Raw genomic sequence first — 125,878 nt, forward strand, 5'->3', positions numbered from 1 at the left:
CATCTGATTGGTCCATATTTGATAGTTCCCCAAAAGTCACCAAATTTTGCACGCAAGCGAGGCCTGGTGATAAATTTGATATTTCATGGTTTGCATTAATGGGCGTGGCCTAACGGCTCAACAGCGCCCCCTAGAATACTTTTCTCTGCCATAACTTTTGAACGGGTTGTGATAAAGACATGTGGGTGGTGTCATCGGACTCGGTATTGAGTCCTTGACCATCATTGGCCTGAATTAGCCCCGCCCCTTCTTCTGATTGGTCAATATTTGATAGTTCCTACTTTCTGGCATAACATTTGAATGGTTTGGCATTGAGAGTCGTAGGTGGTGCCATCGGACTCGGTTTTGAGTACTTTGACCTTCTTTGGCATGAATTAGTCCCACCCCTTCTTCTGATTGGTCGATATCTGATAGTTCCTACTTTCTGCCATAACTTTTGAATGGTTTGACATAAAGAGTCGTGGCTGGTGTCATCCGCTAAATGTCCAGGCCTGAAGACATCTACATGCAAGTCATACAAGCGCTTCCACTGCAACACGCCTGAACGTGCACAAGGGTGCGAGGGCCCGTTCATCGCTGCTTGCAGCTTTAATTTCTTTTATTCTGTTGTTCACTTCAGGTTCTCTTCAGCATACAGAATCTCAACAGTGAACAGCTTCTGTATACAAGTGACCATCATGAAATGTACATTCACTGCCACTTCTACCGGTACAGAATATACAGAACCAATCACAAAGGGCTGGACAGCACGCTTTACACAATGACTTATACACAATTATCCTATAGCTGCAATTCAAAGCAACCAAGATGGTCACAGAATTGCTTTTAACACCAGGTTTTAGTAAAAAACTGACAACCGTCATTTATTGGGGTTCCACTCCACCACAACCAATCTGGATGTCTGTTGTTGATGCTCGTTTGGTTGTTGCTCTGGCTGTGTCACATGCTTTGTTGTTGTTCAGAAGCAGTTTCTTCTGCATCCGTTGTTACCGCCTCCTGGAAATTAAAGTCGAAACCAGACTAATTCTTTGTATGAAATACTAGAAGAATTAGATGGATGGCCATGCTGATCAATCGAAGTTTGAACTTCTGTCTGGTAATCGTGAGGGCCGCTTAATCGAGCTGAAGAAAACAGGGACCATTCAGCATCTGTAACATTACTATGTGTTGTTTTAGGGAAAGGCTCATTTAGGAAAACAAATAAATGAAAAACATTTATTTTTGAAATATTACAGCCTGGTCTCTCAGTTCCTGAATTTTTAATTATGCTATTAAAATAATGGATAATGTAATGCAGCATAGTGACAGGCATTCCCTTCCCAACTTAATTCATTTTTTTTTATTTGAAATAAGTTTATTTATTTAAAAAAAGAAAAAACAACTCTTATTTTCTATTTCTGATATACTGACTTTTTGTGCCATTTTTTGGTCGAACAAAGGCTTAAGGCTCAAAGGATGCGTATTTTTTATCTGTTCTTATTTACATCATGCCGGATCCCAGTAGGGTTGTGAGTCTATTTCCCATACCGCTCCCTGCCCAGAACCCAGGTGAAGATATGTTCACAGGATCTGTGCAAGTGGATCAGTGAACACGCCCATATGCAGCGCTCTCTGTAAATGTGTGGAGAAAGAAAATATATATATAAGACCCACTCACCGTCTGGGAGAGCATCTTATCTAAGTGTCTGCACAGAAAGTCAAATTGACCGGTGAGCTGGCCCTGTATAAAATGAGAAGATAACACATATTGTGGTATTAGAATAAGAATAAGTCTAAAGGGTAGGACAACAGTGAAAAAAATCCCCTGTAATATCACTAAAATGTAGCCAATAAGTCCTGTATGTGGTTGAAATGTGCTTTGGAAGAATGGGGAAACTTAATATAGGATGATTATCCGGCAGAAGAAAGAAATGAAGATCAGCCACAAAGACACATTCAAATGGACGTGCAGCCTTAACATTGTCCTTTGGGCTCTATTGAGCGGCTAGGGCTTGTTTCTGCTTCAAAACATACTTTATGTGCTGTGAAGTGTGCTGACTGAATGTTCTTTATTGCTTTCAGCCCTTGTGTTTACATCTCTGCTTTGCACCTTTTCTTGCCAGAGCGTATCACAATCAGTCTGTACCGTTGTGTGGAAGTGTGCAGTGCAGATTTGCATGAAGGAGCTTGAACGCGTGTCTTACCCATATCCCAGTTTACTGAGCTGTGAATGTAAAGTGTCTGCATCTCCACAGCTGTCACTTTTTAAATGATAAAGAGGCATACATCAGAGGATGACATGTGTTTGTTTGGTGCACTGCAGCTGTTGATGTGTAATGATTCCAGTGAGGGAATTGTTGGCGAGAAAAAGTAAACCCATTGTGTTTAATCAGCACTATTTTGCCACTGTGTTTGCTCTTTTTTTTCATCTGAAAGCAGGAAAAATGACTTCAATAATTTTTGGCCTAAATCTTCACCACAAAACAAATGACGGAGTGCTGATATTTGTTTTAATGAACAAAGAGCTACAAAGGAACTTATTTTCTACCCTCACAAATTGGCTGAAATACCTTTCTGAACTCCAAACATGAAAAACAATTAGCTTGACACGATGGCACAAAATGATAATACTGGATATCTTATAAAACTGTTACAGGGAGTTAACAATGTGCGTTAAAACTTGGTGTTCTGCAAAAAAGTTTGATTTAAAATGATTCTCTACATGTGGAAGGATCTTTGTTTTTCAAGTAAACCAGTATAAATGAACACACTAAGGAAAACAAAGAATGTGTCTTTAATGCAAATACTAACCTGTGTTAGTGGTGTCTATGTCTGTGTCTAGTTTCAATTTGCCCCCCTTTCTCATAGATAAAAGTGTCACTTTGACCTTGTCTTTCCGTGAGACTCTTTCTACCAGTATCATCAGCCAATATTAGTAAGAATAAGAGAATAAGAGAATAATAACGTGCACAGTATCTTCACAGAGTGTACTGACATAAGCCTTGGAAAGCGAAGGAGTCTGGGTTATTATGACCTGATACGAACTTCCATTTGGGTAGCTATTAACAAGCTTCAAGGGGATGCATCTACAATTTAGCAATCTCCTGTCCAGTAGGATCTTTTCTACCATGAATTTGAGGACTGTGTGTGTTTTCATCTAATCCCTTTGTTGCTAGGCCTGTCCTGAAACATTAATCAGTCCTCACATTCAATTGCCCTTCCACATGGGAGGAAAAAAAATCTTCTTTGAAGGTCTATATGCTTTTATCTAACAATCTTTCCAGCTTTAACCCGTTGACTCATAGTGTGGAGAAAGACTACATACACGACATGATCAAACAGAGACTGTCAGCATTATCTCTGAATAATTTGTCTAAAGCTTTCTAATCCTCAACATGAGTAAATCTCCGTCGTTAGCAAATTGCTCTTGCGTCTAATAGACAGTTTAAAAAGTTTTAACAAGAAAACTATGCACCCAACCATCCACTCTTATATCCTTGACTTTGATGAGTATCGATCATGATGAGCAGTCCAAACCTGATTAAATCCATGTGTGTTGTTTGGGCTTTGAAGGGGAATCTTTCCATCTGATGAGTTATCAGTGATCGTAAAGTATTTAAAACAAAATTGTAGGTGTGGTTGTAAAAGGCCAAGTCCAAAGATGAAACCACCACCTGCTGTAAATGTGGGAAGGCCAAACTGGTTCCTCCAAATGTAATAATTTTTCACTCTTCCATTTGTTTATCATGTAAGTGAATGGAAAAGCTGATTTTGTTTGTTTTGTTTTATTTTTTTTACACCTAATTTTTCAGATAAGACGGCTTCCCACACTGCAGCAAAGGATACGTTTTGTAACAAGTTTCTGATGATAAGAAATGAAATACTGGCCAATACCAGTATATCCTGTCACGAGTAGGTAGATTAGGACCCAAACGCAGGAGAGACCAGGAGGCAGGAATTCCAAAAAAGGTGGTGATTTATTAATCCAAAAACAAACCAAAAGCACTGCTGAGCAGGGTTAACAAAAGACACAAGAGCTTACAAAAAATCTGACAGGACACAAGTAGGGAGGAAACAGTATGGACCAGAAGGGAGCAAGGGAAAGACAAGACCAGATATACACAGAAGGGTTGATGGGACACTGGTGCAGACAATCAGGGCAGATGGGAAACAGGGAAGTCAAGACAGAACTGAAACACAGACACAGGTTTCAAAATAAAACAGGGGTTGAAATCAAACGGTGACAATATCCCACTGAGGTGAGGTTAGGCCAAATGAATTAATGTTTTTGAATGTATCCGCTGGGTATTGATATTAGCTTTTGACCGCCCCCCTCCTTTGTCCATGTGTATGCACACAGATGCAATAAAACTCTGAAATTAAAGCTGCAAGCAGCGATGAACGGGCCCTCGCGCCCTTGTGCACGTTCAGGCGTGCTGCAGTGGAAGCGGAAAATAGGGACTGTCAAATATTGACCAATCAGAAGAAGGGGCGGGGCTAATTCAGGCCAATGAAGGTCAAGTACTCAATACCGAGTCCGATGACACCACCAACATGTCTATATCACAACCCGTTCAATGTCAAACCATTCAAACGTTATTGCAGAAAGTAGGAACTATCAAATATGGACCAATCAGATGAAGGGGGGGGGCACGCTTTTTGGCGTCAAGCGTTGCTACGGTAACGCTTTTGACTGAGAAAAGTAATGCGCATCGTTGCAGGATAGAGACGCACATTTTGATGTATAACACACCTGGGTGCACGTTACAGTTCGGGCTGCATTAACGGCCGAAGAAATGGCATAAATTGCGCCAAAATTACACGATTAATTCAAAATGGCCGACTTCCTGTTAGGTTTCGGCCATGGCGCCAAGAGACTTTTCTTTAAGTTGCGACATGATACAGGTGTGTACCAATTTTCGCGCATGTCCGTCAAACCGTATTGTGGGGCTTGAGGGACAAAGTTTTCTAGGGGGCGCTGTTGGACCATTAGGCCACGCCCATTAATGGAAACCATTAAATATCAAATTTTTCACCAGGCCTGGCTTGCGCGCAAAATTTGGTGACTTTTGGGGCACGTTTAGGGGGGCAAAAAGGCCCTCATTTCGTTGGAAGAAAAACAAGAAAAAAAAAAAATCCTACGGATACAATAGGACCTCAGTCCTCGGGCCCTAATAATCACAGATGCAATAAAACCTCTGAGAGACCTGCCCTGACCAAAGTCCAATCATTGCAGGATTTCAACAACTCTGGTCTGTCTTAGTGTGGAGTTACGATGTCGTCGTGGAGGGAAAACAGTGGTGTTGACAATCTTGCATTCAATGTGAGTACCAGTTTATTCATGTAAAACATACCAGTGCTGATAACCTTAAATCTCCTTTATTGCTGCATATGTTGCATAATGCTATGAAGTTGATAATTGTGCTTTCTAGGATATCAATTAAGAATTAATCTTTGTGTTGTGTGCCTATCTTAATACTTAATTAGATGCATCCAGAATGTAATCATGACATAAAGCTTCTTCTTTTACTTGTTTTATTATCTGACCGACAGTACAAGTGAACACTACCCGCCTCCGGGCTGTGGTCTCTATATTACAGTTTTTCTCAGTCGCTTTGGTACATTTCTCAGATCATCCTCGACATTTGCAAAACAGTAAGTGCATTTCTCAAAACAGTTCGTACAAATAGCAAAACACCATGGATTACCTGCAAAAGCCAGTCTCTTGCTCAAAATCCTTAGTTCATCTCTCAAAATTAAATATCTGTGTCAATGAACGTGTCAGTGCATCAGAATCACAAGTGCTTGTGTCATTGTGTACGGATAAGACAGTCAAATTGCTTAGTCATGTTTGCAAAGATGTTCATACATGTTTTACCTGTACATACAGGTAGCGCAGCTCCTTCACTCTGTCACCATTTCTTTCAAAAGGAACAGTGTACAGCTGCTTCATATTCATTTGATGTCTTTTCAGCACCCTGTCAATAGTTGAGATGCTGACTGTTTGGATGTTTGCAAAGATGCTGTTGTCCTCTATAATGGCACTCTTTATCTCCCTTAGTCTTATGGCATTGTTTTGTACAACCATGGTGCAAATAGCCTCCTCCTGTTCAGGTGTGAAAAGGGGCCCTCTGCCACCCCTGTGAAGTTGTCTTTCAGTCCTATGTGGAAAAAATATAGTAATGCAAAACACAAAATTGAGTAAAATAAAATGTCACTGTATATAGTATAGGTTACTTACTGTATATTGTAAAATGAAAGTAGAATACTGTCATATTGTATGAAGCATTACAGAAAGTATACATTATTACAGTACAGTGCCTATTGTTAGATTACATACCTGTTCTGTCGACGAAAAGTCTGAACGATTGAGGACACAGTTGTTCTCCCAACATTTGGCTGCACCCTTCGACCAGCCTCGGCCATTGTAAGCCCATGATTGAGAACATGGTCTACAAGTGTAGCTCTTATCTCATCAGGAACGCGCATATGTCCTCGGCCTCTTCTGCCTCTTCCTCTGTTTTGCCTCCCAACTCCTCCGCCACGCAGCCTCACTCCTCTTCCTCTTCTTCTTCTCTCTGGCTGTTGACCCCGTCAAATTCCTTGTCCCTCCATTGTCAGACATTGTAACATTGTGTTGTGCTCCGGCTATATGTATACTTGCCAGCTGATAGTTCATGAGATGCACCTTTGAGCTATTTCAGAAAACTGGTTGATCATTGGTTGATCTAATGCTTGACATATTTCCCTTCATTACAGAAAGTCAAGATTCACCTGGGATCAATTTACCAATTCAGGCCAGATTTAGAAACAAAGTCTAATGGAAATGTATAGAAATATGCTGACATATTATGACAACTTGTTCAACCATTTTGCATGTAAAGACTTATGTGATGAACTAATGCCTAAATGTTGTGGGGGGTGAGACTATTCAACAGAGACCCATTATAATACATTTTGATCAACATGACATAAACAACTGATAATGTAGGAAACAGCAGAAAATTGTACATTATCATTTGCATGGATGACGAATGCATTTGCAACTTGTTCAAAGAAATGAGAAACTGCTTTTTTGATGTGCACAAGTGACACAATGATGTGAAGATTGAACAAGTAGTTTTGAGAATTTCAATTCTGATCTGAGAAATGTACCAAAGCGACTGAGAAAAACTGTAACACACTTACTGTTTACCCCCATCCTGTAACCTAACCCAATACATGACACTTTGGGAAGGTGAAGTTTAGTTGTGAGAGTAGTTTGAGGGATGTGACTCCCCCACACTACCCAAACTGTTATTCTATTTAATACCAACTTTTGAGACAAAATGTGAGTGTCTTGTTCAGGAAAACTCTGATACTTGGTACAGTATGTGTTAAACGTTTTGTTTTGTTTTGTTTTTGGTAGTGTACCTTTTTTTTTAAACAAACAAACAAAAAATACATAAAAAAGGACTGATAAAAGTCATAAAATTCAGAAGAATGTCAGTCATTATATGGGATTGTCTCCCTATGAGCTTTTATACCCCATTTGTAAACGAATAAATACCTGGTCCTGGTCCTGAGATCACAGGTGAGTCATTTTTGACTGAATGGAAGATGACTCCTTGTCCGCTCTTATACGTTCAACTTTTTTCCAGCTTTTGTGTTTGTCTTCAGCTTTGGATGAGTATGTTTTTCTATATGTCTCCGCAGAACGATGAACAAGTCAATGGTGAACTCAAAGGAAAATCAGATGAGACCTGTGGGAGCAGTTGTGTGGAAACGTTAGGTGGAAATAAACCAACCTATTGTGTGACTGATGTTCCTCCATGGTATCTTTGTGTTTTCTTGGCCATCCAGGTGGGTGTAATATACTCTGTGTCCAATGAAAGTTAATGACGACTATATGTCAACACAGTGGATTTGAAATAAAAAAATCAAGACTAGATCAAAATGTTTTTTTTTTTTTCACAAAAAATGGCTTTTGTCTTTAAGGAATTACGCCCATTTTCAGCAAATCACCCCCATTTTCAGGGGCCCTTAGATATTTGGACAATTGACTGAAAATAAGTATTTTGTCCAGAAGCAATGCCAATGATGCAGATAGAAGGTCTGGAGTTTATTACAGAGTTGGCACTTGGCAGCAGTTTGACCGGAGTTACCGATCTGAAATCCAAAGAGATCTCATTGCAAGTGAAAGAGGGCATCATTGGGCTGACAAAAAGAAACATAAATCTATATGAGAGATAACAAAAACAAAAAATGTTGATGCTTTTTTTAAAGGAGCATGAGGCTCCTTTTAAGAAATGAGACTCTCTAGCGCCACCCTTCACCACGACGGCCGTCGGGGGTACTGCAGCCAACAGCGAAGCCGGCACGGGAGAACAGGGAGAACGTGCATGCAGCGTCATTTGACGTTACATCCGCAGGACAGCGCAGGAAATTCGGCCTCCGAATTGCAGCACATTTTGCAGCACACAGCCTGTTCAAGGCAACGGAGAGATACGCTAGAGGGATCATTCTTTTTGGTTTGGAACGCTTCATCTGACATTATTACTAGAAAACTTAAAACGTATACACATTTTTTTCATAAATCCTGCCTCAATCCTGCCTCATGCTCCTTTAAATAAGAAACAATTGGTAAGATCTCCACAAATGGTCTGGAAGATGATAAAAATCGAATAGTGGTAGATCACAGAATCATTTCCTTGGGTGGAAAAACAAGCCTCTTCAAAACATCAACAGTCATCAAGAATACTCAGGACACCGAGCAGTTTCGTTGTCAAAATCTACAATCAAAAGAGGCCTTCATGAATGTGAAGAAAGAGGGTTTGCAACAAGCTACAAATGGATGCAGAACAGATGGAAAACATACTGCAAAATCAACTCAAGAATTTTTGATGGCTTAGAAACAAACTTTTCTTCACTGGCCAAGTCAGGAGTCTGATCTCAAGCCAGCAGAACAAGATCAGTAACTGAAAACAAAACTGAAGACAGAAAGGCCCCCGAGCACCTTCAGGGAGGAAACCCAGAATTTGGTGATGTCCATGGGCCCTGGACTTAAATCACTTATTGACAGCAAAGGATTTTCACCAGAGAATTAGAGATCATGGTTATATTTACAGCTATGTCCCTTTCTCCAAATACATTTGTGCCGCAGATAATTGGAGTTAGCATACTTTGTTTAAAAATGGCTGTAATTTGTAAATAGTAAGTTTCATAGTTTTTGTTTCTTCCGAATAAAACCTCTGTTACTCTCTACATACTTTTCACCATAACTGTAAATGTATATACTCTGATGTTGCAAAGTGTGATCCCAAAATGACTTGCTAGAACTTACCATCACTATGAAAAGACTGTCATTCATACACTGATAAAGGTTTAATTAATCCAGATAAGGAATGCACCATACTGCAAGTGATGTAGACATGGGAGCTTGATAGGCCTCCTGTGTTTTTAGTGTGTTTAATATTAAAACAATGCAATTTACAGTTCCTTTCCTTTACAGCATTGTTTAACAGCATTCGGTGGGATCATTGCGATCCCTCTCATTCTCTCAGAGGGCTTGTGTCTGCAGCATGACAGTCTGACACAGAGTCTTCTCATTAACAACATTTTCGTCGTCTCTGGCCTCTGTACGCTTCTGCAGGTTACCTTCGGTGTCAGGTAAGAATTCATACCATCTCTCTTGGAGGGATTGGTTAAGCAGTTGAGATTCACTTTGTTTGCATAGCAGGTTAGTCCCTTAGTGTGAATAAAATTATGGCATCAGTGTGGAAATGTTTGGTTTTAGCAAGTCTAGCAAAGCCATAACCATTATAGGGTGCCATAATTTTAGTCTACTGTCTCGACTCTTAGTATGTTAATATTAAAAAAATAGCAAAAATGAAGTGTGAATGGAATCAAAATCTTCCAGTGGACAGAAACATGTTGTTCAATGTGTTTGATCTGCATTATTTTCTGGATATGTGAATACCTGTGATTTGTCTGATGCCCCAGAATAATTCCTTTGGTTAGATCTGTACTTTACCCAAATTTAACTCTTGCAAAGTTAAAGGAGCTGTATGTAAGAGCAATAATAAAACGAATCATAAAATGACCCCGATATGTCAACAGACATTTAAAAATCATTTTCATTTCAAATACTTATGTCACTGACAACAGCACTCAAGCCAGGATATTCCAGTTTAAAAAGAGGAGTTGCAGCCCTCAACTGATGTTGATGTTGTCATTTTTTGTTTTGGCCTGAAGCTCCACCCTCCACCTATCTCCCAATCACCAAGTCAGTATTGTTTCTGAAGCTCCACCCTCCACCTATCTCCCAATCACCAAGTCAGTATTGTTTCTGAAGCTCCACCCTCCACCTATCTCCCAATCACCAAGTCAGTATTGTTTCTGAAGCTCCACCCTCCACCTATCTCCCAATCACCAAGTCAGTATTGTTTATGAAGCTCCACCCTCCACCTATCTCCCAATCACCAAGTCAGTATTGTTTCTGAAGCTCCACCCTCCACCTATCTCCCAATCACCAAGTCAGTATTGTTTCTGAAGCTCCACCCTCCACCTATCTCCCAATCACCAAGTCAGTATTGTTTCTGAAGCTCCACCCTCCACCTATCTCCCAATCACCAAGTCAGTATTGTTTCGGCATCCGGGTTGCCAGCTCGGCTCTAATTATCGCAGCCATGGCAGACTACGTTCCTGCTGCATTCTGCAGCCTACCTGGCAACCTCTGGTCGGGGGGAGGAGGGGGAGGGTACACGCCACTCAACAATATTTTGAAAGTGACTGCAGTACCAGTTTTGGACATTTCTTACAGACAGCTCCTTTAAGTAAACTATTGTTAGGTCACAATAAGACAGCAATCCAGGGGCCAGTTATTTTGACAATCTAATGACATTTAATGGATCTACCAACATTAAATTAAATAAAGATAATTGTGTTAAGGATTTCAGTCTTCAGCTCATAACTTGGTTAGCACTGTTGACTCACGGCAGGAAGGTTCCTGGTTCAAAACTTTTTCTGTGTGGTATTTGCATGTTCTCTCTGTTTGTATGGCTTTTCTCAGGGTACTCCTCCCACAATCAAAAAACAAACAAACATATATGCCAAGTTAATTTGTGATTCTAGCATTTCCCATAGGGATATGTGTGAGCATTACTTATCTAGCCTTGAAATTGACTTGCCCCTGCTCCGGGGTGTGTCCCTGCCTTCTGCCCTAGACAGCTGGGTTAGGCTCTAGCAGATCCCTGTCATCCTGAATAGAAACAAGAGGGTATACTAGAAACAAGAGGGTATAATAAGTTGAATATTTCTCATGGTTCAGGACCATGGACAGCTGACAATGAAACATTTTCTGGGTGGATTGAGCATAATATTCTGTGATTAAAATATAAAGGAAAAACAATTGTATTTATCTCGCAGCCAACAAAAACTTTTGAACTTTTGACCAGGCCCAATAAAAACAGACACAGAGAGGGAATCAAAGTATCACTAAATAATGATACTTGCATTCTCATATTGTTTATTCTTGTTTTTTTTTTAGAAACAAATAATACTAAGCTAAATTAATTAAGTGCATTCTTTGTATAACTACTATTTTATGTTAGTTTGTTTTAGAATTCAAGGTGGGCTTCATATGTCAAATAAGTGGGTCCCAAATAGGTGCACCATTTGGGCCCATTCCTGTTTGTCATCCATGTATCCAAGCATTACGTGTGTCTGTCCAGAGATCGATAAACTGAGGTTTTGACATTTTCACCACCTGATCTAAGTTTTGCTTATGTGAGCTTGGTTTGATTTGATCAGGTCTGTTTATCTAACAGGTACATTACATAAATGCATCCCTGCAGCCAAACTGATTAGTATCAGCCCTTTAGTTACAATAGTACGGTGGCCAAGACCCGCCATTGCTGAAAATAAAAGTAACGCTGCAAACAGAAACAAACGCCGCTGCAAATAAAATAAACCCTTTGCAAATAAAAGAAACGCTGCAAACAAAAAGAAACGCAGCTGCAAATAAAAGAAACGCTGCAAATAAAATAAAAAAACTACGCAAATAAAAAAGCCACAACGGAAGTGAATTACCCGGGACTATTTTTGCCGATGCACCGGTGTTGCACATTAAAAATTACATGTAGCGACGTTGAACACTAACCTTTTCACTTATTTTCTCGTTCGTTGTTCTTCTTATTCCTCGTTCTTCTTATTTCTTCCTTTTCACTTACGTCTTCGTCGTGTTCTTCTCCTCTCACGTAAAAAACACTGGTGCATCGGCAAAAATAGCCCCCGGTAATTCACTTCCGTTGTGGCTTTATTATTTGCGTCATTTTTTTTTTTATTTGCAGCGGCGTTTCTTTATATTTGCAGTGTTTCTTTTATTTGCAAAGCGTTTATTTTATTTGCAGCGGCGTTTCTTTTTATTTGCAGCGTTTCTTTAATTTTCCGCAATGGCGGGTCTCGGCCACCGTACAATAGGGGTGGGGGGAACGATATTTTAAAAAAAAGAAAAAGAAAAGAAACTTCTTATTTTACGAGAAGTGTTTATTATTTCAATTTTCGTGACATTTTTATGCTTTCAGTTTTTCTTTGTCCAAATGTGAGTTATTTCTCTTTGTCACTTGAAGGCTTCCCATCCTACAGGGAGGTACATTTACCTTAGTGACCCCAGCCATGGCCATGCTGTCCTCGCCGGACTGGCAGTGCCCTGCTTGGACCCAGAATTCCAGCCTGGTCAACACCAGCTCACCTGTCTTTGTAGAAGTGTGGCAGACCCGGTTGAGAACAGTGAGCCAACACAAACACAATGTTTCTAATGAAAGCAGCCGACACAACATTTCTTTGGAGCTCATGACTAATTCACAGCAAACATAGTTTCCTCTCTGGGAGGCAACCAACCATGGCCATTGTTAAGTGAAAGGGTGGTGACATTGGCGCTTATGTTTTGTGTTTCCTTCCACAGCTGCAGGGCTCTATCATGGTGGCCTCTGTCCTCCAGATTGTGGTTGGTTTCTCAGGCCTCATTGGCTTCCTCATGCGCTTCATTGGCCCCTTAACTATTGCCCCCACTGTGTCTCTCATAGGCTTGTCACTGTATGACTCAGCTGGAGAAAAGGCTGGCAGCCACTGGGGCATCTCTGCTATGTAAGTAAGACTGAAGAGGCAGTGTTGAGCTGGAGTTCTTTCAACCTGAAACTGTATCCTCAATGGTACTGATGTCATCACCGGTGTGTTTAAACTATGGGAATGGTCTCTAATGTGCATGTCATTGTACTGTTGTGTCGTTCGCGCAGGACCACGGGGCTGATCATCTTGTTCTCTCAGTACTTGCGTTTAGTACCCATCCCTGTTCCTGCATACAGCAAAACCAAGAAACTGCACACCAAAAGGTTCTTCATGTTCCAGACGATGCCTGTAAGATCTTTTCTACTGATATATGTGTTAAATTAAACTTTTAAACACAGTAATACTTGATGGTGTTAGAAGGCACTAGTGTAAATAATTTTTCATCAAATTTAATATTAATGCAGCAGCACACTCAAAGTTGGGAGAGACGAATATTTACAAATGTGTTACTCAAGAATTTGTTTTTAATTTACTTTTTGACATCCTAAGACCCTAATGTCTCTCTATTCTATTGTACTCTGTGTATTAGGACACAATTTTTGTTTGCAAAACTACAATGTGGCAGGGTGGAGGAGCTGCAGCCACTCAGGTTGACGGGACACAGGTGTGGCCCATCAGCCTCTCCACCCTGCCAGCCTTATAAGGGAGGAGCTACTGCTGAGAAGCTGGTGAGACTGAAGCTGGATCTGCTGATCGTGAGGTGCTGCTGGTGTGAGGTGCTTGTGCACTGTGTCCTGGGCGTGTGGCGGTGTTAAAAAGGGTTCTGCACTAAACTCCGTGTCCTCTCGATCCTGTCGGTCGGGCCCCGTAGCAGCGAGACCTTCTACAACAATTAGTATTTTTGTAGTTTTGCAAACAAAAATTATGTCCTAATACACAGAGTACAAGAAAATATAGAGACAGATCTAGACTGCAAACAAACATGCTCCATGGGTGTAAAGCCAATGTGTTGTAAGTTGTGGGAATTGAAATTGTCATGTTTAATTACAGTAAACCTTTTTTATTGAAAACACCATTGCATAAATGGTGCCTTTATGCATATGTAGGTCACATATCCACTGGTGTACATGGAGCATACACAGCCTGGCTGAAATTATGATAATAGTTATAATTATTTAACAAAATTGTTTAATTATAAAACAATTTTGTTTTTATTTAACTAAATTGTTAAATAATTGGGCCAACTTTAGCTTTGATGACAGCCTGCACTTGTGTGCAATGATATCCTTGAAAAGCTTCTGCATGTTATGTTGTAACATTAATTTCAATCTAGAGGTGCATTTTTATTTAGTTTTTGGCAAGATCTGATATTGTTGGTGAAAGATTTGAACTACTGATCAAAGTGTCTTCCAGAGCATCCCAAAGATTGTCAGTGGGGTTCATCCATGTGGGAAATGATGTCTCATGCTCCTTAGCCAACTTTTTCTATATGCTTATTGTGAAATGAAAAAACTTGGTCAGTTAGTATATACATGTAGTCAACTGAGCTCATTTTCTGGTTACAAAACTTCACTGAAATCAAACTTGACCAACCCCTAATCATAATACTGCCCCCATCACATCACATCAATGAAAAAATGTTCTTACATTGATGTGTCAACCACTTCTGAATAAGGTAAATCCTGATTCGTCAGAGAACCTTATCTTTTTCCATAGATTCTGCTAGGCATCGCAGTCTCATGGTTAGTCTGCCACCTCCTCACCATCTATGATGTCCTACCGTCTGATCCAGCTCAGTATGGTCACTTGGCCCGAACTGATGTGAAGGGAAATGTTGTGGGCAAGGCCTCCTGGTTAACATTCCCTTATCCTGGTGTGTAAGCTTCCAAGACACACTGGTGGCATGTGGGTTCAAAAACCTTTGGATAATAACTACTTTGACTCTCCTTTCTTTCAGGTCAATGGGGGGTGCCAACTGTGAACATGGCAGCTGTGTTTGGCATTCTCGCTGGAATAATAGTCTCCATGGCAGAGTCTGTTGGTGACTACTACGCATGTGCCAGGCTATCAGGGGCTCCCCCTCCTCCAAAGCATGCCATCAGCCGGGGCATCGGTATTGAAGGGCTTGGAAGTTTGTTGGCTGGGGCCTTTGGGACAGGCAATGGCACCACTTCGTTTAGTGAGAACGTGGCAGCTCTTGGTATAACCAAAGTAGGACATGTGCACAATAGTCGCAAAACTCCAGAGTAGCATCTCTTTGTCCTTTGACAGAGAAAACTGACAGAAATGAATGTGCTGATATAATTTCCACATTGTGTACAAAGTTACTTGACAAAATAAATACAAATAGAAAATAAGCTAAACTCTCGTGTGATATTTGGCTTTTATGGCAACAGGTTGGCAGCCGAACAGTGATCCTGGGGAGTGGAGTTTTTATGATTTTGACGGGAATGTTGGGCAAAATTGGAGCCATCTTTACAACTGTCCCCACACCAGTGATTGGAGGGATGTTTCTGATCATGTTTGGAGTCATAACTGCTGCAGGGATTTCTAATCTGCAGGTTTAAAACTAAATCCCTTATACATACAGTATATTCATGTTTTATCTATGTCCTTTTGCTGAAACTGGAGAATCATGACACTTCTCATTTTGACAGTTCACAGACATGAATTCCTCTCGGAACATCTTTGTGTTTGGGTTCTCCATCTTCTCTGCACTCGTCATTCCAAACTGGATCATGAAGAACCCTGATGCTCTTCAAACAGGTACAATGAACACACAAGAGAATAGATGGCATGAGTAACCCACAACTTTGACGTGAATTACCTAGGAATTTTACCAAAGGTCAAATATAAAAGTGTTAATATGTTTTGAATATCCCAATGTCACCGGTCCTGTTCATAATTTTTATGGACAGGATTTCTAGGCGCAGCCAGGGGCCGGAGGGGATCCGGTTTGGGAACCACAAGATTTCATCTCTGCTTTTTGCAGATGATGTTGTCCTGTTGGCTTCATCGGACCGGGACCTTCAGCATGTGCTGGGGCGGTTTGAGGCCGAGTGCGACACGGCAGGGATGAGAATCAGCACCTCCAAATCCAAGGCCATGGTTCTCCATCGGAAAAGGGTGGCATGCCTTCTCCGGGTGGGTGGAGAAGTCCTGCCTCAGGTGGAGGAGTTTAAGTATCTCGGGATCTTGTTCACGAGTGAGGGAACGATGGAGCGTGAGATTGACAGACGGATCGGTGCAGCGTCCGCAGTTATGCGGTCGATGTACCGGACCGTCGTGGTGAAGAAGGAGCTGAGTCGAAAGGCGAAGCTCTCGATTTACCGGTCAATCTACGCACCTACCCTCACCTATGGTCATGAACTTTGGGTAGTGACCGAAATGACAAGATCGCGGATACAAGCGGCCGAGAGGAGTTTCCTCCGCGGGGTGGCTGGACGCTCCCTTAGAGATAGGGTGAGGAGTTCGCTCACCCGGAAGGAGCTCGGAGTCGAGCCGCTGCTCCTTCACATTGAGAGGAGTCAGCTGAGGTGGCTTGGGCATCTGTATCAGATGCCTCCTGGACGCCTCCCTAGGGAGGTGTTCCAGGCATGTCCCTCCTCCCTAGGGAGGTGTTCCAGGCATGTCCATCCTCCCTAGGGAGGTGTTCCAGGCATGTCCCTCCGGGAGGAGACCCCGGGGAAGACCCAGGACACGCTGGAGAGACTATGTCTCTCGGCTGGCCTGGGAACGCCTCGGACTCCCCTCGGAAGAGCTGGAGGAAGTGTCTGGGGTGAGGGAAGTCTGGGCATCCCTGCTGAGGCTGCTGCCCCCGCGACCCGGGAACGGACAAGCGGAAGAAGATGAGTGAGTGAGTGATATCCCAATGTGATATTTTTCTGTTTTGTCCTGTCTCTATGACTCAGGTGTCACAGAGCTGGATCAAGTGTTGCGCATATTGTGGACCACCCACATGTTTGTGGGAGGGTTTATTGGCTTCTTTCTGGACAACACCATTCCCGGTAAGTTGAAGCAGAAGGCTGTTACTGACTGAGTCATATCTCATATTTTCACTTGAGGCACAGGTGTAATCAATAATGTTACTGCATAATACTGCATTTAATATTCGTCTTGGTGTTATGGATCAAAATATGGCGTCAGATATTTTGAGTTGCCACAGTGACAAAGGTATTAGAGCATGATTGATAGCTAAGTTCCTCTAGTACCCCAGTTAATAAAGAGGGGAATCTGGGTTTTTGCAAATAAGGAGCCCATTCTCACAGAAGGGCCACATTTCTTGTCTTGCACTCAATCGCCTTTTTAGTTTGGTAGGGTGTCCATATATTTCCTCATTCAAACACTTCATGTAAAATGAATCCAAATAAAAGCGTTGACAGTCTTACCAATACTTTCAAACACTTATCCACCTTATTCCTGGAGGCTCTACTGTAGAAACCGCTGTGGGAGCTACTTCCGGTTAGACGCCGGAAGTTGCGTAACGCCATTGACTAACATGGGCAGCTGAGCATGAACAGCGGTTTATTTTAAAGCAATTTGCTTTCAATCTAGCAGAGAAGTTACGGTTTTGTTTTCTGACATTTAATGTTTAACATGTTTATCAACCGTAGCATTTACTAAAATGTCCTTGCGGAGCTCGGGTACGTCGTTTTGTGGAGGAAAACCTGCATCATACTTTGTGGCTGAGATCCGACAAACCACCGGAGGAGACACGCCGAATCCTCAGAGGAATGACAGGAATGTCATGAAATATCAGGTATGATTTCAGGTTAATGTCATGAAATATCAGGTATGATTTCAGGTTAATGTCATGAAATATCAGGTATGATTTCAGGTTAATGTCATGAAATATCAGGTATGATTTCAGGTTAATGTCATGAAATATCAGGTATGATTTCAGGTTAATGTCATGAAATATCAGGTATGATTTCAGGTTAATGTCATGAGAATATCAGGTATGATTTCAGGTTAATGTCATGAAATATCAGGTATGATTTCAGGTTAATGTCATGAAATATCAGGTATGATTTCAGGTTAATGTCATGAAATATCAGGTATGATTTCAGGTTAATGTCATGAAATATCAGGTATGATTTCAGGTTAATGTCATGAGAATATCAGGTATGATTTCAGGTGTATGGAGGACACAGCATTGTAGTATTTGTCCGGTAATGACAACCTTTAGTATTATTTATTATTATTTTCTGTGCAGTTAAAATACAAAGTGTGTTTATGGCACGGACTGCAGGGCAGCATTAGAATAAAAATACAATAGTTTCACTACAGACATGTTGATAAGAAAAAAGTTTTTTGTTAATTTAATTTTAAGTCTTAGCTGTGATCAGTACTCGAGTTGTAAAAAAGAAATAAGGGGGGGTTATCATATGGGGAAAGACAATTTGTGCTGATTACAAATAATATATTACAAATAATAGCAGTGACCAAAACACCTGCAGAAATACTGCAGGAATGACATAGCAGCAGTTAAATGCAGCCTTCTGTAAGCTTTAAATATCCACTGGGTTTACATCAAATACATCAAAATACAACAATAAAAAACAGTTTTCTGAACTTATCAATATGACTCTGTCCTTCACAGGATAAGTAAAATGGATCACTGCAGAAACTCAATGTTAACAAGAATATTTGTCTTATTTCTAGTTAAAATGTCTTATTTTAGTTAAAAAAATCTCATTACACTTAAAACAAGACTCATCACTGGAAAAACAACAATTTTCACCTGTTTCAAGTAGATTTTCACTTAAAATAAGTAGAAAAATCTGCCAGTGCAACAAGATTTTTTTTCTTGTAATAAGAAGATAAATCTTGTCCCACTGGCAGATTTTCTTACTTATTTCAAGTGAAAATTTACATGAAACAGGTGAAAATTGTCACATTTTTGTGGTGATGACTCTAACCAGAATGTTAAATGTTAATGTTGAAATAGCAGTAAAACCACATTAATTGATGAAATGACACAAGGGATGGAAAGGGGGGATGGCAGTTTTACAGGGGGGATGATTTGGACCGTTTTTATTTCAGGGTGGGGATGCCATCCCCCTCATCCCCCCTCAACTCCAGTACTGGCTGTGATAATGTACCGGTTTTTTCCTAAACTTCTGGAGGGCTTAGGTGATGTGGTTGCAGGTTGGGGGTTGTGGGTCTTCCCCCAGGTACATTTGATGAGGGGGCTGGGGGTGTTAGTGGTTAATAATTGTGTACTGTATTGCTCCCTCAGATGAGCCTGACCAGATGGATCAGAAGGAGGAGCTGTGATCAACACCAAAGCTTCCTGTGATGCCCAAACACAGTGGTCAGACCCAGGGATGGAGGACCACACCTATTCTATTATTTACGTGCTGGAGATGAGGTGATGGGTGACCGTGGTTTCACAGTTAGAGACTTGCTGGAGGAGCGTAGGGTGAAGCTGATCATTCCAGCATTCACACGCAAAGGAGGCCAGCTGACCAGTGAGGAGGTCACTCACACACGCCGCATTGCTCATGCCCGCATTCATGTTGAATAAGGAACCTGGAGATGTACAAGATTCTTTCTCAAACAGGACCAAATTAACTTTGTGCCCAAAATTGACAAAATGCTCAAGATTTGTGCTGGTTTAGTGAATTAAAGAGCTGAGTTTATTTCAAGTGAAAAGTGAGAAGACATTTAATATTGCACTTAAACATACTTACATATTTCATTCATTTAACATTTTCTGAAAACAATTGAGGTTCAGTTAAACTTACAGTATCTTTAACACATAACTCTCAACAGGTTAAGTGCTGTATGTAGTTTGTAGAGCTGCACTTACATATTTCATTCATTTAACATTTTCTGAAAACAACTGAGGTCCAGCTGCAATTGTTATTTTTTTTTTGAGGAAATAAAAGTTCAAATAGTCCTCTGACAGTAAACTGAATCTCTCTCACTTAAGACACAAATGTAATGTGCTTTTGTTAAACAATATTTTTGTGTTAAAATGTTTTGATTCATGTCCCTATATTGTATGTCCTAATATGTCAGGAGGGGATCTTTCAGGTTCTGTTTTTAATAAAACTGAAAACAAAAATGAAGTCTGTTGTATTGTTTTCCCCCTAGCTTTATACAGAGGGGCAGAGCTGAATCTTCTTTGTACCAAATTCATCTACAAATGTTGGAAGTATGTGAAAGTTCTGGAGGTGTTTCATGTGTGTATCTGAAGTCTTTGTCAAATGAAATTTGTAACTCCAGGTGCTCAGTTGGTGTCCAGATAAGCAGCTTGCAGCTCTGCAGCCCCAGACACATCACTGCCAGCTGGACCTGAAAGAATAAATATAAAAGATGGCTTACAGTTTGTCTTAATGAAGGTTCACAAGTAGCCTACCTGTCACATTAGTTCATAGATTATAAGCAGTACTCGAGTTGTAAAAAAAAAAATCAGGGGGGATGGTGGATTTTATCATATGGGGACAGATAATTTGTGCTGATTACAAATAATATAATATATTACAAATAATAGCAGTGACCAAAACACCAGAAATACTGCAGGAATGACATAGCAGCAGTTAAATGCAGCCTTCTGTAAGCTTTAAATATCCACTGGGCTTACATCAAATACATCAAAACACAACAATAAAAAACACTTTTCTGAACTTATCAATATGACTCTGTCCTTCACAGGATAAGTAAAATGGATCACTGCAAAAACTCACAATCTTAACAAGAATATTTGTCTTATTTCTAGTTAAAATGTCTCATTTTAGTAAAAAAAAATCTCATTACACTTAAAACAAGACTCATCACTGGAAAAAACAACAATTTTCACCTGTTTCAAGTAGATTTTCACTTGAAATAAGTAAAAAAAATCTGCCAGTGGAACAAGATGTTATTGCTTGTAATGAGAAGATAAATCTTGTCCCACTGGCAGATTTTTCTACTTATTTCAGGTGAAAATTGTCAAATGTTATTTTTCTGGTGATGACTCTAAATGTTGAAATAGCAGTAAAACCACATTCATTAATGAAATGACATAAGGGATGGAAAGGGGGGATGATTTGGACCGTTTTTATTTCTCATCTCGAGTAGGCCTACTGATAAGTAACAATATTTACCCACCTGGAGGAGTATCCACCTTGCCCATTGGGAAGAATGAGATACTTCTCATCTTCTAAGCATTTCTTCACTTCTTCAGGTCGTCCTCCCATCCCTCAACAGCAGGAGGCAGCGGTAAGATGATATTGTCCCGTTTGAGCTGTGACAGGTGGTGTTTCCACATGTTTTATATCCCCAACGCTCAGAGAAAGAGGGTTAACGCGTTCACTCAGCATGTAAACAAACGCGGTTCTGGCAGCACCGGAAGGAGCTCCCACAATTCGCGCAAAGCCTCATGGGGCGTAGGAATAAGGTGGATAGCACATTATACAGTGCGTGCGTGCGTGCGTGCGTGCGTGCGTGCGTGCGTGCGTGCGTGCGTGCGTGCGTGCGTGCGTGTAATGCTAAGATACATGCTTATACATAAGAGGGTTAATATTAACAGCTAGCCATAGACAATGCTTTTTAATTTAGTGTTTGTCAGATTTGAGCTGAGGTGCAGCAGTTCAGTAAAAGTTCTTTCAGATGTTTATGACCACCAACATGTGGCCTTATGACTTCAGAATGACCTCTAAAAAGACACTGATGATCATTAATAGCTTTTCTGTGTAATTGGTGACATGTAGGAATGTCTCCACCCCCTTTTCAATAACATTTCATTTATTCCCAGGGGAAATCATATATATTTGACACAGGACAGCGGCACTTGAGGAGGCCAATCAGATTTTAGTTGGGGTGAATGCCCCCTGGCATACAACCATCCATGCAGTAAACCTTAACAATTGACTCTGATGCACAATAGCAGAAACCTCCTCCAAATGGAATTCAGTTATCAATAAGAAACCAGGACAAGTAAAAACCCTTTTTGTCGCAGGAATCAAATGCATTTCTTCCACATTGCAACTGCATTTGATCCCAATTCTAGACACACAGCTTGTTTTTGCTCTACTGTTTCACCATAAATATATTTAGTAAATATGTAAACACTGATTTAAATTGTGAAATGTGAGGTTTATCTAATAGCCTTTATTTTCCGATGCCATGCAGGGACTAAACGTGAGCGTGGCCTCCTAACTTGGAACAAAGTCCCTAACGAAGACTCTGGCGATGCCATGGTATCAGAGGAGGAGGTGTATGACCTCCCTTTTGGCATTACCTCTCGCCTCCAATCCCAGTCTTGGATTCGCTTCATCCCTTTCTGCCCGTGGAGGGGTCACAGATCAAAGGATGATGACACAAAACGAGAAGGGCAAATCACACAAGTCTGAAGTTGGAAGATGAAACATCATGTTTTATTGTCATTAGGTTACCGTACACAGATGCTTCATATGTACAATGTTCAAACCAAATTAACTCTTTCTCTCTAGTGTTTTTACCAGACAATGGTTGATTTCTTTTCTCTTTTTTTTCAATGCTTCAATGCTCATTCAGACTCACTAAAGTGGATTTCCATGAAATAAAAATATCTAAACGTGAGTGGCAGCTGTCTCATTCTGTCAGTGCCAATAAAAGAGAAAGGCCGAGCGATTAAAGCGACACAGCGTTGTACTATTTATTTTAATCCTTCCAAAAACTCACAGCGCAGACAAAGAAAACTATAATAACGTGCTTTTCGGATCTACTCCTTCAAAGGAAATTAAACTTAGCACATTCTGTAGATGAAAGTAGTATCATACAGTGCCATCTCTGCATTCAGGGGGCCGCTAAAAAGCCCACAGCGGCAACCCTCGAGCTGTTATTGTGCTTCCTTTTCCAAACACAAACACAGATAACAAATCTTCTCCATCTCCCTGCTGCCCTCCAAGCTGTCAGTTCTTTGTCTCTGTGTTCATTTCCTCTGTCTAACCACCTTTGACAGGCAGGTGGGATATAGTGTAATGCTTGATCTGTGGAGCCATCATTCTCTCCAGAGGCCTGTTTTGACCACGAGTCAGTAGTGGGCTGCCCATACTAATGTAATTCTAGGATGCTATGATGAGAGTAATTTTCACTTAAAAATTACATTTCTTTTGAGGCTCCAGATATATCTTAATGAGAAGATATTACAGAATATGCAACACTGTACAAGCTGATGTTCTGGAAAGGGATTTTGCACTGTTATTCCCAGCAGGCCTTTATGTAATACTGAAGCAGTCATCCATGTTTCAGTTCCAAATGATGAAAAAAATCTTTTTTTTACTTTTTTTTTTCCTGTCTGAGGTTTCAACCTTGAGGAATTGCTTTTATTTTCTCTTTCTGAGTCAGCGTTTTATTATTTATCCTCTCAGCTTTGCTCCAGTGAATGAGATAATTTGCAAGACGTTGAAAGCTGAAATTGCTAAGTTTGTCTCTCCACTTTTTTTTTTTGCATAAATGGTTCACTTCAAGACAAAGAATTTAAAAATAAAGACAGGAAGCAGAAGACTGTGGACTGACCACCAGTAGTGGAACCTCTGACTCAAACAACCACACACGAGTTAGTTTATTTCCACTGATTACATAAAAAGGCTCAACATTCACTCTTGTGACAGATTGTTTTCTGAAAGCTATAATCTGCTTTAATAAGCACTGTAGTGGTTTCATATTTTACTTCTTGCCTGGAGGGCTTAAATTCAGTTATAACAGCAGTTAATTTTCATTTACACACCACAGAAGAAGAAAATGATCTGCTAATATCAACCTAATTTAAAGGATACCCTGCAGGCATTGTTTTCTGTTTAGCCAAGCAGAATGAAATATCTCACCATGTCTGAAAATACTTCCCAATATTAAATCATGAAGGGTGTAAACATAAATGTTTCACAGTCACTTGTTTTGTTTACAGAGTATGGTTGTTTTCTGGGAACACAAACATCTTCCCACTCACTTCATTTCTGATAACATAACCTTGACAACTAATATCTTCACATGGCCTCAGCATGTCTTTTTTGTAGTTAGTCATTTTGTTCAACTAACCGGTTTTTTCAGCTGTAAGTCCCTAAAATGTGTTTGTTTTACATGTAACAAGGTTTCTAGCCATCATTGTGTTTGACTGCTGCCATTCTCAGCTTCCTGTTATCCAGTTTCAGCTGTCTGCAAACAAAGCTAGATCTTTTATGTTTTTTAATTTGCCTTTAATACACTGTGTTTGTGTTCCCCCTTCTTTAATCGTCAGAGATTTGATTTTGGATAGCTCTAAAAAAATATATTAATAATTGTTCATTAGTTTATACTTGAACGTCTTTTATACTGCATAACAAACATTGATCTTTATAACCTCAATAGTTACATATTACAACGGAATTTGGTATTGAGAAGACAAAAATGTGATTTATGTTGTAATTAAGCAGTGTTTACGTACTCTTTATTACAGTCTAATCTATCCTCACCTTTCATATTGCAATATTGTTTGGGGGAGTACATTTACAACTACTCTCCATAAAATCTTAATTCTCCAGAATCGTTTTGTAAGACTTGCATCTCGATCTGTCTGGGATGCTACTGCTGCTCCCTTATTAAAAAATCTACAGATCCTTACTATTTATGACATCAACAGTTACCAAATATGCATTTTTTCATTACAAGATATTTTCCTCAGAAGGAAATGTTCCTGAGCACTTTTTTTTATTTATTTTTTTATTTTTTTTTTATTTATTGGCTTTGTCTCGAACACAACAAAACCCAATCAAATTAAAAGCATCAGAATAAAAAAAAAATTAAAATAAAAGCAAAACAATTTAACAGTCTCATTCAAAAATAAAACACACAGCAAAACAATGTGTTCGAGAGGGAACAGGAGGAAGCAGAACGCTTATTTAGTCCTGTCCCTTCCTCACAATATCATATATAAACTATAAAAATTAAATAAAATTAAAAGAAAAGAAAAAGAAGAAAAGAAAAGAAAGGAAAAAACAAAATAACAAAAAATAAATAAATACAACACAAACAACCAATAAGCAATATCAGTAATTATAATCATAATTGAACCGGTCTCCTCAATATCCTAAATTCCAAAGTCCATCTCCCCGTCACCTCTACACTGATCCACAAACAGCCTTGAATGCTGGCAGTTATATTTGTATCATATATAATCCATTCACAATAAAACAAAATAATAATCAAAGAAATACATATGTAATGTGAATTACTTTCCTTAGAGGTCCCCATTATTATACTTGTCAAGAATTGCTTTCTTGTATGTGTTTTTAAACTGTATAGAGTTAGTACTATGTTTGATTTTATCATCAAGACCATTCCACAAAGTTACCCCACAAACTGATATGCACATGGTTTTAAGAGTAGTGCGTACACATGGTAGTTTAAAATGTAATTTTCCTCTTAGACTATATTGTCCTTTAGCTTGAAACATTTTTTGAATGTTTTCAGGCAGTGTATTATTTCTTGCTTTGAACATTATTATTGCTGTTCTAATTTTCACTAAGTCCATAAATTTCAAAGTCTGTAATTTAAGAAATAGAGGATTGGTGTGATCGAGCTACCCAGCATGATTTATTATCCTTACTGCTCTTTTTTGCAATGTGCATATCCTTTGTAAGGTGCTCTTGTAAGTATTACCCCAGATTTCAACACAATAGATCAGATATGGTGATATGAGTGCACAGTACAGATTGTATAGTGTTGTTTGGTTCAAGATGTGTCTACATTTATTCAGCACTCCAATACTTTAGGTCATACTTCGCTACAAACTCTCAATTTCATTCCTACTCAACTCGGCAGGCCCTCGCCCTACATCCGCCTAAATGTCTGGAATCTAGAAGCCAATTTTTGTTTAGGTTTAGAGGTGTCAAAGTCTGGAATAGTTGATACCATATTTCAAACAATTGTAGGTCCCTATCCATTTTCAAAAGTCGCTCAAGAGAGCATTTAATTCAACAATGTAATCAAGAAAGCTCTTGCTTTTCCCACTGTTAATGTTTCTTTTGTACTTCATATTCTGTGTTGCCATTTGTTCAGCATAATAATCATATTTTCATGATCATATGATCATAGGTCTACAGTAATTTTTTATTTTCATTCATATTCTGCATGCAATTTTTATGATGTATTATTTATTTTTATTTTATGATTTTGTATCCTCATAACTTTATTGTTAAATGTTATTAGGTGGGGGCTCCTCATAAGCCTCCCTGCACAGTTTCTTTTAACTGCACTTATTTTTGTGATGTTATTTTTTATTGTATGTGCTAAATAAACTCAACTATGTTGGAATTAAGGCTTTGTTTGAGTTGAGGTCTGCTTTTTTGCCTTCCACAACAATCTATAGCACCAAATGTAATGTTTGGTTCAGTGTTACACAACTTTGGCTACAGCGTTATGAAGGGGGGGTTGTAATGGGAGCAGTGCAGAGCGCCGAGCATCTGGCTGAAATACTCTTTACTCATCATTTTCTCTCTGCTTCATTCACTCCTTTATTGTGTCCTAATAAACCTCCCTCCCTCTTTCCTTGAAACTACCCCTTTGGCACTGATCCACTGTCACAGAAACCCAACTCTGGTATAACCTCTGACTACACACTGATTTCAAGCGTTTCATGATTTACAGATATTGGTTTGGGGTTTTTTTGCTGCTCATATTGGTAATTCTCAATCCACCAAAGGCACGCAGCAACCTCATCACAGTCGAGTCTCATTAGGGTTCATTAACAAAGCCAAGCCAGAGATAAAGACGTCTGACTTCAAGGAACAGCTCATCTAATCATGAAAACATTCATTGTACTCGTTAGCGTTGTGCAGAGTCTGCTTCACAACAGGAATCTGAGCTGCAGTCCTCCATGCATCAGAAACACTCAGTCCATGACTTATGTTTTCTGTGAGACTGATGTCAAAGTGCTTAAATATAGAGAAGCTCCTTTATTACCAAGCTTGGTCTAATGTTTCAAATTAACACTAGAGGGGGCTGCAGACTCAACTGATTGGCTCATGTGCTGCAAAGCTTCAATTTATTCTTTTAATTCATCTCTTAAAACGGAGGACAAAGCCCAATACTCATTCCCATAATCATGCCTCTTCCTCTTTTATTTTCTTTTTAATTTTTTTAATTATCTCAGAAGTTTTTAGTGCCGGAATTTCTGGAATTTTCGTGGGAGTTTTTATTTCAAATTTGAATACATGATTTTTGACCCAACAATACCACAAAGCATAAGATATTATTTGGTTATTTGACATTTCTGTCACAACTGCCTTCAACTCAAACAATGCCAGAACTGGGGAGGTTTGGACAGCTCCAACATGTGTGTGGCAGTGTGGTGGGTATTTATCCACAGTAATCAAAGGAAGCACTCATCTGTGAGGAACATCTCAGAGAGGTCTAATCTATATGACGATGTGAGTTTTAACTGTAATAAACCATGTTTTGCAGATATTGAGGAAGAGTGAATCCATGCTTGTGCTTTTTACCACCTGATACCTGTGATCTCCGTGTCGAGGTCCTCCAACCGCAACACCTGTAGGTGTTCAAGTGTTACACTCAGTACTGGAGTTGAGGGGGGATGAGGGGGGATGGCATCCCCCCCTGAAATAAAAATGGTCAAAATCATTCCCCCTGTAAAACTGCCATCCCCCTTTCCATCCCTTATGTGATTTCATCAAAGAATGTGGTTTTACTGCTATTTCAACATTTAGAGTCATCACCAGAAAAATAACACCAGAAAAATGTTACAATTCTCACCTGTTTCAAGTAAATTTTCACTTGAAATAAGTAGGAAAATCTGCCAGTGGGACAAGATTTATCTTCTTATTACAAGCAAAAAAATCGTGTTCCACTGGCAGATTTTTCTACTTATTTCAAGTGAAAATCTACTTGAAACAGGTGAAAATTGTTGTTTTTTCCAGTGATGAGTCTTGTTTTAGATGTAATGAGATTTTTTTTTACTAAAATGAGACATTTTAACTAGAAATAAGGCAAATATTCTTGTTAAGATTTTGAATTTTTGCAGTGATCCATTTTACTTATCCTGTGAAGGACAGAGTCATATTGATAAGTTCAGAAAACTGTTTTTTATTGTTGTGTTTTGATGTATTTGATGTAAGCCCAGTGGATTTTTAAAGCTTACAGAAGGCTGCATTTAACTGCTGCTATGTCATTCCTGCAGTATTTCTGCAGGTGTTTTGGTCACTGCTATTATTTGTAATATATTATATTATTTGTAATCAGCACAAATTATCTGTCCCCATATGATAAAATCCACCATCCCCCCTGATTTCTTTTTACAACTCGAGTACTGGTTACACTACAGTCCATTTGGTGTCTGTGTTTCCTCACCTGTCACCAGATTGTAATGAATGTGAGACCATAGGGTTTGGTAGGTAGACTTTTTTTATAAGGTAGACTTTTACTCATCCCCGAGGGGAAATTTGTTTGTCACAGCCGCACGACACAGAACAGAAAAAAACAGGACAGACGAATAATAAATAAATTACATAAAAAACATAAAAAGACTACACTCTGCTTGCTGGAAAAAAAGTCTCACTAAAAAAAGATATAAAAACAGTAAAAGTGCAGTGGTTTAAAGTGCTTTTTTTTTTGCAGTAATGTCATGCGACTGTCACTAGATGATGACAGCAACAGCAACAACAACAACAACAGTAAAAACTACATGGAACTGTTAAAAAGTCTGGCTGCCATTGGGATAAAAGACTTCCAGAAACGCTGTGTTTTGCACTGGGGGTGTTTCATTCTGCCACTGCGGGAGCTTATCAGGGCGCTCACTGTCACATGCAGGGGGTGGGAAGAGTTGTCTATTATAGATGTCAGTACTCAGTACGTTTACATGCAGCAGTTCAATCGGGTTTCTGATCGTAGTTTCTGCAACATTCTCCTCTCACCCACCTGCTCAACAGGTGGGTGAGAAGTCTTCATGTGGCTGAATAGAGGAGCTTGGATGGTGTGTGTATACGTGTGTATTTAACAGTTTTATCTTGGGAGAAATTAAAATGAATAAATTACTGCTGGAAATTAAGCTTTGAGCTTCCATCCTTAACCAATCAACTCCCACTAGGGTGAAACCACAAGTGTAAGCAAGGCAGATCCATCCCTCATATCATCTAGGATCATCAAGCATCCTCTTATTAGAGACAAGGACGAAGTCTTTTGGTGTCTTCAGTCTCTAAAAAAAGTTCTAAAAAAATTAATTATGTACATTCAAATTAGAAATAAACATATACATTAACAGAAACACATTCAATCTTTCTGGACGAAATAGGGATTTGAAGCTTACTCTGCAGTAAACACTTAGATATTTCAGCTGCATCAGAATGAGTGCTCTACACACCAAGGATGTTTAATTTAGTTTAAAGCCTGTCAGCTCGACCCCTCTCTTCTTTGTCTCTGATTGGAGGGACTGAGACATAAGAGGTGAGCCGAAGCGGGGAGGGGTGAATGATGTGCAGGTCTTGTGGGTGTGGGCCTAACCACTTGTGGATCCTTGTGTGTGACAGTTGCTCAGTTCTGGACTTTTTAGTTTTGCTTGATGTCAGTAAAGCTCTGTTTTTATGTTTTCAACATCTCTGATAATGTGGGTCTGTTATTAGTGTGGGTCTGTTATTTTCAGCAATATAGCAGCAAATATAATTTTTGTTCAGCCCCCACAACTTTTTTCTTTACAATAAGCATATGTCAGAGAACCATCTGCAGAAGGAAAATATGAATAAAGGACCGAAGCATGTTACAACTGTTGAAAAGAGATTTGTAAAGAGAGCACTGCAGAATGCTGAGAAACTGAATGAAATATTAATTATACTGCAGTCTCTCTTCACTCATCATGATATTTTTCTGCCCTTCACTTTTCAGTTCTAACAAACCTCCTTCCCTCTCAAATTACTCAGATTCACTTTTGCAGAGACCCAACTCTGGGATACACTGACTGCAAGTGGACTCCAAACTTTTGGTGGTTAACACAATTGTATCAAATATTGTCTCTAATTGTAACTCGGAGTGATCATTCTCAAACAACAAAAGCCCTGCAGCAACCTCATCGCTGCTTGCAAAAGTTGACACAATTTCCCCTGGTGTTATGACATTTCGGTGACATGTTTTGGTCAATATACCACCAGCTTACACTGTAAAAGCTCCCTTATAAACTATGTTTTCACGAATTTGTGCAAAGCAGAAAGGTAATGAGTCAGCCCCTTGACTTGACTCTAGTCTATACCTTTCCTATGTGGGGCGTGCAATCCTTTTATGGGTCTGTGTGTCATAAAATTACAGATCTTATAAGCTCACTTCTTTTTTTTTTACTAATGCTAACTAATACCAAGTGATAGTGCTGGGTTGGAGGTTTTGATTCTTATCAATTTAAGAAACAGCTCATCAAAAAGAAAAGTCTCATACACACACACACACACACACACACACACACACACACACACACACACACACACACACACACACACACACACACACACAATGTTAATATGAATATGACATGTCCCAGATAGGGATTGCACATGTAAAGAAACTTAAATCCTGAAAACACATTTAAGGGTAAGTGAAAGAAACGCTTATATTTGAACTCCAGCGTTTTGTTTTTTTTGTTTTCATTTCATGTTGTAATATTAACGTCTTAACACTGGAGGGAGCTGTAGACTAATCTCTGATTTGAGCTGGTTGAAGCAATATCCAGGACTCAAAGTTTTCCCCTGCATCTCTTAAACATGAGACTAGTCTAGAAACTGTCAAAACCCCGTTATGTCTGTATTTAACCACAACACATTATTATGGATGGAAATGAATAATCCACGGACATAAGGGTGCACTTCCTATCGCTGTGTAGACTAATATAATACAAGTGGAGTGGCATTAAATGCCCTCTCTGCCCTCCCTGTCTGACATCTACAGCTCCCGCTGCCTCCACAGGGCAAGGAACATTTTAAAGGACAACACCCACCCCGGTTTACACTTTTTTGACCTGTTGCCCTCTGGGAGGCGCTTCAGGTCCCTACGAACCCGTAAAAAAAGATTCAGGGACAGCTTCTTCCCCAAAGCTGTGAACTTTCTCAACCAATAAGCTACCTCATACTGTGCAATATTTTCTACCTTCTATCCACAATGTCCCAATATTCCCTACTATGTGCAATACTCTCCAATCCTTTCAAGGGCAATATTATTCTTCCATCCATTTAAGTGCAATATCCCCCCACCCATTCATGTACATTATACTCCCATTCACTCTTTTTTATAGTATATATATATATATATATATATATATATATATATATATATATATATATATATATATACTATAAAAAATTGTGAATATACTGTATATATATACATATATATATATATATATATATGTATATGTTTCCTTGTTTACATAGTCTTTGCATGTGTGCACTTTGACGGAGCTGCTGCCTAATTTCACTGTACCTGTACAATGATAATAAAGGTTTTCTATTTCTATTCTATTTCTAAATCTAAAATACAATACACAGGTCAGTCTTGACCAATTTGTAAAGGACAGAAGTCTCTTTATAGGTTTTGGGTTGTGTTAAACAACTTAACAGCATAGCAGACTGGCCTTTGATTTTTTAGAGAGAACATGAAAAAGGAGGAAGAAGGAACGCTACCGCAGGTCCTTCATCCCCACAGCCATCAGACTCTATAATAACCAACTGTAGCCACCCATGTGCAATAAACCTGTCTCTTTATAAGTGCAATAACAAGTAAATACCTCAAATACCTCAAGTATTTTTGAAAATATTTGTAAATTTTTTGTAAATATCCATTTTTTTTGGTGTTTACTATTTTTTTCTCTCTTGTACATACTCTTTTTCTACTTTTTATATTGCTCTTTTTATTATTTAACTACTTATTGGTTATTTCTATTTTAAATTTTTTGTATAAAGTGTGTGTGTGTTTTGGCTGCTGCACGACTGAATTTCTCCTCTGGGAGATAAATAAAGTATTCTATTCTATTCTATTCTATTCTATGAATATCACTGAATAAATAAAAAATAACACCGTTTTTATTTGGTTACTCTGCTTTGCTGGTTTTAACATGAACAGCTGTGTTCATGGTCAACAGTCAAGGCTGTGGCGGCCACGTGACAGCAGCGTCCACACTTCCTCCTATTCACTGTCATGAACCTGCCCAGACACGCCCTGTACATCCACACAGCTCTCACGTTCAACCGAAACGTGCAGTGTAGTGGAGATTTAACAGCGACTCAGCAATATTTTCACTTTGCTATGAGAGACAAACACACAGTTTCACCTACAAAATATGCCAATGTGGCGTTTGGATACATAAAGACCAGAAATCATGCACAGGGCGCTTCAGGAACACCTCGTACATTCCTACACCGTTTGCCTAAGGACAAATAATGCCGTGTATTTTATTAAATTTCTTTCAACTGTAGGGTCAGTTTGAAGACAAAAATGATCTTGTAACCTTCATTTTTATTCTTTGTTTAACTTCAGAAACGTACGTTGAATTAGGCTACTAATAAACTTGCAAAGGGTGGGTAGGTGCTTGTGACGGTTGATTTTAAAACTTCGCGGAGAAAGAGTCTTAATGTTTCCCTTGCTCATCATTTTCGGCTTTAAAGCACAGACGTTGTGAAAGTGTTTTTGTTTGCTTGTTTTTTTTAGCCTGTAGTTTTACTGCTTCCGAGAGATAACGAATGCAGCATTTCTTGATAAGCCACGGGTGCGGAGCAGACCGGTATGAACCGGTTTGTCAAGCAACCAGGGAACGGAAGCGTTCTCGCAAAATAAATATGGGATTCAGATCTCCAAAATAAAAGTCTCGATAAAAAAATTAAGAACTTTATAATGTCAAATGTTTTGTCAGTTCTAACTTCAATGCAAACTAAACATCCACTTAAACCCTGTGTGGAAAATACAGTTAGTAAAAACTGAAAGGGCCGATATTTTAAATTCTATGGTTGTAGGATATAAAAAGTTCTTATTATATCTGAAAATAAAGTAGCCTGCATACAACCTTTGATGAAAAAATTACAAATATCAATATTTATTTTCCACAAATAACTAAAGTAGGGCTGGGCGATTTTGGACAAAAATAAAATCCCCAATTTTTTTCTCTGAAAACCCGATTTTTGATTTTGATTTCGATTTCGATTTTTTTGGTAAAACTACAAAAGACAATTGAATAAATTGTTTCAAATATTTTATCTTTATTTTTAAAGAAAAATAGCAAACAAATTTCCCTATTGGAAATGAAGTGCAATTGAAAGATACTGTAAATCCTCCTTGAGTTTAGTAAAGTGACAACATTTACAATTTTCTTGACCAAACAAAGATGACTAGACGCATGCAGCCAGCTGCAAAAAAGGAAAATCGATTTTCCGATTTTCCTTTTTTTAACATCGATTGTGATTAATAAATCCGATTTAGGTTTAAAATCGATTCATCGCACAGCCCTAAACTAAAGTAAACTAAACTAAAAGGTATAAATGGTACGTGAAAAAAATTATTAAATAATAATCTTACAGGTTTTGCAGTAAATACGTGTCAGTAGAAGCAGGGTGCATTTCATCAAATGCACTTGATGACCACCTCTTTAAAAACTGAAGTTTTGACGCTTTGCTTGTCTGGAGTATTCAGATGTGTGAAAGTACCGCCAGGGAGGAGAGGTATGAATAATGACCTGATTAAGGCAATTTTGATCCAGACAACTTGGATCACATATATAAAGATGCATAAAGATTATTCAAATGAGTTTAGTGATTACTTTTATTTTTTTTCTGGCAACAAGACCATAGCACATTGAATTCATTGAGTTGACCATGAGTTCATCTGCGTGTCAATATGTTTATGTGTCAAATCCCATTTCTGAACAAATCAATAGCTCAAAAAGAGGAAAGAACACGCTGCAATAGTATAGTTAAAGTCCACTCCTCCTGAACCCCAATGGATATTATGGGACTGGACCGTAACATGGTGCAACAAATACATTTTCCACAAAATAAAGCAGAACAAGCAAAACATTCACCAAACTAACTAACTTACTGGATTATGCATTTTATAGATAGATAGATAGATAGATAGATAGATAGATAGATAGATAGATAGATAGATAGATAGATAGATAGATAGATAGATAGATAGATAGATAGATAGATAGATAGATAGATAGATAGATAGATAGATAGATAGATAGATAGATAGATAGATAGATAGATAGATAGATTTAAAAATACTCCTGTAGAAGTTGAAGTATCAACTCAAGTTTTTTACTCAAGTAAAAGTATAAAAGTACTGGTTTCAAAACTACTTAAAGTATAAAAGTAAAAGTAATGTTAGGGGGAAAAAAGCCAATGCAAACATATTAAAGAACCATATATGTGTAGTATTAAGCATTAACATGTGTTTCAGAGAGCAGGAGATATGATGACTAGTTGCCTATAATTATTGTAATGGTGCAAAAAGTCAAACTTCAGAGGCATGTTATCATTTATCCTAACCTTTATTGGAATGTACATCCAAGTTTAGTTGCAGGAATCTGAGGGAACGGATGTAAGAACAAAACTGGACAAGAACATCTGAAACAACCACAACCAAATTCACTCTATCCGGATGGAGCAATTTAACTGGATACCGGTAGTTTTTTTTAAAGGCCGAAATGAAATAGAGTAATGAGGCTGTTTTTAAAATGTAAGGAGTAAAAAGTACAGATAATTGCGTGAAAATGTAAGGAGTAAAAGTAAAAAGTCGTCTGAAAAATAATGACTCCAGTGAAGTATAGATAACCAAAATTTCTACTTAAGTAAGGTAACAAAGTATTTGTACTTTGTTACTTGACACCTCTGGTTATTTCCTATTACTAATATCAAATTTGTGAAGAAAGGTGAAGAAAGCCGGCTCTGTCCTGGGCTGCAGTCTGGACCGGGTGGAGGTGGTGAGGGAGAGGAGGATGGTGGCTAAGCTGTCCTCCATCATGGACAATGTCTCCCACCCCCTTCATGAGACTGTCAGAGCCCTGGAGAGCTCCATCAGTGACCGGCTTCGTCACCCACGATGCACCACCGAGAGGCATCGCAGGTCCTTCCTCCCCGCTGCCATCAGACTGTATAACCAGGCCTGCTCTCAGTAGCCAGTGGACAATAATATGACAATAATATATGCAATAACATAAGATGTGCAATAATATAAGATGTGCAATATCTGCCAATCTGCCAGTCTACCTCACAACACTCCAGCTGCTTTTTTTGCACTGTTTCTTCTTTCAACCAACTGTATATACTGTTCATATTTCTGTGATTATACATATTTGATATATATTTTTTTTATTTTTTATATATTTTTATTTCTGACTTTTTAGTCTTTTTACCCTTCCCCTGCATGTGTGTGCTAAGTGTACTGCTGACAACAAAAATAAGTTTCCCCACTGAGGGAGAAAATAAAGGATATATTACCGTATCTTTCATGCCAAAGAAGAGACCTGTTTAATGAATGTTTTGTTTTGAAAGTCCCTACCGGAAGCCGTGTCTCTGTTTTTACCAGCCGCAGCTCGTCTACTAATGAGTCGTGACTGCAGACAGGCCGCCAGACGAGACAGCAGTCGCTCTTTGTTCCACTTCTAACGTCACGTCTCGGTGATTGATTTAAGTTTTGCTCTCTTTTTTTTTTTATTATTAACCACCGGAGGTTCTATTTGTGGTGGTTATGTGTGTTTGGTTGGCTGTGTTTGAACCGGCTTCTGCTGTTGTTTTCCTCCTGAGCGATGTTTCTCATCAGGATACAGAAGTAGGCTTCACTTCTAATTTCATCCCTTGATTTTCTCAAGAAAACCACGCAGAGCTTTGGACACCCAAAAGGTATTCAACATAAATTCAATGTAATTTTAAGTTTTTTTTGGTTTTGAATGCAAGTTTCAGTCTGGCAACCACCAGACAGCTATTGCTTAAGAGCCTCTCTGGTGATTGTTGAATGTTATTTATATAAACCTTGCGGATGTCTTGCAGTTTGATTTGCACCTTCAGTCTTTGCCGACCATGGAAACCACTCAGGTGACTCTGGCTCTGAGAGGAGAAACATCTCCAGGTATTTCAGAAATTACATTTTATTCATTGGGAGGGAAGGGGGTTATAATTTAAGGAGAAACCTAAACTTCAAATCTTTATTTGTGCGTACAACAAAAAGAAGTTTTTGTGTATCAGTTTTGGGAATCAAACTGTGGAATGATTTGAATTTGGAGTTAAAAGAATGTACAAACATAAAACAATTTAAAAATAAATATAAAGACATAGTTTATTTGAGGTATAAAAATGAAGACTGTGTTTAAAGATCACCAGCTGTGTGTGTTTTGCTATTTAGTCATGCTGTCTTTGTATGTTTGTATAGATATACGTATCATAGTTATATTTATATCATAGTCATAGTATATTTATATCATAGTTATATTATATTTATGATAGAACTTACATTTGGTATTAAACAGGTTATTTTTGTAAAAATGATATATATTTATTTATACAAATTAGTGTAGAGTATAAAGCGTAAATACAGGCATATAATTTATGTTTAGTTGTGGAATATGGAGGATTTTTTGTGCCAAAATTAAATAAATAAATACATAATTAATTAATTAAATTGGGAATTAAATATATCATTAATTAATTAAATGTGACATTAATTAATTAAAATTAGAATGAAATATGTCATTAATTAATTAAAATACAATTCATTTTAAGTAAAAATATATATTTATTGTTTCAGCATTTAATTAATTAATGACACATTTAATTAATGATTTCGTGTTGCGTGTGAATCATGAAATGTAAAACTGCATTTAATTAATTAATGACACATTTAATTAATTATTTCGTGTTGCTGAATCATGAAATGTAAATGTAAAACTGTCAGTTTCACTCATCAAACTCAGTGGGCGGATTCCAAACACCTCATTGGTTCCCCTGCACATCAAGTCAAGGCAAATCGAATCCACATAATGGATTGTTGCAGGGCTTCGGGACATATTCCGATAAACTAGGGCCACGTTCAGACTGCAGGCAAATCTGATTCATATCTGATTCCTTCTCATATCCGATTTTCAGGGCTGACTGTCCACACTGTTTTTAGCAAGTGTCCATATCGGATCTGGCTCTGTTCAGACTGGGCCACATTATGGACTGATCTGACGGGTTGCCGTAGCAACGACGGAGGCGTCACCCAGCGCGTGTATTGTGTGAAGTCATGTATTTCTTTTATATATATAAAAAAATCCCAAAATATCTGTACCGTTTCTGATGGGTCGGCACTGCGCATCATTTTTAGACATAAAAATGAACGCCTACCGCAAAAGTTGTGTCTCGGCGGAGGGACCCGACGTCCCAGCAAAATGAGAAACAGAGAAAGGTGTTCAGAACAAAACCACCAGCAAACTAACAAACCAACCAACAAAGCTCAGAGTTAACAAAACCAACCAGAAATATTACAACTAAAATAGAAAATAGAAAACATGTTATTATTGCAGGTTTAACATAGGTTTTGAGCATATGGGTATTATATTTCCATCATTAGGGAGAACCCCTATGACAGAATCATCACTGTCTAATGTTCTATCTAATGACAGAATTATCACTGTTTCAGCAGGTCTCTTAGTTTTATAATTCAGATTAATTTTCGTTTACATATAACATTGTTTGTAGTCACTTTAGTGCAATTTAAAGCTTATTTCTACAAATAAAATCAGCACTGTAGGCAGCGATCTTGGACCAGCGGCCACTCTGATTGGTCCAGCACGCTCACGTGACAATGTCGAAGCACTTTGTGTCAACTCCGCCTCTGGAAATAGTTCCACTTTTAAAACGTCGTTTTTGAAGCCAGTTTCCCGAGATCGGACTTCGACGACTAGATAAATGCTTGGCATCAATAGCTGTATATGTTGAAGTGAATGGCATGAGATAAAAAGTCGTGCGCACGAGATAACAATAATAATTTCCATGTCACCTCCAGGGCTCCGTACAGACCAAAGCAGTGGATTCCACTAGATTTGCGTTAGCTCCACCCACTGAGTTTGACGAGTGAAACTGACAGTTTTACATTTACATTTCATGATTCAGCAACACGAAATCATTAATTAAATGTGTCATTAATTAATTAAATGCAGTTTTACATTTCATGATTCACACGCAACACGCAATCATTAATTAAATGTGTCATTAATTAATTAAATGCTGAAACAATAAATATATATTTTTACTTAAAATTAATAGTATTTTAATTAATTAATGACATATTTCATTCAAATTTTAATTAATTAATGACACATTTAATTAATTAATGATATATTTCATTCCCTATTTAATTAATTAATGATGTATTTATTTATTTAATTTTGGCACAAAAAATCCTCCATAGTGGAAAGGGGGTGGGATTAAATAAGTTTATACTTCCTCCCACTCCTTTTCGAACATGTAACTGAAATATGTTTTTTGATGTGTTTTTTTTTTTTTCTTTATGTGGCGGAATGCCCACCTGTATTTGTTTTTCTTATCTTTTTTTTCTTGGTTTTTTTTTTATATATATACATGTTCGAAATAAATAAAAACGAACGAACATTTCTCTTGGGATGAACTGGAAAGTTAATGCAACCTAATTTTAAGTGAACTCCCCTTTCGCTTTTGTTATTCTTATTTCTTATATGATCCAGATATCTGCAGTTTCTTGCATTTATTTACATTTATTTTCATTTTAAATACATGATTAAAGTTAATGCTCTGTTAAAAGAGTGCAACGTTTTGAACATTTAATATGAATTTAGTTTTTGGATGTAAATCAACAGGGTAATAAAATGTTTGTTTTGTTTCAATGCATAGAACGGATTTTATTTTCTTCTAGATATTGATTGATTGAAGAATTTATTAGAAGAATTGCATAGGATCAGGTACAGTTTCATGACAGTACAGATTCGCTGATACAAAGTCAATTAAAAGGCATTATTCCAAGAAAGCATTACACTTGTTTACATTGGAGACCTTTTTAAACTGATATAACATTGAATGACATACAGGTAAGAAGCAGTACTTTGTAGGGAAGATTTTAAAAAAAGAAAAGGGGGGAATTACTGTTATTTTGCACTGAGAGAGACTAAAAAGGTGATGGGACAAATAGAATAAGCTAGGTAATACAAAATAAAAGCAGAAAACAAAACAAAAAAAACAAGAAACAATAATCAGAAGGAACAGCGGGATGTGCAGTAGAGGCTTTGATTATTCCCAGTTACGAGTAGCAGCCTCCTGTAGGTGGCTTTTTAGGGCAGACTTGAAGGAGATTAGGGATTTGCTCTCTTTTATGGCTGTCGGTAAGGAATTCCACATGTTGGTAGTGTAGGATGCAAACGAATTTGAACCTTTCTTGGAGTTAACCCTGGGCTGAAAGTGATTATTAACCACTTGATTGTTTCTGTTTAGTTTACCTGTAAAAAAAACACTGCTTTGTCCGTTCATAGGTGAGCTGATTGCAGTCGTCGGCAGTTGTGAGGCCCTGGGAAGCTGGATCTATCAAAAAGCAATCCCTTTACATCCTCTTGGTGATGAAGAGTACGTGAAACTCCAAACCTACTGCTGTTTTTCCTTCATATACAGTTTATCTTTAAACTTTGCCAATATATGGCCTATCCGGCTGCAAAATGGGATCTTTTGTAAATATTTCACCAATGAAGTTTGTTCTTCTTTTTGATATTTTATACATTTATTTTCAACAACAGACACACATGGACTGTGACAGCCACTGTTCCCAGAGGCGTTGTTTCCAAGTATCGCTACTTCAAAGGCTACTTTCTCGAGTCAAAGGTGAGTGTCCTTTCTATAGGGTTGTGTAGCCAGGTCATCTGCAGATTTGCTTAAAGTTGTTGTGGTCTTGGCGTTTGTTGCCACAAGAGTAAATATTGTTTATTCATTTGTTTAAAGAGTGCTTTGACTATGCCATTGTTTCATGAACTAATGCATGTCCTTTTGCAGCTCATCAACTGAGAGAGCAGAAACAAATTTTCCCTTTTTTTTTTTTTTCTTTTTTGATTTCAAGAATGAAAGTAAATTGGAGATTATGGTGTGTAAGAAATGTGTTTCCATAATTGATATGAACATAATTCTCTGAATCTTTTGGACTACTCTGTCAGGTCCTGTTCACACCTGGTAATAGTAGGCGTCTTGAATGATCACAAGTGGAACTGTACAGACGTTAATACACCTAACACTCGCGCTCCATCCACACTACTATTTTAAACCATGAAACTTTTTCATCATACTATGACGTAGCCACACAGATTTCCTTCATGATTTTGCTATTCTAGCTTATAAGGTATCCTATGGGGATTCACTAAACCCATTAAGGGAATATAATACAGAGATGTACCTAACGACTGGGTAAACTACAAGATGGAGATAAAACAGCAAGCACTACTTTCCTTAGTATCAGCTGTTATAAAGCCAGAGCTGTTTGTATTTAATAAAACAACTACCACCACGTGTAGGAGTAGACTCCATTAAGAACTATTATAAGCACAATCCGTGCCAGAGTTATTTCCAGCTGATTTTCCTCGAGCTCCCATTCCCTAGAAGCGTGGGTGTAGTGTGACATGGATGGAGACATTCTTAACACAGAGCTTTAACCCTACGGTTGATCTGTTTTGTTTTTGAACTTCCATTTTTGGAATGCATACAGACTAGAGAGGACATAGTCACGTTGAGATCTCATTGGTCAGATAGCATTAGGATGTTTTTTCCGGGGCACGAATAAGGAAAATCTCCTCAGCAGATGTCCAGAGATGCATTCCATGTGAGCAGCTGGGGGTTTACAAGCCCCCCCCCAAATGCTTCTTTCTTACCCGTACAGTGTCCAGAAATTTTTATTTTTTTTGGCATTAAACCTAGTGTGCAGATGTCTCACCAATATAAAACCACTTTTTTTAATGTTCATTTTGAACACAGCAGAGCTTTGGCTCTGCTCCATAGGTCCTCGTGGCTGCCACGTATTTCTTGAACAGAATGTGTCCATCCAAGCCTTCAACATTCCTATCTTAAATGTAAAATCTGAACTGATTGTTGAGCCTTGGGGTTGGCAGAATGCATTGGTGGACATTTGAAAGACTTGTGCATTATGTTGCAGCCAGAGAAGCTACTTTTTACAGTTGGCAGAGCAGTTTAATGTATCTGTTTTGCTTCACATTTCTGGTGTAGTATCAGAACTCTCCAGTTCATAAACACCAGTTTTGGTCAGCAGAGGTGCAAGACACAGAGCTCACACGGGTTATTTTAGTTTTTTTTTGATTAACACTATTGACTTTCATTTCAGTATCTAGCTGTTTATGTAACCTGGTCAGATCAAATATCACTGAGTGTACACGGTCCTCTGACTGTACACGATCCATCAAGACACATGGTAATGCCAGGCGTGAACAGTTTGAGGTCAGTGTTGTGGAATTTCCAGCCACAGGCAAACTGACCTGCTGGTTTCTACTAATCTGTCACATGGGCCTTAACTGAACGTTTGCTAAGCTCCCTTACACCATGGTGTATATCTATAGTTAAATACTCAGGACCACTGTTTACCTTTTTTAACAAAAAAAAACAAACAAAAACTGCTGATATTTCTAAAACTATTTCAAACTGTAATGTATTTAGTTTCTTTGTTTAACGTGAGTGTGATTCTCATTTTGTGAGTCGCAGGACTTGTTTTGACTATATTTTCTCATGTGTTTGTGCACCGTTTTAGAAGATACCTTACTCTGGTAGGCCTTCAGTTTGTGTTTTACATGAGACTTGCTAGTGTCTTTAATTTAACTTATGAATAAATTAGAAAAAAGAGACTTTATCAGCAATAAACACAAGACGACCCCACTATATGGACTTCATTGATAGTTGAATAAATGACTAATGCTGGGCACAGTTTTGATCAGTTTTACCACCATGTAATTTTAAAATAGATGACTAGATATATTGGACTATTGTTGCTAAAGATAACATCAATTGGACTCACAGATGAAAAAGAGATCCAGTGTCTAACCAGACAACTGTAACCAGGGTTTCTTTTTTTCCCCCTCACTAACAAATCCACTTTTCAGATTTCAACCCATGGTGGCTGACTGCCCTAGCAGGGGATTGGTGACTATACCAGCTCTTAAATCCTTTCCTACCCTCTGGTCCAAAGATGCCTCTGAGACCAAGCTGACAAGTAGACTTATTTAACAGATTTGAAAACCCTAACATTGTACCCAACATTGGAATTGCAGAGTGCAGGTGGTCCCTCTCAAGTGATAGTCAATAAGTGGGAGACCCATCATCAGCCCCGCACGATGAGCCCCACAGGTATAAAACTAAAAGAAAATGGTGCACGGTTTGGTTAAATGTGTTGTACTTAAAAACTCCCATTCCCTTTCCTGGCCCTTTCTTGTTTTTACGGCAGCTGAAATGTACAAAGTACTGCAGTGTTTTCTCTTCACAACACTGTAATTTACTGGTTACCCTTGAAACGCTGCTTTTTTTGGCATTGTGCCCTGTGAGGGATAGGACGGAGCACTCGCTGGACCAATCTATAGCTTTAGAAGAAACACTGCAGTGCAATAGATGACATAACCGATTTTTATAGACATATCTATTTAATGTTCCATTTAACTAGCTTTAATCAGGCTGTTTGGCTGATTTTATGAGTTAGATAGGATGAGAAGTTACAGCCTGCCCACACCCACATCTATACCCTCATTTGATCAAAGTCACCCTGTTTTTTGGGGTTTTTAGTTTTTTTTATCTAGTAAATGCTCAAGTCGTAATATCCTGCTAAAGTAACACTAATCCCTCCTGACATTTGAATGATATTTTGAAAATGAATTAATGCTTGTTGAACCAAGTCAAATTCCGAGCAAACCAATGATTCTTCATATCTGGTTTAAACAGTTAAAGTGAGAGTTTTCTTTGACAACTACAAATGCTTTGGTTTGATATGACTTGCACTTCTGTTGATTAAGATATTTTTTATCCTTTTGCTTTTTTTAATGCTCTTTCATTTTATTATAGCACACCTGGATATTGACGATGGACAATTTGGAATTCACAGTAAGTTGGATTAAAAAAAATAATGAGCAACACATAAACTTGACTTTATTTACCTTTTTATATTTGTTTACAGTATTTTAAATCTCAGACCCAGAAAAACTGCATTACTGTGTTTCCCAATGATTTAGGCTCCTGTTCTGCTCATGTTTTAGGGTTGTTCATTTAGTTGAACAAAGAGTAGCCTGATACAGTAGCTGTCTGCAGCTCTGTGCTCGGCATTCATCATGAACAAAGTCGATGTGAGGCCTAATCACACGCTGTCCTCTTTCTCTATAGATGGGGTGCATTTCGTTGACTCAGGGTGGCTCACATGCCAGACTGAAATTCGCCTGCGTTTGCACTATAGCAAGATGCCTCCGGTGTCCATCACCAAGAAGAAGTTCAAGAAGTCTCGCTTCAGGTATGGATGGTGACACACACACACACACATATCTATATCTATATTTACAGTATACATAAACACACACCTTATTGGCCTGTTACCTACCCAAACATGGGGCTGGGCGATATGGACCAAAAGTCATATCTCGATATTTTCTAGCTGAATCGCGATACTCGATATATATCGATATTTTTTCTGTGCCATAATTGGGGTTTCCCCCCAAAGCATTATAGCATAGCATCTCTGTTAGCTTCATTATTTCTGAGGCAAACCCTTAAAAAAACAGTCAGTTTTAATACAAAGCCTCGTGCCAAATGTCACACAGGTTCCTTTATTAACAGAGGTCTGCACAATATCAAAATGTATAAAACAAATGAAATAAAAATAAACTGCCTGCATATATAGAATAAAAATGCTTCTTGAATAAAATAAAACAAATATCCCTTTCCTGCATAACAATTAAATTAAAATACACTGTGCAATTAATACAATGTAGACAGTAACAGGCAGACTTTTCCACTGAGGTTGACAGTTGTGCAAATAACAAAACATTTGTGCAAATCTCAAATAAAACATTCAAGTCAATTTGTCACAAAATAAGCTATATCAAAATCATAATTGTTTTTTTTTTTTTTTTTTAAATCGATATAAACGATATTGTCTCGTACCATATCGCGTTTAAAAATATATCGATATATATTAAAATCTCGATATATCGCCCAGCCCTACCCAAACATATGATTTATTTGTAACTAAGATAAGAATTTCTGAGTATAATGTATATTTGACTTTTATGTTACTTGCCTAACAGGATCAAGCTCACAATAGAGGGCATTGAGGAGGAAGAGGAGGATGATGAGCTCAGTCCTACTTCGCTGCATGAGACGACCACCACTTTGGAGATCAGTGTGATTAGTGCCAATGGATATAAGTCACGTCACTCTCAGCCGGAGTGTGGTTACGCCCTGGATCCCTCCCAGTGGACTGAGTACAGTATCCACACCATGGAACCTGACAACCTTGAGCTCACCTTTGAGTTCTTTGAGGTAATATTGCCTCATAAATCTGTGCAGAATTAAGATTACTTTTTTTGTATCTTGAATTTATGCTCTACCTATTCTGTCCTTGATTACAGGAGGATATGAGTGAGCATGTAGTTCAGGGGGACACCCATCCAGGACATGTGGGGGCCGCCATCCTCCTCTCCTCCACATTTTTAGAGAGTGGCAAAGACGGCGGAGTAGTTACACTTCCCATAATGGGACGAAATGCAAGGCAGACGATTGGGAAAGTAAGAGGTAAGATTAAATGTTTTAGATGCGTGTCTGTTGGTACTCCACAGCACAAAACATTCGTAATAATTTTGGATTGGAGAAACAAGCGGGTGATGCAACGTGCATAGCCTCCTGAGCAGTTTGAGCTCTCATTTACAGTCATGCATGCTTATTTTTACTTTGTTATTGCATTTTAGTGGATTACCTGGTGATCCGTCCAATCCAAGGAGTCCAATGTGACATGAGCTCATCCTTCACAAAGCACTGGAAGAAAAGAAGTACTCTGGATGTGGGTCACAGAGGAGCGGGCAGCACATGTGCAGCAAAGTGAGGCTCAGAAAAAAAACCATATCACAGTATCCTGTCTAATTACCAGTGATATTTAGCAGCATTTATATATAATACATTATTAAGATCTCATTGGTTTGGAAAGAAACTACAAATATTTAATGACAGTTCAGCTAAACTCAATGAATTTAAATTTTTTATAGACATTTTTTTTTTCCTTTTAATTAAAGTAGTTTTGCTTCAACACTAAAACAACAAAATAATCTGCATCTGAATGATACTTACAAACCCTATTTAAAAAAATATGTAATCACCACTGTAGAGGGATGTTTATTCAGCAGTTTAATTTTGTTAACTCACAGGTTTTGACACAAGACATCTGATTGCTCTGGCTTTGTAAAACACATCTTCAAAAAAGGTGCTGTAGTTTACAACTCAAAAAGAAACATCCAAAAGTATAATTACAAAAGTCATCAGGAGTTAAAAGGGAAAATGCTTGCAGAACATCACAAGCTTGGCCCAGTTACTAGAAATATGGCTCTGACAAGAGAGTTGTCAGTTGAAACTGTGGAAATAATTTTAAAACTGTCAAGAGGTTAATTAATTAACGATGCCAAAAGATCTTTGTTGCTCCCAGTGAGTTTGGACACTCTATGAACAAAATAGGAAGGTTTTCAAAGGTTGGCACATGGGTAGATCAAATAAAATGTTTTAGTGTCAGGACAGAAAACTCAAAGCAACACATGTTAAAACCAGAAAATCCACAAAAAGTCAAAGCAGGAAAAAAACAAGGCTGCAGTGAGCTAGGGAGAAACATTCGCTGACTTTGGATTATTAGGTGAATGTGTGTGAGTTTGATCTTCATTTGGCATGGGGATGATGCCAGAGCTTTTTCTAGAGGCATTTTTTTCCTTTTATTCAATCTTGAAATGGTTTCTGATACATGTTTTACAAAGCCAGAAGTTTTAGCTGTTTTTTTTAATAAAGAAGTTTTGTCACAATTGTGACTTATTTTTTCCCTACAAAATATTACGAATGAACATCCTCCAAGAGTGGTCTTGGCATTTTTTTTTGCCAGGTGTTGTAAACATGTGTCAAATGATTTTTATGTGTTTTAGACACCACAGAGTCCGAGAGAACACAATAGCCTCATTCAAAAGTGCTGCTAAGCATGTAAGTGGGAGTGACGATCAATGTTTGGCTGAATACCGTCTTTGGTGTGACACCTGTTTTTAAATACTTTTTATTTGTGTATTTAAAGGGTGCAGCCTTTGTAGAGTTTGATGTTCACCTCTCCAAGGATGCTGTGCCTATCGTATACCACGATCTCACCTGCTGCATATCCACCAAGAAGGTGATTTAAGTCCCTGTTCTTCTTAGCACTTAAGCTTTGCAGCTTTTGCTCCACTGATAATTGTCCATCACCCAACAGAAGAATGACAAGAACCTGGAGCTTATTGAGGTCCCAGTCAAAGACCTGACATACGACCAGCTGCAGCTTTTAAAGGTAAAACTCCTGCGATAGTTCAACTGAGTCCGTCAGGATGGTGTCAGTTATTGTCTTAAAACCTGCTGTGCTGCTTCTGTCTCTCTTTGTTTGTTCACTGATAAACTGTTAACTTGAAAAGCCGGCTTTACTTTGCTTAAGGAAGCAACTGCAAAAGTTGCTGATATGGATTTTTAACATTGGAATTTCCCTTTGGTGTACTGTATGCAGAGAATACATGTTTAAAGATGTGTTGCTAAACTACATGCTGAAACAATAATGCAATAAGATTGACAAGGGAATATCCTGTAGAGAAGTCAGGAATTCAGCATATGTTTGAAAGCTGTGGCAAAATCTATATCAAGGATATACACACATAACTTAAGTCTCTCATACTAACAGCTGGACCAAAAATTGGGCAATTAGCCATGTAACCATGAATAATGCCAGGGGCTCATTTAAAGACATGCAAAATTGGATGAAAACCAGCCAGGTGTGTCCAAACATGTAAAACATGTTAAAAAATAAAGGAATAAAAAATTGCAGAGCAGTGTGCCCTGAGGAACGGGTTTGGGAAACACTGCCTTATTTTATCACATGACAGCTAGTCCTCAGCAGCTTAATGCACGTCTGGGTTCATCTGGAAAAGAACGCCAGATGTTGTCTCGTTGAGGAAGTGGAAAGGGTTTCAAGCATAACTTGCAAATATCTATTCTCATGAGAGCATTGTGTAAAATAACTGCACCTGAAAGCAACAACTTCACCTACAGATTTGATGATGAAAGGACAAGAATGGGCTTGTTGATCCAATTAGTATTTACACAAATTATGTTCTGTTTTTGTGTAGCTGGCCCATGTCGCTGCAATGAAAGGAAGCGATCTCAAAGGTATGCACGGACGTGTTACTTTGTTTTGCTTGTTACTGCTCCTTTTCCTGCTGTACTTTCAAGTCGTTCAGTTATAAAATTCTGATAACATGTTATTAGGCAGTTGGCCAGTCTTATGCAAGTCTATTTTATTTCAGCCTTGTTACATAAGTTACTGTAGATACTTGTGCCGGGTGTGGACAATTGGACTGGCATGGATCCAATTAAGATAAACGATTGCTTTGTTTGCTTAATGATACAAAATGGCATCGGGGAACTGGATGTTTTGTGTAATTTGAGTTGTATGAACAAGCTTTTCTTTTGGATGTTATGCAGATCTCCCGGATGAAGATGATGATGTCGATGAACATCAGCCATTCCCGTCACTGTCCCAGGTAACTGACATAATGATGATCATTAATGGTAGTTGTTGATAATAATAATATTATTATTATACTGTATCTCTTAATATGTTCTATACAAATAAATTAAATTGCCTATATCTCTAGTTTATCTGTCACAGTAAAATGAATTAATATTTTTGTACTTCTAAAGATTTTCCAAGCCGTTCCTGAACATGTTGGGTTCAACATTGAGCTCAAATGGATCAGCCAGATGAAGGTGATTATTCTAAAGCAGAATTTAAAAAGAAGAAAGAGGAAGAAAAAAACAAGCTGATGTTTTTGCTACTTTTATATTTACAGGATGGGTCATGGGACGGAAACCTGTCGTCCTATTTCAACATGAACAAGTTCCTCGACATCATCCTGTCATGTATTCTGCAGAAAGGTGGACAAAGACGCATTGTCTTCTCCTGTTTTGACCCGGATATCTGCACAATGTGAGTGCAGCTGAAACAAGAATTGGCACACTAATTTGAGTATAGAAATTTTAGGCAATCTGAACAAAAAAAAGGTTTTATATGAAACCTTTTTAGGATTCTGTAATATTATTTAGACAATTTGAAGGTTTTTCTTGTCAGAGAGGGTTAAGTCATACATTAATGCTCCTCAACAGCCAATGAAATCTCTGTATGGCCTCCCTCTTTTCCTTCAGGGTGCGTCAGAAGCAGAACAAGTACCCCATCCTCTTCCTCACTCAGGGAATTTCAGAAAAATATCCTGAACTGATGGACATCCGATGCCAGACTACTCAAATTGCTGTCAGCTTTGCCCAGAGTGAAAATATTCTGGTGAGCAATTTGTATTCTACAGTTGCTTTTTGAAAATATATCTTATAAAATGGTTACATTGCAGGTAAAAGGTAAAATGTTTAAAAAGTGGATCGATGTCTTGCTCTCATCTGATGGAGTTGATCTGTCACTTCTCCAGGGAATCAGTGCCCACACCGAAGAGCTGTTGAAGCACCTTAACTACATTGGGGATGCCCAGTCCAAAGGCCTGGTGGTGTTCAGCTGGGGAGATGACAACAATGACCACGAAACCAGAAGGACGCTGAGAGAGCAAGGAATCAATGGGCTCATTTACGATAGGTAGGTTGAATTTTAACATTCATATCTGCTGCCACATTTATTTGTGCATTGTAGATTATAAACATGGTGTCATAAAAGTATTTTATTAAAAAAAGACAAGTCAAAAAGAAACTGAGCAGAGAAACAAACAGAAACCAAGGCAAGACACAGTCTGGAAGAAAACAGTACGGACCAGCAGGAAGGAAGGGAAAGGCATGACAAGATCTACTCATAGGACTTGGTGAAACTCTGGTGCAAACAAGGTGGGAACAAGGGAAGTCAAAACAAAACTTAAATGAAAGGAACAGGAACAGATATAAACCCCAACCCGTGACAAATTGACGTCAGCGTGCTCTTTATCGAGTATTAGTTCAGAAAGAGGAACACATTTCATGTCTCATCTTGTGTACTTCTACACAGTCATTACATTATCATTACAAATAACTTTGATCATGTTAAACAACAAAGAATGTCTTAAATGCAAACCGAAATTCACAGAAAAAACAGTGATAAGTTTTTAATTCTGTGAACTGTTGTTGATATACCGTATTTTACAAGGAAGTCAATTTGCCCCCTGCTTTACGTTATTGTTTCTACCGGTCATCACCTAAAGCACTCGCAATCCACACTGAGATGCCTGTGTTTTTTGTTTCGTCAAAGAAATCAGTCTGTGGCTCACATGACAAGCTGTGGATCATCTGTGGTCATTTACAACCCTAGCTTATGATTGATTTTATTTATTTATTTTCTTCCTTCTCCCCTGACATTGCCCACACTTTGCAATATAGATAGTAGATAGATCTTGATCTTGAACATATTTACAAGAACGTCACATTAGTGATTCAGATGATATGAAAATTCTTTTCGAGATGGAAAAACTAATTCTGTCTAACATGTTAATATTTTGGCTCATTGCTTTTCATTTTTGACTTTTAAATGAAGTGTGATTTATAATGTACATTGGTATTTTAATTATTAACAGCCAACTGTGTAAACAGCTGTGTTTACTGTTTTAACCCGAACGTCATTTGAAAGCAGCTGACATGATACTTGTCATATCTACAATAGTATAAACCTCATGCTTTCTGTTTTGGGGTTGTTTTTTTTCAGTTAATTATTCTTAAGTCATATTATCAAAATGATTAACAAAATATTGAAATACGTTTTTAAAAAGTAATACTTGAACTTGGTCATATTTAATTTTTTTTTACCTGTTTTCAAGGGTATCAATTATTCAGTGATACAGTTTTTAGAGTAAAGTGCTTAACTGAAGTTAGAGTATTGCTGATATCCAAAGGGATGCCAGACTTATCAACTTCTCCTTTTCAAGAACCAGGCACTACACATTTTCTCAATTCAATGCGAACATCACACCATCTTCTTTTAAAGAGTTAGGACATACAGTATGAAATCTGATTCTGCACACAAACTGTTTCTCGTAAAGATGCACCTACTCTGCTAATCAGGTGTAGGGCTGGGTATCGATTCAAGAATCGATTCGATTCCGATTCTTAATATTCAGAATCGATTATCATGATTCGATTCGATATTGGCTTAGTGTTATTTAAAATGTTTTTTGAGCTGTTGCCTGAATTATGACTGTAAAATAACTAGTGAAATAATAATTTCACAATTACTGTGAAATAACTAAGAAATAAATAACTCAAGCAGGCCTTTCAATATCCATTTAAAGTGCAAAAAAAGAAATTGCAACAGTTCATGCAGTAAACAAATCATTTTAGCTTATCTAATTTATTCTGTCACCACGCACACATATTGCCATGAAGCATCTGGCATTTTTCAGAAGTGTCATGACAAACTGTGTGTCTGACTACTGGGATTAAAGTTCACCTGGCGAAAATGATGAAAAATAAAAAAAAAATAAAAAAATCGATCTTTAGACATAAGAATCTATTTTTAGGAATTAATATGAGAATAGATTTAGAATCGGAAAATCTATTTATTTTTTTTCAACACAGGCCTAATCAGGTGTCCAGTTTTGTTCAAGTGGCGTCCTCTTTTTATGGTACCGTCTGCAGACTGGTCTGTGTCAGCATGTTTTTCAGGTATTGCAGTGTTATGTAATATAGCACCGGCCGACACGCGAGTCCTTTGGCACTCGTTACTTTCAGCCAAAACACGTGATTATTCATCGACTAATTTGAGCGTGACATGAATGGACAAGATGTGCTGGCCCTGTTACATAAAGGCCGGGTTGCTATCAGTGTTGAATAGCTTCCCTGCGTCTGGGTGGAACTGAGCAGTCAGCAGAGCCTGTTTGTTCAGCCGTTTCACTGTATCACTGTACAATGACATTGGCTTTATATTCACGTTTGCCCAGACTCTTGCTGACCTCTGCAGAACAAAACATGGGAAGCCCTTATTACAACACAGCAGTAACACTTAGCTGGTTGAAAAACCCCACATCTCAAGATTGCTGTAATAACTGTGCCTTTTTTCTTCCAGAATTTGTGAAAGCTCGGTGCCATATTTTGACTCAAGTTCTACAAGTTCCTGTAATGTCTCTTTGGTTCCTGCGTCTTGTGATTTACTCACTTTACACCCCCTAAGCTTGTTTTTGGCTCCCCGTTAGATACGACCTTGAATGAATCTCACTCATCAAATGCTGCCGGAACGCAAGGTTCCCTTACAATGATACATGAGGCGGTTGACCAATCACATTTCCAGCAGCTTTCCAGTGGAAACATAATATAGTTTCATGAAAAAAATCTAAACAGAGGCTATACTGGTCAGCTGTCATGTTTATCATTAATTTTTTTATTTTTTTTAGGCTAAATCCTTTAGCAGATAACTAGGACACTTCCTTTTTTAATTTTTTCTCATTTCTGTCTGCAAATGCTCTGAGCTTTGTTTTGAGAATGCTTTTGAAAGGCTTTATTTGCTTATAGATCTTATATTTTGACACAACAGCGGCACCAAGAGCGAGTGGCTTGTTAAATGCATGCGATTGATCGGTCTCTGAAGGTTTTTTTTTTTATTTAAATTTTTTATAAAATGTACTTTTAAGCAGATGTGGACGAGCATTATAACACCAAACCACCTTAATAAGCATCTAGGCATCCCATAAGTATTTATACCCATCTCAGAAATTTTATCAGATGTCACTGCATACTTTTATATTTTTCTGCACCTTTCAAGCCTGTGGATGTCCTGCCTGTACTTGCTTTGGAAACTGCTTGACTTCTTTGCGCTGGGGTTGATCGCACTGGGCACAGACTTTTAAGTCTTTGGTTGAGTCCGTAAACTTTAGTAATTCAGCACAGTCAGAATCTGTTGGGGCTGTTTTTCCCATAAGAAAACATGGGATGTCCATTGTTTTTTCACTGGGTTCACAAAGCCGGCAGCAGGCGTACTTGATTGTGTTCCCTTTCAGAGTCAGTAACTTATAAAGACCATGTTTTGTTTTTGTTTCTTGTGAATGTATGTTTTAGGTTGTTATTACAATAAAAGGTTTTCCTATATGACTTAATTTGCCTTGGTGCAGGTTGTTAAAGCAAATCACCTAAAAGTAAAAGAAAAACGGAAGCTCAGCACAGAGTAAACTTCCTGCCCAACTTCCTGACCCAGGAGTCACTAAACATTTGAAAGTTCTCAGAAAAGGCTCCTTTCTGCAGCCGGGATGTCAACCAGTGCAATCATTTCCAGAGCTGCAGCGCAAACTTAAGAGTAATATGAAGTAAAAGTTACGGTTTTGCTTGATAATTTAGAACCATACTGGGATAAGTTTAATATATGAGTTTTATATTTCTGCATCTTTCATAATAAAAATGAATCCATAAATCTAAATGATGGATCATTGTTGGTAGGTCGGTACCAGCAAAAGATCTTGTTGCGCTGGATTGCAAAACGGTGTATATAATTTGCGAACTTCAAGGGATTGAACTGATGCAGCGAAAGACACAAAAACAAAACAGTGTGGTTCACTGCAGTTATTTTGCCTAAAAATATTGCTTCCAAGCAAATTACTGAATGTGGCAGAATGAGCTTCTGAAGACGTTTTACATGTGTGAGGAGTCTTGTTTTATGAGCCACAAGCGTCAACTAAGCAGTCACTGAACCTAACTGCATGGATGTTTCCTCCTCTCTCCTCTAGTATCTGTGAAGCCCAAGGAGAGCAGCCAAACATCTTCCAGGTAGAGGGGAAACACTCCCTGCAGGAGGTGATTACAGAGGAGACCATGAAGAGCTCCACTTGCTCCTGCTACTCCATTCCCTGCTCCATGGCACCCTGCATGTCCTACAAGCCTCGTGGTGGCAGCGCCGAGTCTGATTCTGGACTCAGCTCTTCTTAAGTACCCCCATGCCCCCACCCTGCAGCATATTTCAATGTAGCATGTTGCACACACATTGAGAATGGCCAAGATTGGATTCAATGAAAAGCGTATACTAGAAAACTAAACTTTTGACAAGATTTATTCTGTCCTTACCCTCCTTTATGTGGTTACAGAAGGAGAACCATTCAGACCATATCTATTTCACTCAACTCAGTTGTGGAAATGGGTCCATATTTAGCCAAAAAGTATCAGTTGAGCCACTCAGGCTTGTAAATTGAGTTACCTTCTTTTTTTTCTGCGGCCTGTTTACACATCAGTCTATCCTGATGTTCTCAAACTGGGAAATTATACACAAAACTGCACAATAGATGTTTTACAGATGTTAAAGTGTGACATAACTGCAAAATGTGACCAGCTCCTTCATTGAATATCCTCCAGATCGTACCCACAGTGGGAAAAACAATGTTAAACAAACAGGAGAGTCACAAATACATGAGCCATTTAAAAATCAGTAATGCTGGTTTATCATGAAACATCCGTTTAAATCGAGATCTGTTCTCACATTGTCACAGTAACAAAACAAAATCAACACGGCCAAGCCATTACTTTCTGCAAGATGGGCACACTCCCTCAATGTTTTATTTTTTGTGTTCTTTTTTTATATGCACGCTTGTAGCTATTATATTTTAAGTTACTTTCATTGTCTTGAATAACAATGGGCAACAATTTGACACAATTTTTAGCAAAGCTAGAAACGCAGCAGAAAATGTGCAGCTTGAGGACAGTGCAGGTCTATATTTGGTGGCTCCACCTTTAAATGCCTTCAGACTTTAGTTTATTGACTTGACTGATTGTTATTGCACATCACACATTGATTACTGTGTATTTTATGTACTTAAGGTTTGCACATACTTGATTTTAGAAAAAACACAAATGTTTTGCCTCAGTTCATGTACATACCATATCCTTAAGGGGGACGTTTTATTTTCTGCTTCTGGCTCTTTGTATTCAACATCGTCACCTCTTTACTAGATTTTCAGTAAAGCTGTCTGTACCACTGTTACCTCGTGTACATTTATTCAGCTTCACAACACCAATAGTCTGGGACAAAAACAAAATACACATGAATTCAATTGTAATATGTTTTCTGTACAGTATCTGTATCATCCTGCAAAACGAATGATTGTTGAATCCATGCTCTGTAAACCTGTATGACTGAACTATCAGACCCAATGAACCATGTTTATAACTGCCTCTTGAAATGTAAATAAAGTTTGTGTGTACATATACATATTTGAAAATGTCTTTTTATATCTTTTGTTGCTGTTACATCCTGTAATATGAATATATATGATTGAAGACGGTTACTTATAACTAGGGCAGAGCAATTCATTTCATTTCTTCGTATGTGCAGTTTGCGTTTGGAACCTTTAGTGATTGATATTAAAATAATCCCAATTTTTAAGGTTCCATCATATGTTTCAGGCTATAAACTTCAATTTGTTGGGAAATGAAGTTCCACAATAGATGAAATTACAAAACAAAACTACATTAAATGGTCTAACGTTTCCGTAGTGCGTATGTTAGTGCAAGGAGTTTGTTTTTATTCTTTTAAGCATCAGAAATATTGTCAGTAGCTTATCTATGAAGTAGTGATAGCTTTACCTTTGAAGGACATGTTGTAAAAAACGTATCTCCAGTTTATGGAAGGCTGTAAACATGCCTGCGCTATTACATTTTAACAACCCTAAAAGAAACGAAACAAGGAAATATTGAGTAACTATTGCATCAGTATCGCAAAAAAAAAAAACAAGTACAACTTTCTGAAAAGGTAACAAATTTGACAATTTAATTACATAATAAAGTTCAATTTGTTGGGAAACATCTGAAGTACATCTGGACCAACGTCTACTTTTAATGGCTCATTAACATTAACACCAAAACTGTATTACCGCGGTTGAATTGGTTTGATATTGGATATTATGAATTCAACACCCATAAAACTTGTGATACATACCACTGATTTTGGTCAAACCACTTGTGATGTGTTCATGGTCATCTAGACTATATATCACAAAACAGTAATTATTAAAAAATCATATATATGAGCATATATATGGGCTGATTTAATGTGGTTTAATGAATTCAACACCCATTTAACTTGTGATACATATCACTGATTTTGGTCATATTGCTTGTGATGTGTTCATGGTCATCTAGACTATATATCACAAGAGAGTAATTATTATAAAATCATATTATGGGCTGATTTAATGAGGTTTAATGAAAACAATCGGTGTTATGTATCACAAGTTTTATGGGTGTTGAATTCATTAAACCACATTAAATCAGCCCATATATATGATTTTTAAATCAGCCCATATATATGCCCATATATATGATTTTTTAATAATTACTGTTTTGTGATATATAGTCTAGATGACCATGAACACATCACAAGTGGTTTGACCAAAATCAGTGGTTTGTATCACAAGTTTTATGGGTGTTGAATTCATAATATCCAATATCCAATATCAAACCAATTCAACCGCGGTAACTGTATTGTGTTTTACTAACTAACATGTAGTCTGACTTGCATAAACAAATCATACAAGTTAAAATGACATAAGCACTTTTCCCCTCCTCGTTTTCGTTTAAAGAAAATGTAGCATGGTAAATTATGGTTTTAATATTAAAAACTCCTCTACCAGTGTGCTCTGTTTAGATAAATGGGTTTGATGAGGGGTTTACTCTGTGCCTCTGTTAAGCAATGACGTGTGTGCTGCAAATGATCAATAACACATCAGTTATTCAAAGGTAAAAGAAGCAGCTCCTGTTATCATTATTATCGTCAACATTATATTTGTTGTTGATTATGTTTATGCTGTTGTTTCATTTTTTTTTTTACAAAGTAATGGGAAAGCATAACACTAAAAAGGCTGAAATCACACTGCATCAGTAGAAACCTTGATATCATACATCATCCTGCACTGAAAGTGAAGATCTTAGTTATTAATAACATCATAACATCATGAATCTTGAAATATAGGGCTTCAACTCTGCAAGGTATACATACCATATACTTGCTTAAACAATAAATAATTAGGTTAATGTGAGGAGACCTCAGAGAAATGACTCATAAAAATAGTTAACATCTGCCTGCCATAAAAATTGCATTACAGAACGATGTGTGATAGAATGTTAGATTTAATTTAATAGTCTGTGACCTTTACTCCAGAAAAACAAATTTACAAGCAGAAGGAACTTGACCTGAGTCGTATGTAGTGCTACAGCGCCCCCTGGTGTACAAAAAACCCCGATGAGTCCTGCCTCTTTGGGATTTCGACTGCAGATATTTCATATTTCATTGTACAAATAGTTAACTGCAGTTTCATTTATAACTATGTACAGTTATTTACACACTAAACACATAGACTCGTTTTCTATTATTATTTTTTTTTCTTCTTTTTTTCTTCTCAACTTTATTGAAGCAAAAGACATAAGTATACACAGAATTGAGAGCAACATCAGACATATGTGTATACAACATAAACTACACAATTATACAGTCACAAATACGCCAGGGGAATTAGTCATTGACAAAGAAAAAAAAATTAAACAAATATCTTATATAGCTTACAAAGGTCATAAGTTTTAACAGCTTTTTTATTTACAGAATCAGATATGGAGAATATGTATTGTTTGATATATGCGGACAGCTCCGGAAAATTCGGCTTTTTATTTAAAAATTTGGATCTGTGGATATAGAATTTAGTTAAAATAACAAGCAAATTGATCAAATAAAATTTACAGTCCTTTTCTATTATTATTTCCCCCACCGCCCACCTTAATTACGTAACACCAGCAATATACAACGAATCCCAATTATTCACTGGGAGATGTAGTTTCTTTTGAGTTGACGCCAACTGTGGCTGCCCTGTAAAGAACTCCAATTCCCGTGATGCACCGGTGCTCCACTAAACCACCAGCGGGGTCACGCCCACGCTAATTCGACTGTAATCCTTACTGTACACAACTGAAATCCTCTGCGGGTATTTTTCTCCCCTGTTACTAGTTTGTTGTTAATACACTAAAAGAAATGGACAACTCCGGGAAAGAGAAGGAAGCGATACAGCTGATGGCCGATGCTGACAAGAAAGTGAAGTCGTCCGGCTCTCTTTTGGGAGGGATGTTTGGAGGGTAAGACAGCACTGCACCAAAGAGCCGCCGCTAGCAGCTGTGCAGCTTCAGCAGCAAAGTTGGCACGCAGCCGGCTTTTACACACGGCTTTAAATGAAGGAGCCTGCAAGTTTATTTAAATATTAAACCAGGGGCGTCAATTGGGTATGCCAAGGTATGGCAGAAAATGTAAATGTTTGTTTTTTAAATACATTTATGGAATTACTCTGTGTCTATTTGTATTGATTATTCTATTACTTAATACATATAGAATAACTACAAATGCAAATCAGAACAACATGATTGATTTCACTAGTTATTATACACTGCAAAAACTGAAAATCTTAACAAGAATATTTGTCTCATTTCTAGTTAAAATGTCTAATTTTTAGTAAAAAAAAATCTCATTACATTTAAGACAAGACTCAAAAACAACCATTCTCACCTGTTTCAAATAGATTTTCACTTAAAATAAGTGGAAAAATCTGCCAGTGGAACAAGATTTTTTTGCTTGTAAAGAGAAGATAAATCTTGTCCCACTGGCAGATTTTTCTACTTATTTCAAGTGAAAATTTACTTGAAACAGGTGAAAATGGTCAAATAAGTTATTTTTCTGGTGATGACACTTGTTTTAAGTGTAATGAGATTTTTTGACTAAAAATTAGACATTTTAACTAGAAATAAGACAAATATTCCTGGTAAGATTTTGAGTTTTTGCAGTGAGCGAGACTGCATTTGAAAAAGTTCCAATTTTCTTGACCACACAGATAAGCTACATAGCAGACTTCTGTGATGAGTATTTGCTGGACGTGTTGATTGATACTCTAGTTAAGTTCTGTGACTCGTAACCTTGCCATACCTTAGCTTCCACTGAATTGACGCCACTGTATTAAACCAAAGGGCCATGACACATGGCGTGTAGAAATAATGTCAAGTCGGTTAGTTGAGTCAGCTGTTAACATCACTAAACATTTCAGAATGAATTTCCCCTGGACCTTCCCTTGACGTGAAAACTACGCAGTTTATGTTTATTTTTATACAGCCTTCAACCTTTACAATATGCATACAGTCCTAAGTTGGTGGTAGTAGGTGGATGTATGGAATAAATTAGATAGGGATTTGAAATTATGTAGAACCTTAACCTTATTTAAAAAAAACATTGAAAAGAAGGATGATCTCTTTATATCAAATTAATGGGTGGTGATGCTTGCTATGTTGAGTTGGGTATTTATTTAATTAGTGATTTGATTAGATTTTTTGAGGGTGAAGGTAACATGTAGACTGCACCTTTATTTTTATTTTTATTTTTTTTTATTTCTTGAGGAAATTTTGTTATCCCCATGGAGGCAATTTGTTTTACTGTCAGTCTTTTCTCTTACTTCTTGCTTTCATTTCATTACTTTAATTAATCTTTTTGAGGGTAGGCAAATAATAAGCTTTGCTTCAGCCTACACATTTTTCTTTTTGAACAGTGTATTAGTTTTCTTGTTGTCATTTTTATTATTTTTTTTTAGTGATGTCATGACCGAAATAAACTAAACTAAAACTAGTTTGAACAATTAAACTGCCTTAGTATAAGGACATTGGTGCTGATTTAGAATCATAATTATATATTTTAAAACAGACACACACACACACACACACACACACACACACACACACACACACACACACACACACACACACACACACACGTCTGTTTTGGAAACACATCAGATCAGAGTGAAAACTCCTACATCCTTATGTTCTATTTCTGTCATAATCTCTAAACCATCCACTTTTTATTGATTGCTTTAACAATATCCCCTTTAGTCCCTAAAACAAATGGCAACTGAGGTGATTTTAGAGGATAGATTTAACCCTACATGATGCCAGAAGCTGTTGCAAGATTTGTCATGATTGACAAATGTGGAAAAAAACTGCACATCTAGTGTGGGAGTTAAAAGCAATGACACGATTTTAATTGGTGCAAATTATTCTTTTGTTTGGCATAAAATTCACTTTAACCCAAACAAAAATGCAGCTGACACGCTTCAGTTTTCTGTCAAAGCTTATACCTTTGGAGGATTGTCTATATGGTGGTATTTAAGTATATAGTAAGTATTTTTGCATGCTTCAGGATGTAATAAAGTCATCAATCAAAACTTTATTTGCATAGGTCTAAAAATAGAAGACTTCAGTAGTTCCCTTCCTTTTGCAAACAGTCAGATGTTGTCGCTCTGCAGTTCTCATCCATCACATTTATTGGCAGGTTTTATGCTGGTAATTTCTGGCAACCCCAAGCAGTGATGTAATCCTCTGCCACGACTGAATGGGAGTACTTTTACAGCTACGGGGAGCTCCCAGGGGTCCATGTGTTATAAAAGATGCTTTTGAGGAGGGATTTATTTTAGCAAATGTTCTAATTTTTGGATTGCATCCTGCTGCACAATGCAACAGTCTGGCATCAGACAAGTTATGTATAACTTTAACATGAGGGACTGACTGATTATTGCAACTACAGTAGCTTGTTGTAACAATGCATACTTTATTGACAAGTGTTTTCTTCTTCTCTGTATATTGCAAGAGGACATCACAAAGTGGAGGAGGCATGTGAGATGTACTGCAGAGCTGCCAACATGTTCAAGATGGCCAAGAACTGGAGCGGTATGTTCAAATATAAAAACCTATAAAAAAAGTATTTATATCAATACAATAACACTTTGAGCTGTTTTTGTATCCGTGTTTTGAGAAATTTCACATAAAAAACCAACTAACTTTATGGTGGATATCCTTTGATGTATTTTGTGGAAACTAGTCTGTTTGTTCCTTTGCTTCAGTCACATGTGTCATTTCTCTGATTGGTTGTACACCTATCCAGGAGTGTCCAAACGCAGTTTCTTCTGCATATGTTGGTACTGAGCCCTGGAAATCAAACTCGAATCCAGAGAAAACAGACTAATTAGAGGACAAGAATAGTAAATATGGCATGGCTGGCCAGGCTACTCCCCACCACTACATAAGAGTGAATGAAAAGGTTTTTTAGACTGCTACGAATATCGTTTTTTTTTTCTTTTCTTTTTCTGAGTTTCTTTATATTTTATGAGATTTTAAAACATTTCCACGCCAAACACACACACACACACACACACACACACACACACACACACACACACACACACACACACACACACACACACACACACACACACACACACACACACACGTATTTATAAACCACAGGTTGCACTTTAACATTGCCAATAGCAGTTAAGATATCAATAAAATGAATGTATTTCTTCAGATAAAGGGCATGATAAAGGATAAAGGGCATGCTGTTGAGTATTCAACTTCTGAGAGTACTATGTTTTCTTTAGGAGTAGGCCCTTATTTCTGTTTCTTACAGTAATTATAAGGACTTTATATATTTTTTTCCACAATGCTGTATTTTGTTGCCTCACAAGGAATATTGTAAATGGTGTTTAGAAATATTTCCTCTCATTTCTACATATTCGTGTGTTCCTATGCAGGTCAGCTGGAAATCCATGAATTCGTCAGCAAATCCTTGTAATCTCCAAAATGTTCTTTTCTTTTTTTTGCCTTGAGTGCACTGGAGGTTTAGCACTTTGAGAAATGCTTAAGCAAACGTACAAACATGTTTCAAAATCAATCAAATCAAATGAATAAATTAGATTTTTTTTAAATTGCCCTGCATATTGTAATGACAGTCATGCCCCCATCTCTCTTTCTGCTCGGCCTCTGTGGCAGAGAACTCTGTTTATATGTTCAAGTCAACCGTCTGTTATAAGACACCTGGCTTTAGTTTGAGGAAATGCAGTATATGTACTATTGCAGGCTAAATTCAAAGTATTTGTGTCTGTGTGAACATTTCTGTTCCGTTTTGACCTTATTCTTCTTTTCACCAGCTGCTGGAAATGCATTTTGCAAGGCTGCGCGGCTCCACATGCAGCTGCAAAACAAACACGACTGTGCGACCAGTTTCATTGATGCAGGAAACGCTTTCAAGAAGTCTGACCCCAACGGTAAGAGTGTTAGAGTGCTCAATAGGGTTACCTTACCTTTTTATCTCTGAGTTGTTGCTTCATATCTACTATCTACTACCAGAAATGTATCCGGTGCGTTGAGAAAGGTCTGCACGTTATGTACGAGTTTTTGATTTGTAGATGTAGATTTGTTCTTGTTCTGACTTCTCAGGGGAGAGTTTTTTTGTTTTTTTTTTACAGAAAGGGTTCTTGCACTCGGTTATCTTTTATCTCATTATACAATTTTTTACATATTTCTGCATCGTTATGACTTAAGAACATATTCAGATATCTGTTCCAGCCTTAAGAGTAGATAAAGAAAAGCCGATGAAATGAGACAAAATTATACATTTAGTCATTTAGAAATCGAGGAAAATGACCCAGTATTGCATACATGAAACTGGTAAAGTGTAAAGCCTTATACAGTGTCTCTTGAATTTAGAATAAGGACTTGATGATTCCTTAAATAATTTTTTTTATTCTTTAACTATTCTTTGTTTACTTGGGATTGTTGTGTTGTTAAATGACCTCAATCTTACTTTAAAGAAAATTGCAGATCATCCTGACCAAGATGGAGCAAAACAGGCCCAAATCGCAATATTAGCAGCAATACAATGTTTCACGGCCGGCATGAGGTTCTTGAATGTTGTGTTTTTAAAGTCGATGCTTCTTTTTTTTTTTTAAAACAAAAAAAAAACATTTTGTCACCACCATTGTCCTAAAAGTTCTCATTCAAAGGAGACAGGGGTGAATGATACAAAATGATTTGACATCTCATGTGGACCAGGTACAAGACACTTGTAAATATCATGTCTAACTGTTCCCTCCTTTTCCCTTCATGCTGCTTAAAGAGGCAATCAAGTGTTTAAATGCTGCCGTCGATATATACACAGACATGGTAAGATGTATATGACGTGTTCAGACCCACAATAGTAAATCAGGGCATACTATTTTAACTTTTAAATAGATATAGGTCTGGTTGTTACTTCAATTTATTTTTATTTAATTTTTTTTGCTGACTAAATCATGCTGGATATCATCATTTCAATAACTTGATCATTGATTTAATAGGCCGTCGGGCTTTGTAATCACTTATACGATGGATTTTTTTTCCCACTTCCAATAAAAGTAATGGTTTTATGTCCACTAGAACTAAATTACTTTGTTTGCTGAAAAAACTTACAACTGTGAAGCCACAGGGTCCTACTTGACCTTGTCCGTCTGCATTAAGCTTGAAACACGATACTTTCATTGACTTTTTCGTCTGGATGGATCCTGACAGTAACGATTTTCCCTCTCTACTCGTCTTCCTCCAGGGAAGATTCACCATTGCTGCCAAACATCACATCAATATCGCAGAGATCTTCGAGTCTGAGCTTGTGGATATCGAAAAGGTTATTTTTAAGAAAGGAAAAAAAAAAAATGAATATAGAGAAAGGTTGTGCAGTAATTCAGTATTGTCAGTCATTTTTAATACATATTTGTCTTGCTTCTTGTTTTCTTTGAAGGCTATTGCACATTACGAACAAGCAGCAGACTATTACAAAGGAGAGGAATCAAACAGGTACTGTCATTTATTAAACTTTTCTTTTAAAATGAGATTTCGCCCTGTTTACACACAAGAGATTTTAGCTTATAAAGTTGCATGTACACCCTGACCTCTTCTGTTGAAGTGTGAAAGCACGACTTTCAAAGGAGTGACGGAGAAGTCCGAAGGGTTCACGACAGCGTCACGGCAACGGCGTAGGCTCTGCGTTGGTTTAACGCAGAACCATAAATCAGGCTTTAGACATAGCTTTCTTATTTAAGAAAAAAGAAAAAAAAAAAGATTGATGTTGCACTGATTTGACAATCGTTTCAGAATTGCAATCGTAACAAGAAAAAAGCACAACTGAGACAGACGGATCAAGAACAGAGATGATTTTAGAAATGATGGCAAGAAAAGAAAAGTGTAACAGAGTAAGATGATTACACTCTCAATTAGAGATTTTGATTTCTCGGTTACAGATTCTGGATTTTGGTTCTCAGATTCTGGATTTTGTTACTCGTATCAAGATTTGAACCGCAATACATTTGCGACCGAAGGATAAAGCAATACTACAAGACATCCTGGGCCATCTCCATTCATTAGTCCAGTATTTTTAGTGCTTCTAGTCGGTACAGTAGTCCTTTATGCCTCCATGTGGTCAGTTGTGGTCTTGTTACAAATGGTAGCTTTAATTAAACCAGTTTAAAACAAGCACTAAACACTTTTATACCTGGTTCAGTGAAATAATAACAAATAACAGTCAATCTTTTCTTTTGAACTCGTTGAAATGAGAAAACTCCTTAAAACGGGTGTGAACGGAAACCAGGATGTGAAAATGTACAGACCCTTTTTACTCCAAAAGCACAGGAAACAATTGCCCTTTTGTGCCACATAACCGTGTAAGGGAGTTAACCAAAGCTTTGGAGCTTTGATTTGATCAACAGAAGACTAAACCAGCAGGTGCAGCAACAACAGGCTTCACATCCTGTGACAGTGCCTGCACGCACATCTGTATTTGTAGAAGAACCGGTACAAACGCTCTTTGCATCGCATCTGTATTTGACCAAAGTTGTGGATTCATTACACAACGCTGAAAGATTAATGTTGGTTTTACAAATGATGTAAAAAACAAACACACTGCCCTTCCACACGTGGAAGAATATAAACTTGAGAGTAATTAGCTGTGCATTAATGTTTTATGCACATATTTTTAGTTCTGCAAACAAGTGTCTGCTGAAAGTGGGGGCTTACTGTGCTCAGCTGGAGCAGTACCAGAAGGCTATCGAGATCTACGAGCAGGTTCGTACTCAGAGCTCTGCCCTTGTCTGTGCGTCTTCCTCACAGTCTGTCAACGAACACTGACGTTTCTGATATTTTGCATGATTTGAACGTCCACCCAGGTCGGCGCGAACACGATGGACAACCCATTACTGAAATACAGCGCCAAAGAGTATTTCTTCAAAGCCTCCCTCTGTCACTTCATCGTTGACGAGCTCAACGCTAAGGTGAGTTTTTACCGCAGCTTTCACTCTCAGGATCTGGGATGACAGATGAATTTGAACACTCTTTGTCTCCACAGATTGCCATTGAGAAGTATGAGGAGATGTTCCCAGCTTTTTCAGACTCCAGAGAATGCAAGTTGCTTAAGGTAGCTCAGATTGAAGCACGGAAGAGTCTGACGGCTTTTATGTTTCCCTCTTTGATAAGTCTGGACTCTCAAGGGTAACATGTCTTTTTTTGGTTTAAAACAGAAACTACTCGAGGCTCACGAAGAGCAGAACAGCGAGGCATTCACAGAGGCAGTAAGTCTTGTGTTGAGTTTGAAAGTTTGAGCTCGTGTGGAGTGCAAGGGTCCGTTTCACAAAGCAGGTTTAGTGAAAACTCTGAGTCTGTTAACCCTGAAATGAGGGGAAACTCTGAGTTTTCCGTTTCACAAAGGGAAGTAACTCAAACCAGAGAAAGAGAGGTAACTCTAGCCTGTTTCACAAAGAGAGGTAACTTAAGCTCTCGGTCAGTTACCGTAGTAACAGACTCCCTGAATCTAACCTGGTCGGGACCAGGTTTATCTCAATGAACCTGGAGTTTCTCTGTGTCTCCGCCTCTTTCAGAGCCACACGCACATTTGATTTCCTCATTCATTCAGTCAGCAGGCGAGTTTTGGCGAAGTTCTGCCATCTGTCATTAAAAACAGAGTCAGCATATATATTAGAAGTCCATTGTAATGAACATAGCATGTCTTTTTGATGAAGTCCCAATTGATGAAGGTACAGCATTAATGCGCAGAGAATTAAATATTTGTCGGGAGATGGTTATCAGACCGCGTAATACATGTATATTACATAGTCTCATTACAGGCAAAGCAATATATGCTAAACCTTTATTTGTTTTAATTTTGATGATTGAATTGTTTAATGATTTCATAATATATTCTAATTTTTTCCATAAACTGTGAGCCATAATCATCAAAATCATAACAAATAAAGGCTTGAAATATCTCACTTTGCATGTAGTGGGAAATAATATTTGTTTCACAATAAGTTGAATTTACCACGAATGAAGTTTTGCAATATATTCAAATTTTCCGACCTCCACCTGTATATTAGATAAATAAATAAGAGCATAATATGTGTCTGTATTGGTTCAATACGGAACGCAACTTTTAATTCCCAATGACGGAACAACTCCGTATTTCAAGGGACGGGTGGCAAGCCTACATAAACCTGTCCAAGCCATCAAGGAGTTCCACAGGATTGCAGGTGAATGATGTAGAGATCTGTTCAATTCATTTTATATTATATTCTGTGCTGCGGTGTTACTCTTTTTTTTGAAAAACATGTTCAAATTCGCCGTATGCGCGCATTAAAATCTCTAATTCCATTCGGGTGAAAAAGGACACGGCATGAAGTATGTGGATCTTCAGATGCAATGTTTCCTCAAAGGGATTTTGTATATTTAAATGTTAAATAAAGTTTAAAAAAAAAAAAAAAAGTATGTGGATCTTTTGTTGTCGCCGGTTGCCATGGTGAATTGTTGTATCAGGGCTCCATTAATGCTGGCTTTTGATAGTTGTGGCGCACGCGCTTAACTCCAGGTGAAACTATTTAGAGTTGAGTAAATTAACTCAAATCCGCTGTTCTGGAACCAAAAACTCAGGATTAGACTCAGAGTTTGTTGAACCTGCTTTGTGAAACGGACCCCAAGATATGCACATTCAGAAAAGATGATGCATGGATCATGGAGCTATTCAATCTCCCTGGACTGTGTACTGAAAGTTTACCTCACTGACCTTTTTAACGTTTAACTGATCTGTAATTTTAAGGAGAACAAAAGGCTTATTGTGTGTCTGTTTGGTGCAGGTAAAGGAGTTTGACTCGATCTCACGTCTGGACCAGTGGCACACAACCCTCCTGCTGCGCATCAAAAAAACCATTGCGGGCGATGCAGGGGATCTGAAATGAAGACAAAACAAACCAAAACCTCAGGGTAGGGATGCAGCATGGAGGGGCAGTTTCATCAGGCATGTTCTCACACTCACCTCACTGTGTATAGCATCTGAAGAGGAGCGTCTGCTTCTGATTTAAATTTCACTGCTGCACTGTAAGAGCACTATCTGTAATTTTATTTTTTTTGTTTTGTTTTTTTTTTGTTTTTTCTGGTCACCAGATTACCTGAGTCCAGTCTGAATGTAATCCTCTCGCCCTCACCTCTCTCAAGAGGATTGCTGCATACCTTCCGCTGAAACATGTCCTGAGATTTTCAGCGGTATATTGTTTTGTTGCTAATGCAAGTATTGGCAAGAGGCACTGCATGTTTTGTACAGTTATTTCCTAGTCAGATGAAGCTTGTCTTTTTTTTTTTTTTAATCTAGCTGTTATACATTTAAACAAATTGTTTTACTTTACAGCTTCTCCTTACAGACTGTTGCTGGATGGAATTTTAAGAGTGATAATTATGTGTTTGTTGGAATCTGAAAGGATCAAATTGTTGGTCTTAATACTGAATTGTTTTATCAAAGCCACAAAAAGTCATTTCATTTTATCACCTCATGGAGTGACTTCTCTTGAAAAAGGGCAGTGTTATGCACAAGTGTAGACTGTTAAATATTTGTACGTAAATGCTATCATGTCATAATTGTATTAATCTCAAGGTTATTTTACTCTAGGATGTGTTGAAGTGAGAATCACGTATGAATTTAATCCCTTAAGCTGCGACTTTTACTGTAGTTTGACTCAAAACTGCATCTTTTGAATGAAGAGCACTGATTGGAGTCCCTCACAGCTCACTCCCAGGGTCTATGTGCATTAATTGGTCACTCACTTTGTGTTGTATATGCCTCATTTAAGGTTTATTACTGCAGTGCGTCTTCCAAATGGCCAGTTACTAAGCATGTCATTGTGTATCGTTCAGTGTTGTGTACATTTACTAGTGTTAGCCAGACCAAAGTTTTTACAAAAAAGAAAAAAGAAAGTCAGTTGCTCTATGTACTCAGCTTCTTCCAGATGGAATAACAACTGGCTGTGGATATGATCTGTATGCTTGTTCCAATGAGCATTAATAAAGGTATTATATCCAAGTCTGGTGCTTTTTAACTCAGCCGTTCAGCAGTGTTGTATTAAGTGTCCATCTTTTGAAGGTAGTACTATTTTCTCAGGATTTTAATTACATTTTTATGAGCTCTGATTCGGTACAACAGCTTTTTTTTTTTTAAAGACTTCTTGGCAGTAGTGGCCGTTATTCACCTCAACCTCACGTGCTACAGTTAGGTACCTTGGAGTTATTTTTTTTAACCAGAATCTGTCCTCCGATTTGCATATTAAACACATTTCTAGGACCGTTTCTTTTCACCTTTGTGATATTGTAAAAATAAGGAACATCCTGTGTCAGACTGATCCCACACATTAGCTACTTCCAGATTGGATATTGCAGTTTTTTATTAGGTTGTCCTACAAATCATCTTAAAAAACCTCCAGCTCATCCAAAATTCTGCAGCTAAGGTATCAGTTCCTGATAAGAACCAGTGGAGGAAATACTTCCCCAGTTTGAGCTTCTCATTTGCTACCTGTAATATCCAGATAATTAAAAAGATTTCTCCTCACGTATAAAGCTCTTAACGACCAAGCTTAGTCTTATCTTTAAAAGCCCATAGTTTGGTATTTTCTAAGCAGAGCACTTTGCTCTCAGGTGGCAGGTTTACTTGTGGTTCCTAGAATTTCTGGCATATATATATATATATATATATATATATATATATATATATATATATATATATATATATATTACACGTGGACAAAATTGTTGGTAGCCCTCAGTTAAAGAAGGAAAAACCCACAACTCTCACTGAAATCACTTGAAACTTACAAAAGTAACAATAAATAAAAATGTATTGAAAATTAAATAATCAAAATCAGCCATTACTTTTGAATTGTTAACATAATTATGAAAAAAACAAAAACTAATGAAATAGGGCTGGACAAAAATGATGGTACCCATAACTTAATATTTTGTTGCACAACCTTTTGAGGCAATCAATGCAATTAAACGATTTCTGTATTTGTCAATGAGTGTTCTGCAGCTGTCAACAGGTATTTTGGCCCACTCCTCATGAGCAAACTGCTCCAGTTGTCTCAGGTTTGATGGGTGTCTTCTCCAAATGGCATGTTTCAGCTCCTTCCACAGATGTTCAATGGGATTCAGATCTGGGCTCATGGAAGGAACTTTAGAATAGTCCAACGCTTTTCTCTCAGCCATTCTTGGGTGTTTTTGGCTGTTTGTTTTGGATCATTGTCCTGTTGGAAGATCCATGACCTGCGACTGAGACCAAGCTTTCTGACCCAAGGCAGCACATTTCTCTCCAGAATGCCTTGATAGTCTTCAGATTTCATTTTACCTTGCACACACTCAAGACACCCTGTGCCAGATGCAGCAAAGCAGCCCCAAAACATTACTGAGCCTCCTCCATGTTTCACCGTAGGGACAGTGTTCTTTTCTTCGTATGCTTGGTTTTTGAGTCTATGAACATAGAGTTGATGTGCCATAAAAAAAGCTCCAGTTTGGTCTCATCCGTCCAAAGGACATTCTCCCAGAAACTTTGTGGCTTGTCAACATGCATTTTTGCAAATTCCAGTCTCGCTTTTTTATGGCACATGGCTGATTTTGATTATTTAATTTTCAATACATTTTTATTTATTGTTACTTTTGTAAGTTTCAAGTGATTTCAGTGAGAATTGTGGGTTTTTCCTTTAACTGAATTCAGGATGAATCTGGACCGGATTTTTGATCCAAACACAGGTGATAAAAGGAATTTAACTCCAAGTAACAGAATATATGAGGAAAAAGGAATAAAAACACAGTCACCTTTATTGTTTTCAATATTATCTGTGGTATTGTTTATTCTCTATATCTAAAATGTAGAAAATAATACAACATTACACCTTAGATATATCTGTAAAGACTGATAACTGTAGACAGGATGAACACACACAATCATGAAAATGCCCTGAAATACCAGCTGGTCACAAGGATTACAAACGAAGTAACAGAGATTGATGGAATTTAAATTCTCCACATCCAGTAAGCGTTCTGACAAGAACTCACTCATTTCATTGCCCTTATATGGAATAAAAGGATCCCGTTGAGTCTTCATACATCTGAGACCAGTAGAGCAGAAATATCGATCCCTAAATAACCCAAAATAACTTAGTTAAGATGTTCATGGAAGATAAGGTCGTCAAGAAAAACACTTTTGTTTCAAAAGCAGAGAGGGATTACAGCTGTCATCAACAAACTTTCCACACAGAGGAAAATAAAATACAGATGGTAGGGGGGGTCTCAGCATAAATAGTTTTATCTAATATTAACTCATTGAGCTTTCAATCTCATTTTCTTTTTCACTATTTTCTTTACTTTTTCGCAAAAAAATCTTTTAATCGTTGATTCAAAACGCTCCAAATTAGGGAACATGCTCGGCTGCAAGAGAAGGGTAGGCGCTCCAAATGTTGCTAGACGAATAAGCAGTTGTCGATCAAAGACACTTCTTTACATTTAAAGACACGTAGACGCTAGATTTAAATGACAATGATAGGAATAGTCTAATAAACAGTTCATAATTATATATTTAAGGGTTTCCACAAAGCTTGTGTGGGGTGATCGCTGATCCAAAAACTTTCATCAGAGCTTCCCTAAAAACAAAACTTACACATATGGCATGTAAATGTTGCCATGAATACCAGAATGCAGTGCTAAAGGTTTGAACTTAGGTTCAGAATATGTGATAAATATTGAGGATTTTGATACAATTTTCAGTCGCAGAGGGTCATTACTATGGAGGATTTTTTGTGCCAAAATTAAATAAATAATAAATACATCATTAATTAATTAAAATTAGAATTAAATATGTCATTAATTAATTAAAATACAATTCATTTTAAGTAAAAAAAAAAAATTTATTATTTCAGCATTCAATTAATTAATGACACATTTAATTAATGATTTCGTGTTGTGTGTGAATCATGAAATGTAAAACTGCATTTAATTAATTAATGACACATTAATGACACTGAGTTTGACGAGTGAAACTGACAGTTTTACATTTCATGATTCACACGCAGCAACACGAAATCATTAATTAAATGTGTCATTAATTCATTAAATGCTGAAATAATAAATATATTTTTTTTCTTAAAATGAATTGTATTTTAATTAATTAATGACTTATTTAATTCTAATTTTAATTAATTAATGACACATTTAATTAATTAATGATATATTTAATTCCCATTTTAATTAATTAATGATGCATTTATTTATTTAATTTTGGCACAAAAAATCCTCCATACATTACAACATATTAAGCTCTATATTTCATATTAATGTCTTCATTTTAAACAACCAACCACTCAGCATCTCGGTGTGGGGCCTTCTCCAGGTCGGCTAAGGGCCATCCGCTGTCCCCTGTTGTTCTTCACTTTGGACAAGAGCCGTTTGTTCCTTTTCACAAATGTTATCATCAACAATGACAGTTCGTATATCAGTCGGTAACGCATCCATCTCGGAAGTGACCTTGTCCTCGGAGGCAATCGCCAGAATAGTCTGTGAAGCAGCTGATTCCAGCACAGACGCCGTGGCGACGGCTGGGATGCCCGAGACCGACGCTAACAAGGCAGAAGAAACCGGAATTGAGAGGGTGGATACGGACAGAGAGGTGGACGGGGCTGCAGAGGACAGGGGGACAGAGTGAGTCATGGACACTGGTATGGAGAAGGGAATGGCTGAACCATCTAAGGAGATGACACTCGTTCCTGTGCCGTTCGTGGCGACTAAGGGCTGAAGCTGCGCCCCAGCTGGAACCTCCGTGTGGATGACCGTGATGCCGCCAAGCTCGCCGTGGCTCACCAACGCAATGGCTCCGTGACTGGCCCAGTCGGACGGGAGAGTGACTGGTTCAGTAGAAACCACAATGGAGTCAGTGTGACTATGATCGCTAACAGAACTAGGGCCGGAGATGGAAATGCTCGGAGCCGCACCGGCAGCACTGGGGCTTTTGCCAGCTTTGTTCCTTTTCTCCCCGGCCACTGCTTTTTCAGTCTTTTCTTTGGTGGGAGTCCTGGGTTTCTTTTCCTCCACGTTTCCCTCCAGCACCACCAGGTAGGTCTTCCACGGGGCATCCGAGTCGTGAATCTGAAGTTTAAACAAGGTTCTGTCATCTTCACAGCACTTTGATGGTACCACACTTCATCAGATAATGAACACCCACAAGTCAGTGTGGTAACAAAACTCTAAAGCAGGGGTCTGCAACCCAAAATGTTGAAAGAGCCGTATTGGACCGAAAACACAAAAAACAAATATGTCTGGAGCCGCAAAAAAGGAAAAGTCTTGTATAAGCCTTAGAATGAAGACAACATATGCTGTATGTTTCTATATTAGTTACAACTGGGGGGAGATTTACTTTTTCATTATGCACTTCACGAAAAAGATCGAAATGTTGAGAAAAAAGTCGAAATGTTGAGGAAATAGTCAAAATTTTGTGAAAAAAGTCGAAATGCTGAGAAAAAAAAAAACAAATTTTGAGAAAAAAGTCGAAATGTCGAGATTCATTTTGAAGTACAATCTCGAGAAAAAAGTCAAAATGTCGAGAAAAAAGTCGAAATGTCGAGAAAAAAGTCAAAATGTCGAGATTAAAAAAGGAAAAAAAGAAAAAAAAAGAAAAAAAAGAGAAAAAAAAGAGAAAAAAGGAAAAAGAAGGAAAAAAGGACACATTTTTTTTTCAAACATTTTTGAAAAAGCTCCATGAGCCACTAGGGCGGCGCTAAAGAGCCGCATGCGGCTCTAGAGCCGCGGGTTGCCGACCCCTGCTCTAAAGCATCAACACGAGTACTTCAACATTTACAAGAGCATTAACTTAACCGATTCCCTGCATTTGAAAATACCCTGATATAAAGTTGCAGGAAAAAGAAAATGCACGCTCTTCTTCTCTTCTATGTTTTCTGCATCAAGACAAATGTAAAAAAAAAAAAAACATTCTGGCCTTATCCTTATAACAAGTAAGTGCTTTAGTGAGGTAACTTGTGTTGTTACAAATTATTTCACTTCTGTCGCCCCCGTTAACCTTTGCGGGAAACTTAAACTTGTTTTTTTTTTTTCTTCACATACTGGTTCTATAATAATAGTTCTGTAACGAGGGGCAGTGCTGCTCACCATAGTGTGCCGGCGAAGCGTGGATTTATCTGTAAAGGTGCGTTTACAGAGGCCGCACATGAAGGGCTTCTCTCCTGTGTGAATACGCTGGTGCCTTTGCAGAGCGTTGAGCTGAGTGAACTGCTTATCGCAGTCTTTACAGCAGTACGGGCGCTCACCTGCACAACACGGGCATTTTTCAAATGTAAAAGATTGAACAAGGACAAATGATTCATGGCCAAGTGTATATAAATAGTTCACTCAGATACCTGTATGGATCTTTGTATGCTGGTTGAGGGAGTTCCTCTGGGCGAAACCTCTCCCACACTGGTCACACTTGTATGGCTTAGACCCCGTGTGGATGTTGGAGTGGTGTTTCAGATATTCTTTAGAGGCAAAGCTTTTCCCACAGGCCTCACACATGAAGGGTTTTTCTCCTGATACAACAAAAAAGAGAAAGGTATTGATCAGCTACAAGTAAATGTGCGAGCGTTAATTATTTGCAAGACCGAGTGGAGATTGCTACCAGTAAAAATATTGGTTAAAATCTTGCCATAAGATGTATGATTTTTTTAAGAGCTGGTGATTTTAAATGTTTTACCTGTGTGCGACCTCTTGTGATAGGCCAACATGTGCTTCTGAGTGAACCGAGAATCACATTCATCACATGCGAATGGCTTCTCTCCTGTGTGAGTCCTAAACATGGATAAACACACACTTAACTATCACCTTTTTAAAAATGATTTTACATATGCCGTTATTTTTTTAACTGTCATTAAAAAAATACTCAAGTTAGTTCTTCAAATTATGTTTAAAATGGAGATATCTAGGCCTAAGAAATTATTTTTAAATCTAAAGCATCACCAGAGGTGTCAAGTAACAAAGTACAAATACTTCATTACCTTACTTAAGTAGAAATTTTGGTTATCTATACTTCACTGGAGTAATTATTTTTCAGACCACTTCTTACTTTTACTCCTTACATTTTCACGCAATTATCTGTACTTTTTACTCCTTACATTTTAAAAACAGCCTCGTTACTCTATTTCATTTCGGCTTTAAATAAAAAACTATCCAGTTAAATTGCTCCATCCGGATAGAGTGAATTTGGTTGTGGTTGTTTCAGATGTTCTTGTCCAGTTTTGTTCTTACATCCGTTCCCTCAGATTCCTGCAACTAAACTTGGATGTACATTCCGATAAAGGTTAGGATAAATGATAACATGCCTCTGAAGTTTGACTTTTTGCACCATTACAATACTTATAGGCAACTAGTCATCATATCTCCTGCTCTCTGAAACACATGTTAATGCTAAATAGTACACATATATGGTTCTTTAATATGTTTGCATTATAATAAGATGCATTCATTTTCAATGGCTTTTGTCCTTAATGGCTTCTTTTCCCCTTACATTACTTTTACTTTTATACTTTAATTCGTTTTAAAACCAGTACTTTTATACTTTTACTTGAGTAAAAAACTTGAGTTGATACTTCAACTTGTACAGGAGTATTTTTAAACTCTAGTATCTATACTTCTACCTGAGTAATGAATGTGAATACTTTTGACACCTCTGAGCATCACTTAGGGCTTTCACAATGATATTCAATTAACAGCAACTTTCTTTCATAAAAGCTGACTTAAGTAGGAACAATGGATCAGAGTTAGTCTATGATGTAGCAGTTACACATTTTGTGACCAAGCAGCAGTATTAAATCGAGTAAGGCTGAAATATGTTCAGACAGAATTGATTGTTCTACCTGCGGTGCATCTTGAGGGCAGAGTTCTGCGTAAACCTGGAACCACAGTCCGTGCATTGGTAGGGCTTCGCGCCCGTGTGTGTCCTCTCGTGCAACATCAAGGCAGCCTTGGAGCTCAGGGACTTTCCACAATCAGGGCAAACGTGTTGAAGATTTCGTTCGTGAACCTGAACACGGGTGAGATTTCACAGGGAAATTAACAAGCATATGACTTTAGATAAAAGGGAGGATGGGACATGTCATTACTCCTTCACCTGTCTTTGATGGCGGACGACGTCCTTCTTTCGCTTAAAGGTCTTTGAGCAGGAGTCACAGGCAAAGAGCCTCTCATTACTGTGAACATGCTTCTCGTGGATCTTCAGGTTGCTGCGGTTTGCAAACGTCTGCATGCAAGTCTCACAGCGATAGACCATATCTGCTTGCACTCCATGGTACGTACTGGAAGAGAATGGCAACAGACAATGGGATGTAATCTACAACCAAAGCTCAAAACCCATGACGTAAGCTTTTTGTGCTTATTTGTAGGGCTGGGGATCGATTCAAATATCAAGAATTGATCGATTCCGATTCCTAAGATTCAGAATCGATTATCACCATTTGATTCGATCCGATTCGATTCGATATTGATTTGGGTTAGTGTTGCCTGGATTGTATGACTGTAAAATAACTATTGAAATAATAATTTCACAATAATTATTGTGAAATAACTAAGAAATAAATAACTCAAATAGGAATTTCAATATCCATTTAAAGTGCAAAAAAAGAAAGAAATTGCAACAGCTCAAGCAGTACACAAATTATTTTCGCTTGTCTGATTTATTCTGTCACCAGACACACAGCTGACATGAAGCACCCGGCATTTTTCAGGTATTTCATGACAAACCATGTCCGATAACAGAGAAACCAAACAAGCTTTAGTAAATATAGATAATATGAACTTCATTGAACTAATATAACATTTAGAAATTTAAGCTGAAATGTCCAGCATTTTCTCTAAAGAAAAGTTCATTTAGGGAGAGTCACGTGACCCCTGGTGGCGATGGAAGCGTAGTTACCCGGCTCCGCGCAAGTTGCCGTCTTTTTTCTTTCAAACTTAAGTTTTTCCGTCAAAAACTACTGTTAATGTCGGCTGGGAGTGAGTCCTCCACCTTGGCGAGCAACAAACGGCTGCACACGGATTCGCCACTGAAGGAGGAGAAAGACTTAAAAGTTCAGAGAGTGGGCGCAGGTGGCGTGAACATGGCGGACCTGGCTGCGCTGACAGCGGAGCTGCAACGCATGAGCAATAAGATGGATCTGCAAACCGAGCGGCTGGAAGATGCACTCTGCCGGGTCAAGACCGAAATATCTGGGGAAATTGGTCAGCTCAGTGAGTCTGTCGGTAAACTAAATGCCCAAGTAGATCTGCAAGCTAAAGAGATTAAATCGGTTAAGACTCAGGTTGGGCTGCTTCAGAAGGCTGCGAGTGATGACCACGGGAGGATCTCCGCTCTGGAGATAAAAGTTGAAACGCTCGCTCGTAAAGCTGTCGATATGGAAGATAGATCCCGACGCAATAATGTGAGACTAGTTGGTCTTGCTGAGGGCGCAGAGGGCTCGGATGCTGTCGGGTTCCTCAGAACCAACCTGCCGGTGTGGTTCCCATCATTGAAGGACAGGCTGATCGAAGTGGACCGAGCCCACCGTGTTTATGGGGCTGGGACCCAAGGCACTGGACGCTCTCGTACCCTTATTTTCAGACTGCTCAGGTGGCAGGACAGAGATGCTATTTTGACAGCGGCTAAGAAGAGAGGCCCCCCCATCAGACAAGACAACTCCAATCTTCTATTTTTTGCGGACTACAGCGCGGCGACTACGGCGAGGAGGAAGACTTTCAGCTCGGTGATGAAGATAGCACACGACAAGGATCTTCGCCCCTTCCTCATTTACCCGGCGACCCTGAAGCTGAGACTCGGGACGGGACCGAAGCTTTTTGAGGATGCGGCTTCAGCTATGGATTTCCTTCAGCGACAGCCCTCGGCTGGTAGCGGCGCCGACACGGAGCGGAGGGAGAGAGCCCGTCGGAACCTGTTCACTACTGGGTCAGGATGCGCAGCTTCCGAGCGCGGGCAGATCCAGGAGGCAGACGTTCAGGTGGAGGACATCACCGTGGATTAATGATCCTGCTCCTTCATCACTCCCACCCCTATATTTTTTCCTGGATGTCAGGTTGGTCTGGAAACGTCCCGAGGTACCCCATTTAATGACTTGTTTAATGACTCACTTAGCCTAAGTTTTGGCTCTCTTGGTGTGGATTTTTTATTTCTTGTAATGTTGAGCTGTGGTGATGCTGGGGTGACTTAGGCTTATATATCACTGTGTGTTTGTGTGTGCATGTGGATATGTGTGGAGGTATGTTTGTATCTATGTGTGTGTATGTATGTATGTATATGTGTATATGTATGTGTACACGTGTATATATATGCTCTATGTGGTTAGTAATTCTTGCTCTGCACTTGCACTACTGTGTAGGTGTATGTGCGGTGTTTAGGTGTATATGTAAACACACAGTGGACAACATTCTATTATTGGTTCAGACCACTTGTCATTTTACAGCCGTTATAGCCATTTTTTGTTCTTATTTCTATGGTATTAGACGGAAAACATATTTTTTTCTCACTACTGACGGGCGCTTGCGCCGGCCCGGGAGCTGATAGCTTTCGTTGCGTTCATAGAGTCACGTACTTGGCGACTTTTATGTTCTTGCAGGCCTGCGGGATGCTCGCGCGGCCTGCGCGTGTTTGTACTTTTAGATTAAGGTTTCAGAGTTTTTTCTATGTTTTTTTTGTTGTTTATGCTTCCCTCCCCTTCCCCTCACGGACTGCACATTTCCAGGACTGGCGTCTCTGCCCCTCTCTGATATTTGGTTCTGCTTGTTATGTAGAATGGCTTGTATCTGGTTTACACGTCTGGTACTTTTTGCTCTGCATGCTGTACGTATGTCTTGACCTCCCTGGGTTGCTTACTGCTTACATCTCTCTCTGGCATGTGTGATGGCTGGTGATGCTGTTGGTATAATATGCTGGAATGTGAACGGCCTGAATGCCCCTCTTAAGAGAACACGTATATTAGACTTCCTCCGCCGTAAAAGAGTATCTATTGCGCTTATTCAAGAATCTCATCTTAAGATCGGTGACGTGCAGCGTTTTCAGAATGGGCGCTTTAAACTTATAGCACACTCCTGTGCTCAGACCAAGACAAAGGGGGTACTTATTTTAGTGGACAGGAGACTATCTCTGACAATAGATCAGGTAGGAGATGATGGCCTCGGCCGCTTTGTTTATTGTAAAGTAAGAATAAATCACGCTAAGGTGGCTCTAGCTTCTATTTATGCTCCTAACACAGATGATGCAGCTTTCTTACAGGGCGTGAGTAGTACTCTGTTGGAATTGTGTGAAGGTTACCACCTGGTGGTGGGTGGTGACTACAACGCTGTCCTGGACCCCGCTCTAGACAGATCCTCGGTTGTCAGGGATGGCTCCCAGTCCACTTCACTTTTGAACACTTTTATGAAGGATCTGAATGTTGTTGATCTGTGGCGAATCCAGAATCCCAACGCACGAGATTACACCTTTTACTCAAATAGGCACAAATCTTACTCCAGGATAGATTTTATATTTATGAGCCCCTCATTAGTTCCATCTGCGTCCTCTATTGACTTTCTACCTATTCTTTTGTCTGATCATGCCCCAGTGTTGGTGGGGATTAATCCTACTTCTCTTCCAGAGAAGGCCACTAGATGGCGACTTAATACCACATTGCTGACCAACCCTGCGTTTCTAACGTATATCAAGGCTGAGCTTGGCGCATTTCTTGAGACTAATAAGGATGGGTGTGATGACCCGCAGATCCTTTGGGAGGCGACTAAGTGCTCTCTCAGGGGCTCTTGCATATCATTCTCCTCTCATCTGGCAAAAGAGCGGTCTAGGCGTTTTGAGTACCTGGAGAGGGAGATAACTTTATTGGAACATGCACAGAAGCAGCAGATCACAGATAGCCGGTCTGCCCAACTCGCCTCCCTCAGGGGTGAATTCCACGCTCTGTCTCTCTCGAGGGCTGAATTTATATTTCACAGGACCAGACAAAAGTACTATTTTGACGCTGAGAGGCCTAGTAGGTTGCTGGCACTTAGGCTAAGGGAGAGCGAGGGCAAGGCCTCCATCCCCGCCGTTAGGGATCCCGCTGGCACTATTCTCACTTCACCCCAGTCAGTGAACAACACATTTAGGTCATTTTATGCTGACTTGTACAAATCAGAAGTGAAGCATGATGCATCGCGCTGTGAGGCGTTCCTTAGTGTCTTACACTTGCCCAAGATCTCGCAGGCCGACAGAGGGCTATTAGATTTGCCCCTAGACCTCGAAGAGCTTCATGGGGCCCTCAAGTCTCTGCAGCGAGGGAAGTCACCGGGTCTCGACGGCCTCCCACCAGAGTTATACCTAGAGCTGTGGGAGGTGATAGGCCCCCTGATCCTAGACTCGTTTAACGCCGCTATCTCCAGGGGGGAGTTCCATAGGGACCAGAAGGCTGCTCTCATCTCGCTTCTGTTAAAAAAAGGCAAGGATCCCCTGGAATGTGCGAGCTACAGACCAATCTCTCTGATCACCTGCGACCAGAAGCTCTTTGCGAAAGCTCTTGCCGTACGATTGGAGGCAGTCACAGATGCTCTCATTGGTCCAGACCAGACTGGTTTTATGAGGGGACGCCTCGCAGCTGACAACGTGCGCAGACTACTCCACATTTTAGACTCAACTAATGACTCTCATGATTCCCGTGCCATTTTCTCGCTTGACGCAGAGAAAGCTTTTGACCGTCTCGAATGGGGGTATATGTGGACGGTGCTAGAGCGCCTGGGTTTTGGGACCAATTTCATAAATATGGTGAAGACTTTATATGGTGCACCGACGGCAGCGGTCCTTACAGGGAAAACCATCTCTCCCACATTCCAATTAGAGCGCTCGACCAGACAGGGTTGTCCTCTCTCACCCATCTTATTCTGTCTCGCTCTTGAGCCGTTAGCTCAGGCTGTTAGACAGAGTACTTCCATTTCCCCTATAATATTACAGGATCGACCCCACCACATTTCGTTATATGCCGACGACATTCTTCTCTATTTAGAAAATCTGAATGTCTCTATTCCTCAAGTATTGGACCTGTTTAGTGATTTCGGCAGCATGTCAGGGTATAGGATCAATTGGGGCAAGTCGGCTCTAATGCCCCTTAACTCCGCTGCCAGGTCTATCCAATTGCCAGCACACATTTCAAGTAGCGATAATTTTGTATACCTTGGTATCAATATCTGGCCCACCCTGCCTTTAATTATTAAGAATAACTTTGAGCCCACCCTCTGTAAGATTAAGGCAGACATCCAGAGATGGGGTGACCTTAAAATGTCACTGCAAGGTAGAACCAATATAATTAAAATGAATGTACTCCCAAGGATCAATTTTCTTTTCTCGATGCTCCCACTGTCCCCACCCCCCAAGTATTTTAATAACATCCACTCGATGGTCACTAAATTTTTATGGGCAGGTAAACGCTCTAGAATTCGGCTAACTACTCTGCAACAGCCCAAGAAGTCGGGAGGGTTGGCGGTTCCGGACTTTAGGATGTATTACCTAGCCTTTCAGTTACAGGCCCTACGCAACTGGATCGACACTGACTCTAAGGTGCCTTGGAGGTTGATTGAGGCAGGGCTGGTCAGCCCTATCAGATTGCAAGACTTACCTTTCTCTGGTGTAGGACGTAGAAACTCTGTCTATAGATTTGGTTGTATTATCAATAATGCCTTAAAGGTGTGGAAAACTGCGGAGAAGCTCCTGGGGGATCCTATCCGATTCTGCTCCTTCACCCCCTTGTGGAACAATGTTAACTTAATGTCTGGCAACAAGCCATTTTCTAACAGCTCATGGAGCTCACGGGGCATACATGTTATAGGTGACCTGTATGACTGTAATGGCCTGTTCACATTCCAGCAGCTGAAATGTAAATTTGTATTACCAGCATCATCCTTTTTTATTTACCTGCAGCTGCGGTCTGCCCTAAAGGCATATGGAGTACCCTGGCGATCCCCCCCCCAATCCCATCCCATGTTGCGCTGGATTGAACCCACTCAAAATTCACGTGGATGTGTTTCTAGAATATATCAACATCTACTAAATGCAGTTAAAAAAACACTTCCTGTGGAGTCTCTGTGGAGCCGGGAGCTCAAACAACTAGGTTATCAACCGAACTGGGATGTGATTTGGTCTAATCGGGATATGACCTCGCAAAATGTGGCTCATCAGCTCATTCAGTTCAAAGTTATTCATAGGGCCTATGCCACACCCTATAGGAGATACCAAATGAAATTGCAACCACATTACCACTGCCAATTCTGTGCCACTCCCACCCCGGGGTCATTTCTCCATATGTTTTGGGAATGTCCGGTAGTAGCTAACCTCTGGTCCCATGCTAATACCACTTTGTCTAACTTGCTGGATATTCAATATGTTCCTGACCCATGTCTGTGCCTTCTTAATGACGACTCGGCCTGCCCTCTCAGCCGGGTACAGAAAAGGATGCTCTTTGCAGGCTTCACAGCGGCTAAGAAAGCTATAGTGAAACACTGGTTTGAACATGATCTGCATTTAGCCGCTTTCTGGCTGGGAGCGCTACGGAACATTGTAAACTTGGAGCTCACAACAGCACGTTTGAACCGGGCTCAGCCCAAAACGGTTCAGGCATGGAGAACAATGGCTATGGGACTGTTGCCGCTATAGTAATAGGGAGTGGCAGGCTGCCAGCCTGGATTCTTGGCATGCACTCCATATCGTTGTCCGTGGAACCCCCCCCCCCCCCCCTTTTATTTTATTTTATTTTTTTATTTTATTACGTCATTTAGTTGTGTTTATGTACTGGTACTGTTGTTGCATACTGTGGTTGTGATTTGTTATACTGTGAGTACGAGATAAATAAAGAAAAATTTTGATCACAAAAAAAAAGAAAAGTTCATTTAGTTCAGGAGTTTTCAAAACTACTGGGATTAAAGTTCACCAGGCAAAAATTTGATGATGAAAAAAAAATATATATTAAAAAAAAAAAAAAAAAAAATATATATATATATATATATATATATATATATATATATATATATATATATATATTTTTTTTTTTTTAATAAAAAAAAAATTTTAAATCGATCTTTAGACATACAAATCGATTTTTAGGAATTAATATGAGAATTGATTTTTTCAACACAGGCCTACTTATTTGTGTATCATATGGTGTTTTTTTTTTGAAGGTGATGATCAATAAAGCCCAGAAGAAACGTTTGTTACCTGATGTGCTTCAAGTAGCTTTTCTCATAGTGGAAAGTCCTCTGGCACTTATCGCACTGGAACTGAGCCTTGGAAGATCTTTTGAACTTCTCCTTGGACTCTCCTTCCTCCGTCTGCCCTTCCTCTTCCTCCTCCTCCTCCTCCTCTTCCGGTAAAAACGAAGGGTCTTGCGGGTCATTACTCTGCCCCTCGTCCTCACATTCCCAATCATCCACATCCGAAGCAGGCTTCTCCAGTGGAACCTCATTCTCTGGCTGAGATTCAGTCTCAGCCCTGTCCTCACTCTCCACTGAGATGACGTTTCCATCTTGGTTTTCAACGGGCAGAGTCCGTTTTGGAGAAAACCAGCTCTTCTGAAGCACTTTACGGCCGGCCACCCTCAGTTTAAGCTTCCTGCTTCGTCTTTTTGGACTCATTAGTGCGCTTTTTGGTTTACATCTTTTTTTCGTGACTTCTTTCTCAGAGCTCTGTGGAGAGAGTTTTCTCTTAAGAGACAAGCGTTTAGTCTTTCCTTTGGTCTTGTCTATTTTTTCAGCGCTGTTTAATTCGGGCAGTATTTCAATTTTTGATGCTGATCCTTTTCTCATGGGCTTTTTCGGAATCGCAGCGCTCAAGGCTTCATCGCAAACCTTCGTCAGATCCTCACAGTCCAAAAATTGTGCCATCGCTTGAACATCAGCAATTTGGACTCTGGGAACCTCAACTTTACCAGTGTATGCAAAATCCAAAAATTTTGCAAACACATTGGAATGCATATTTGACAGTAATAATTTATCTTGGGTTACATCCTGAGACAGAATCATCCTCTTGAAGTAGCCACTAGAAGCGGCAAGTATCAACTGATGGACCTGAAACTCCTCCACATCTCCCTGGTTGTCCACCTGCACTGTGATGTCACATAATTGTCTTTGCAGCTTCAGCTGATACAGAGAAGCCAGAATGTTTGCATGATGTGAATGTGACGTGAGCTGGACATCTTTGATCCCCATTATTCACTTGTGCTGAAGAGAAAGAAAAAAAAATGCAGGAAAGAGTGACATGTGGGCAGTTAAACATCTTTTCTTAACACAAATGTTAATGAACATCCTAGGAGATGGGAATTTAGGTATACAGCAAGATTTATATTGGATGTACAACCCCAGATCCAGAAGAGGTGGCTTGCTTTCTAAACCATAAATAACAACAGCATTATTTGATTTGCAAATCTCATAAACTCAAATTTTATTCCCAACAGAACATAGAAAACTTATCAAATATTGAAGCTGAAAGATGTTTCATGAAAATTATTCATTCATTTGGAATTATGTGTTAACATTTCTCAAAAGTTGGAACATGAGCCAGGCTAAATAAGTTGCTACTTGTACAATAAATGCTACAGAAATGACCTTTCGTCTAAGAGGTAGGAGTATCTCAGACATAAAGATGGTCAGAGGTTGTATATATATATATATATATATAAATATATATATAAAACATTTTATTTCCAAAAAACTGTCTACAAAGCTATGAAAGAAATTTCCTCAGCAACTTTTCCGAGTTGCCATTTGCATCAATCTTGGGCTTAGATTGTTGGCAAATGGTTAGCATAAGCTAAGCAAAGCAAGCTAAAATAGTCAACTGTGATTGACGTTAAGTGGGCGTGGTCTAGGATGCTTCCCAGATCTGTTCAGTACATTTACAACAAAAACAAGAAAAGAAAAAGAAGCTTCATAACAGATCTTTGAGTGATATCATCGAGGGTTCGTCCAGTTATTATAGTCTATGGAAAATAAAGGAAAAATTTACTGAGTATGACTGTATATCATTTATTTAACTTAAACATGTCATACAGACATCATTAAGGTGTAGTGAAATTTTGTGTCAAGTTTTGAAAAAAGCGCGAGTTGATGTTTGATGGGGAACTGAGATAATAGCAATACTTGGGTCAAACAAACCGACCCTCTCTTGGACCGTCACCCACGTTAACTCTGTCAGGAAGAAGCTCAGCAGAGGTTGTACTTCCTGCGGCAGCTCAGGAAGTTTAACCTGCCACAGCAGCTGATGACCACCTTCTACACTGCCATCATCCAGTCTGTTCTCTGCTCTTCTTGGATCAGCCACCAAACCAGACAGGCACAGACTGCAACGGACAATTAGGCCGCGTTCAGACTGCAGGCAAATATCCGATTTTTAGCCCATCCAGATTGAAACTGGATGACTCTTTTGAAGTCTGAACAGTCCCAAACCGCATGATATCCGATTTTTGCAAACCAGATCGAAACCACCTCCAGGAGGTAGTTTCATATCCGATCCATATCGCATTTGGGCAGATGCGTCTCAGTCTGAACATCCAAACACTCAGATCGGATATGACTGTCCCAGACGCTCCAAACCACCCGGCCATTTCCAGTTGTGGAGCTACTCATCCTTTCACAGAGAGCATGTACAATCTCTGATGTCACGTCAAAAACTATTATTTGTAGTTTGAGTGTTGCAAATTCACATTACGAATCATGTTTTAATAGCAGAAAAAAAGACCGCATTTCCACGTATAGGTGCGTGTCGCCGCGTACCTTACGCCGTAGGCTCTGCGTCGGTGTAACGCGGAACCATAAATTAGCCTTCAGTCGCGCTGAGAGCCTGAACCTGCAGCCCGTCAGCCCCTCTCCTCCTAGGAGGAGAGGTTATGGAGCGGGGCTGCCAGTTATTCATTGCTGGTTCGTTTTGTTAACTCTGAGCTTTGTTGGTTGGTTTGTTAGTTTGCTGGTGGTTTTGTTCTGAACACCTGTTTCTCATTGTGCTGGGACGCCGGGTCCCTCCGCCGAGACTCAACTTTTGCTGTATGCGTTCATTGTTATGTCTAAAAATGATGCGCAGTGCCGACCCAATCAGAAACGGTACAGATATTTTGGGATTTTTTTGTATATATAAAAAAAATACATGACTTCACACAATACATGCGCTGGGTGACGCCTCCGCTCCGACGTCGTTGCTAGGCAACCCGTCAGATCAGTCAATGATGTGGCACAGTCTGAACAGAGCCAGATCCGATATGGACACTTGCTAAAAACAGTGTGGACAGTCAGCCCTGAAAATCGGATATGAGAAGGAATCAGATATATATCAGATTTGCCTGCAGTCTGAACGCGGCCTTAGGTCTGCAGAGAGGATAATTGGGACTAACCTCCCATCTATCCAGGACCTGTACCGGTCCAGGACCAGGAAACGGGCAGGTAATATCCCTGCTGACCCCTCACACCCAGGATACAGTCTGGTTGAACTCGCTACAGAGCTCCAGACTCAGAAACAAGGTCAAGGTCAAGGTCAAGGTCAAGGTCAAGGTCAAGTCAAGGTTCATCACTTTATTAGTGTCCCGTGGGAGAAATTGGTCTCGGAGTAAAAAGCCATTATGCTGCAGTACAGACAGACACAAACGGCAAATTAAAAACATCAACAACAATACCATCAACATTATCGGAGGCATGTGCAAACTCTTGCAATAGCGCTGTGCAAAACAAGAGACAGTTTCTTCCCCCGAGCTGATGCTCTGATGAACTCTCAACACTCAGAGTAATCAATCAATAACTGTGCAATAACAATAATAACCACAATCATACGCTGTAACAATGCACCTTTCAATAACCATGTCTACTTCATACTGCTGCACCTCATTTATTTTTTAATTGTATATAAGTTAATAAGAGCTGTCATTTGTCTACTGCACAGTGAGTCAAATTCCCTGTCTTGTTTGACCTGATTTGGCCAATAAACCTGATTCTGAAGATGTAGTGAAATTTAGTCTCAAGTTTGAATAAAGAGGGAGTTCTATGGGCTCAAATTAAAGCCATAAATATTTTGTATCTGTAAATAAACTTTTTTTACTACAAGTACAAATATGTTTTGCACACGCACAAAATATTTCTACAAGTACAAAATATTTTTTGCAAGTACAAATATTTTTTGCACACGCACAAAATATTTCTACAAGTACAAATATTTATTGCACACGCACAAAATATTTCTACAAGTACAAATATTTTTTGCGAGTACAAATATTTTTAGCACACGCACAAAATATTTCTACAAGTACAAATATTTTTTGCAAGTACAAATATTTTTTGCACACGCACAACATATTTTTACAAGTACCAATATTTTTGGCGAGTACAAATATTTTTTGCACACGCACAAAATATTTCTACAAGTACAAAATATTTTTTGCAAGTTCAAATATTTTTAGCATACGCACAAAATATTTCTACAAGTACAAATATTTTTTTGCAACTACAAATATTTTTTGCATACGCACAAAATATTTCTACAAGTACAAATATTTTTTGCGAGTACAAATATTTTTTGCACACGCACAAAATATTTCTACAAGTACAAAGTTTATTTACAGATCTTACAGATATTTTACAGATATTTGGGCCAAACAAACTCAAGCCTTTTGGTTTGGTGTAACAGATTAGTGAATGTGAGCAGAACAGCTGATCATTTACTCCAGCTCGGTGTGTGGAGATTCAATTAGGACAAATGTCGTCTGGAAGAAGATGCATATGGACAAACGCAGATAGGATCTCTTTTAAATGTTTTAATTTGTTGATTTCGCCTCGGCGGCAGTCCCTGCTGAAGTAAATGCTAACCCTAACCCTAACCTAACCGGGGCAGGAGCTCCTGCAGCGACCACCGACTAAATAAGATTCAGATTCAGATTCAAGCGGACGCTCACGACTCCAGCCCGACACAGCACGGGGGAGAGCGGTCCGTGCAGCAGCAAAGTGCAACATGAAACAAGCGTTGGTTCTTACCGTAAGCTTGGTAAAATGGCAGCCCTGCACAATGATGAGCAGCCCGGGCCACTTCCTGCACAAGTCCCGCACAAACACCGGTACGTTGTGTTTCCACACCAGCTACATCCGGTGACACAAAAACTGATCTCAGATCGGTCTTTTGTTCACTGCGAGGTTTGGAAATCACATGACTTGAGCACTAAGGCTGATTTTGGATCAGTTTAACAAGTTATGGATCATATCAGGTGAAACGAGCATCTATTTATGTACATCATCTCCAGAGGTGTCACTCAAATCAATTTTTCTTTGCTTTATCTGCAAAAATAAATAATAATAATAACAATAATAATAATAATAATAATAATAATAATAACAATAATTGGCAACGGTATTATATCTCATATTTCATTGCATGTGTGCATTTTACAAGGAAGGAGATAAGTTAAAATAAGATAATCCTTTAATAGTCCCACAGAGGGGAAATTTGCAGTTTACAGCAGCAAAGGGGATAGTGCAAAAACAAGAGGCATCAATAGAAATAGTAATAACACAATAATAATAATAACACACTATAAACAGTAAACTGGTATATACAATAATAATAAGAAGAAGAAAAATAAATAATAAGAAATACTAGTATATAAAAAAATAACAGACGGATATTTAAACGGATATTTACATTGGGTGAAAGTTGGCAAGCCAAGTTTATTTATATAGCACAATTCAACACAAGGTAATTCAAAGTGCTTTACATTGACATTAAAAGCAGCAATACATAATTAGACAGTAAATAACAAATAATATTGAAAAAATTAAGAATAAGATGATAAGAAAGGAAGTAAAATAATAAAAAGCACAAGCTGTTAAAAATAAGGGCAGTAGAATGGAGTACAAGGACAAAGCATGATTGGGTTTTTGCAAGCTTAACTTAATTGGATAACACAATATTTAGAGGCCAGAGAGATGGGCTAAACGCATCATCGATGCTGAATTTGGAAGAGTAATTAATGTAAAGTAGTTATATTACCGTAACACCAATAACACGAACAAGGGCACGTTTATAACTGCAATACTGGTTTATGACCACGGGGTGGCGGTGTTGCACAGTGGGACGTCATTATCAACTTAGTTTGTATAAGCTTTTTGTATTGCATGAAAAAAGCAGCACTCATCTATAGAGTTAAATTTGCATTCTCCTCAGAATTTGTAATTTCCCTCGTGACTCCTTATCCGAGAGATACCTATAATATTGAAGACCTTCTATTTATATGTTAAACTAGCTTCTTAAAAAATCATTTTATCCACAATGCAATTGTCAAATGTTGCAGTAGTTATGAAATTTTTCCAGCCTGCAGAAGGCTTTGAAATAAGTAATTTACATTCTGAAAGCATATACCATCTATACTTTTGCAAAACATTATAATTTCACTGGTGTATGGAAAGCCTGGGGATTCACTGGCGTGCCAATCTGCAGCTGCCATGAGGTTTTTTTTGTCCTTCCTGACGAAATCCATATACCTTGCATTTGTCTTAATGAATTCAGCAAGCTCACAATCTGTTCTGTTCCAGTGAGGCATAATGCCCTCACATTACCACTTGCAACACTGTGGTCACCTGACTTTTATGAAAATACTCCTACTTTACATATTTTTAGATGACACTATCTGGTTTGCTATAAATCTACTATGGAGCACAACAATTGCAGATTCAAACGGATGCTTTTGAGATTGAAGACTCTACTGCATAGACATTTATACAATGTAATGTATTGCTTTGGAAATAATCCTAAGGTTTAAAATAATACTTAGTTACTTTCCATCCATCCATTTTCTATACCCCCTTTATCCTTTGCAGCGTCCCGGGGGTCTGCTGGAGCCTATCCCAGCTCATTACAGGCGAGAGGCAGGGGTTCACCCTGGATCGGTTGCCAGTCCACCACAGGGCCACATAAACACACAGACAACCAGGCACACTCACACTCACACCTACGGGCAATTTCGAAAACATCAATTAACCTACTATGCATGTTTTTGGACTGTGGAGGAAGCCCACGCAAGCACGGGGAGAACATGCAAACTCCACAAGTAAAGACCCCGCCGAGCCAGGGAGTCAAACTAGGAACCTTCTTGCTGTGAGGCAACAGCTCTAACCACCATGCCACTGTGCTGCCTATTTAGTTACTTTGTGTAATTTAATTATATAATACAAGCACTGTATGTGACTGAATTTCATATTTTGACATTCTCTGAGTTTTTTTATTATTGTCATTGGGATTTTTTTTGCTTTGTTTTGCAGAACAATGAAAAATACAGTATAATTTAGTTCATGACAATGTAAGAGGTTGATGTTAAAGTTATAGCAGTTAAGGACTTGCGGATTGTGATATTGTGCCTTGATGCATTGTCAAAATGAAAATTGAGAATTAAGGTCATGTCATCGCTGTAATCAACGGGATAAACAACACTTGATTGCCGAAAGGACAAAAGGTTAAACAGTCATTTCAGAAACATACTATTTTAATCTACTTTCAGTTGCAATAGTGGTTGACTTCTCTCCTGGCTCCCGGGCATTTCATGTTATCAATGAGCACACAGGATGTTTGGCCTAAAAAAGCGTCAAGGTTTCACATGTTGCTAGTGCATGATGTGCTTTTAGCTACAAATAAGACAGACTCCCTCAGATGCATCATCAGGGTGTCAGCGAGGAAAATTAAGTGCAAATTCTTGTTGAAAGGTGATGTGCTCAGCAAACAAAACATTAGATCTACTTTGGGTTGTGTTTGCTTTGCCATGGTGGACTCCTCCACATTACCAAAAATACCCGTGCTGACACGCCACGGTGCACAAACAGTATGACAAAATGTGCACTATGTGGAAGAAATGGAAAAACTCAAAGCCAAGGGCAATTTTAATTTAGGATCACAGAGCACACTGTTAAAACTGGAGAGAAAAGGAAGAAGGAAAACAGTAAAACTCAAGAGTTTGATGGTTTAGTGTTTAATTTGCATGCAGTACGGGCAAGTCGGTCTCTCAGTGTCCTTGCAGGACCTCTTTACAGCTCCTAAACAGGGGTGACTCATAATTCAAGATGAACTCAGCCAATGATGGTAAACACCAGAACATCACATGGAAGTTTGAACAGTGGTGGTCCAAGAATAACCGCAGCATTCTCTTTGTGTATGGCCAAATCACCGCACAGCTGATGCCAGACCAATCACACATCATTCCAACTCAGTATTCTGTGGTGTCTTTCCCTTCCTCTCCACTCAGTGAACTCTGTCAGCAGAAACATATTTAATGCAACAGACTTGTGTCTCTACAGAGTTCAATATATATATATATATTTTTGTCAACTGCATGTTTGTACTTTGGCATTGAGTTGACATTTATTGATTTAGTGCAAGATTGGAAACTGGCTTTAGTTGTTTTAGTAAATGAACACGAATCTCCACCTATATTTATGTAAGAGAGCAATTAGGAGTCAAATATTACGCATGTTAATACAGCCCCGTCAAGGCCAAGGGGTTGCTTTGCCAGAACACACACAGTGTACCAGGCCTGTCTATGGCAGTGTATCCAAATGATCGTATCTTACACCCTTAACCTTTTCTTTTCTGTTTTCCTTCAATGCTGGCTTAATGCCACACCACATTTAGTCAGTCCAGAGCATTGCTGGGACCCCTAAAACCTCAATGCAATATATTAAACCAATGATTCACAAAAAATTGCAGAAGACTCCCAACGCCAGCACAGTGATGGCCTGGCGACAGAAAGAAGTTGCACAAGTCCTGCCCGGAATGGGGAAGGAAACGATTCATCAGTCTCCACTGACAATATATTGTATGATTAGAAGGCCCTGTCAATTTCAACTACAAGCAAAAAGATCCCAACGTAACCCTCTAAATATGGTAACTGGTAAACCTACATACTTCATCAGGGCCTGCAACATTTTCCCAAAGGACAGGATTAAGAAAAGACTGGGAAATTTGAGGAATGCTCAGAAAACACAACCTTTTAGAATATTTCACAGGTAAATGGGTTAATTGGAAACAGATGAGTTTCATGATTGGGTACAAAAGGAGCAACGCCCGAAGGCTCAGTTGTTCACAAGCAAGGATGAGGCAAGGCTCACCACTTTGTAAATGACTGGTTCGGGTAAATAGTCCAGCAGTTTAAAAACAGGGATTTCATCATCAGCAGTTCATAATATTTTCAAAAGATTCAGGGAAATTTGATATATTTCTGCACATAAGCAACAAGGCTGAACACAAGGTTGAATACCTGAGAAACTTTGATCCTTGAGTTAGGACTGCATTATAAACTGACATCATTCTGTAAAGGCAGAGGTGTCAAGTAACGAAGTACAAATACTTCGTTACCTTACTTACGTAGAAATTTTGGTTATCTATACTTCACTGGAGTAATTATTTTTCAGACGACTTTTTAATTTTACTCCTTACATTTTCACACAATTATCTGTACTTTTTACTCCTTACATTTTAAAAACAGCCTTGTTACTCTATTTCATTTTGGCCTTTAAAAAGAAACTATCCAGCTAAATTGCGCCATCCGGATAGAGTGAATTTGGTTGTGGTTGTGGCACAGATGTTCTTGTCCAGTTTTGTTCGTACATCAGATTCCTGCAACTAAACTTGGATGTACATTCCAATAAAAGTTAGGATAAATGATAACACGCCTCTGAAGTTTGACTTTTTGCACCATTACAATACTTATAAGCAACTAGTCATCATATCTCCTGCTCTCTGAAACACATGTTAATGCTCAATAGTACACATATATGGTTCTTTAATATATTTGCATTATACTAAGATGCATTCATTTTCAATGGCTTTTGTCCTTAATGGCTTTTTTCCCCCTTACATTACTTTTACTTTTATACTTTAAGTATTTTTGAAACCAGTACTTTTATACTTTTACTTGAGTAAAAAACTTGAGTTGATACTTCAACTTCTACACGAGTATTTTTAAACTCTAGTATCTATACTTCTACCTGAGTAATGAATGTGAATACTTTTGACACCTCTGTGTAAAGGATATTACCAGGTGGACTCAGCAACACATCAGAAACGCTTTCTTAGTTAACACAGTTCGTCGCTACAACTACATCTGCAAGTTAAAATTCTACCATGCAAAGCGAAAATTATATATCTCCAACCACCAAAACGCTGCTGGTTGCTCTGAGGCCGAGTTTATCTGAGATGGACTGACACAAAGTAGAAAAGTGCATTGTGGTCACGGACATGGTGCCCTCCGGGCTTAAAAGACACATCCAGATTTTTATCAGCGCAAAGTTCAAAAGCCAGCATCTGAGATGATACGGGGGTGTGTTAGTGCCCATTGCATGGGTAACTTGCACATCTGTGAAGCCATCTTTAATATTGAAGGGTTTAAACAGGTTTTGGAACAATATGCTCCCATCCAAGCAACATCTTTTTTGTGGATATTCCTGCTTATTTCAGCAATACAATGCCAAGCCACATTCTGCATGTGTTAAAACAGTGTGGCTTCATAGTTAAAGAGTGCTGGTACTAGACCGGCCTGCCTTAGGTCCAGACCTGTCCTCCACTGAAAATGTGTGGCGCATTATGAAGCACAAAATACAAAGATAGAGACGCTGGAGTTTTTAGCAACCAAAGTTTTGCATCAACCAATCATGGGAAAGAATTCTACCCACCAAGCTTCAACCATTAGTGTTCCTAAACACTTATTGAGTGGTATGAAAAGGAAAGGTGATGCCACACAGTAGTAAACATGTTATTATCACAGCTTTTTTTTTGCAGACATCAAATTCAAAATGAGTGAATATTTGCAAAGAAAATACTGTTTATCAATTTGAACATATTGTCATTGTTGTGTATTGAATTGAATATAGATTGACAAGGATTTGCAAATCATTTTATTCTGATTTTATTTACATTTTACACAATATCCTAACTTTATTGGAATTGGGGTTTGTAAATCTGTAAATTATGCTCAAACACCTTAACAGTGTACAGTTTATACATTCAGTCATTATGTCAGCAGTGGTTTTTTCACAAACGGGTAGAATTGTTTTCTTTTACTCACAATTTGATCATAAAATAAAGGTAGAATGGACAGAGCCTACAGCTCCCGGGTTCCTCTCTCATGAAAATAGCTCCCAGTTGTGGTTCGCGAGGCAGAAATAATTCAATTCAATAATACTTTAATAATCCCTGAAGGGAAATTAATTACATTTCATCACACCCTCTCTACTTCTAGGATTAAACTTTAAACTGTGTGGGATTAAACTTTAAACCTTACTTTTTGATAAAGTTCAAGGTTAGGGTTTGTTTGTGTGAGCCTGAGCCGTCCAGTTAATATCCATCCATCCATGGCACCATTCCCAGGTGTCTATGTCTTATGTTGTCAGTATGAATGGGGGGATGTTGGACCGGTTCCCCCTCCGTCTGGGGGCTCCGGCGGCGCCGGGGGCGCCCGTGGAGGTACGGTGGGGCCCTGGCCCGGCTCGGAGGGCCGACCCCGTCCACTGGATGGCCGGTGGGGGAGCGTGGGGGTCTTTTCAGGGCCGGCTCTGCTGGTCCTGCCTCCTGGCTTCGGCCTCTGCTCCCCTTCTTTCCCCCCTTACACGATTACATCCATCCTTCCATCCATCCATCCATCCATCCATCCATCCATCCATCCATGGATTTAGCTAATGACATCATAGTGACCTGCAAGCATAATTTCCACACTTTTCTTTCTGACTTTTTAGTGTCATATAAGAAGCACCCGGCCATGGTTTTAACATATGTACATACAACTGAAGTGGATCAAAACATTTGATCAAAAAAGTTTTCCACAGACAAGGATGGATATTGTTCAAAATTATTTCATATAATGTAATTGTGTTTTTAATGCACCTCAAATGTTGACTACTGTGTGTCAAAATGTGTAACTTTGCATCAGAAATAACCATATTTAAATACTGATTCAAATAATAGTGGGGGTCTCCATTACTAGATTTCACATCCAATAATGCTCTAATACCACTTCAGATGAATTATTATAAAACAATACATTCATTTATAGCTACTATGAGGTGAAGCCTTTTGGTTGGAAGTCTGCTCATCCAATGGCAAGCCATCATAATTTCATGCCGTGAAGCTTAGCAAAGCAATCAGCAGTTTGTAGTCACCAGACACCCGGCGTCGCCTAAACGCAGTGGTCATCTCTGATTTCATCACCAAAACAATATGTGAAACTAAATATTCTATTGCAAACATTTGCCATCAGCCCCTCCATTGTGGTTGGGCTGATGGAGCTGGTGACTACGGCTAACATTGATTGACATAAGGAGGGCGTGTTCGAGTCGGCTTCACCTGCCTGTTTGGCCATTTAAAACCTGGTGCCTCTGCATTAAGAGAAAAAAGAGACGTGAAAATTGCTCTTCAGAAAACCTATGGTGTGACTCTGATCATCTGTCCAACAATACCTAAGTCTATGGTTTAAATGATATGGCGCGTGCACACAACGCACCGGAATGTAATAGGTGAGTCACCGGTCAGCTTGCCATTTTCAGCTTGCCAGTCACCGGTTAAGCTGAAAATCACCAAATCCCAGTCCCTGTCCAATCGGTGGATCTCTAATCTTTAATATACAGTACAGTCCATTGTATTAACATGTAAATTGTCAAACATTATTACAAAAGATCAACACACAAGTGTTGTCATTGAGCCACAAGCATGCCTGTGGTCGTGTTTTTAAATATAATGCAATGGACATTTTTGCCTGGATAAGACAAATATTGCGAAGAAATGACCAGTGAATGGTATCTGTCCTCCACACTCTAAATAGGCTCCATTTCACTTCAGAGATGTTTTTCTCTTCTTGCGCTCGCCTGGTTTGGGAAATACTTTCCTTTCATTGATGAAAAGATACACAGCATTCAGAGATGAAATTACTTTCCAAATGGCCTCTGACTCACCATCTTTATTCCCAGGGCTCTCTCATTCTCCGCCTCCCTCCTTCAGCACTGTCTCTCCTCCCTACACCTTTGCTTGTCCTTGTAAAAGTTCTATCTGTTGTAACCGTATCCACCTTTTAGCACTTCAGACAGCAGACAAATCAGCTCAAGGGCAACTGCCTACTCTTGCGATGCTCATAAACAGACTATTTGTCCGGGGCTTACCAAGCACCTTACCCACTGAGCCAGTGTGGGTGCTCGTGGACATTGTGCTGCTTGTACAGAAATAGAAAATTCAGTTCTGCTGTGTGAGGGCGGATTCAATCCTGCAGCCCCCAGTGAAAAATACCAGTTTGAACAGGAGAAAAGATTGTTGTGCCGACAAAAATTTGCTGAATGATTCACAAAGTCTGCTCCTTTTTTATATAGTGTGATTTGATCCTCAGTTTACAGTCTGCAGGAAAACTGAAACAGGTGTCACCTCAGCAGAGTTTGTCTGAATGCAACACCCTCCCCAAGTGTGTGGGACATGACCATCAGCACATTCCTGAAGAGCTGGATCCCCAGAAGCAACAATTCCTCCTTCCTCTCTTCCCTCCCTTCCTTCCTGCCGCCCTCGTGTCCTCTCCTTCGCTTCCGTGGATTGCATCACTTGTCTGCCTCTTGGCCTCCCTTGCTCGGACCCTTTAATCACATGTGGCAGATACACAAGTACATTTCTGCACACCACAGCCACACACACACACACACATCCACTGTGGGCAGAAGGCACCCTCATCAGTCCTCACACTGGTTTTGTGGCTTTAGTCGGAATTTTATGGTTGGTTGGAGCAGAGGATTTTGGAGGTTTTCCAGCTGCCCTCCAAAGGCTCTCTCTTCTCCATCTTTTTTGTTCCTTCCATTCTGTTTTCCTCTCTCTTTTCTCTTCCTTCTCTTTTTCCTCCCCCCGCCTTGATTTATCCACTCGCCCTCTAGGTCAGAAATATCCTGTGGTTTAGGTTTGATCCCCTTGGATATGCCTTTGCTCTCTCCCTCTCCCTCTCCCTGCCCCTCCCTTCCTTTTTGTATTGCTTTTGCTAATTCAAGTCCACACACACACACACACATACACACTCACATATATACACACATGCACAGAGAAACACACTTACTGTAAGTATTTTACACTACTCTAAGCATTCCCATACAGGAAACACATGGTGGGATCAGCATAGGCGGTTCTGTGTGCCTTGCAACTCACACACTTCCACATACACACGAATAGTCCCTCTCATGGTGGGTCTACAGGCAGTCCTGCATGAATTTCAGGGAGGAAAAGATTGTCGTAGTTCTCAGCTCAAATCTGTTGATTCCGTGACAAAGAAAATGAGCAATCCGTAACTTCTTCCTGTGGAGTCACAATCAGTGGAGTGCAATGGCCCAGGCCAGGTTAACAAAGTTCCTGTGGGTTCACCTTTTCCCTGTGTTGTGCAACATGGCAGAGGCCCAGCACTTGTGTAATAACGGGGGAGTTGGCTGACTGAAAGAACGCCAGTTCAACCAGTCACCATTTTCTATCCATTCTATCCATAATGGTGGAAAAAAACAACTATTTTCCAACTACGGTCCTGGGGCCTCATTTAAAATGGAGTGCGTAGAATTCATACTAAAAGTGCACGTACTCTCAAAAGCCGAAAATGCCGGGCGCAAAAAAAAATCCGGATCAATAAAACCATGTGCACGCAGACTTCCACGCAGTCCAGCTGGAAGGTTGCGTAGCTGAATCCGCCTCCTATCACGCCCAGAAATGCATATGGATGAGCCTGCTGAGCATGCGCAGTGGCTTTCTGCAGCCTGTTTGGCGCAGATCCATAGTTTGGCGTCAGAATGAATGAGAAGTAGCAGCCACCGTGACACTGACTTTCACGGAGACCTAGATATGATGTGGAGGACAGGAAAACCACATTATTTGGTGGTCACAGTAAAAGTTAGAATAAGTATATAAATAGTAGGCTATACAATAAAATAAAGCGAGTGAGTGGCAGCACGCCGTTGCTGCGCTAAACGCTGTGAGTTCCCCGGCGCAACAGGGGGGACATGTCCCCCCGTCTTTTCAAAATCATGTATTTGTCCCCCCCACTTTTTACAGTTTAAAAACTAACGGTAGGATCAGCAAATCATCAAGACACTCGGGACGGCGGCCCCCGCTCCCCCTCCTCCCTCCCGTCTCCCTTCAGAACTGCTCTAGGCTGATTTATGGTTCCGCGTCACACCAACGCAGAGCCTACGGCGTACGGTACGCAGCGACGCGCACCCTACGCCGGACCCTACGGCGTAGGCTCTGCGTTGGTGTGACGCAGAACCATAATTCCGGCTGTAACAACATGTGCGCACGTACCCGTGCATGACAGGCAGATACACACGGGGAGAAGGGACTATTTCTTTAATTTTTTTTTTTTTTTAACTTTATCCTTATGAACGCAATTGTTATATAGTCCAACTTTCCTTATTTTAATCAGAACACTTTCTTTTTTCCTCTTCGGCGTGAAGTAGTGGGCTCGGAGCGGCAGCCCCCCCCTCCCCGCCCCTCCCCCCGCCGCCCGCTCCGTTATCAGCACTATTTTATTATAAGTCTGATATATGTTGTGAGATGTGATGACATTATTAAGAGTATGACATGAATCTGGCTTCATTTCACCACCTCACAGCCTGCGTCGCCAGTTCCCCGTGTCTTAAGTAAATTCTTACGGGAGGGTCCTGGTTGCCGTAAAGATACGCAGATTTTTCGGTTAGTTTTTTCTTTTTAGATCCGAGACTTTGCGTTGAAGGTGGCTTCCGCAACTTTCAGGCGCTTTTTCTGCGCAAGCAAGCTTTATAGATGAGGCCCCTGATCCTGAGCCTCTCCCATTAGTGTCTCAATGTAGTAACTTAGTTATTTGGTTAAGGTATATAACTTGGATCTAATGGTTAACTTAGATTCTTAGAATTGAACTTAGAAGTGTTTTAAAAAGATTTTCTTTAAGGGTGAGAGATTTGAAATAGTAGATTTCAAATGTATTAAAACCTGTCCAGTGTTTCTTGAGGAAAGTGTGTGATTTGTGGCTTTCTTAATCATGTTGATGTGATGGCTCCATAGGGATGCCCCGGTACCATTTTTTTCACACCGTGTACGAGTACAAGTATTTTAATTTGCGATGTGTCAAGTAACGAAGTACAAATACTTTGTTACCTTACTTAAGTAGAAATTTTGGTTATCTATACTTCACTGGAGTCATTATTTTTCAGATTACTTTTTACTTTTACGCAATTATCTGTACTTTTTACTCCTTACATTTTAAAAACAGCCTCGTTACTCTATTTCATTTCGGCCTTTAAAAAAAAACTATCCAGTTAAATTGCTCCATCCGGATAGAGTGAATTTGGTTGTGGTTGTTTCAGATGTTCTTGTCCAGTTTTGTTCTTACATCCGTTCCCTCAGATTCCTGCAACTAAACTTGGATGTACATTCCAATAAAGGTTAGGATAAATGATAACATGCCTCTGAAGTTTGACTTTTTGCACCATTACAATACTTATAGGCAACTAGTCATCATATCTCCTGCTCTCTGAAACACATGTTAATGCTCAATAGTACACATATATGGTTCTTTAATATATTTGCATTATACTAAGATACATTCATTTTCAATGGCTTTTGTCCTTAATGGCTTTTTTCCCCCTTACATTATTTTTACTTTTATACTTTAAGTAGTTTTGAAACCAGTACTTTTATACTTTTACTTGAGTAAAAAACTTGAGTTGATACTTCAACTTCTACAGGAGTATTTTTAAACTCCAGTATCTATACTTCTACCTGAGTAATGAATGTGAATACTTTTGACACTTCTGTTAATTTGTGTAGTCGCCGATACCGAGTACTGATACGATACTTCTACCACAAAAATAACTAGGCTAAAAATGCAATGGAAAATGCAATGAATTGGAAGACAGGTTTTATTTTCAACAGAAATTCAATTTTAAACAAAACTCAGCCGGCCGGGCATTCCTCCAGTCGCGCACCCCCGCCGGCCACACGCCGCGCCGACAGCCCGCAGTCTGCCTTGCTTCTGTCGTCGTCCCTTATTTTGAAATATGTCCACACTGCTGACATCCCGCTTGCATTAATTGACGCTATCTTACCTGAAACGGGACTGCCAGTCTCACTCACGGGTATCACTCTCTTCTCATCACCACGCTAAGCTTAGCCGACTAGCGGCTAACCGGAATGTAACAATGGGATTGTTTATGTTGTTTCACACGGACGGCTTCAGGTGAAGACGCACATGGGCAGTTGATGTACCTGCGATGAGACTACGTTGTACTGTGTTTAATAAAGTTCCCTGTGAGTAAGGGTAATACTCAACCGTCCAGTTTGTATAATTAAGGAAGATAGAACAAATTAAAACACGGAACAGATGGCTGAGCAGCGGCGGCTCGGCGGCTGCTCAGCCGCCAGGCTACACACTCACCCGGGGAGCCGCGGGCCGGCTCAACATCTCCCCCTAGAGTCACTAACCAGTAACTACAACAACAATGAAGTGGTATCGGTGCGTGGTATCGGAGAATTTTTGCGAGTACGAGTATATGAGAACAGTATCGGCCCCGATACCGATACCAGTATCGGTATCGGGGCATCCCTATGGATCCAGCTTAAAATGAGAATAAGCAATAAATATAATACATCTAAGTATCATAAATAACAATTTACAAGCGATATATATTAAAGAGATGTATATTAGTTCATACATTTTCTTTATTCCTCTGTCTGCAAGGCACCTCCTTATTGGAAAAAAGAAAAGAAAAACATCTTGCAAAATCAGTTTTCAAACTATGCTATCAGGTCAGAAGTCTCACAGACAACATGATGGGTTAATTATATATAATGTTGCCTGATTAGGGGAAGCATTTGATCCAGAAAATGTTGGAGCTGTGGAAAAGCCATAAGCTTTTGCTCCATTGTCTCGATTACCTGGGCCGATTTTCAGCTTGACGGGCAACCAGCAGGTCACCTTCACCTTTTTACTGGTTACGTTCTAGTCCAGTTTGCGCATGCACCGTGTAATTTACACAGCACATTAAACGTGAAAGCGATGCGTATATGGTGTTATAAAATGGCATATTGCATAAACACTAGCAGGAGCACAACTTGAAAATATTTACTAACCATAGACTTAAATATTGTTGGACAGATGATCAGCAACGTCACGCCATAGGTTTTTTGAAGAGCAATTTTCGCGTTTTTTTTTCCCATAATGCGAGACATCATGTTGTAAATGGCCAAACAGGCAAGTGAAACTGACTCGAATGAACCTTCCTTACGTCAGTCAATGTTAGTTGTGGTCACCAGCTCCATCAGCCCAACCGCGATGGAGGCGAATGTTTACAATCGAAAATGTATTTTTACATATTGTTTTGGTGGTGAAATCAGAGATGACCACTGCGTTTAGGCCGGGTGTCTGGTGACTGCAAACTGCTGATTGCTTCGCTAAGCTTCACTGCATGAAATGATGACGGGTTGCCATTGGCTGAGCAGACTTCCAACCAAAAGGCTTTGTCCCATAATATAAATATATATTTATTGCTTTGTGAAGTGGTATTACAGCCTTGATGGATGTGAAATTGAGTAAAGGAGACCAAAACTGTTATTTGAATCAGTATTTAAATATGTTAATTTCTCAAGCAAAGTTGCAGATTTTAATACAGAATTCAATAGGGGGGATTTATATAAATCAAAAACATTTTATAAAATCGCCTGCTGTGGTACCAAATGAACATACAGTAGTCAATATTAAAAACACACTTGTGTTATGAAAGAATTTTCAACAATATCCATTCTTGTCAGTGGAAAACTTTGATTAAATGTTTTTATCCACTTCCGTTGTTCATGACTGTTTATCATTAAAACCACACAGAGATGCTTCAGAGAAGGTTCAGCAACCCAAGAGACGCTACACTTCTTTTTTATAGCCTGCTGTTTCTATAATAGTAATAAAAAAAGTTATTTATAGCATCAAATAACAATATAACAACTATTTCTATTACAAATGTTACAATTAAAAAATTATAATGTGAATATAATAGGCTATATGCTGAAAAAATAAAAACGATTATGCAAAAATAAATGAATAAAACTGTGGAGCTTTGACTATTAAAACAATTGGATAATTACAGTTCTTCCAAAAAATCTGACCCAGCTAATTCGGTATCAGCAGGTCATATTCGCAAAAAAAACAGTAATCGTAATCTGCTGAGAAAATTGCAATCGGTGCATTAGGTTTCCCAAACTTTTTCCCTTTCCTAGATCTAAATTGAAGTCCATTTGGTGCCCAAACCTAACCAAACACAAATACCTCTAAAAAGACAAACAGCAAATTATAATGCAACAGAATGATTTTCCCATATGAGAATAAAACCTCAACCTTCTTGATTAAAGTCTTGACTTTCCCCCCTTTCTGTTGGCCTTCATAGTGCTTCAACTCACTAAAGCAATTTTACCCATCAGGCAACACAGCCTTCCAGAAATTTGTGAAACTTTCACAAACCATTATCTATTGATTTGTGTTCTAGGAGAGAAATGTTTCCCTTTATGTGCTCACTCGGCTATAGAAGGTGAGAAAGAGGTTAGAGATGTGATGCCTAAGTTCCAAACACGATTACAGGATATCTGAGTTCTAAACTAGCTTTTTTGCTACTTATGGCTTAATATATCTGCTTTCAGTCAGTTTGATTGGTTTGGTCATTAAAAACTACCAGCTTTAAATCATGGAATTACAGCAGCATTAGGGCGCGTGCACTAATAACATTGGACATAAAGATTTCCACCTTTCAATTAATGTCAGGATAGGCTCCATCCCCCTCGTGACCCATAAACTGGATAAAGCGATTTTTGAAAATGGATCTATGGATGGATAAAAATCTTTTTTGTCTAGCCTACAGATCCCACACCATCTGCAAAACATAGAGACGTGCAAAAAAGCAGATAAAGAATACATGATTCTACTTTTGCTTCCATGGTGGTGGTCATTAGGTCATTTCCTGCTGTGCCGGCAGGTTGTGCTTGGATTGTTTTTGTTCTTCTAAGTTCACTAGATTTCACTGTTCCATTTTGCTGCCTTTGTTGGCACACTGCTGACACATTGTTTTTTTGAGAAATTACTACATGTTGGGGATCAATGAAATAGCAGTTCCTTCACATAATATTACTCCAAAAGTGTCACTGGCTGTGAAAGTGTTTTAAGGGGTACCCATGCCATGTTGTGTATTGGTATTATATACCAAAACTGTCTTCACTGACTCAGCGTAAAGAATGATTACTTTTTAAGGATGCTAAATGCAATATATTAGAAAAAAGGAAACAGAAAGTGGGCATGCTTGCAGAACTAGAAAGTATTTTGCGACCACATATGGGCTTTTAATCTCCATGACCACTTTCCACATACAAGGACTCCCCAGCACGCCGAATATCCTGCTGATATATCTGAGCTTGAACCGAATGAATTCCAGCTCTTGTAGAGGCAGGAGCTTTGAAAAGGATTGGTGTCTTAGATTGATGCTTTCATGGGGAATAAGAGAGACTCTCCCAGTAAAATAAACCACAAATACTTCTCAGGAAAGCCTGCACCCTGCTGCTCACTTTCAGTTTGTTGACACAACTGCTCGAGACAGATTGTTTTTCAAATATGCAACCGGTTGTCAAATATACAGTGTCAAATTAACTTCAAGGTTGCCTCCCAACAGTCTGTGTTCTCCGTAGTGCATTTGTTCATTTTTGTTGGGCAGTCTCCCAGAAATGAAGGAGACCACAGATATGAAAATACTGACATGAAGTGAAGTCCAGCCATTCAGCCAAATGAGTCATCCTAGACTGCATGCAGACATTTTGTAATATGGCAAGAGTGACTTTAAAATTAGTACTTTCACAGCTTGTTCAATTTTCTTTCACTTATGTTGCCAATTATTTCATTTCTGACAGCCTTAAGACAGAAAATGGCTTCTTTAAATGAGCTACCTTGTCTTGAGTGGTGAAATACGAGTATATTGAGCTATATCCTTTAGACTCAGTGGAGATCGCCACAAAATCCAGATAAACCCAAGAAACACAGCTTTGCTTTTGGAGCCGCCATTTTGATCCGGCGGGAACCCTGCCCTGCCTCAACGGCCTGAAGAAAATGTCCAAAAATGGAGAGGAGAGAGGGAAAAAGAGCACGGGGGTAGGGAAGCGATCTGACAGGCCGTTCTGGTGATGAGCCCCGTGACTGACACATTTACGGTGGAACAAGACGAGTATGTGAATGTGTGAGAGAGAGAAAAACGGACACTGAGAGGACGAGATGGAAGTAATGTCTCTCTGTCTCACACATACAAAAACCGAATCATTCACAGATATCTCTTTTCGTCAGCTGATAGAAATCACAGGACCAAAGCACCACTCTGATAATTTCATTCAGTTCAGTCTGGGTAAAGAACTGCAGTGTTTTTTCCATACCCCGACTGTAAGCCTCGCTGCAGACTCTGATTTGTCCCTGTTTCCATAATGAGCTCTCATTCGATCTGTTCCCATCAGAACGGCCTTCACTCTGAGACACTGGCTCTCTTTATCCATATTATGAAGATAAGAAGGCCATCTTCTCTGGTTTGGTGGTGTCAGATGAGCTGAGCGAGGAGGAGATTGTCAGAAGAGTGGATAATGATTCATTGTATTTCTCTGTAATTGAATGATCCCGTATTCGTAGTGGGCACGATGGTGAGATCATCTCCCAACATTAGACCTGCAGATTTTGGAGCTGAGCTGTAGGAGAGAAATGTGTGCAAAAATGATCACACCAGTGATTTTTGACAGTTTCAGTTTGTTAGCAGCACAATTTATTTCTGTAATTCTTAATTTTCCTTAAAACTGATCCTGAGACACAATGTGTTACAAGCTGCACTTGGTTCCCATTTACCTGTGAAAATCATTCGGCAGTAAGTTAAAAAACCTCTCTTAAAGGGTAATGAATCACTAGAAACACCTTCCTGTCCTTTCTCGTTCATTTTTTTTTTTAAATTCAGGGACACACAAGCATTTAATATTGGTTCTATCTCTTGTTCCAGGTTTATTCTCACAAAAGAACATTTTTGAATCCCATTTTTTGATGCAAGCTCTCAAATGTCAAAAATGTCAACTATGTGGCACCAACTCATTCTATGTTTCAGCATGCATGGCATTTCAGTGCATTTACACACCAACAAACACAAATTAAAATCATTTTTTGATCAAATTAAAATCAAAACTAAGACAAAATAAATGCACAGAAGAATACGCTACTTCTTCTTTAGCAGATAGAAATAGGTAGAAGCAGATTTCAAACAGATAAATAGATAAATAAATACCGGTTATTTTCTCTTGGTTCTGTCCCGTTTTAATCAGCAAAGTTGCTGCCGTGTTAAAAGACACTGTTAGAAAAGGATCTATTTAGGTACAAACATGTACATCATTTACAGTTCAAAATCCTTCTGTACATGTAGTAAATATCTAATCTAACAACATAAATATCTGCGGCTTGCATATCTTTTATTTTTTTAAATAGAGCGGGTGCGGCTTGTATGCAGGTGGGGCTTATAGTCCAGAAAATATGATATATATATATATATATATATATATATATATATATATATATATATATATATATATACTGTAATTTACACTTCCTTGATCTCTAGTTTAACTGGTTGTTTAGGCTGAACATCGCATCAGTGCAGGATCCCCAGGGACGTCCGGGAAACATTTAACCAAAAAAAAAACCTGCTGATTATTAGTCATTGTATATCCTTACCTTCAACTATAGCCAAGAGCTGTGAGCAGTGACAGCAAAATAAAACTGCAGATGCAAATGAGTATACTCAAAAGGATGTCTCTGCTTAACCTGAAAGGTAAGGAGAGGAGCCCTGAAGGACTCTGAGAGAGAAGGTACAACTCCACATTGAAAAGAGACAGTTGTTTTAGGGATCTGTGTATAATGCCTCCTGGATGCCTTCCAGATGAAGTATTTCTGACATGTTTAACCAAGAACAAAGCCCAGGGCAGACCCAGGACGTGCCAGAAAGATTTAGCCTCTCAGAGAAACTAGGAAGGAGGTTTTGGGATGGATGGAGGGATAGATGAATGGATTCAATTAATTTGCAATTTGCCCTTTCACCAGGGGAAGATCAGAGTGTCAGTGAACTGTGTCCTAATTTTCCTGACTTACAGAACTAATATGATTTTTTTTTTTCATTTTCAGTTGAGCTTTTTTTGTCATTGTGTCCAGTTTCATAATGACCCTGCAAGAGTTCAATTCAATTCAGTTTATTTGACAAGGGACAGTGTACATTCATATACATTTAGAATTAAAAATGCAAATGCACCCAATTTTAGCTACAGAGCTAGTTTCCATTGGCAGTCCCCCGGCTAAAAATATAAAAGAAAGACAAGTTAAACAACAAGTTAAAACAAATACAAATAAAAGGTGCAAAAAGTTTCTGTTTTGCTTCTATTTAAGATAGAAGGAACAGGAGAACAACCTGACACATCAATCTTCGTACTAACACGATCTTACAGACATTTACATATATTACAATAGTGAATACATTACACACATAGTTTCACATTTAGCAGTTAAAAGTTTAGTTTAGGGTATACATCCCCCGGTCAAAACTCCCCTAGAACCACAAAAGACGACGTGCAACTTTCATTTTTCTCGACGGAGTAGGGCCACTCGATACAATTGTTTGTGAAAATGAGTGAACATTGAATTTACTAAAAAGAACATTTCTCAGGCACATGGAAATTAACTTTAAATAAAAAGAAAAAAAATCTATAAAGCGGAATGGATATATTCCCTTGGTTTAGTCTGTCCGGGTAAAGTAAACTTAGTTAAAATGAATGTTATCAGGCTCATCAAACAGCTGTGTGAGTGATAAAGGAAAGTGAACAGAGGATAATTTGTTTTTTTTTAGCACTTCACTGAATGGATACGGTGCTATTGTAACTCTGTGAATCCCTGTTTGACATTGTAAAGCAGTTGCGGAGTTAGTGTAAGCGGGTCACCTTGAATTTGCCACTGCAGTCCAAATCAGTGAGTCAGAGAAGGCAATCTTTTTCACATTTGTCCAGACAGTCTCACATCAGAACACAAAGAAGCAATTTACCCTCTCAGCACTGCGCAAAGTAAACACACAGGCTGCAGTCATACCCCCATCCCACGACCCCCCCCCAAATCCCCACTCCCTCCCCATTTCTGCCTTCCTCTGTGTGTATGAGAGACGGGAGATACAAAAGGACAGGAGGAAGGCCACTAGATACACAGGTAAATGAACCAAAATGATCCAGTTTGCCTCATTACAGCAAAATGTTATGTTCCCCACAACGCTAACAGCGCTCAGTTGTCATGGAGACCAAGCAGCATTGTCACAGGCTTTTTTCGGTGTCTGTCTCTTCATGTTTGCTCTTCATCGGCGGTGGCGGTGGTGGGGGGGGGGGGGGTCACTGATATTCTACACCACAAGGCTATGACTCATACACATCATCTTTTGTTTGTGGAACAAAAAGAGGTGGAGGATAATCTTGCACATACACACACAGACTATACGTACAGGTGTGTACTGTCTCCGCACACCTTGATACATGTGGACACATGTATTCTTCAAATCTAAACATGCACACTAGGTTTTCTTATATTCTTTAGTCAGATAGAGAATTTATGCTGCAGCTTGACTGTTTTTAACACTTGCAAGTCATTAAGGCTCGGGTCAAAAATGACCCACGCTGTGGCGAAGGCCCTCACTTCCTCAGAGGGCTTGCCTATCCCATAGTGCCTTGCAAGGGGTTAACATTTTGTCATTTTTAGGACAGGAAAGTTGTGCAACATAGAAACATGAGGAGTACAGGCCATCTATTAGCTTCTGTCATCTGAACTGTTCCCTGCCCTCCCGCCCTCCCTCTGCATCCCCCATTATCTAACAGGTAGATTATGTGCTTTAATCGCCGTTTAGTCCCACAGATCAGCTGATGTGCTCGGTGTGTTTCCTGCTTATCTAGGCCACCAGATGTCAAAATCTGGGACTGTATGGAAAACCAGAGCAGCATTTTCCTCACCGGGCAGAGAGAGACGATGACTGATGAGAAGGGGAGCGCAGAACACAATCTGAACTGCAATGGGGTGTCAAGTGCTACAAGATGAACCTGCTTGCCAGAGATTTCTTTGAGTCGCATCAAGTGATTTTCATCTGTGTTTTAGGACAGGGAGGATAGAGCAAGGCACGCAAAATCACATGCACTCATGCACACCCTGAAGTACAAGGTAGAACAAAGAGATAAGTGACCCATTGCTGCAACACTCTCCTGCCTCTTCCTCCAGCTGTTTCATCAAAGTCTGTTTTCTGGCAGCTCTTCATGTGCTTTTCTGGTACAACCAGAGTACACTTACACTTACACACACACACATACACACCTACACATACATATGCATGTCTCATGGCCATTAATCTATCCTGCCAGCCTGATCTGGCTGCTTATCTCTTCAATCTTTTCCTAACTGGGAAGGACACACACTCTCCACCCCATTCTCTCTTCCCTTTCTTCTCCTCTTTAAACTGGCATTAACTACATGTGGCTTACTACAACCCACATGTGGAGTTATAAACAAAGGATAAAACATGTTCAAAACATTTGATGTGGATTTTGTGTCATGGAGAAGCTTTTTAATCCTCGAAATGGCTCTACTGCAGCATCTTCCCTCACTTACTCTCCCTTTGCGGATATAGATGATGTATTCACGTTAATCTTTCTCATCTGGCTCTTTATGAATGCAGCATTTTTTGACCTTGCATTTATGACCAATAAACTTTTAACTTAATATCATATAATCAAAGTATGCAGTGACGTCTTTCAAATAGACCCTTGATAGTACCCTAAGCCATTTTCTCAAAGTGAAGTCGAATGCTGCTGCTTGGGTCTTCATGTTTTGGTCAAGGAGAGATGCCTTGAACCGAGACAGACTTTTGTGACTTCCTGAAAGTAACAGAGCCTGGTCTCCTGAGAACAAAACCTTTCAATGAGCTTTTTTCTCTGTGTTTGCACCTCTGGTAGAAGCAATAAAATGACAAAATAACTGGTACGTGGCTGATAGAAGAGAGAGTGGAAGAAAGACAAACTGCCTCTCCCTGGACGCTCTTCGTTATTGTTTGTCCACGTACCAGAAAGCTGTCAAATCTGCTAAGACTGTCTATCTGTCCAACATAGTTTCCTTGACTAGTCATAGGCCTCATGTCCACATTTTTAACTCGATTGCAAATCCCTGTGCGGGTGATCATGTTGTGGCTCCTCTTGCAATTTGTCAGAATCTTCTGCAATTTTTCATTGAAATACATTTATTTTTTGAGGACCTGTCAAATTGAGAGTGATCCTGACCCTTTGCCTCCATCATGCTCAGAGGTGTCAAGTAACGAAGTACAAATACTTCATTACCTTACTTAAGTAGAAATTTTGGTTATCTATACTTCACTGGAGTAATTATTTTTCAGACGACTTTTTACTTTTACTCCTTACATTTTAAAAACAGCCTCGTTACTCTATTTCATTTCGGCCTTTAAACAAAAACTATCCAGTTAAATTGCTCCATCCGGATAGAGTGAATTTGGTTGTGGTTGTTTCAGATGTTCTTGTCCAGTTTTGCTCTTACATCCGTTGCCCTCGGATTCCTGCAACTAAACCTTTATTGTACATTCCAATAAAGGTTAGGATAAATGATAACATGCCTCTGAAGTTTGACTTTTTGCACCATTACAATACTTATAGGCAACTAGTCATCATATCTCCTGCTCTCTGAAACACATGTTAATGCTCAATAGTACACATATATGGTTCTTAATAATAATTTGCAATTATACTAAGATGCATTCATTTTCAATGGCTTTTGTCCTTAATGGCTTTTTTCCCCCTTACATCACTTTTACTTTTATACTTTTTATACTTTAAGTAGTTTTGAAACCAGTACTTTTATACTTTTACTTGAGTAAAAAACTTGAGTTGATACTTCAACTTCTACAGGAGTATTTTTGAACTCTAGTATCTATACTTCTACCTGAGTAATGAATGTGAATACTTTTGACACCTCTGATCATGCTCAGCGATTTTTGAGCAGTTAGAGCCTGTGACTTTTTCTGTTTTACGGGAGGTACTACGTCAATTAAGGCCTTGCACTTTCTCCTTAGATAACCTTCCTTCACATCTGTTTTTCCAGAGAGTGAGTTAATCTATTCTCATTTTGATTAATAAGTCCTTAAAATCAGGCTGTGTTCCAGCTGTTTTTAAACACGCTGTTGTGCAGCCTCTCATAAAAAAGAGAGACATTTTGATCCCACTGTTCTTTCTAACTATGGGCCAATTTCGAAGTTGTCTTTTCTTTTGAAAGTCCTGGAGAAAGTTTGTTTCAATCAACGACAGGCGTTTTTTAAAATGATAATGACATTTGTGAAAAGTTTCAGTGTGGTTTTAAATTACATCATAGCACAGAAACTGCTCTTTTAAGAGTTGTCAATGATCTTCTTTTAACTGTCGACTCAGGTAATCCTGCTGTTAGCATTTAGCATTTGATACAATAGATCATACTATTTTGATGAAAAATGGGTTGGTATCAAAGTTTGAAAGTGGATTAGGTCAGGACCTGTCAGAGGGAACCTTTTCGGTTCACAGTGATGAATGCTTTTCTTTTTATGAGGTTCCTTAAGGCTCTATTTTGGACCCCATCTTGTTCTCATTGTATATGTTGCCTGTGGGGTCTATATTTAGAAAGCATAATATTGCTTTTCACAGTTTTTCTGTTGATATCCAGGTTTATATGCCCATTAAATCAGACAGCAACTCAGCAACACCTACTGTATGTTAGACCTTTGGATAGAAGTTGGATAAACAGATTAATGTCGTGGTAAAATCAAGCTTTTTTCTGTCTATGGGTCATTGATAAAGTGAAACCCCAACTACTTGCAAAGGACCTAGAAACAGTTATTCATCTTTTTGTTACCTCACATTTAGACTACTGTAACGTGCTGTTTTGGTCTCGATCAATCTTTTCCTCAACGTCTGCAACTGGTTCGGACTGCAGCAGCTCGACTTTTAACCGGCACCAAGAAGCGTGGTAATAAAACAGTCTTTGCGTCCCTCTTCTGGATTCTGAATTGATTTTAAAGTTTTATTGTTGACTTTTATACGCCAGTGAGAGCACTCTAATTAACCAACCAGTTGCTTCTAGATATTTTGTATAGAGGTGATCAAGCTTTTGCAGTGGCAGCCATGAAGCCTTTTCATATTCACACTGCTTTAGATTTGTTCAAGTCAATGTAAAAAACACATTTCTTGTCTTTGACTTCAATTCTGAGTAGAGTATGACACAGACAGGTATTAGACTGTACTGCTATTGTGATTTTATTGTTTCTTAGATGCTTTTTATTATATTTTCCTGATTTTAAATTGTGATTTTTTTGTTTGATTGTTATTTGATTGTGAATCACTTTTTGATTGTGGTTAACTTTTTGTTTTTAAAAGTGCTATATAAATAAATGTGATCTTGACCTTGAGCATGTGTTTGCAGTGTACACTTTAGTACCTTTAAAGACTGGGCGTGTACTTACCTTAGAGAAGAAGCTTAAATAGGATAATACAAATGGAGTAATACAATCTATGATCATCATTAGTTATTGGTGCATGAACTGAAAGGAGACAATTTGTTCTACTTCTGTGTGTTTTTGACATCTGTGTCCTGAAAAATGTCTAATTTTCTTATTCATATTTTCAAGGTTACTTTTCTTTGATGTGACCAGGCTTTATTGTAAACATTTTAAATATTGATTAAATATATTATTCATTTGATATAATATGATATTGTATTCTGTCACATTAAATATAATGTTAGGCTAATAGTGATTCTAAATTGAGTGTGAAAATCTTATTCTTATTCTTCGTACCATAACCAATTATTTTTAATTCAGAAAAGATTTTTGAGAATGATTTCATATTCTACTCATCAAGCACCTTGTGCACCCTTATTTAGAAAATTTAAATTATTATACATTTTTTCTATTAATATGTTTCCAACCTGTTTATATTTAAGTTTATTCATTCCAAACAAGACATTCCAGGCACTTTTCATAATTTTTTTCTGTTATCATCAGATATTCACTCTTATTCATTTAAAGGTGGGAAGAACTTTCATTTACCTCTTTGTCGTACCTGCAGTCACCAATCCTTTATCAAATTCCATGGCCCTCAACTCTGGAACTCTTTAGATAGGTCTCTTAAGTTAGTGTCATCCTTAAAAATGTTTAGGACCAGCTTGGTGGGGTATCTTTTATCTAGGCAAAATTAACAGGCTATTCTTACTGAAATGAAATTGCCATTTCATGGGTATTTTTGTTTGTGTGTTTATTGTGTTTTTCTTGGTTTCTTTTACCTTTTCTTTTTTCCTTTCTATTCTTTTTCTATTGATTGATTTGTTTTTGTGATTTTGTATTGAGGGGGAGGATTTTTTATAAGCCCCTCTGACTTTTTTTCCTCTCCTGCACAATTATGTGTCCTTGTATGTTAAAATAATTACGGTGTCATTGTACATATGAATAAAAATAAAATAAAAATAAACATGTATGGTTGTTTGGCTATCTGCGGTCCTGTGATCGGCTGGTGACCTGTGCAGGGTGTAACCCTACTTTTCCCCCAAAGAGGCTCCATCGGACCCCTGTGACACTGAATTGGATGAAGCAGGTAGACATAATGGATGCTTATGGATGAATAGTGGATGGAATTATAGTAACTCTGTTTTCCACACTGGCTCCCGGATGGAACATACAACACTACCAGACAAAACACAATGTAAACCATACGAATGTAATGACATTTCAGAGAGAACACACACACACACACACACACACACACACACACACACACACAAAAGAGAAAACATCACAATATTCCAGCGAAAACATATTTGAAACCATTTCCTGACAAAGTCAACTTTGAAGCTGAGGTGGTCACCATGTTTCTTTTTGTTGTTAGCATACTCTGCAATGGTGATGAATAAGAAGAGACTACTTATATTTAAAGGGGACATTGAGACAGCTAGTGGGACACTGTTATATTCTGCTCACAGAATATCTAATCAACACTGAGTACACACCACCTCCTGTCCAGCAGTTTTCAAGACTAAGTTGAAGTACCTGAATCAAAGGTACTTTCAGACTGCAGAAACCTTTTCATAGTTCTTATAAATACTGGAGGGAGTTCCAGTTGTTTCAACTATTTCCACAACACTGGAGTGTTTTATTTTGTTCTTACAGTATTTCAGAAGAAAAGCCTTCTATCACACTTTGTAGTAAAAGGAAGTTATGTGGGAGAGAGGTGAATAACAATCAAAATGCACGTGGGAAAATGGTCCACATTCTAATTGCTTCATTTAACATTTTTTTCTGGTTCTATAAAGCTTGTACTTGTGGATCCTCCTCCTACTACTACTACCGCTACTACTACTACTACTACTACTACTACTGTCATTTAAGTGACGCTTTTATCCAATGCGTCGTACATCTGAGAGCTAGAAATCACATGCTAGAAATCAAATGGCTCCTAGAATTTTAAAAGGTACAATGGGAATCAGAGCCTTCAGTTATTGATTATCTTCTCCCGTGGAGGAAGCTCTGAGTTCATGTTTGACATTGTCTCTTCCTTTGAGACAAAAAAAACAAACAAATTTGTTTTAGATAAAATGAAATGGTAGAAATGGATCAGATGTCGCTCAGCCGCTCCTGTAGTTATTGTACTGTAAGCCTAAACCTCCCATGATGCACTGAGCACCTCTCTTCCCTCTGTTCTCCTTAATCTCCATGTATCCATATACCATTATTCTTGTCACTAACATTAACTGGATTGAACTGGACAGTATTTAATAAAACCTACGCATGTTTACTTTATCTGTGAAGTGTCATGAGATGACAATTGCTGTCATTCGGCACCATAAAGTACAAATAAATTAAAATGAGTATAACAATATGTTGAATGTTGCAGTAACTAATCCAGAAAATACATGTTCTGTTTTGTCCCAGTTGCCAGTTGCAGTAAATGAAGTGGATACTGTATGTCTTCTCACACTCGTGCAGGTGGAGTTTATCTATAAACAAAGTCACATATGTGACCTGTCAGCTAGCGTTGCAAATGCGCTATAAATACCATATGGTAGACGACATTGAGTCTCACAAGATCTTCCCATGTCAAGGAGGAACTGAGTGACCTGTGTGACTGGCAGTCATCCAGGGACTCACAGGACCACAGTTACCTCTGTAACTTCTGTAACCATTGATTACATTTTCACTTGTCTTGACAAGGACAGAAATTATAGCGGAAGCATATTGATTGCTGTTAAACCTGTGACATCTTGTTTCCAGGCTGGTAGAGGGGGAAGACCACACTGAATCCTGCCTTTCTTTCTAAGGTTTTAGAAAAAGTAGTTTTTATACCATTACAGTCATTTTTTGAGGATAACTCATTTTGAGAAGTTCCAATGGGTTTAAGTCTCAGCACAGCCAAGAGTCTGCACTGTAAAAGGTGGACAATGATATCGCTCTGTCTGTGGATGCCAAGTGTCCTGTTCTTTTAGTCCTGCTTGATTTGACAGCAGCCTTTGACACAGTCCTGTCACGTCTAAGCGATTATGTTGGTATCCACGGCACTGCAATGAAATGGTTTACATCATACTTATCTAGTAGAACCTTCTCTGTCATGGTTGGTGACCTTACCTCTTCCAATGCTCCTATTTCATGTGGAGTCCCACAAGGATCTATTCTTAGCCCCATCCTCCTCTCCTTGTACATGTTACCACTTGGGTCAATTATAGCCAGGCATATTCTTTCCTTTCACTGTTATGCTGATGATCTACTAATCTACTGTATCTGCCAGTGAAACCAAATGGTGCACAATGTTCTTTGTCTGGATGTATTGCTGAAGTTAAGAAGTGGTTGGCCCAGAATTTTCTTTATTTAAATGACAACAAAATTGAATGTATTGTGTTTGGGGATACTGTGACACCTTGACTCCAAAGATCAGTTCAACCAAAGATACTCTATACAGAAGATTGCGCATTACCGTTACTGCCAATGGTATGAAATGGTATACACTTCCGGTCTCCTAAGTGGGCGTGGCCGCCCCTCTCCCCACATCGTTTTGGAACATACAACACTAGATACAGTACAACTTTCTTCCAAAAAGACTTAAATAATAAAAATAACAGTATTATTAAGCAAAGAAGCAAGTTTTATTTTAGTTTTAAACTTCATTTTATCCGATGGGATAACGATGAGAGCCAAATCTCGCGAGAGTGTGTTGCTCAGACAGAGACAGGTCTCAAACAAAGTTCATTTCCTCCTAATCTGTCGGTCTGAAAATTGCCATTTTGGTGTCAGAATGTTCAGAAGGTTTGTGGCTTTTGAAAAATGGGTCCCATATTTACTTAGGTTACTATGGGGCAAAGGAATTGGTAATAATCTGTGCTCACGTTCACTTTTCCCATAGGACTCAATAGACTCAGGACCTACTTCCGGTCTCCTAAAGGGGCGTGACAGTCACGTGACACAGATACAGGAAACCGAACCGTAGTGGGCTGTCTCGTTTATTGAACGTCTCTGGTTCAACCGTCAGAAAACTGGGAGTGACCTTTGACAGTCATCTGAAGTTTGACAAATAAATTAACAATGTGGTGAGGACTAGTTTTTTCCAGTTGCGTCTACTGGCCAAAGTTAAAATGTTTCTAAGTCGACATGACATGACAAGGCCGTCCATGCCCTAATTAGCTCACGGCTGGACTATTGCAACGCAGTTTATGTATGAGTCTCCCAGTCTTCTCTTAATCATCTTCAATTTGTACAAAATGCTGCTGCCTGTCTTTTACCCAGCACTAACAGACATCCCTTCATTGGCTTCCCGTCCATTATAGAACTGATTTTAAACTTTATATTTTCGTTTTTAAAGCTCTTAATGGCCTCACACCCTTGTATTTATCCAAGCTTTTAACAGTCCGTAATCCTGGTAGAGCGCTGAGGTCAACTAATCAACTTTTGCTGGAAGTCCTGAGGTCAAAATATAAACAGTGGGCGGACTGAGCCTTTTACGTTGCCGCCCCCAGGCTCTGGAATAAGCTCCCTGCCGAGATGCGGCTTATTTCTGACCTCAGCATTTTTAAATCTAAGCTAAAAACCCACCGATTTAAGATGGCTTTTAACACCCAGTAGTGTGATGAAACTTTTATCTTATTAGATTTTGTTGTATTTTATTGTTTTTGATTGTTCTTATTTATCCTCCTTTTTACTTTGGGACACCGAAAGGCTGCTGTAAAGTGCTGTATAAATAAAGTACATTACATTACATTGAATGAAAGATATTGTCAATCATTTCTGGTGTGCTTCAACCAAGCCACTTCTGAATAGTTGAAGGTGTGTTTTTCGTAACTGATGTTGTATAAAATGTTTGTAGTTCGTTCTATTCCTTCACCTGCATTTATGTGCTATTCTGCATCATGTATGCTACCAACACATCTGGACAACTGGTGAACCACTGGCTGATGCTATGAAGCCATAGACCAGGGGTCAGCAACCCAAAATGTTGAAAGAACAAATATGTCTGGAGCCGCAAAAAATGAAAAGTCTTGTATCAGCCTTAGAATGAAGGCAGCACATGCTGCATGTATCTATATTAGTTATAACTGGGGGAAGATTTTTTTTTTCATTATGCACCTTGAGGAAAAAGTCTAAATGTCGAGAAAAAAGTTGAAATGTCGAGATTAATGTTGAAGTACAATCTCGAGAAAAAAGTCGAAATGTCGAGAAAAAAGTTGAAATGTAAAAAGGAAAGGAAAAAAGAGAAGAAAAAAAGGAAAAAAAGAAGAAAACAGAAAAAGGAAAAAAAGAAAAAAAAGAAGAAAAAAGGAAAAGAAGAGAAAAGAAGAAAAAAGGAAAAAAAGACAAAAAAAGAGAAAGCAAATGAAAAAAAAAGAAAAGAAAAATAAGAAAAAAAGAAGAAAAAAAAGAGAAAAAAGAGAAAGAAAAAGAAAAAAAAGAAGATAAAAAGGCAAAACATTTTTGAAAAAGCTCCAGGAGCCACTAGGGTGGCGCTAAAGAGCCGCATGCGGCTCTAGAGCTGCGGGTTGCTGACCCCCGCCATAGACGAACCAAAGTAATTGTAATCTGGTCTTTACAATGTCTAATATGATCCCATAAACATGGATGAATCCAGAAAATGTTCTGTTCAAAGCCAGTTTTGATTTTAGCCTACAATCCGGTGGTTTTTTTTGCAAGACCTGTCGGCAAATCACTTTATTTACCTGAATGAAATGATATATTTATTTATTTATTTTTAAACAAGGGTATACTTACCTACCTACCTATTGACAGTCCTATTGATACACGACACAAAAGATATCCCATTGTTGTTGCTTAATATAAATGAAATGATTTCTCTCAGAGACAAAATACCCTCCAGTAAAAATGTCTACACTCTCAAAGAGCTCCAGCTATATGCCAGACCTGCAGATAATCATTGTTTCCAGGAGGGTAAAGACTAGAAAGACCTTGGGTTTCATGGGGAGAAGGTGGTCTCCAAACTCAACAGTAATTGTGTGCAAACTTGTAAAACGTAATGAGCACATCATTGATTTTACTCGGATCAGAAAACATGTTCATTATTTTGCCAAACACAGCAGTAGTTTATGCCTACATCTTTTCCTGAAGCCTGTCAGGCATACTGCCGCAGGAGAAGTTGTCCACATGTCACAGTGAATTCTGGTCTTGGAGGAACCACGACAAGGTCGGAACATCAAATATCAGGCCTAGTATTCTATTCTGGACCTGCAGCAGGCAATCCCCCTCAGCAACTGCAGTTTTGTCACAAAAAATGAAAATAAATCTATAAACCACATTATTTGAATCAAAAATACAATGTAGGCATTAGGAATGGGCGATATTTTACCGTTCACGATATACCGTCAAAAAAATTCCCCACGGTAAGAATTTGTCATCTCGTAAAAACGATAAATTCCCGTTGATGACGTTTTTGTGTAACAAACATGGCAGAAGGAGCTCGTTGTTAAACAAAGCTCCAGCTCCGTTATCTGGAACTGGAACTGGTTTGGATTTAAAAAGAGTGACGAGGAGCAAACATCATCTATTATATGCAGAATCTGCAAAAACACAGTGAGTGCAAAGGATGGCAATACTGTTTCTTTATTTATCAGGTTGTATTTTTTTCTACTTTGTGATTTTATAAGCTGAGAAAACTTGAAGGACAATGGTACTTTTGCTGTTTGCACTGTTATCCCACTGTTTAAGCCATACAGTTTGAATAAATGTTGAACTTGTTTTGATTTGAGTTATTCCAATTTTGCAGTACAGGTGTACTAATTTAATTGGTTTTTATTAATTAAATTTAATTGGTGTAGTTTAGTAGCATTTAGTATTCTTTTAGAGCAGTGATTTGGGGGCTCCAAAGACTGAATATGGTGATAGATTTATAGTTAAAAAGGTGGAGTTGAATTGGTATTTCTTTTATCGTCATTTTTATCGTTATCGGGATAAATGCCAGAAATTATCGTGATACATTTTTTAGTCCATACCGCCCATCCCTAGTAGGCATAGTTATGAGACAGTATTTACCAAAAAAAAAAACCTGCTTTTCAGCATATTTCTTCTTCTTCTGCAACCTCCTCATGTCCTCTCCATCTCCCTGCTGTGGTTGCACCTCCTGTCCTTCTGCCTTCACTTCCTCCGCTCCTTCGACCCCCACTATCAGATGGATGAAATAAAACCATAGCAAAGGGAAGGTGTTTGAAAAAAAATTCCTAGAGCATGGCAATACAATGTTTATACTGTACACGTATAAGATTCAACTTTATATTTTTCTTACTTAGGCTAATCTATATTCAACTCTACGTGAACTGTCTCACGGTTGATATAAAAACGAACATAAATGGAGCGTGCAACCCCGCTGATTTGGTGTGTAATACTGTAATCTGTCGCTCATTATGGGGCTGTTTTAATCCCTGTGTAAACATTATTTTGAGATTACAAGTGAATATTTCCATGTTGCATCATCAGCTGGTCAACGTTTGGAATCTCTGTTTAAATAAGACTTGGAAGTTAGAAACTTAGAAGTTAGAAAAACGACATAACTTGTGATAACCTGCACAGTTCAGAACCATACATTTCCACAATCCACATTTGATTGCATTACAGTTTAGCTTAACTGCTTAAAACACAAGCAGAAGCTACTAATACAAACCTTTAGTTTTTGCTCTCTCTGTTAGCTTTGTGTGGAGGTTATAATAATATTACTCCACCTTCTGAGTTGACATATTCTTTTCTTCTGTAGTTTCCTTGTTTCGTTTTCTTTCCTTGTTAAACCAGTCTTCAGATGGTAAACAAATCCACATGGACCGCTGCTTCAGTTTTTAGGCTCAATTCAATACACTTGTGACAAGTGTTATACAGCCACTGAGCTAATAAAACCCCCCCCAAAAAAACAACGCAGTGTCGCTTAAAAGTCAAAGAAAAAGTTGAATGCAAAATTATAAATTATTTCGTCCTCCATCAGTGCTATAGAAAGCCAATATTCTTTGGTCCATGTGCATTTCCATAAAATGTGTATTTATTATTTTACCAGAAAATTTGTTTATCAACTCTTAAAGGAGCTTGAGGCAAGAATAAGAAATGAGACTCATTAACGCCACGACGAGCGTCGGGAGAACGCGCATGCAGCGTCATTTGACGTCACATCCGCAGGACAGCGCGGGAAATTCGGGCCCGGAATTGCAGCACATTTTGCAGCACACAGCCTGTTCAAAGCAACGGACAGATACGCTAGAGGACTCATTCTTTTTGGTTTGGAACGCTTCATCTGACATTATTGCTAGAAAACTTAAAACGTATACGCATTTTTTTCATAAATCCTGCCTCAAGCGCCTTTAAAGTCAAAGAGAAAATAATACATGCAAAATGATTTTGGGTTTTGGGTAAAAATAACTGAGACTTCTGTAGGGGGAGTCTCTGAATAAAACGAGCGCATCCCAATGTGATGATTTTATTGGTCAGGATCAAATGTGTTTTTTATTGGCTGGGGGAAATTTTGACGTGTTATTCTAAACAATCCAAAAGCGAAAATGAAAATCTGAGAGGACAAGTTACGAGAGCAGAAAAAAAGCTGAGAGCAGAGGGGATGGGCCGAGACTGCAGAAAGGGAGTTTTGTGTGAGCAGCCGTGGATTTGAGAGAACGGCAATTCTGAGGACGAAAATAATGTTTCTGCATGCACGCAGGGACTATTTGGGTTTAAGCGCAGCGTTCTGAGAGAGAGCAGTACAATATCTGAAAGTGAAAACACAGACTAATGCTCGCAAATCTAAACAGTATGCTCTTGATTAAAGACAGTAAAATACCCCCATACATTTAGGGACATGTCAAATTTTAAAAACATTGGAACAGTCTTTTTTTAAATACATCTTCCAATGCATTAAATAAACTAACGTGGTGTGACAGTGGCTGTTAAAATCACAGATTGCAAAGTGTAAATAGGGTTGATCCCGTAATAGAACAGCATGTAACATTTTAAAGCTTTCTATTTTGCAGCCAACTGCAAATCAAACATTAGCTAACAAGAAATTCAGAGATCCTTGTACTGTATGAATCCCGCCAGAGTTGAGGGCTCAGTGGTGCATAGCTGATGAGTTTCCTGCCTTGCTGCTTCCCACCAGTCAGCCAGCCGCTCCCTGGCAAATTAGCCTGTGTATGAGTCATCACTCAGAGCATGTGATCACTTTCTGAATGCACACACACACACACACACACACACACACACACACACACACACACACACACACACACACACACACACACACACACACACACACACACACACACACACACACACACACACACACACATATATACATATCTGCCAAGGGCTTCCCTCCCCAACGGAGCATGACATTGATGAAAAACATCCCTGAAGGAGAAGAGTAAAGGGAAACCCTCCATGTCTATCCAAGATGGTGTGCAAGTTTCTTCTTCCATTCTTCCATTTCCATTGAAAACGTTTACATTGATGGCAGTGTGAGGATCAGATCTGTGAGAGAGAGAGAGTGTGTGTTGATTTTCCTCTAGGCCACTGTTTGAAGAGGGGTGAGTCATCCGGATGGAGATTTCTAGGACGACTGGCAGGTTGGTGATTCACCCTGCGAAATAAAAAAGAAAGAAAGAAATTCCCACAAAACAAAGGAAGACATCTCTGTGTGAGCAGGTTTTTTCCATTGATGCTCTATGATTATGTCCTCTTTTGACATGCATGGGAATCCATAAAAGTGTGTATGTAAGAGGGTATATTACTTATGCATGTGTAAAAGCACGCATTGCATGCATGCATATATAAATTACCTTTGCGTAGAAAGCCAGCCTGGAGCTGTTTTTCTTTTCTCCTTCCAGAGAGTGGAGTGTTGGTGAATACATATATCAGAGAAATGCCACAAGGGAATGTCGACTCCATTAATCCAATATGCAAGGAAATATTCCTCATTCTACGCCTTCAAACTTTTATCAGCTTGCTGAAACAAAGTTAATAGCAAATTTCAACATGGAATAAGAGCATCTGCAGTCCATATGCAGATGTGATTTCAATGATCTAATTATTTTCCTCTTAGAGATAGATATGTGATTGCAAATACAAATACAGAGAGGATAGCATGAAAGATATGGAGGCAAAATTGATATTCTGGTGGCTCCAGCGCTGCATTGGTTGTATTATTCAAAAGCCTTCAGTGCCTAGTGTGACGCTTCCAAGACTCGCATTGTTAGGAGATTTATCACCATCACTCTTGCTTAACTAACGGCAAAAAACTGCCTCCACAAAAACATTTTTGTAATGAATTGCAAAACATTATAATCCTGAAGGAAATGGGAATAACTTTAAAAATTCAGTGTATCTCAGGTGATTGTTTGATATTTCAGATGAGCTATGGAGGCGTTGAATACATCACAGCATTCACAGAAGGGGTTTGTAGAAGCCAAAATGAGTGATCATTGTCACAAATCTGACCGTGGTTAAAGCAGTCTGCTTACGTTAAGATGATTTATCAGCTGATGATAAGTCACACATATAGAACAGATAACAGCAAAATCCTTCATCTCAAACCCTTGATGATTATGCAGGTGTATGTGTGTCAGAATGGGCTTTTTCATGGGTGACGGAAGCACTTGTTTGTTCTCTGTGGCACTTTGGAAGATTTATCACAAGAGATGCATGTACAATCTTTTTGTACATGTGCCTTGTTCTCTCACATGCATACACATGCAGAGACACATACACACAGATTTGCCCTCCCAAGGGTCACCTAGAGCAGCACAAATTGGCTTTGGTTGGTTGAAGTCTCACTGCCATCAAATTAGCCGTGCCTTGGATCTCTTTGAAAGTGTGATTTGGAGTTGTAATTCTTTCCAAACATCGTACTTCCTGAGTCAAATCAAGCCCAAGTTTAATATTAGATAGTAATGGGTGTAAAGTTTCGTTAGGGACCAATAGGATTTGTATTGAAGCAGTTTTCCTTAGAAGAGAAGATAAGTTTGCAGGACATTATCCATGAATGTTAGCCCAGGAGGCAACCAAACATGCTCACTATCAAAGGCTGTTTTAATCCTGACAAGACTTGAAAATGTCACTCCACTTTTGTGATAATGTGTGTATATAGGGTGCTTACAAACAAACCAAGCTCATTTTAACTTTGTGCGTGTATAGAAAGTGCATTAAAAAAAACCTAACATTGGGCCTAATGTAATAAATGTGATTGGAAAGAACTTTTGTGTAAAATTGTCAAGGTTTGACATTCCCCCCAGCTTTCAGTTTCTGTTTTGCCCCGCCTGTGTCCCATCTGCCCTGATTGTGTCTGCACCTGTGTCTCATCATGTCTCGTTATTATCCCCTGTATATATCTGGTCTTGTCATTCCCTTGTTCCCTGTCGGACCGTACTGTTTGTTCCCCATGTTTCCTGCCACATTTTGCTCCTCAAGTTTTTTGATCCCTTTTTAGTTTGTCTTGATCTTGCCCAGCAGCGCCTTGTTTTTGCCTTTTTTTGTTAAATAAATCCTTTTTACATTGAACTCCTGCCTCCTGCCTCCTGCTCTCCTGCGTTTGGGTCCACACCTTACCCCCAGACGTGACAAAAATGACTGAAAAGCAAAATTCATGATTGTTTCAGCATCGACAAAAATGTGAGTAGTTCTAAACTTTTCAACGATATTAACAAAATTTACTCCTGCCTTGGACCACGTGTAACGCTTATATTAAATGTTAAATGTTATGTTAAATAAGTGCACATAAATATTGCTTGTTATATCAGTTTAAAACATTACCTTTCTCTGCAGATTGATCTATTGGTACCATAAAAGAGTACAATGATTTGATTTGATTTTGTTTGTCTCCCCCCTCCAACTTTAAAGGAAACCTTTATCTTAATTTCTTGGATGCTTTAGTGGATGAACGACCTCAATAAGTGTACGTTTTCCCAAATGAAGACTTTCCATCTAATAACAAAGATAGGGTTGTTTTAATGCCAGAAAGTTCCTTTCCTCTTTGTTGTCGCTTTCTCTTGTTTTTGCACTTTCCCTTTTGTCTTGTTTGCACCGCCTCACACCCCATGCCTCTCCCATTCATCAAATCTGTACTTTATGCCACATTTCTCTTGATTTTGTTTTGTGGAAAGGAGTGGAAAGTTCTCGCTCAGTCAATATCACCGAATGCAGCAGCTGCAGCATTCCCTTCCCGATTCTGAAGGTTTTTAAATACAGTTCCACTTTTCAAACGTTCTTGAACCGCCGTTAATGTTAAAGCATTACTTTGGCTGCACTTATTGCTGCGGTGGCTGAGCTTGTTTGCTTGGCTGAATTGCAGGAACTTGGGAAAGTGCTTTCATTTAGGATGAATGATACTGCTGTGTCACCAAAGTAGCCGAGGCCATTCATTTCCAGCAGGCTACACTGTCAGAAGAAACAAGCATTTCGTTTGTAGATGCCATCAGTATGCATTCATGTGAAAAATAGAGAATCAAAAGCATATGAGTAAGTAAAAAAATTAAATAAAATAAGAAATCACAACACACACTTTTCCTCTATGAATGATGAGTACCAATCACTCTCTGATATACAGTTGACAGCTCATCTACTGATAAGAGCTCATTGTTTATTTTTTTTTATATTTGCATATATGAATAAATAACAATTTCTTTTTAATTTGCATAAGTATACTCTTTCGCACTGTTTCACAAATAATGAATCCCAAATCCCTAATTAAACCTACTCTGGTTGCACCTGAATAAATTACAGTGCACAAACAATGATGAAGCAATGAAGCAGTGCACCACAGATACTTTATGTCATTGGAGTGGAAGTTTTAAAGGGGCATATGAAAAATGACCTTTTCTGTGTTTGAGAGCAGCTATTGTGTCAAAATGTTTTAGTAGCCCGAGTCTGAAAATATGAAATAAAATATGGTGGCTCTGAGTAGAATCAGCCAGCCTTCCCATCTTGTCTTCCACATCGTGCAGCATTCACTGTTCCTCTTGAACAAAGCTGATTGAACAAACACTGATTTCACAACATGCACACCCTGTGGACGAGGGCCAGAGTCGCATACTGTGCAACAATAAGTAGTCATATAATATTTCTGTGATGTTTCGACTAAAGCACGGCACAAATATTTCATTAAGTTTCCAGGAAATTGTCTGCTTTAAAAAAAAGAGGAGAATAAGTCTCCTTTAATGAACTGAGCTCAGCTTCCTCTGAAAATATTAATATGATTTATTTAGTACCCAGATATTCCTGCATTCATATTATGAAGCAAAATAACCAGCCAAGAAAACATTATGAATGTGGGATTACTGATGAGATATTCAATTTTTCCGCCTTGTCAACTTCACTCATTTTTATTTTTCGAAGTACATCAGTTCCTTCATTTTAGACCTTTATCCCGAGAAAAGTTGGGGACAGAACTGCTTTTAAAGCTTTATAATGCTGTCATTCCCTCGAACATCACTCCGAACGCATTCTAACATTGAGGATATAAGCAAGGAAGCATTTCAGTTGTTATTTTGTCACATCCTTCCTGCAAATTAAGGGGGGGGGGGGGGGGGGGGGGCAGCTACACCACTCCAAGTACAGCAATGCTGCAGGATGTGAAGTTAGGTGGAGATAAAGACGGAGAGGATCCAAAGTGACAGGATTGTTTTATATTGAAAATTTGAACTGGTAGTCACTTCAAACTCCCAGTTAATTGCTCTCAAGCACAGGATGAATTTATATGTCCCTTTTATGAAAGATAGTTTCATTTCTGTTGGGTTTTGTTTGTTTTGAAATTCTCCACACAACTTCTTTCTAATGTGTGCAGAATGTGTTTTTTTTTTTTTTTTGCATAACCTTGTTGAAAGAAGCATGGATGTCACCTGAAAATATCATCTTGATGACTTAGACTTTGGGATTTAGACTTCTTAGACAAGAGTCTAGCTTTAGGCTGCATATGTTGCTCTCAAATGTTTATGTACTTTTCAGCATTAATGTTGAAGGGTAAAGTAGCTTTGCCAAGGCACTAAATCAACACCATGTTGTATAGTGTACATTAAACTGATTCAGTTTAATTCATTAATGCCGTAGAGAACCCCCAATTTGTCAATAGAAAGTCAGTCAGTCAAGCTGAGATGAGATATGAAATATCTTGGGTGTCATTTGTTTAAAAACGTATGATGCATGTGTTATATGTTTAATTCCTTAATGTCTGATGTATCATATTTGAAACATATATTTCTCTTCACCACCCCTTAGAATCAAAACCACTGAATTGTTTTTTTCTAAAACGTAGATTTAAAAAGTAAAAAGTAAAATAAAGTAAAATCTCCCAGTGTAGTAATAGCAATACAAAAAAGAAGTAATTACAAAAAACTGTTAATGACAAAATTAATTAATTTCAATATAATAAGTGATAAAAAAAAGTATAATTAGCTGTTCATTATTCCATATGTCAAGCATTAAGGGGATAATTCATGTTGTTCTTTTAAAATTGCATTAGTTACATAATTCAAACTTAACTAAACAGACCAACACGTATTTTATTTTTTTAACACTTTGTGCTTTCAATTAGACAGTTGTTTTGTTTTGTTTTTAATTCTGAAGAATTTGTTTTATGGTTAATTGTAGATTTAAAAAGTACATCACTTCTACACAACTAATAAGGACATTATCATCCTGCAGGAATGTATTTGCTAAGTCACTGACACAGTAGCTAAAGTGGGTACTTAGCTTAGGTGACAAAGCTGTAAAGCATTTGAATGTGAGAAGCCACTGTTCTGCAACACTTTCTCTTCTTATGACTGTAAGGTATTCATTTAGTTCCAGCTCATACCAGATAGCACAGACAACAGAGTGGAAAAGTCGTCCCTTTGATCTAGTCAGTCCTCATCTTTTGTCTTGCTACTGGCTGCGTTGGCATGGAAACCCCACCAGAGTAGGGAACACTCTGGTCGATCAGCAAATGGGTCACATGGAGAGGAAAACAAGCAAGGACCCAAATATGCACACACAGACGCACGTATTTGTGTGGTATCCCCTTTAGCATCAAGTGCAGTGGTACAGAGAACAGAAACCCCTGACCTATTTCATCACCACCAGGAAGAATGAACCCCTTTCTTCTACACAGCATGCCTATGTTGTAACACACAGTACGAGTTAAAGTGTAATCCATGCTTATATATTAAATTGACACAGGTCGGTTAAACTCTTTGACCTCTTTTGATGACGTTTGATTTGACTTACTTATAAAACTTAAGGAATCATTTGTTTAAATGTACCTTCAGTTTTAAAGATGGAAAAAAGCCATTTGATGGCTGGTTTAAAAAGTAATGTATTTGAATTAATTTGTAAAATTAACATTTGCCTCTCTGAGCTGAGTGATGCTGAAGCAGAAGGCGGGAGGTCGGCTCGGGAGCCTGTCTGCAATTGCCTCCTGCTCGGGGAGAGCCCTGCACAGTGATTCATTACCGGTTCTCAGGGAATATTCACTGCAGACAAAACCACAGGAAGTAAAGCGAGATGAAGAGGTGAAGTGACCACAAGAGCTTAAGGCAGATCATTATTCAGATCTGTAATACCCTCCTGACCAATTTACAGCTCAAGACAGTTTGTACTTGCCTCCACTTGCATTTATGATCCACAAACCAGTCAAAGATTTAGTGTTACAAGAATTATGCGAGTCTTGGTCCACTGCCACATTTTGGTGACCTTGTGAAAGTATCTGCAGGGCAACGTGAGGAAATAAAAGATCTTGTTTGCTGCAGCAAAAATCTGTCAAGGCAAGAAGAAAAAAAAAAGTAGGGAGAGATTGCAACAGAAAATATGTTTCC

The 125,878-nt window shown here is 38.8% G+C and overlaps 4 protein-coding genes across 9 annotated transcripts; 3 read left to right on the forward strand and 1 right to left on the reverse strand.

Annotated features, from left to right (window-relative positions):
- The first annotated feature begins 5,248 nt into the window (after positions 1–5,248).
- LOC133418518 (solute carrier family 23 member 1-like) lies at positions 5,249–22,822 on the forward strand. 2 transcript variants are annotated; one of them, XM_061707252.1, is made up of 13 exons: positions 5,249–5,302; positions 7,675–7,821; positions 9,470–9,627; positions 12,588–12,747; positions 12,923–13,104; positions 13,254–13,374; positions 14,743–14,899; positions 14,984–15,237; positions 15,423–15,587; positions 15,684–15,792; positions 16,938–17,033; positions 17,640–17,785; positions 19,268–20,098. In XM_061707252.1, the coding sequence occupies exons 1-13, from the start codon at positions 5,255–5,257 to the stop codon at positions 19,325–19,327; spliced, it is 1,803 nt and encodes a 600-aa protein (XP_061563236.1). In that variant the 5' UTR covers positions 5,249–5,254; the 3' UTR covers positions 19,328–20,098. The 2 variants fall into 2 exon arrangements, with proteins under 2 accessions (XP_061563236.1, XP_061563235.1); XM_061707251.1 differs by lacking the exons at positions 17,640–17,785; positions 19,268–20,098 and adding an exon at positions 22,147–22,822.
- A 12,731-nt stretch (positions 22,823–35,553) lies between these two features.
- gpcpd1 (glycerophosphocholine phosphodiesterase 1) lies at positions 35,554–54,442 on the forward strand. Of its 4 annotated transcripts, XM_061707248.1 has the most exons (21): positions 35,554–35,855; positions 36,003–36,081; positions 39,491–39,581; positions 39,749–39,833; positions 42,272–42,347; positions 43,053–43,091; positions 43,368–43,491; positions 44,285–44,519; positions 44,609–44,771; positions 44,945–45,074; positions 46,154–46,208; positions 46,297–46,389; positions 46,468–46,542; positions 47,369–47,408; positions 47,724–47,782; positions 47,943–48,008; positions 48,092–48,228; positions 48,444–48,579; positions 48,719–48,879; positions 51,325–51,374; positions 52,973–53,150. In XM_061707248.1, the coding sequence occupies exons 2-21, from the start codon at positions 36,033–36,035 to the stop codon at positions 53,014–53,016; spliced, it is 1,908 nt and encodes a 635-aa protein (XP_061563232.1). In that variant the 5' UTR covers positions 35,554–35,855; positions 36,003–36,032; the 3' UTR covers positions 53,017–53,150. The 4 variants fall into 4 exon arrangements, with proteins under 4 accessions (XP_061563232.1, XP_061563231.1, XP_061563233.1 ...); XM_061707247.1 differs by lacking the exon at positions 51,325–51,374 and having other exon boundaries at positions 52,973–54,442; XM_061707249.1 differs by lacking the exons at positions 35,554–35,855; positions 42,272–42,347; positions 51,325–51,374 and having other exon boundaries at positions 36,034–36,081; positions 52,973–54,442.
- Positions 54,443–57,173: 2,731 nt separating this feature from the next.
- napbb (N-ethylmaleimide-sensitive factor attachment protein, beta b) lies at positions 57,174–67,457 on the forward strand. Of its 2 annotated transcripts, XR_009770454.1 has the most exons (12): positions 57,174–57,353; positions 59,899–59,978; positions 61,238–61,354; positions 62,206–62,252; positions 62,671–62,748; positions 62,863–62,918; positions 64,097–64,181; positions 64,283–64,387; positions 64,462–64,530; positions 64,634–64,684; positions 66,239–66,399; positions 66,546–67,457. XR_009770454.1 is itself a non-coding variant. In XM_061707254.1 (11 exons), exons 1-11 carry the CDS (start codon positions 57,253–57,255, stop codon positions 66,338–66,340), a joined length of 891 nt encoding a protein of 296 aa, XP_061563238.1. In that variant the 5' UTR covers positions 57,174–57,252; the 3' UTR covers positions 66,341–67,457. The 2 variants fall into 2 exon arrangements, 1 of the variants encoding a protein (XP_061563238.1); XM_061707254.1 differs by having other exon boundaries at positions 66,239–67,457.
- A 3,128-nt stretch (positions 67,458–70,585) lies between these two features.
- gzf1 (GDNF-inducible zinc finger protein 1) lies at positions 70,586–86,508 on the reverse strand. Its single transcript, XM_061707151.1, has 8 exons — positions 86,463–86,508; positions 81,673–82,673; positions 74,569–74,752; positions 74,315–74,481; positions 73,156–73,250; positions 72,824–72,991; positions 72,576–72,733; positions 70,586–71,558 (listed from the first exon to the last, which is right to left on the reverse strand). The coding sequence occupies exons 2-8, from the start codon at positions 82,659–82,661 to the stop codon at positions 70,812–70,814; spliced, it is 2,508 nt and encodes an 835-aa protein (XP_061563135.1). The 5' UTR covers positions 82,662–82,673; positions 86,463–86,508; the 3' UTR covers positions 70,586–70,811.
- Positions 86,509–125,878: the final 39,370 nt, after the last annotated feature.

The sequence above is a fragment of the Cololabis saira genome, chromosome 18 (genome assembly GCF_033807715.1).
Source record: "Cololabis saira isolate AMF1-May2022 chromosome 18, fColSai1.1, whole genome shotgun sequence".
In the NCBI taxonomy this organism is placed as follows: Eukaryota; Metazoa; Chordata; class Actinopteri; order Beloniformes; family Belonidae; genus Cololabis; species Cololabis saira.

Bases quoted from the DNA above. Each gene is read 5' to 3' on its own strand.
- LOC133418518 (XM_061707251.1), top strand. From the start codon at position 5,255: ATGTCGTCGTGGAGGGAAAACAGTGGTGTTGACAATCTTGCATTCAAT. The intron at 13,105-13,253 runs GTAAGTAAGACT...TCGTTCGCGCAG, and splicing joins CACTGGGGCATCTCTGCTAT to GACCACGGGGCTGATCATCT. The intron at 14,900-14,983 runs GTGTGTAAGCTT...CCTTTCTTTCAG, and splicing joins GTTAACATTCCCTTATCCTG to GTCAATGGGGGGTGCCAACT.
- gpcpd1 (XM_061707247.1), top strand. From the start codon at position 36,033: ATGGAAACCACTCAGGTGACTCTGGCTCTGAGAGGAGAAACATCTCCA. The intron at 44,520-44,608 runs GTAATATTGCCT...CCTTGATTACAG, and splicing joins TCACCTTTGAGTTCTTTGAG to GAGGATATGAGTGAGCATGT. The intron at 48,229-48,443 runs GTGAGTGCAGCT...CTTTTCCTTCAG, and splicing joins GACCCGGATATCTGCACAAT to GGTGCGTCAGAAGCAGAACA.
- napbb (XM_061707254.1), top strand. From the start codon at position 57,253: ATGGACAACTCCGGGAAAGAGAAGGAAGCGATACAGCTGATGGCCGAT. The intron at 61,355-62,205 runs GTAAGAGTGTTA...TGCTGCTTAAAG, and splicing joins CAAGAAGTCTGACCCCAACG to AGGCAATCAAGTGTTTAAAT. The intron at 62,749-62,862 runs GTTATTTTTAAG...TTTTCTTTGAAG, and splicing joins AGCTTGTGGATATCGAAAAG to GCTATTGCACATTACGAACA.
- gzf1 (XM_061707151.1), bottom strand. From the start codon at position 82,661: ATGGGGATCAAAGATGTCCAGCTCACGTCACATTCACATCATGCAAAC. The intron at 73,251-74,314 runs GTAGAACAATCA...ATCCATGTTTAG, and splicing joins GCCCTCAAGATGCACCGCAG to GACTCACACAGGAGAGAAGC. The intron at 72,992-73,155 runs GTAAAACATTTA...TTGTTGTATCAG, and splicing joins TCACAAGAGGTCGCACACAG to GAGAAAAACCCTTCATGTGT.